General features: G+C 39.4%; 2 protein-coding genes, 1 long non-coding RNA gene and 1 other non-coding gene across 5 annotated transcripts; 2 read left to right on the forward strand and 2 right to left on the reverse strand.

Annotated features, from left to right (window-relative positions):
• Positions 1 to 12,568: 12,568 nt before the first annotated feature.
• Positions 12,569 to 48,633, reverse strand: Abhd17b (abhydrolase domain containing 17B, depalmitoylase). Of its 2 annotated transcripts, none has more exons than XM_070035743.1 (4): positions 48,120 to 48,633; positions 20,969 to 21,438; positions 16,883 to 17,062; positions 12,569 to 14,118 (listed from the first exon to the last, which is right to left on the reverse strand). In XM_070035743.1, exons 2-4 carry the CDS (start codon positions 21,433 to 21,435, stop codon positions 13,899 to 13,901), a joined length of 867 nt encoding a protein of 288 aa, XP_069891844.1. In that variant the 5' UTR covers positions 21,436 to 21,438; positions 48,120 to 48,633; the 3' UTR covers positions 12,569 to 13,898. The 2 variants fall into 2 exon arrangements, with proteins under 2 accessions (XP_069891844.1, XP_069891845.1); XM_070035744.1 differs by lacking the exon at positions 48,120 to 48,633 and adding an exon at positions 47,932 to 47,953.
• A 510-nt stretch (positions 48,634 to 49,143) lies between these two features.
• CUNH9orf85 (chromosome unknown C9orf85 homolog) lies at positions 49,144 to 89,077 on the forward strand. Its single transcript, XM_070035745.1, has 4 exons — positions 49,144 to 49,361; positions 81,781 to 81,887; positions 87,371 to 87,484; positions 87,904 to 89,077. Exons 1-4 carry the CDS (start codon positions 49,260 to 49,262, stop codon positions 88,037 to 88,039), a joined length of 459 nt encoding a protein of 152 aa, XP_069891846.1. The 5' UTR covers positions 49,144 to 49,259; the 3' UTR covers positions 88,040 to 89,077.
• A 33,921-nt stretch (positions 89,078 to 122,998) lies between these two features.
• Positions 122,999 to 123,102, forward strand: LOC138837041 (U6 spliceosomal RNA). The gene has a single exon (XR_011375143.1). It is a non-coding gene; the product is annotated as a U6 spliceosomal RNA (small nuclear RNA).
• Positions 123,103 to 135,293: 12,191 nt separating this feature from the next.
• On the reverse strand, positions 135,294 to 137,071 carry LOC138836845 (uncharacterized). Its single transcript, XR_011375087.1, has 3 exons — positions 136,857 to 137,071; positions 136,681 to 136,719; positions 135,294 to 135,351 (listed from the first exon to the last, which is right to left on the reverse strand). It is a non-coding gene; the product is annotated as an uncharacterized lncRNA (long non-coding RNA).
• Positions 137,072 to 144,179: the final 7,108 nt, after the last annotated feature.

Here is a 144,179-nt window from a genome sequence, read left to right on the forward strand (position 1 = left end):
TCATCCCAGCCGGGCGCCGGTGGCTCACGCCTGTAATCCTAGCTACTCAGGAGGCTGAGATCTGAGAATCGCGGTTCAAAGCCAGCCCGGGCAAGAAAGACGTGAGACTCCTATCTCCAATAAATCACTAGAAAACCGGAAGTGGCGCTGTAGCTCAAGTGGTAGAGCGCTCGCCTTGAGCTGAAGAGCTGAGGGACAGCGCCCAAGCCCCGAGTTCAAGCCCCATGACCGACAAAAAAAAAAAAAAAAAAAAAAACAATAAAAAGATCATCCCTTATGAGTTACTTGGCACAGGTGAATTTGTTGATTCTAGGCTTATGGAAAGGGACTCTTGCATAGCTAATATATACTTAAATGTATACTTAATGCATACTTAGTGTATACTTAAAATTACATTTTTTAGACTTGACATTGGCTCATACCTATAATCTCAGCTACTAGGGAGGTGCAGAAATTGGGAAGATTGTAGGCTAGTTCAGCCTAGGGAGAAGATTAGCAATATTCATCAACAAATAGGCTGAGTGTGGTGGCACATGCTTATAATCCAAACTATATGGAAGGTATAGGTAAGAGAAATGTGATGCGAAGACAGTCCAGGGAATCAGAAGGATTTATACTACAGATGATCTCAGCTCACATAGGGGCTTTTCATTTCACCCTGCCTTGTTGATTTTTGTCTTCAGCCTTTCTGGTTCAACCCACAAAACTAGCAACACTAAGGAAGCGTATTCAGGGACACATTTGTGTCACCAGCAGGATAGAGTGGAGAACAAGGTTTCTTGGGCAACCATCATTTGAAGACCAGAGGTGTTGGTTGCTTTTGATGCTGCCTGTGATATATGATAGCATTCTCTATGTATACATCAATCTTGCATCCATATTATGTTTGTTATATATATATATATAGACACTCCCATATATATATATATATATATATATATATATATATATATATATATATATATATGACCTAAGTAAGAAGAGGACTTGCTTGAGTCAGTTCTATGGATTGAGTATTCTCTGCAAATCCACTAAACTGTCATGTTATCAAGAATGAAAACTCCCTTAAAACCATCTGAAACTATCGTCTCACTTTCCCACCCCTTTTGGCCAGTCCTGTGTCGCTTGAACTGAGGGCCTGGGCACTACCACTGAGCTTCTTTTGCTCAAGATTAACATTCTACCACTTGAGAGCCACATATCCACTCTTTTCTGTTTATGTGGCACTGGGGAGTCAAACCCAGGGCTTCATGTACGCTAGGCAAGCACTCTACCACTAAGTCACATTCCCAGCCCCTGGTCCCACATTCTTTACACAGATCCACTTATATATACATATATATATATATATCAGTACCATATATATATATATATATATATATATATATATATATATATATATAAAAGAATTTTTTTGGGGGGGGGTTAAGAAGTGAGTTGAGATAGTCTCACTTATGTAACCCAAACTAACCTGGAACTTGGAATCCTCCTGCCCCAGCCTCCCAAGTACTAGAATTACAGGTTTGTGATACCATGCCAGATTCCTCTATGTTTTTATATTCTCTAGAGTACTTCAAGTGTTCTCTTGTATGGCTAATGTTGTTATTGCTAGTTTCTTCTCAAATATAATAAAGAAACAAAACATAGTCATACCTTTTACTTATGAGGATTTTGATTTGAAACTTAAAATGATGAACAAAAATGACTCTTTTTTTTTTAAAATGGAAAGACCTGGAAAAAAAAAAGTTAAGTAAGAGATAAAGAGATAAAGTATAAGAGATAAAAGGTTGCATGTTTCTCCTAATATGTGGAAGGTAGAAATCACTTCTAAACTTGTAAGTAAATACATTGGGTGGTATGCAAGTGTAGATGAATGTATTAACTGAAATATAATGGATTCAAGAGGAAAACTCAAATAGTATAATTCCTTAGAAAGGCAAAGTCCAAGTTCAACTAAATAAACACCAGGAAATGAATACTTGAAAGGGGGTGGGGTGGAGTCAAGGGAAGACAGGTAGAGAGAAGCGGGGAAATGCAGTCAAGAATTCAATGTAGGGGGCTGGGAAGGTGGCTCAGTGGTAGAGCACTTGCCTTGCATGCATGAGACCCTGGGTTCAACTCCTCAGCACCACATAAGCAAAAAGAAAAAAAGCCAGAAGTGGCGCTGTGGCTCAAGTGGTAGAGCACTAGCCTTGAGCTGAAGAGCTGAGGGACAGTGCCCCGGCCCAGAGTTCAGGCCCCATGACCAGCCCCGTCCCCCCCACCCCAAAAAAGAATTCAATGTATATCCTACAGCATTAAGCAAAGTGAGGGAAGGGCTGGGTGGGAGGGATGGGGGAGAAGGTAGGAGGGATGACACTGATGAAGACATACAGTATTCATAAACCGCTTTGTGAAATGTCAACACCGTTGTATAACTACTTAACTATAGTAATAGTTACAAATGTAAAAGGCATGTAACAATTAAAAAAAAAATAAAGTCTTAAGCCAGATACCAGTGGTTCGCACCTGAAATGCTAGCTGATCATGAAGCTGAGATCTGGAAGCTCATGCTTTTAAAGCCAGCTGAGGCAGAAAATGCTACTCGATCCATTTTTAAAATACCCTGCCTAAAAGCTGAGCTGGAGGCATGGCTCCAGTAGTAGAGCATCAGCTGAACAATCAAGCCAAGTGGGAAGCCAGGCTTTAAGCTTTCTTGAACATTTTCTTCCTTTATTGTTAGCCCAATAGCCTCTTCTCCTATAGCTTAGCGTGCTCTTCTCCTGGGCAACACTAGACCCATTTAATAAAGGCAATAAATAAAGGCTCTCCACTCCCCGTTCATCATATTGAGATGGCACTCCTTTGGGGGAAGTTACCACCATCTAAGACCACAAGATCCCCTTCAAGTGACCTTCAAGTCTACGTCACTGCAGACCACTTCAGCAGCAGACGTAACTCCTCGCTGGTCATGATGAAGCCTCTGGTCCACATGTCTGCACCAGGGTCTCCTCCTAACCTCGGAGGTCATATGGGTCACCTAATAGCTGGCACTTCTCCATTGTGAGAAGGGGGGACTCACTCGTCCCTTTCCTGGCAATAAACCTTTCCTCTGTTCTTTGTGTCTGGATGGCTGCATGGTTTTCTGGCAAAGTCTAACATTTATATTCGTTCCATCATCAGGGAGCTTTCAGTTACCAGGAGAAGGAAAGCCCTGCAGAAACTTCTAGCTTAGTAGATAAGAGGGTAGCACATCGCTTCTTCAAGAGCAGCTCCATAGGGGACTCGTCCGTGTTGTTTGGGGTGCTCTCTACACACACTGTAGCGACTGTGTTTACTACCCTTTCAGCTGGTGAGCTGGAAGGTCTTACATAGTCCGGCCTCTCCTTCCTCATTTAGGTCTTCCTGGAGTGAGGGAAATCAATAAGTAAAGGTGTCATGTATGTCAATAACATATATATTTCCTTCTTTTCGTAACTATACATTCATTGCATAAGGGAGCTTCACTGTGGTATTTTCACGCATGTATATAAACTACTTCCATCCAGTTCTCTATTATCTTCTTCCCGCTTCAACTCCTTTTATCTTCTCTTAATCTTTATGGTTGGCTCCTTTCTCTTAGAGAGAGCCTGCCTTTTCCAAAGCACGAAAATGAGTCAAATGTGACCAAAATAGGAATAGTGAAAAGATATGAAAAGCCCTTAGTCATCCACACATACTGCATCAAAACAGCTGGTTTCCATCACCACAATAAAAGTTACATACTCTTTATTCCTACTTAAAAGTTTTAAGTGTTTTCTTTGTTTGACACAGGGTCTTGCTATGTAGCACAGGTTTATCATCCTCCTGCCTCAATCTCCCAAGTGTTAGGAATACAAGCACGTGTCCACGTGACGTTGTTTTCAAGAAGAAGACAATGACAGTCACCTTGACCAGAGGGCTAGGAACCCTGGCAATCTAGTTTTGCTTTACAGAATAAATGCAATTAGGCTTAGATTCCCCCCAACTCTTTGGGGATTAACCATGAGGTCTTCTGCTTGCTAAACACACGTTCTACCATGAAGCTACACTACCAGCTCTAGAAATAATTTAATGAAGCCAATTTTCTGGGTAGGAATAAGAAACAGTAAGTTAAGAGCAGAAGCAACAAACACACAATAATAAATAGTAGCAGTCAACAGGGGAAACTCAAAAGCAAGTGCAGGATGTTGAAGACAAAGCATCCTGGATTCCAATAACACATGAGCAGATGTCATCCTCTACTGCTGGAGTGAAAGTACCACAAAGAAGTGAAGAATGAATTACTGAAGAAATAATGGAAGAAGCCAGGGTTGGTGGTTCATGCCTATAATCGATTTGGGAGGCTGTGGTAGAAGGGTGGTAAATAGGCCAGCCTGAGGCATATGGTGAGGCAAGAGAAGGAAGGAAGGAAGGAAGGAAGGAAGGAAGGGAGGGAGGGAGGGAGGGAGGGAGGGAGGAAGGAAGGGAGGGAGGGAGGGAGGGAGGGAGGGAGGGAGGAAGGGAGGAAGGAAAGAAAGAAGGAAGGAAGGGAGGGAGGGATGAAGGAAGTGAGGGAGGAAGTGAGGGAGGGAGGAAGGAAGGAAGGAAGGGAGGGAGGGAGGAAGGAAGTGAGGAAGGAAGTGAGGGAGGAAGTGAGGGAGGGAGGAAGGAAGGAAGGAAGGGAGGGAGGGAGGGAGGAAGGAAGTGAGGAAGGAAGTGAGGGAGGGAGGAAGGAAGGAAGGGAGGGATGGAGGGAGGGAGGAAGGAAGGGAGGGAGGGAGGGAGGGAGGGAGGGAGGGATGGAGGAAGGAAGGAAGGGAGGGAGGGAGGGAGGGAGGGAGGGAGGGAGGGAGGAAGGAAGGAAGGAAGGAAGGGAGGAAGGAAGGAAGTGAGGGAGGAAGTGAGGGAGGGAGGGAAGGAAAGAATGAAAGACAGATAGGCAGACAGGAAGGAAGGAAGGAAAGTAAAGGAAGGAAGGAAAGAAGGAAGGAAGGAAGAAAGGAAGAAGAGGAAAGAAGGAAGGAAAAAAGAAAGGGAAGAAAGGAAGGAAAGAAAAGGAAAAGAAGAACAAGAAAGGAAAAAAGAAGGTAGGTAGGTACAAAGTTTCCTCAATTTATTAAGAAACGGTGATCTACACATCAGAAATCTCAATGAGGAGCTGGGCGCTGGTGGCTCATGCCTGTAATCCTAGCTAGTCAAGAGGTTAAGACCTGAGGATCACGGTTCAAAGACAGAGAAGTCTGTGAGACTTATTTCCAATTAATCACCAGAAAACCAGTAGTACAGCTGTGGCTCAAGGTGGTAGAGTGCTAGCCTTGAGGGAAAAAGCTCAGGAACAACATTCAGGCCCTGAGTTCAAGCCCCATGACTGACAAAAAAAAAAAAAAATCTCGATGAAATGAATAAATGCAGATACTCAATCACACACAGTATAAATGTTGAGGATCAGAGACAAGGAGGAATTTTGTGAAAATCAAGTGAGGGTACTTACAAGGTTCACTTATAAGGGAACCTGAAGTACCACCTTAGTCCTCACCCAAAACAATGGAATCCAGAAAACACCAGAAAAAACATGTGATGTGCCCACATCATAAACCATGGAATATGGCACTCCATTCCCCATTGGTGACAAACTCTTTGACTTTGGGAAAGTCACTTCCCTCCTTTGGATTTGTTTCTACATCTATAAAACAAACAGATTAGGGCATTAAGCTTAAGATTTATGATTTTATCTGGCTTTCTGCAATATCTATTCATGGGAAGTCACTCCTACCTCTAGCTTTTGTAGCAGAATGTATAAATACACCAAGAATATCACTATTTACATGACAGCTGCTGTCAGCTTATGATTTTTTTCATATATTAAGCTCCCTTAAAGTGAATAACATTTATAGACTTATAGAAGCATTTATAACAACCACTGAAAAGTCAATTAACAACAAAGAGGCTCTGAATACAAGCCCTGGTCCTGTTCATATAAACTATCACATGTGAATAGGACTCCAAGATTTTTCAGGTTATATTCAGAAAGTACATCTCTGGTTAGGAAACAAATGTCCGGTGATGTGACTTACAGAAGGTCACAGGTCATACTCAAGGTCACAAGTCTTACTAGTGTCAGCTGTGTGAACAGAGCCCCAAAAGCTGAGCTGTGAGACCCAAAAGGATTGGAAGTTCAGAAGGCCTTCTCCCAACATAACCTTTCAGAAGGATGCAGAGTCTCTTGGAAGGGTCAATCAGTCCCAGTTTACCAGGAATTCAGATTTCTAGCCAGAATGTGTGCTAATTTGACCCTAAACTGCTGGGGAACCTGGGGGCAGACTAAGGTTTTTGCAAACTGTAAGCTGTTTTACTGTTTACCTCTAGTTCCCTAAAGAAGTCTTCTACCACTTGTATATAAACCATTCCTCGTGTAAATGACTGTAACCCCAGCCTTTGCTAAACTCTATAAAACCCCCATCGATGGGGCCCCAGCATCCAACAGCAGAAATAGCTTCAGGTTCCCTGGTACCCCCAAACTTCACTTCTTTGCTGGTCTCCCATTATTGTACTGCCTCGCCCCCAACGCTTTAACCATTTGCCACAACCTGGAAGGAAAACCCGGCTCTTATCACCAATTCAATTTTACATCTAGAAAATGCAAGGCAAGTTATAGTCTGAGGAATAAATAGGAGACATCTGAATGGAATATAAAAACTTCAAAGACTTGGTACATCTTGTTCCATGTTCCTATTTAAATCTGAAATTTCCCGTGATATAAATGACAGATGTCATCCAGCTTCTGCTTCTACTGCAAAGCTGACTGCTAATTCTAGAAGGCAGTATCTTCCTCTGCTGGATACATACCCATATGGTTATTTTTCTTACATTGTACTCTGCCATTTCCTAGTTCTGCTCTGAGAGCCTAAAAGAATAAATTTTACAGTTACTCTCAAATATTTGAAGATAGCATCTTCCTTCCTCTGAGCTAATCTTTGGGTTTCAGTTCATGGACTCTTGCCAATCTAGTAACTTGAGGATTTCCTGTGTCCTTCCATTGCACTGATATTAATATTGAATTCCTCACTTTGCAGACTGCCATTAATTCATCATAATGTGTTTTATAGCATCCCGATTAGTTTCCAAACAGTTGGTTTATGTTATTTTCAGTAAGCTAAAATTTCTACATGTTTTTCATCTATACTTTGGTACAAATAGGTCCTATTTCTACCAATAAAGGATAAAGACTAGGTTCTAGAGCCCATCTATGATTCCCTATTTGGCTTGTATCAGCCTCATGTATGTATGCATGTATGTATATTCTTACGCTTGTATGGTGGTAATACTGGGCATTGAACTCAGAGCCTCACAATCTTGTTTGGCTTTTTGGCTTAAGGTCGGAGCTCTACCACTTACCTCACACCTCCACTTTTGGCTTTTTGGGGGTTAATTGCAGTTTTGTGGATTTGTCTGCCTAGGCTGGCTTCAAACCATCATTCTGTTAGCTCTCAGCCTTTTGAATAGCTAGGATCATAGGTGTGAGCCACTGAATCCTTTCCCTATGACTTCTAGCTACCTTCTTACATTTCAAATGTACTTTTTCCTTCAAGGTTTTCATACACTTTCTTCTCAGTCAGTATTTCCAGATAGTCACTTCTGAGATACACTTTAAAGCTCAATTCAAGTACCACTTTTTTCTTTTTCTCTCTCTCTCTCTTTGCCAGTCTGGAGCTTGAATTCAGGGCCTGGGCACTATCCTTGAGCATCAATGTGCTCAAGGCTAGCACTCCACCACTGGAGCCATAGTGCTACTTCCAACTTTTTCTGTGGTACTGAGGACTTGAATCCGGTTGCTAGGCAACCACTCTATCACGAAGCCACATTCCCAGCCCATCTAATACCACTTTTTCATGGAATTCCTCCTTACTCTGCCCTTCCTCATATCTTTACTCCCAAGAAACTTTTACATGTTATATGCTAAGTGCTGGTGGCTCATGCCTGTATCCCTAGCTACTCTGCAGACAGAGCTGAAGATTGATATGTGAAGCCAGACTGGACAGAAAAATCCATGAGTCTCTGATCTCCATTTATGGAGCAAAATCCCAGAAGGGGAAGTATAGCTTCAGTGGTAGAGCTTTGAGCCAAGTGAGGGCATGAGGCCCCTGAGTTCAGACAGAGACAGACACACATGCAATTTCTCCAAAATAAATGAGGATAAAATAAAAAAAAGAAAAACACTGTAGGGAAAGCAGCTATACTCAATAAGCCTGAGAGAGAGCAACAATAGGTTACTGAAAAAAAAATTTTGAACTATTTTAAATTTAAAATATTTAATACTTGAAACCAAATTAGTAGTAGGAAAGAAAGAAAATCAGTATGGAGATAAATGAAACAGATACTAAAAATTTCACAACCCACACAAGGTCTTTGATATGTAGTCCATGCTGGTCTCAACTTCTGATTCTCCTGTCTCAGCTGTCCACATGCTGAGATTACAGGTACTGGACACTTAGCTAGAGGTTTGTTGTTGTCATTGTTGTTTTGTGACAAGATAAATTTGACAAACCTTCAGCTTCATTAAAGAAAACAGAGGACCCAAATGAATAAAAATCAGATTTTACAACCAGTATCACAGAAACACAGGGATTATCATGAAAAAAATACATGCTAACAAACTGAAAACCTAGGAAAAAAATGGACAAACTTCCAGACACATATGACCTACCAAAACTGAATCAAGAGAACCAAATACTCTAGGATAATATGTCATGAGATTGAACATTATTAAAATTCTTCCAAAGAAGAAAATACCAGGACCAGATGGCGTCACTGATAAATTTTCTCAAAATTATGACAATTCTGAATTTTAGCAAATGAATTGTTCTCAAACTACCGCACAGAACTGAAAGGGAGGGAAGCCTTTTCGAACGCATCAGGCCAACATTACCCTTGTATCCAACTAGACAAAAATACAACACAAAAAGAAACCTATGCTGATGAATACATGTGCAAAAATTCTCCAAGTGACTAGTCAATCAACCACGGATTGTGCACACACAAACACAAGGTCTTATGAGAAGGCAGAAAGTTGTATCTACCAGCCAGATAGGACCCAGAAGCCAAACCTGGGATCTTGAGCTTCCAGCCTCTCGAACTCCAAGAAAATAAATTTCTGTTGTTTAACAGAAATGATAATTAAGAAAACTTAGCAATGAGACAAACAAAAACCTAGCAAATCAAATCCTACAGTACCTCAAATAAAAGTCACGAGTTCATCAAAAATCATTTATAATTAAAAATGAGCAAATTAGTAACTTAAATATATTACACAATGACCAATGGTCATATTAGTAGAGTCAGCAAAAAGCTTAGATAAAATGCAGCATCATTTCATGATAATCACCATGAACAAATCAGGTGTAGAATGCCTGTACTTCATTGTAACAAAGGCTCTATTTAACAACCCCACAGCCAACATTACATTGAATGGGGGAAAGCTGAAAGAACTTCATCTAATATCAGTAACAAGAAAAAGATGCCTATTTTTATAGCTCTCATTCAAGGGCCATAACAATTTTAGCCAAAGTAGGCAAGAGCAAGAAATAAGGGCATACAAACAGGAAAAGACGAAACCAATTATTCTTATACAAATAAGGTAAGTTGCTGATGATTCTATAGGAAAACCTAATTATCACCAAAAGATTAGAATTGAGGGCTAGGAATATGGCTTAGTGGTAGAGTGCTTGTCTAGCACTCTAGATTTGCTTCCTCAGCATCATATAAACAGAAAAAGTATCATATAAACAGAAGTAGTGCTGTGTCTCAAATGGTAGAGTGCTATCCTTGAGCAAAACAAGCTCAGGGACAGTGCCCAGACTGAGTTCAAGTCCCAGGACTGACAAAAAGAAAAAAGAAAAAAAAAAGGTTAGCATTGATAAATCTAGTAAAGTAGCAGGATACAAGAATTAGTCAGTAACTTCTATAAACCAATAATTCCAGGGCAAGAAATTATAAAAGCAATCCCATTCACAATAGATTAAAAAAACCTTAATATTAAAAAAAGATAAAGGAAATAAACTTCACTAAGAAGTAAAAGACCTCAATAATTACAACTATTAAAAAAACTAATGAAAAACATAAAGACTGGTCAAAAACACAAAAATGGAAATATCTACCATAATCATGGACTAGAAGAATCAATGTTAAAATGTCTATACTACTCAAAGTGATCTATATATTTAATGCAATCCCCATTAAACATGCCAATGATATTCTTCACAAAAAAAAATAACAATCACAAAGTTTTTATGAAAGCACCAAAGATCCCAAATACCCAAAGCAATCTTGAGGAAAATAATAATTCTTGAGGTAATCAAAGATCTGATTTTGCCAGGCACTGGTGGCTCATGCCTGTAATCCTAGCTACTCAGGAGGCTGAGATCTGAGGATCAGGATCGTGGTTCAAAGCAGGAAAGTTGGTGAAATTGTTATTTCCAATTAACCACCAGAGAACCTGAAGTGGCGTGCTGTGGCTCAAGTGGTAGAGCGCTAGCCTTTAGATGAAGAGCTGAGGGACAGCTCCCAGGCCCAGAGTTCAAGCACCATGACTGACAAGAAAAAAAAATCTGATTTCAAGAGATTACAGAGCCTTAGGTTGAACATCATGGTATTGGCATGAGGAAAGAGCAGAAAGGTCCAATAAATTAACTCACCCATCTATAGCAAAATGACTCTCAAACAAGGTGCCAAAAGCACACACTGGAGAAGGAATACACTAAGTGATGGGGGAACTAGATGTTAACATGTATCAGACATGACTCCACCTTGTGAAGGAAGGAAGGAAGAAAAGAAAGGAGGAAGGGAAGGAGGGAGGAAGGGAGGGAGGAGGGAGGGCTGGTTAGCCAGTCCACTTACCTGCTCAACCCTGTGCCGGTGGCTTACGCCTGTAACCCTAGCTATTCAGGAGGCTGAGATCTGAGACACTTGGTTGAAAGCCAGACAGGGCAGGAAAGTCCATGGAACTCTTGTGTCCGATTAACCAGCAAAAAGCCAGAAGTGGAGCTGTGGCTCAAGTGGTAAAATCCTGGCCCTGAGCAAAAAACTCAGGGGCAGCGTCTAATCCCTCAGCTCACGTCCCAGGACCAGCAACAAGAAAATAACAGCAACAACAAAGACTGAAACTACTAGAAGAAAACATAGAAAGAAAAACACAAGAAACACTTCCAAATATTAGTAGAGAGTGATTTTTCTGGATAGGACCCCGCAAAGCATAGGAAACAAAAGCCAGAGTTGAGAAATAAAAGACATCAATATAAAGTCTCAGTACATCAAAGATCACCAAGTAAAGAGACAACCTACAGAATAGAGAAAATGTTTGCCACATATTCATCTGACAGTTTAGTATCCAGAAAGAATGTGAAATGAAGAACTACAACGACAACAAACAAGTGATCCCATTAGGACTGGACAAATGACTTGAACAGACGCTTCTCAAAAAGAAACACAAATAGCCAACAAGTAGGAAAAGATGCTCAGTATCACTTATCCCCCAGAGACATTCAAATCAAAACCACAGTGAACTCTTAAGTACAAGCTGAAGGATCTCAAATTTGAGTCTCATACCGTGAGACTATTGCAAAAATAAACCAACCCCATTATCCTTCTTCTGGTTCTTGGGATTAAACTCAAGCAGTCTACCACTTGACCCACGCCTCCAGTTCTTTCTAGTTTGACGACTAGGGTCTCACTGCTAACTTTGGCTGGTGGTATGTAAGCCTGTCCAGTACCTAGGAACACAGCCATGCACCACATGTCCTGCTTTGTTTTGGGGAAGTTGCTTATAAAGGTTCCAACAGGGGAGTGCAGCTATGCCTACACATATGCCCTGGACATACCAATGGTCCTTCTCGATCAAGGAAGTCATTCTCTTACTAAGCGCTCAGCTTTGGGGAGACTTGGAAGGGCAGAGCAGAAAGACCACCCCCACCTAGCCAGTCTGATCAGCTGAATCAACCCTTCCAATGGATGGGGTGACAGATGTTATTTCCTGTTGTCCTTGCATTTCCATCTTGTTGTACAGACAGGGTCTTGCTAACTTTGGCCTGGGCTGACTTGAACCTTGATTCTCCTTCTCTGCTTCCAAGTAACTGGGATTGACAGGTGTACAGATACCACACCCAGTCCCAAGAAATCCCTATGTGTTGATGGTGAATGAAATCCCGCCACTTCCAGTAAAATGGATGGAACTGGAGGACGTTGTGCTAAGTGAAATGAGCGAGGCACATAAAGACAAGCATGGCATGTTCCCTGCCTGTCCTTCGTGAAGCTAGAAAAGTTGACTTGAAAGTGGAAAAGGAAATGAGAAACTGGGATGGGTATATATGGGGGGGTGGGGTGGGGTAAGGAGGGTAGATACTGGACTCGATCAGAACATGCTATGTGCACGTATGGAAAACCACACTAAACACCATTAATATTAATACAAATGTCTAATTATTTTTAAATGCAGAAAACTTGAGAAATACGTCCTGTAACGGGTATGATCATTTTCTTTTCGTCCTTTTAGTGTGGAGGTGAGGATCATGGAAGAAGGCAAACAAGCACAACTGAGTGGTACATTAGTTGTTTTACTGTTAATTTGACACATCTGAACCAAAGCATTCACAATACTTGATATACTTTGAAGAGAATCATATAGTCTTAGACATAACCACAGAACAAGCAGAACAATTAAAACTACATAAGGCCTTAAAATATATCCACAGTGTGTATTATGTCAATATTCATTCATTACAAATTAAGACTACATACCGTTTATTTTTTATTTTCTTTCATTGTTTTATTCAGGCAGGATTCATTCAAGGAAAGGCAACTTAGTTTGTTTTTGTGTGTGAGCTTTATTTTACTTTATTTTTACTATACTGGTTTATATAAAAACTTATATGTATTAAATGTTTTCTTATCTCCAATATTCAGGAGTAAATCCATGAAATTCTCATAGTACTCCAAATGAATAAGTCCTATTTTCAAAAATTGCCAAAGTGAAAAGGGACCAAATAGCCAGTCTATTTGTGGTCTTGAAGAACAACTAATGGATTTTCACATTTTCATATAATGAAGAGCACTACAATTCTATGAGATCAGTCAAAATTGAAGACAATTTTGCATACAAAATCATTGCTGAAGCCCTAGATGCCTTTTAAATAACTAGCCCAACTTTTAAGTGGTTGCCTCACAGTACCAAACTGGTTAAAATTCAGTGCCGTCATGACTTCTCATTTACAAGACAACTCATTTGTAAGTTAACAGATGGCATAAAAATTAAGACTTACTTCATTTTTTCCTTGAAGAATAAATGTATAGTAACCAGAAAATACAGAAAAGTCAATGTATTTTACAATAAAATAAACCACGTAAGCCTCTAACCCTGTACAACAGGGTTTGGGTCAACTCTAGTTACCTTTCGTGTTGTCATTGTTTTTTCTTTGTTTTTATACAGTTTATTCTGAGTACTTGAACTGCTTTAGATATATAGTTGTTTGAAAGAATATTACATTTGTATACCAGGATAAAGTTTAGTACATTGAGATGTTTTAAAAATACTTATAAACTTGTTTCTGATATGCAAAAGCATTTGGCAATACTTTTACAGCATTTGATTTTATAGAATTAAAATTTCATACAGTACTCATCTTGATGTTTAAAAAAAATGACAGAAAATATATAAATTACAACAGCCTGACTGCATGATACTGTTAGTTCCCGTTTCTAGTTCTGGTAATTAAAACCTTCATTAAGTCTGTTAACAAATCATTACCTGTACATGGATGAAGGCAACTGACATGATTTGCAAACAAAACCTTCAGGTTTTTTTTTGTTATTTACCAAGAAGTGCAGTTCAGCAAGACAAGAAAACCCAGGAGGTCAATTTACAGAGCATCCTACAAATTTACCAGTTCCTGTGACACAAACTGTTTCAACCTTTCAAGGTACTGTCCGTAAAGCTCCACGTCATTGTGTCCTGCTCCTTCAACCCACAGAGGCTCCACAGGTCTTTGGCAACGCTCAAACAATGCGAGGCCGTGTGAAAAGTCAATGACTTCATCTTCAGTCCCATGAATTATTAATACTGGAGAGGTTATCTTAGAAATCTTGTCAATACTGTATGGAAAAAGAAAGGGGAGTGGAAAAAGAAGCAATTAACTATGCACAAAGAAACTTTCTTTGTGCACGTGTGCTGTAACAGAAATACCAGAACTGTATGAATCAGGTCAGAAGGGAGGTATAACTCAGATTTGAGTAACATTCAAAAGTTGCCTTTACATGTTGTTTTAGGACGACCTGAGGACTTTATCTACAAACACTTCTGACTTAATAGTCACTCAGGGATACTATCACTGTCTTGTTTTTGTTTTAAAAAGGTCAGAGAAGCTTAGTTTTCAACAGGAAGCAGAAACGTATTTCAAGGATGCATTTACCACTTTCTGCACTTATTATATTTTCCTGTGTAATCTCTTACTAAAATTACAGAAAAATGTCTTGGTTTTGTTCTGGTTTGAAGGCATACTCTACCAAAAGGGAGAATGTTCTGAAGCTAGAAAGAGATAACTGGCTCAGAAGATAAATATGAAAAATATAATCTAACACAGAGAAAAGGTGAAGTGAAGGAGGAACCCAATTTATAACACAGAATACTCCAGAAGGCTAGGGTACTTTCACAGGGAATAAAGACAGGTGGCTAAAATACACTTTTGTTCAAAAATCTGTTTAAAATAGTTAGACCCTTTTCCCAGTCTCTTCTACCTCCTGAAGCTCCTGGGTCACTCTGACTTGCTTTTTCTCCAAGGCAGGTTGGGCCTGCGGACTCAGGACTGCCAGTGTTTATAGCATCATAGAATACGTATACATACATACATACATACATACGTGTGTGTGTCTGTGTGTGTGTGTGTGTGTGTGTAGAGAGAGAGAGAGAGGCCGCTGTCAGCCCTACTTGCCTCCTAAGAATGCTAGTAGGTAGGCCTTCATCAACCAGAGGTTTAGCAAGCCTTTCTTTAGATACAACATCAAATCAACTCTTTAGTTCTCCACTCTTACACATGAGCAGATAGCCAGGAATTATTAGACATCAGAAGAAAGCTCTTGAAATATACAGATAAAAACCAATAGAATTTTTAAAAGGCAACTTGAAGGAGAAAGAAGTTCTGTAGAGAAGAAACATTGTATCACTTATAAAATTTCTGAGAGAATAAGAATTCTCATAAAATGAGAATGGAATCTTACAAAGGAAGAAAATAACCAGTGAAAAAACTCAGGCTGTATCTGTAAGGAGAGTATACTATTTGAACTATTTGCTGTGCACAAGCTGTTTAAGAGTGGAGGAATTTAAACTTAAAACAAAACAAAAAACAAATCCACAATCACCAGTGGTTCATGCCTATAATCTTAGTTACTCATGAGTACGAGACCTTCGAGAATGCAATTTGAAGTCAGCCTGAGCAGAGAATCTGCAAGACACCATCTCCAATTGATCAGCAAAAATGTCAAAATGGCAACGTGGCTCAAGTGGTAGAGTGAATACCAGATATAAGCAACAAAGCTTACCCTGAGTCAAGTCAAGCCCAGGCACCAGAACACAACAGCGACAGAAATGAACAAAATTCCCCCCACAAAAATCCTGTATGATCTTTTCCAGTTTATGCTGGCCTTTCTATTGGTATACCAGACATAAAACAGCATTATCTCCCGTAACATCCTATATGAATTCTTACCATTCAGCTAAAGAGAAATGGTACAACTCAAAATAAAAATCCCCAGTGGTAGAATGCTTGCTACACATGTACAAAGCTCAGTTTGATCCCTGATAGAGAACAAAGCATTTTCTAACCCTTTAATTAAAAATCCCCATAGCCAACCGTACTGATCAAAATCACTGCTCTCCTAAGTCTCCCTGCTAATGTGACCCCTTTTAGCTAATCGTGACAAAATTTGTTTTTAAAATAACTTTTGCTAGTCTAAAAACACCAAAGGATAACTTGGCTTTTGGCTTGCTATTCACACAAAAATCTTCTGTATTGCTGCCAACTGAAGAAAAAGAAGACTGGAATTTGCCAGCTTCTTCTTGTTTTTCTCTGAGAGAAAAAATAGGCCATCAGTTTTTCTTTTTTTTTCCTTGTTGGTCATGGGGCTTGAACTCAGGGTCTGGGTGCTGTCCCTGAGTTCTCACTCAAGACTAACATACTACCACTTTGAGGCACAGTGCCATTTCCGGTTTTCTGGTGGTTAATTGGAGATACCTTTCCTGCATGGGCTGGCTTTGAACTGCGATGCTCAGAGTTCAGCCTCCTGAGTAGAATTATAGGTGCGAGTCACCAGTGCTCAGCTTAGGCAACAGTAAAGAGCTTCTTGAGAAAAAACATGAAGTAGTTGTCCTTCTTTCAAATCTGCCTAATAATGTTTATTTCAGATTTTGTGATAATACTTTAGCTCATTTAAGATTCATCTTTTTGCAATTTACTTTTTTCTTTGGGAGGGGGGTAAATCAGGTATCATTATAGCTAGGTATCTTCTACTCATTTCCTCCTCTCATTGCTCCTTTCCTCTAGTGTTACTTACCTTATTGAATATCGTCTTCTTTTAGCTGCTCAAGACACAAACATGGGATTCTTATTTAAATTGCTCTCTTTACATTTCCTAATACTAGTCTTCAATGCCAGGGACTGTGCCTGGAGTTCATGTCGATCACTATAGCTCAAACACTTCAGGCTCCTTACTGTGGTCACTTGCCAAAACCCTCTTTAAATTCGTTTTTTCACAATAAGATATCTAACACAGATCATGGCCACATGGTGTCTGAATGCCTGGAGAAAATTCCCTAAAAGTTTCTTGTGAGGAATTTCGAACTATTTTGAGTACCGTTACTTACTTTGGGAATGCATCAAAACAGTAAGTCTTCTTGGTATCCGGAAAAGCAACTCGCATTCCCGAGGTTAAAGGAGAATGAAGAATAACAGCAGCACTCTCATACCGAGCAGCAAGATCCACAGAGGGCACTGTCCCTATGCTCTGGCCGTATATAATCACATTTTCAGGACGGATGCCATATCTACAAGATTCAGAAATTTAAAAAACAAGTTGAACTGTAAAGATGGTCCATCATTCATTTAAAATTTAAATTTGTAGTGCTGCAAAAAGCTCTGGATTTTCAGCTAATTTCACCTTTGTTGGCACTGGAGCCCAAACTCAAGGTCATGCTCTTTTCGTATTTTTCTCTGATGGCTGGTGCTCTACTACTAAAGCCATGCTACCAATTTTTTTCCTAGTTACCTGGAGGGTAAGAGTCTTAAGGCTTTGAGTTAGCTACAAATCCAGATATTTGGATCTCAGCTTCCAGTGGTGTGAGCCCTTGGTGCCTGACTTCCATTTCGTTTCCTAAAATGCTGCATATAGTTATGGTATGGCACGGAAGAATGATGTGTTATTTTAGTCACAATCAGGATCATAAATTGCATTTATCTTGAAATTTGCCATACTTGTAAAATAATGAGCCAATGTTTGAAAAGATGAACAGATAAGCTAGACTTCTAAACATTACACACAGTTAAACTATGAATGCTACAAAATCTTGAGTTTTGCTTTTTCCCTTTAACAATACTACACATATTTAAATAAGTGAACTCACAGATGTTAAGTATTTATTGGTTACCTACTATGTTCTAGGAACTGTTAGTTGTCTACAGTGTAACTATGCCAAATGCAAATAACTTCAAGTATAGGTGAGGTGCTATAACATCTAAATGTTGGTGTAAGAATTATAATGACTTTAAAAATGCCTCTCCATTTAAAAAGGAAACAGTAGTCACTTCTGGTAGCTAGGATAATTACACAGGAGCTTCTAATCTTTCAGAAATATATGAGAGCTTCCTGAGAATTTTAATATTCATCAGGTTGGAGAGGGCAAACTCTTCATGTGTTTAAGACTAATGACCCAGGTAGTTTAATCAAGATTTCCAAATATTTATGGCACAAACAAGAGGCAGAGTTCCATCTACTATTAATTATAACACTACTAAACTCAGGAAAGTTTTTATCTTCATTGTACATCTATCTGTACATACTTCCAGAAATGAAGGAGCTAGGCCAGGCATGGTGGCAAATGCCTGTAATCCCAGCTACTCAGGGGGTAGAGTAAGGATGATTGTGGTTTGAGGCCAGATCCTGCAAAAAGCTAGTGATAGCCTATCTCAAAAACAAGGTGGGGGGGTGGGGGGATGGTCGGGGAGAGAGCTGGGAATGTGGCTTAGTGGTAGAGTGTTTGCTTAGCATGCATGATGCCCTGGGTTTGATTCCTTAGTACCACATAAACAGAAAATGCCAGAAATGGCACTGTGGCTCAAGTGGTAGAGTGCTAGCTTTGAGCAAATGAAGCTCAGGAACAGTGCCCAGGCCCCAAGTTCAAGCCCCAGAACTGGCAAAAAAACAAAACAAAACAAACCAAGTTAGGAATAGTGGCTCACACCTATAATCCCTAGTTTGAGGCAGCCTGGGCAAAAGCCAGATGTTAGCTAAAAGATAAACTAAGAGCAAAAAGGACTGGAGGATTGGATCAAGTGGTAAAAAGCTTGCCGAGGTAACACGAGGCCCTGAATTCAATCTCAGAACTGTAAAAATAAAACAAAAAAAGCTCAAAGCAGCAGCAGCTGGGGAGAACACACATCTGCAGCATCTGTATACCTCTTAGGACTACACTGCTGCTCCCAGCTGGATTAATGATGGCGATTATGGGTTATGGGCTAAAGGGCTAGGCTCTGGAGTAGAAGGGGCAGCTGCTAACCATTCACCAGTGAACTCTATGCAGTAACAATTTCTGAATAGTAGGAGATAAAAAGAACTTTAGAGATCATCAAATCTAGTCAAGCTGCTTAATGAGCACATGCTGAAACTCATAAGTTAATGGTACAACTATAATTAGAACTTAGATACAATGACTCCAAGTCTAGTGCTCTTTTTATGACAGCACACAGCTAATGGATGTGGGGGAAGGTTTCACAGGGTGTTACTTTCTGTGGGTTCACCAAGAGATTAAAAAACAAACAAAACAAAAAAAAAAAACTGGGGTAATTAAAGAAACGGAGTATCATTCAAATAATGATTCTTTCTTGACTAGTGCCCTACCACTTGAGCCACAGTTCCACTTTTGACTTTTGGGCAGTTCATTGAAGATAATCGTTTCACACTTTCCTGCCTGGGCTAGCTTCAAACCGGCATCCTCAGATCCCAGCCTCCTAAGTAGTAAGAACTGCAGGTGTGAGCCACTGGTGCATGGCTCAAATAATTCTTTAAGTTCATCTTTTATTTCCCTCTTCTGGTAGTTAAGCCTTGTTATTTGCATCTGGTAAAAGAAATATAAGGCATATATTCTAATTATACACAACTCACCGGAGGATAAAATTCTAGAGCTGGAAGAGATCTTGGAGATCATTTAACCTTTTCATTAAACAAATAAGGAAAACATGCTCAGGAAAGTTAACTAAACCTTCAAAGCCTGCTTAGATACTAAGTCTCTCAACTGTCTTTAAGGGTAAAAAACAGAGAAAATATGAAAGCACTAAAATAGTAAATGGGATTATTTAAGAATGTATTCTGTCATTCTTCCTCATTTGGTGGCCCTACCAACTGTGTTAAAAAATACCTCGAACACTGAATATTCATTTTGTTTCAATAGAAATGCTTTTATGTGCTTTCTCTTAGCACCTTGAAGTCTACATTTTTCACTGAAGTTATACTAAAGTTATGTCAATATTTTAAAATATTACAAATAGTTTCTGACAGCTATACTATATATATACAGTTGGGTGAGTTTGAAAAGTGGCTATTCATACTTTTCAAAATCTTCACCGTTTCTGTTAACTCTCTATTACTCACTACCTTTTTCTTTTTAAATTTGTTCATATTTCAATTGATTTAAGAATCTCCTTTATATAGAATTTTGCTGAAAGCATAACTTTGTTGTATTTCTTGGAGAGGAAGGAAATACATATTATTTTCTTTCTCTCTGTGTTTTTTCTCTTTCTCTCTCTTTTCCTCTCTCCCACTTAGTTGAGACAGAGTCTTACTATAGAGACTAAGTAAGCCTGGACCTCAATTCTTTTTTTTTTTTGCTTTTTAAAATTTTTTATTGTGAAAATACTGTACAGAGGGGTGGAACTCAATTCTTTTAAGAACTTTTTTTTAGAAACATGTTATCCTTGAAGAGGTTCTTCTGGACATTCTTAATATTAGCAACAGTGAATTTTCTTTATGGCCTCAAGCTTTAGTCTAAAAGATGCTGGAAGTCAAGTATCCATGTATAATATGAAAAGTAACTTATACTAAGGTATTGCTGTATTATTGTACACTAACCTGATTGATGAGAAAATGCACTGGAGTCTATAAAATTGAGGCATTTTCCAAAAAAATTTGTAAGTATCCTAGTGACTGGAAAGGATTAATGTGATGGCTAGTTCCTAAGTGTATTTTCTGATTTACAGAAAATAAAATTTGAGATCATGGCTCCCAATTTTAGGAGTCCAGAATGTAAAGCAAAAAAATTTTACAGTGCACGTTTTGGTTAAGATTTAAACCAAACAAACAAACCCCCACATACTCTAACACAACTAATGACAGATCAAGTAAATAAGCCTAGTCAGTTTGCTCTTATTCCCTTGAAATACTACAATTTTGAATGAACATTTTATGTCATACTCTAGTAATTAAGTTTATAACCAAACACTGTCAGTGAATTTAAAACTTAAAAAAAAAATAATTGAATTTAAAACGTAAAAAAAAACAAGCAGTTAAATTTTTTTTGTTCAATATGCAAAATTTAAAATTGTAATACAAAAGTTTAACTATTATAAGCATATTGGCAAATATAATCTTTATAGTCAAGACATGGAAAAGTTTATTCTTCAATAGTATAGTTATAGTAAACTATCCTAAATGTAAAAACTAATTCCGAATCAACATTTACCTTGTCCTAAGAGCAAGCCAAGCAGCTTCAATATCTGCATACAGGTTCTTCTCTGTTGGCTTCCCAGAACTTGCACCATATCCAGAGTAATCATATGAGAATATATTACAATTAATCCGTGATCCCAGTCCTATGTAAAAGCTGCTCATCTGACCGAGATCTACAGCATTTCCATGTGAGAAAAGTAAAGTGTATTTGGCATTGGGTGAGCAACGCACAAACATACAGGCAATTCTGTTGCCTTTACTGGTTCTAGTCATGAAACACTCAATAGCATCCTTTTCTCTAGAGGAGTACTGCCAGTCCGCGCGTTCTGATAGGTGTAAAGTCCAGCGGCTTCCACTTTCGTCACACATCAGTGTGTAGGTTGGATCAGGTGGCAAAAATGCTAATTTTGAAGCAATTTTCCCTGGGCAAGGTGGACAGCAGAAGAGGCAACATAGCTCACTAAATGAAAGATTATTCATCTTCTGAAAGAGAAAAGGAGACAGGAAACATTTTAATAACTGAAAGTGGATTTGCATTCTCGGACAGCAGGTTAAAACAACAGGAGTAAACACTGGTGGTCAAATCTATGACATAATGCCAAGTATCCTCCCTCCACCAAAGATAATGTGGCATCTTTCTCAAAGGCACTTCAAATCCTGGAGTGAGACTACTATTCCAGGCCAGTAGGCAAATAAATACCAAAGATTTATTCGTGATTAGTTTCTCACTTAACAAAAATGTGTAAGGTTTAGAGCCAATATGAGTTATCTTTAGATCACTATGTAAGTCAAGAAAAACTTTCAGAATCCCACAGAGAAGCTAGGGAGTTAAGTGGTATGATAAAATCAATATATATATCGATATATATATATATATATATTTCACTGCATCTTCCAAATAACTTGTAGTTGGATTTAAGAGAACACTTGTAGAAGATGAGTCAATGGTACACTGGAAGTTTTATTCTTTCAAGGTTTCCACACAGGACTAAACTCAGATGGTGATTGCACCTATGGCTTCCTGCATCGCGGGGATGTCAGGTATGGACCACCATACCCAGCTTACTACCAAGATGGGAGGTGTCCTTAACTTATTGCCTGGGCTGGCCTCAAACTGTGATCTTCCCAATCTCCACTGCTTGGGCAGTTAGGCAGAACTAGTCTTTGCTACATTCACACCAATAGGGCTTTTGAAACCCTTAGCCAGTGCAGCCCAGTGATGTAACCCTATCTGTATCAAAAGCCTATCATTTAGACACAGTGCAGGTGGCTAAAATAAAGTACAAATGTCTGCTTATAGATATGTACACCATCACTGAACAAAGCAAAAGGCTATCATATAGGCAAATATGGAAAAAATGCAGAAGTCCGTTAAAAGCAAATATTGCTAATGCTGAATGAAGAAGGGCCAAAGATTCAAAGTCAAGAGAGCTGGTAGAATCCCAATTTACCACTTACTGCTGTGTGTCCTTAAGTAAGTCATTTAATCTTAATTTTCTTCCTAAACAAATGAAGCACTCTACGTTCAGTAGAGTGCTTGTGAAGGTCAAATACAATGATGTGGTAATCGCCTATTAACATAGTAATGGCCCATATAGTTGGCATACTCATGAATGATTAGCTTTCTTCTATGTCTTTTCCATTAATATCATAAAAGTATCCATCTCATGCTAACTTAGGGACAATACTTGTCATCAGCATTTCTTTCCATCTTGTCCTTTCTGAAACTATCTTATTTTTCTTTTAAAGCAAAAGTAGACAATCATTTACTTGTAGAAAGGCTTTCAAAACTAATACTTTCCAAATGTTTGTTTTGGAAATATTTTCAATTTGGAGATATTCTCTCCCAAATATGTGAATACAAGGATAGGAAAAAGATTTACACAATACTAAAACATGAAATCACCTCAGGGGCTTTGAGTGTGTGTGGAAAGAAAGGAATGCTCTTTTACTATGACTGAATCAAAAAAATACTTTATAGGACAATACAAATGTGTTCATTTCCCAGTCTAAGTACAATAGGTAGGAAGGGGAAACAGAAGTAGTAACATGGAAAAAGACAAGAGTAGCTATGCATACAAGGCTCTAAAAGTTGAGTAAGGGCAAAGCCTGTTGGATACTGGAAACAGTTTTATTTGATAGTCTATGCTTATTCCTTTTCTGCCTTCAAAGCAAATATAGACTCACTAAGTTAATGTGTTGGCCTGGATGGCACAAGAATTACAACAGAAATGACAGCTAGGTGTCACCTCTAGTGGTAAGCCTCACTGGCTTCCTGAAACACTGCAATGAGAATGCCAAGTGTGTTTTGTAAAGCTTGGTGGGCAAAGAATGCACGATGAATAAGTGGAGTCTACTTACGAATCTAGCTACTGATTTACTATCCTGTGCAGAGTATAAAAATATCTGGCAGGGAAGGGAGTTTAAGAGATGTATACCAGTGGAGGTGATAGGGAGAAAAACAAGGAGGCAAAAGTTACAATATACCAAAGGGATCGCTCCATAATCTCCTTGTATCATGTCTTCAATTGCCTTCCATGCCACAAACTTCTGATCCACTAAAGCCAAATAAAAGCTTGAGTATTAAGTAAATAATATATTCCAAGATTGTGCTCCGACTTCATAACCAGGAACTTTTATATATGACAATAAACTGATTATGGAATCAATCTGACTGAGTGACCATATTCAGTGTATGCTTCTGGGAATGAACACCAAGATGAAGAAGCAGACAGGAGAAACACCAGGGTCTAAGGAAAACACGAACTGACCTTAATGGTGGCAGAAGAAATTATTCACACTTCTACTGCCCCAAATCTGTTATCTACAGAAACCATTTCCTGACAACTCACAACTGATCACTTTCTAAATAACAGGCCTGCCACACTGTCCTGCTTTTAAAAAGTAGTTGTCTCCAAGTTTTAAGATTTTTTTCCACAATAAAAAGAACAAATGAAACAAAAGTTTTAGTATGATTTGAGCCGTTACTCAGGAAAAAAACATCTTATTCTTGAATTTAATTACTGAAATAGCTTGGCAAATTTAGAAAACTTTATCTTCAACTTTAAAACTCATTTGAATAAAAATATCATTTACTAGCTACTACTGACAAGAAAATGCTGAAAAGTTAAGGCTACATATAACTGTTCTGATAAAATGGCAGGGACATAAGACAGCATACAAAAGTCATGAGAGAGAGACAGAAAGTTGAACACTTTGCAGCAGAAAAAGTAGAAATTTTGAGCCATAAAATAGGATTTTAAATATAGTTATAAGTCCATTTTTAAAAGGGAAAAATACTTAAAACGTGAAACAGGAAACTGTCATGAATGAAAATCCAGTAGTATACAGAATCACACACAGAAATAAAGAAGCTGATGGAATGGGAAAGAGAATTATTAAACAGTCAAAGAATACCTTAGTGAGTTGTAACATCAGTTTGGGGAATTCCAAAATATGGAATTTTGCAAGAGGTGGAGAGATAGAAAGTAGAAAAGACAAAGTAGTAGGTAAGGATGTTTAAAGGAGAAATGCCAATATCTATACTATGTCTCAGGGAAATGCCTCAGGGAAACAAATAGGAAAATAAAAAATTCTCAGAATAAAAGAAAGATAGTAATTCAGATCAAAATATTTCACAATGTGCCAAACAGGATCTTTATGAAAAGTTTCACAATTAGGAACACTAATAAAAATGAAAAACACTAGAAACAAAAATCTAAACATTTCTAAAAAGGGAAAACAGATTAGGAAAAGGAGTGCAAGAAATCAGATGAACATTTGACTTTTCAATAGCAACAGTGAGACTAAAAGACAGGGGTGGATATTTTTAAAGCAAGGAAGAAATGAAACTTGGAACCTATAATTTTACATAGAGTTAAATTAAACTTTTGGTTTGGTGAGATTATAAAAAAAAGTTATCTATAGGCATATGAAACTTCAGAATGTTTATGAAGCCAAGATTCTCTGACAAACTCCATCAAGAAAGCAGAAAGTGAAGTCAGATCTGAGATATGACAAAGGAGAATAATTAATATAGTGGAGCAGACAAATGTATTGAAGTATGGAAATAAGCAGCAGGGCATTTTCTTTAAAGGTAGCAAAGTGTACCTCTAACAATTCTAAAAAGAAAAAATTGGGGAAAACCAACATGGAAAAAAGTGAAAGACAAGTTTGGGGTATCAAGATGAAAATGTACTGGGGTAACTGTCAGATATAATCATTGAAGTTATAACCACAAAAAATAGTTCATACATATAAGGTAGCTGTGTCTACTTTCAAAAAAATTAAAGAATATTTTTCAGAGTACCCAATTAAAAAAATAAGCACACAGAAACAAAAATTTAACAGCAAAGATGAACAAAATTGAGAATAAAAAGCTGACTTTTAGAAAAGGCTTTCATTACTGCTAATGGCAAGTTTCAGTGCCAGAGAGTTTTCTTTTTCATACAGCAACTCATTCTGTCCTTTCAATAAACTCTCTGACATAGGGACTAACATTATACCCATCTTTTCAATTGAAGACACAGAAGTTCACAGTAGTTGTATCATTTGTCTAAGGTCACAAACCAGTAAAAGCTGAAATGATAAGCTGGGGCTTGAAAGAACCATTGTTTTGTGGAAAGAATACTGAGACAACACTGCTCAGAAGGCAAATAAACACTAGTTTGAATCGCGGATGGTTCCCAACGGCCTATGACCAGGGTGGCACTAATCAGGAGGTGGTAAGATGTTCGGGAGCAAGGTCTTTCAAATGGAACAGTGGGACCTCAATCCCTTCCTTTCTACTTTAGCTCTATGGCCATGAGGTGAGCAACGGAACTATCATATGCTCCTGTCATTTTGTGCTGCCGTGCCTTGCCACAGGCTGAAAGCAACGGGGTCAAGTGATCGTGGACTGGAACATCCAATGAGAGGAGTCAAATGAATAGTCCTGTTCTCATTTTCAGTTGATTATCTCAGGTAGTTATATAGCAGTAGAATACAAATACTACATGAAAAAGAAAATGACACAGATCTTGACGAAAGACAAAACATCAGATTTAGTTTCGTTCAAATAAAGGGTATCTAGAAAGGCATAATGGCAGGGACCTAGTCCTAGTATTTGGGAGACTGAGGCAGAAGGACTGCTTGAGTCTGTGAGTTCAAAACCAGCCTGGGCAGCCTGGGAGTGCAGCTCAGTTGTATAGCAGCGGCTCAGCATGAAGGACTGCCGTTTTAAATTCCAGCACCAAATCACTACAATATTGTGTCAGAACATTAAGAAACAGATTTCATCAAATGCATGGAAATGAATAGCTGCTACAATGACTTTGACAGAGCTTAAAAGTACAGTACAAGGAGGCAAAGGGGAAAAAGTTGAGATCTAACAATACTATTAACATCAACATCATGTCTTGAGGACAAATATATAGATAAGAATAAAAGAGGATGGAGAGTAAAGGGAAAAGTTATAAGTATAGAACCTACATTCACAGCCTGATGATAATGTGACATGAATTTGTCTCAAGGTTCCAGAGTACAGCAATCCTATCTGCTTGCTTATAACTGGAATTCTAGCACTTAAGCAACGAACATGACAACAGTAAAGTATCTAAAAAAATTTGAATGAATGAGTTAGTACATTAGTAAGACTAACAACACTCACCTAAGAAGCTCTTACGAAAGTAAAAACAACTAAATGTACATGTGAGAAAGAAAGCCGACACTTCATGATTAAGATTTCTTTCCTAAGCCAGGCACCAGTGGCTCACGCCTGTTAATGCTAGCTACTCAGGAGGCTAAGATCTGAGGATCAAAGTTCGAAGCAAGGCTGGACAGGAAAGTCCATGAGACTCTTATCTCCAATTATCCACCAAAGAGCTGGAAGTAGAGCTGTAGCTCAAGTGGTAGAAGGCTAGCCTTGAGCACAAAAACTCAGGGACAGTGTGCAGGCCCTAAATTCAAGCCCCAGGGACTGGCGTGCATGTGTGTGTGTGCGCGCGTGCGCGCGCCCACAGACACAGACACAGACAGACAGACAGACAGACAGACACACACACACAGATTTTTCTCCTTTGCATGGGAGCAAAGCAGAAGCAGTCCAAGTTTTATGAATCTAGGTGTGGGGAGGGGCACAGCACTGCTAGGGAAAAGCATTGCTAGTTGTTAAAACAGAGTAGATGATAAACAGGGCCGTTTTCAAAGAGAGAGAGTTTCATTCCTCTTAAAAGCAATACACAAAATGAAAGGTCACCTCGATGTTAGAGAGACAGCCATTGGGAAAATAAAGGCTTTTGTTTCCACGTATGTTTTGGAGGGAGGGGTGTTAGGAATCGAGCCCAGGCCTGCACAAGCTAGGCAAGTACTCTACTATAATCTCACCCCCCACAGAGGGGGCTTACTTTACCAACAGCAGAGAGAGAAACTTCCTACAACTCTATGAAATCGTTTAAGAATGTGTGTCTCCTGATAACTTTTTCCTACTCAATGACAAAGGAAAAGAATGCACATCTGCATTCTTTCCCAGCAAAACAGGAAGACTAATGTTTAAAATATACTTGCATAGAATGACTTACTTTACTTGCTTCCTCTTGTAACATAGGAAATTACTAAAATGACTGCTATCCATTTTTGTTGTAATAATCTAATGATAAAAACCTCCTTTTAATAGTTTCTTGGTAATTAGATCAATTTACCACCATTTATATTGAACAATGGATTTTCCTAAGATTCAAAATTTTGATGTACTGGAAAGAACTAGTACTCTGAAGTCTCTGAAATTAGGCTTAGGCAAACAATAAAAAGAATGCCTACATCTTTTTATTTTCTGTGGTATTTTGACAGCTATGCTATCAATGGTATCTCTGCTGATTGAACGTCGTGTGTGTGTGTGTGTGTGTATATATATATATATATATATATATAACATATATATAGTATAAGTAGGATATACTAAAACCACTTAAATATTAATATACTAGGTGCCATGTGAGAAAATACATCATAAAGTCTAATATGTATCATATGGGAGGTCAAAAAGGTCGTGCCATCTACAAAACCCCCAACTATCTCAAGACAATTACAACAAACTCTTTCATGACTATTCTATTTAACTCATAGTCACTCTTAAAAATCAGGCTTCTTGCCAGGCACTGGTAGCCTATAATCCTAGATATTCAGAGGAGGCTGAGATCTGAAGACTGGTTTGAAGCTAGCCAAGGCAGGAAAATTCATGAGACTTTTATCTTCAATTAACCACCAAATGCCAGAAATGGAGCTATGGCTCAAAATGGTAGAACACTAGCCTTGAGCACAAAAACTCAGGGACAGTGACCTGGCTCTGAGTTCAAGCCCCCAGAACCGGAAATAAATAAACAACAAAGCAAACCTCTTCAAGTTCCAGTGACCATTAATAGAAATACTTCAGAGATATCTTTTTAGAGTTACATACAAATCTGAGTATTCCAAGACAAAGTAATTGAAAACAGGAAGACTATACAATATATAAAGACTAGTCTGTCTGCTCTCATTAAAATAAACAACTACCATTAACCTTTTTTTTGTTTGTTTGAGCTAGTGCCTTATTACCTAGGCTAGGATGGCCTTGAACTCTCAATCCTCGGCCTCTAAGTCCTAGGATTATAGGTATACACCACCATGCCTGGCTCCTATCACCATTCATTCACTCACTCACTCCATTATTCATTCAGTGAACACAGATTGAACCCTGGTCCTTATGCATACTAAGTGTTCCCACTAATATTTATTTCGATTACAAAAATTAAAGCCTTATGTAGATGAATTGAGACTCAGTTCCTGAACTTTTAACTCTCTCCCTCAGTTTTTAAATAGTATTAGTATGCATTATCCTAATATGGAACCATTAATTACAAGTGGCTATCTAAAATCAAATGTTTAGTTTTTACCACTCCTGTCAAGTGGCTAGTGGGTACCAAATAGAATAGCATAGAATGAACATTTCCAAGTTATATAGGGCAATGCTGAACTGAAACCTTAGAAAGCTAGACAATTCAGAACAAGAATTATCTGTTATATTCATATTAGCATCAAAAGCTGGAGTTCATTCCATTCTGGATTGTGGCTTTCTCAAAGTATACAATAGGCAGTTTTGATAAAGTTTATATAAGTAAATGAGTTCACCTACATGAAACTATTTTAGAAGACTGTCTCTTGATGAAAATACAACATACTTAATTCTATCCTAATTCTAAGGTAAAAGCCATTTAAAACTATGCAATGTAAACCAATCAGGCTGTTTGTTTCAATATATGGTTTTGGTTAGTTATCAAAAGGATTCATGTTCTTGACAGATTCCTTACAAGCTGAAGCTGCAAGTCCTAAAAAACTATAAAATGCACCAATGTCCTACACCTACAATCCTACATATATATATATAATGTCCTACATCTATAATCCTAGCTACTCAGGAGGCTGAGAACTGGAGATTACAAGTTTGAAGACAACCCCAGTAGAAAAGTCCTGGGGACTCTATCTTCAAAATAACCAGCACACAGTCAAACTGAAGAAATGGCTCAAGTGGTAGAGCAGCAGCTGAGGAAGCAGGCTAAGAAATCACAAGGCCCTGAGTTCAAACTCCAGAACTGGTCAAACAAACAATTGTAAATCATCTTGTGACTATTAGTCAACTAATTTCTTGATGCATTCCAAACAGCTAACACTTATGATCCCGATGCCCTAAACAAGGGAATGAAGACTCCTTGATCAAGCAGAAGGACAGGTATGGATTTCTGCATAGGTTCATACCAAATTTTCATAAAACTTTTGGGGACTATAAAGTACTATTATCTTAGAGCTTCTAAATGTTGCTTAGTATATGCTAAAACAGGAATAGACAAATGTCTTCCCTTAACCATCAGGTTTTTGTTACCTCTAATGTCCAACTTCCATCGTGTGTATCTTCAAAGTTCACACAAAAGCCGTTATATCACACTGCCTCTAGAAGCATTCCACAAATACACATTCGTTCCCTCTTCATTTATAAGAAGTAAAAAATGTTTCTGAGAAACTGTACAGGAGAATATTGAACATATCCTATAGAAAATAGTATCTATGTATAGTAAAATATAATCAACGTAGTCAACATTTTAGAAAACTTAATTATTATTGAATGTAAATGATGAATACAATCTTTTTAAAAAAGAAAGCTCAGTTGGTATGAAGGAGCCAACTCTGTTATCCAGGGTAGGTAGGAGGAAGCGGTAGGAGGATCATGGTTCTAGGCTGTCCCACGGCAAAAGTAGAAAGAGACTATATATGAAAAATAAACTAAGTCAAAAGTGTTCAACTCTAGTATTGCCAAAAAGAAAAAAATCTTTTATTATTGTTACAACAGTTCATTCTTGCTGTATATATGCAATCCTTTCAACTTTAGAACACTAAATACTTTGTTTTGATCATCTGTGTTTTTCAAGTGTTTGTTCTTTGGGCTTTCATTGTTTTCTGATTGTTCATGTTTATGAGCAAACTAAATTGAGGTTTTCTTTTCTTTTTTAAATGTCTGTTTTAGGGCTTAAACTCAGGGCCTAGGCACTGTCCTTGAGCTTTTTTTGTGTAACTCTAGTGGTCTACCACTTGAGCCACAGCTCCACTTCTGGGTTTTTGGTGGTTAACTGGAGATGAGAATCTTATGAACTTTTCTGCTTGGGCTAGCTTTGAACCTTGAGTTGTATATCTCAGCCTCTTGACTAGCTAGACTTACAGGCATGAACCACCAGCACTTGACACATTGTATTTATTTTTCTGAGGATTTGCTGATCCAGAACCTTCTGATTCCTACTTTTGTGTGCTTTTGGTATACCCATGAACATGCACACACATTTTCTATGTATCCTCCTTCAAACATATTCACAGTGTTGCCCATAACTACTATGAGGAAAACATGTCTTCTATTAATTATTTTCCAGGTAACAGAAGATTCTTCCTAAATATTTTAGACCACAGTACAGCTTTAAATATTTGGTTCAGCAATGTAATTAAGGGTCCTCATAACTGTACTATTAAATTCTTATTTGCTCATTATTTTCTTCTTCCTTCCATACTTGTTAGGAAAGTGGTAATAGTGGTTTTGTTTTTGAGACAGTGTCTCAATATGTAGTCTAGTCTTGCCTTGAACTAATGATCTTACTGATGAGTTTAGGATTACAGGCCACTATGCCTAAGGACAGGAATGCTTTTAAAGATTTTTCCTACAGAACTTTTATGGACATTGCTTTAGAAATTGAAATAGCTCCCTTCTTTTCCAAGTTTTCAGCGTTTTAAAGAAATAAATGACACAAAACCAATCTTCTGTTCCTGCAATAACTTAAGTAGTAATATGTATCTTGCACACATATTGAATGTATTCTAAAATCTATTTTTAAATGTATTTAACATGTATTTTTTTTAGCACATAGTTAGATGTGGTTTGCTAGTACTTTGCCTTAGGTCTTACAGCCATAATTGAGAATGATCTTTAACTGTCTTCTTTCATGCTTTTTTTTTTTTTTTAAATAAGGCTTTTGCATTAAAATTATATTAACCTCATAAAAGCAGAGGAACATTTTTTTCTATGCTAAATTAACTATGCTCCTCATAGCTAATAACTAGATTTACCCTTATACTTTTCCCCACATACTTCTGTGCTTTCTTTTGTGTCTGTTTCTTATATTTAAATTAGTTACAACTACAGTAGAAGCCAAGTGTAGTGGTACATATATGTAACCCCAGCCTTGAGAGAGGAAGATTGTAAATACAATCTAACCTGGGCTATGTTGTGAGGTACTACCTCAACAGCAACAACACAAAATTCTGTTGTAACTCTTGTAATGAGGATTAAAAAATGGACACTTCAGAAAACAAACTTGCCTACTGCATAGAAACTACTGCACTTTGATTGAACAAAGCTTTATATATACTTTATATATACTTCTGGAATCCATGGACTTAAGGCTCAGTTTCAACTGCTGTAGGAGAACTGCAGACATATGTGCCTGAAAGAAGGCATATAGTGGAATCTACATCATACCAAGTCTGTCCTTCAAAGTAATGAAATAAGCAGTCTCTAATACAAATCTGAAATTCTAACAGGTTGTTCGGGAAGCAGTAAAGACTGAAGTTCTACATCAGTTGTGAGTAATAGAGTTTTATCTTGAAAGTTTGGAATCTCTACTTAAATGACACTTCTATGAAAGATGGGTAGGCTCCCTGGGGTATGTGTTATCAGACATGAGAGTGGGCCGTGATAGTGGCAATATACAAACTGACTGGCTCACTGCCGGCCCTTGATTAGCTCCTTCCCAGCTGGAGATGAAGAGATATGTGGCTCTCTGGTCTGCTGCCTTCCACCTAGATTTTTCCCTTCACTTTTACGGACTTGGATAAATGGTTTAATTGATTTCAAGTCAACCTCAGCTCCATGTATAAAAGTACACAAAATCATCTACCTCATCCTACATTAAAGCCAGGCTTCTATCTGGACAGGAAGGGAGAGAGAGAAGGCAAGGCACAGGAAGTACTGACCAGAGCCAGGCAGACCTGTTATCTGGTATACAACTTGCTTAAAGGAGAAACTAGTCACAAGTCTGAGAATTACTAGCTCCAACAGGGGCCCTGTGTAAATTATAACCAGAGTACATCCAAAGTCAATGAACATGAGTACTAGTAAAAATGATCATGATTCTGTTTTTAATTCAGTACAACAGAGCATTTAAACAAGAATAGGCCCCTTGAGATTCCTCAACTGTAACCAGAAAATAACCCAAGGTTACTAAGCTCATTCCTAAAAAAAAAAAAAAAAAAAAGTTAGATTTTCCATCTTAAAAAACAGCTTCTATTAGAAGCCATAGACATAGTGGAGTCCTAAACACTAGCAAGTTTTGTTCCACTTGTACTAAAGGTATACTCACAGTATGATTAAAACTTATCACTGTCCAACAAGCTACCATATAATGAATAGTATGAGTGGATATGCACATAAATATGTTACATAGGAAACCTACCCTAAAGGTGTAGGAGAGGCTTTGAGGAGCAGTGTGTATTTACACTGCTCCTTCACTATCTTTTAGTGAGTGTTGAGTCTGGCTGAATAGACACCATCAATCCCATGATTACAAACTGCTTGGAAGTTTTAGTCTTTATCTCCCCATAATGTCAACAGTGTATTTATGGGTTTCAGAGGGTGCTATCAGGGAGGTATCCTTAGATCTAGAAGCTAAGAAATTATAACCCCTTGAAGACTGACTACACGAGTACTTACATGCCCAAGGCCTGTAAATGAAAAAAACATACTGCACTGTCTCTCAGGTTGAGTTATCTGTCTCGGAACCTCAGACTCAAGACTCGTCAGCCTTAGGAGAATCCTGAGTTTGAGAACAGCCATAGGAAGACCCTGTCTCAAAGCAAAGATTCTTATTCATTCTGCCCTCTTGTATTAGCTTTGAGCTTCTGGGTACTAATGAAAGTGAACCTGTTAGTGAAGATGGCTATATAACCCACTATAGATTCCTGAAATGAAGTGCTACCTTTCCTTGTAAGTCTGGGAAGTTTGAAGGACAGATCAGATCTCTTAGCCTTTCCATATAGGTAGCTTGTTAATGTTTTAATGCTTTATAAACTGTTTTTAGTCAGTACCCTAATTGTGAAAGCAGTACCAGGATTAATACTGATTATGCCCTGAAACCTGCCTTTGGCCAAACCTTTATATCTGTTTGGTTCTGAAATAAGTACTATTTAACCCAACTGAAATCAGTTACTATGATGACAGTTTTGGGTGAAACCTAAAAATCACTTGCAACACTGTTAAAGATGTCTCTGATTCATGGAGCATACCTGAAACTATATGCAAAAGTTTGTACAAAAAAATCCAAAATATTTAATAGTATCCTGAAAACCCCTTTCTCTCAAAACTCTGGAAATTCTTTTTTTTTTTTTTTTTTTCTGTTGGTTGTGGGGATTGAACTCTGGGTCTGGGTGTTGTCCCTCAGCTGCTCTTCAGCTCAAGGCGAGCGCTCTGCCACTTGAGCCACAGCGCCACTTCTGGTTTATGGTAGTTCATTGGAGATAAGAGTCTTTTGGTCTTTCCTGCCTGGGCTGGCTTTGAACCACGATCCTCAGGTCTCAACCTCCTCAGTAGCTAGGATTTCAGGCGTGAGCTTTTCAAGCCTTACCATTTACACAGTCTATAACAAGTATGGAATCTTAATTTCTACAGAGATATTTTGGAAAGCTAGAAGAATCTTTCCTTCCCTTTTGTACCTATCTGATCTGTAGTTAAGATTTACATTAAAACTTTTCTGTTACAAACTGAAGTAGAGTGGATCATTATCTACTTGCATCTTGATTCGTGAATGTTCATTCAGTTTCAAGCTACTTCTACATGAATAACATTCTCAGCTCTAGTTAAGGATTTGTACCTTACATTCCTAATCTTAATTTTTTCCCTTTGGGCCTTATGTATACATAGTCAGATTATAATTCTGCTAGCCCACTTCTTATTCTTGGCCTGGGGTTGTATTTTCCTATGAACTCTTACTGGAAGAAGACCTTGGGAAACACTGGGGAAGGGAAAGTTGGCATTGCAGCCCATGGATAAAAGACATACCTTTTAGACTTTATGCCTTTTATGACTTTTAGGATAAGGCTGCCAGTTTTTCCTGGTGTATCTGTTAGAAAGGTATTAAGATTGTCATTATAATGTCAGCCAAAGAAAGAGGAGATGAGAACCCTCCCCCCACCCCCTCTCTCCAGCAAAACATATATGTAAGTCCTTGTTCAGGACACAGAACTATCCCTCTCCTTACTTTTTAAAAGGTAAATTAAATGATTCAGAAGAAAAACAGAAAGAAAATTGATCAAAATCCTTTAATTTTCATATTGGTGCAAAAAAAAGGTTACTTTTCGGAGATGAAGAAACAAAATTAAGTTAAAAAATGTTATTTACCTCTTCTAGTAGCCTTAGGACTCATTATATAGAAAACGTCTCAAAATAAGGCTTAAAATTTAACATCCAATTTTGGAACATCCAAAAAGAAGTAGGATGAGAATAAGAAATAAGAAACTCTGTTGATCTATCACCTTTTAACTAAGAATGATCTAAAAAACTTTCTTCTAAGTAGCAGCTTCAAGAAAAAGCAATAAAATTAGTACAGTTGACTCAGAAGTCTTGGACCACCTCTACATTATTAAACCTCTTGTAACATTGTTCTACATGAGCTAAGAAGTCAGCCTGAAAAGGAGAAAAAAATTCCCTAATATTCCTCTTCTTTGCCAATTCCTTTTCCATATATAAAATGCCTTTTTTGTAGTTTCAATGCATTAAGTCTGTCTACACAGATGGAGTAAGTAATATGCCAGTCCTTACCTCTACTGTGTCTACCTACATATAATTTGACTATATAAACTGCTCTCCTATCACCTGTTCCTCCACTGGCTGTCAGATCTACCCTCAGTCATGCTCTTCTACAGAAATATCTCAAGAGGCTTCACTGCTCTTAGAAGACATGTGACAAGCACTTGTTACTGGTTCTTATTACCTTCCTGTCATCAGCAGTCAACACTTTGCATTTTGCACATTTTCCAAGAAGAACAAACTAAATGCCTAAAGAAAGTTAGAACGACACATTTAAAAATTGTGAGCCAACATCTTAGGCAAATCATTACAGCTCTGGGGTCTGTAGCCTCATTTGAAAACTAAAGGCAACTGGGCTGACAATTATTAAAGTCAAATTTTCTCTTCTTCCCACCCTCCATCTGTCTCTCTGTTGTTTTTGTTTGTTTGTTTTGTTTTTTTCTCTCTCTCCTTAGATTGTCTATGCTGGTCTTCAAATTACAGTCCTCCTGCTTCAACCTCCAGGAGTGGCTGAGATTACAAATGTGTGCTACCATGCTTGGTTTAAAAAAAAAAACTCTTATAAAATTGTAAATTCACATGCCCCTTAGTAAATTGATATAAATATATATTATTATATACCTATGAAATATGGAGTAGCTTCAGAAACCAACAAGAAATTAGACAATGATAAGAATCATTGAGGACTAGAAAGGATTTCCAATATCAGAAGGAAAACCCTTCAGGCTAGACTATTTACACATGCAAAATATGACAGTGGGTAAAAAAAAAAGCTGAAGGAACACACTGAAAAGAAACAGATGGCAAAGGGTACAATTGGCAACAGTTCAATGCTGTATAGGAAGCCATAGTAGCTCTTCTCTGTACGGACAGTGAAGCATACTCATTTAAGTCACTGCATCAGAGCCAAATTCATTGCAGAATTTGACAGGACTGGTGACTTCAGCAAAGTAACTTGGTAACTCATGCACTCTCAGAAAAATTTTATGTATCTCATTTCAAGATCTTAAATTTAAGATTTTGAAGAAGAAAAACATCTCAATCTGATTCATGAAGGTAACTCAAACACATTACTAAAATACAAAATTAACAAATGCCTGCTTTATAATGTATATTGTACTGCTCAACCACATCTTGCAATTAAATAGAAGTATTTGTCTACATTTGACTGGGCTTCTTTTCACATTTTTAAATCCTTCAAACTAGTAACAATATAACTTTCTACTACGTAAAATGAAGATAATCATGATTTGCTGGTATTTCAGTGATTAAAAAAAAATCTTTGGAAAGATTAGTAAGAACACAATGAGAAAACCTTTCCCCTCTTTTATAGTTAACTTCTAAGTTAAGTCTGAAAATTATTTTAGCCAAAGTTGACAGAGTTCAACAATGTTGCTCAAGTCATAGACTAAGTAATGCAAATGGGGAATTTGGAGTAAGGGGAAGGGGAACAGAGGTTTGTAAAAGTATTTGACGCAACTTCTGTGCGAATACACTAGACTTGTAGACCTGTTGAATACCAAGAACTAAAGACTCAGTTTGACAGCTTCAATCTTTAGTTTTCAATATTCAACAAGTCTAACATATATGTGGCATACTTGTTTAGGAAGAAGAAAAGCAAGCATTCAAGATGGGTAATCTATGTACCCTTACAAAGGTACTAAAGAGTACTCTACCACTGAGCTACACCCACAGCCCATTATCTAGATTTCTGAGGACCATTATATATTCTATGTCAACCAAAAATCTGATTCCACAGTCTACAAAGTAATATTTGGGGGAGCATGTTGAAAATAAGCCAAAATGCTATCACACAGGCAGGAAATTATCATTGACCAACAGTTTAAAAACCAATAAAAGCAACTGGGAAGTTATCTAATTACTGACATCCAGAGTTGGAGAAGGGGAACACATTGATTAAGGTAATGTAGAGCAAGTAAACAGAAAAACAACCCAAAATATGAGTAAACAAATGGAAAAAAATTGAGAGTAAATGAATTTCTTCCATTTTCATGTACTCCTCTGTAATTCTTTTACAGTCTAAATGTGATTACTCAGCTGAAGAATTATTTGGTAACTTCCTTTTGCACCTTAATAAAACCAACCTTCTCCAAGGCCTTTAAGGCCTTGCGTAAGTTGGCCATAGTTTGTACTTCAATACTATCCTGATATGTTCCCCTTTCATTACTATAGTTGAGGTCTCATTTATCATCTTTTAATGCTTGGAGATCATGAAGCTGTTTTTACATTAGGGTAGGCATCCATTCTTTACTTCCTCTCTATTCCAGTCTCAAATGATATTTTTCAAAAAGATGTCTCATATCTAAATTAGGTTATTTGCTCATAGCTACAAGTTCCTCAGAACTTGTAGCTATGAGCAAATAACCTAATTTAGATATGTATATTCACTGTGGGCTTACTTGATTAATGCCTATTGTCTTTAGTTGGGGTGAATATATGTATCTGCAGAATTTATATAGTTGCACTTAATCTACTGATTGTTAACTAAATGAAAGAGAAAATAAGAAGCTGTAGCTATAAAGACCCCACCAAATATAAACTGAGATTATACATTACACATAATAGAGGGGTTTTTCTTTTGTTATTTTATTGTTCTGATCTAGAATTCAAAATACAAATGTCATTATTGGCTTGAGTCTTTCTGAAAACTGAATTGGTTAACAAATTAAGTTTATATTGACATTGTACCCTGTGAGTTAAAAAAATTCACTTTCTGAGTACTTAAAATCTAAAAGGCAGGCAAATAAACATACGATTGAGGTAGGACCATTTACATGTCCAAGTTACTATTTTGCCAAATAAAGATTTGTTTTATTTGGTTAATGTCCATTAGCTGCAACATAAAAAAATTCCTTGACCATTCCCCTATGTTTATTTGGGAGTTTCCTTTAAGACAATGTAATACACTTCTTGAAATGTATGCTAATGAGAAGGATTTATATTCCTGAAGCATTCATTTATTTATAAATGGGACATTCTAAAAATGAACAAGTTGTTCCTGCAGCCTTAGGAACAGTGTAAGTTCTTAAGTGATGCTGTGCTAATCAATTCCTTAGGCATGTTAGCAAAAGCAGAAAGTTTGCCTTTCCTTTCCTTTCCGTGTATCCAGGGCTATCAACTACAGGTGCTCGTGAAGCTTATTCTAGTTCAAGAGATGTAGGGAACCCAAGTTCTTCTCTTCTTTAGCACCTAACATAAATGGATACTAGTTCATGCGCTGCTAATCATGCCCACGTTTAGGAAATTTAGGACTTAAGAGGAGAAGACAGTGGCTGCAAGCCTGTGAGCAGAGCACTGACTTTCCTTTCTTCTAATGCTTTTCAAGGCCAGTACTGGCTGAAGCAGATTCAGCCATCAACTATGCCGCTCCTTCACTTCTGGGAGAAAACCTAAAGATGCACAGACATGTACCCCCCCCCACCCCTGGCCCCCAAACTGACAAACCCCAAACCCTTATATATGCAGATTAAATGAGAAATATATTAGTAGAGTTGGCAGTTTATTTATAACTATTATTTTCTAGGCAGTTGGACAACAAGCAGAATCCTTAAAAATTTACAACATGAAGGAAATATAACCATTTTTTAAAAGAGTGTATTTGGGGGCAGAAAAAAATTCATACAAAATGGTAGTAGACATTAGGTTTTATTTCTTTGAAAGGATTCTATGGGACAAAATTTATTTTGGGTAGCCTTCTCATGCTGGAAATTCACTGGTGTAAAGACAAAGGATCTTGAAATTACTACTGCTTAGAACCAGACATAAATGAATTCAAACCGTATATAGAACCTTTTGGTTATGTAGCTGTAGACAAACTATTCTCTGGACCTCAATTTTCTGACCTATAAACGTTGCAGAGTCGCTAAGATTAAATGAAATAATGTTTAAATTCTTCTGCCTATACTAGATGCAGGGGAAGAAAATGTCTTCATTCTGGAGCCCCTAAATCAATCAAATCATCATTGCCTTTTTCCTCAGAGAAATAGTTTCATTCCCTAAGGACCAATTCCTGGCTACATTCTGGAGGATTCTATTACTAACATAGCCTTTATTAGAGACCCCCAAAGAATTAGTTATTCTATCTGTAGCTCTGCTATCTCCAGCTTCTCTTCATTTATAAACACAATCAAGATGCTCTTTTTTAAAGTATGTGAATATATGTGTGTGTATATATATAGAGAGAGGGGGTCTATTTTGCCCATCAGAGGTCTGCTAGAATCCAATTTCTTTACCTCATTTCATAGTAACACCTTCCAAAGAATTGTGATCTAAATATCAACTTGTTTATTTATTTAATATCACTGATAATTTCTCACACTGTGAAAAGTACAATAAGCATTTTTCATTTTCAATTTTAATGTAGTTATTACTATGTGGCATGTAACGATATCAGTCCTTTGCTTACAGGTGTGTGTGTGTGTGTGTGTGTGTGTGTGTGTGTGTGTGTGTGTGTGTGTGTGTGTGTGTGTGTGTGTGTGTGTGTGTGTGTGTGTGTGTGTGTGTGTGTGTGTGTGTGTGTGTGTGTGTGTGTGTGTGTGTGTGTGTGTGTGTGTACACGGAGGTTTGAATGCAGGATCCTGAACTTGCTAGGCAGGTACTCTATCACTCAGGATAGGCCCCCAGTTTAAAATTAATCTCCAACTTTAGTTTCTCTGGTCTTTTTATCTTTCTCTTATCTTTTTTATCTCAAACGCAGTGCCTAATCTAATTATCTTAATTTGTAAGATTTCAGATCTCTTTAAATCTAGACCCTGAATATTTCATTCTGTATTTTCTTCTTTTTCTTGCCTCTTGCCATTCTCTAGGAAATCAAGGCCTCTTAGACTAGAAGTGTGGCTAAAGTGCTAGAGTACCAGCAGAGCCAGCAAGCCAAGCAAGTGCTAGGCTCTCAGTGCAAACACCAGTATCTTAAAACAGGCAAACAAAAGACAAAAAAACCAACCTAATCAAAAGAAAAAAACCAAAGCCTCTTTTCTCTGTATCTCTCTCTCCCTGGTCTTCTTAGCCACATCTTAGCTCACCCACTTTTCACTGAGCGCTATAAAATCACTGACTAATATCTATGTCATAGTCCAATCCATACTCTACATTGCCACCAGGTGAGGTCACTTTCCTGTTTACAGTCTATCAATGGGTCTTGGAAGAGTTCCTGAATAAACCTCATTCTTTAGTATGCCATGCATGAGTCCCCTCTACCTGTGGACTTCCTGACATTTCCCTATTCATTTAGTCTACTGAATTTGCTGTTCCTGGATTAAGAAATATTTCCTTTTGTACTTCTGTGCCTTTGCATATACTTTTTATATTCTGAAGGTAAAATCCTTTCCAACTTACTACTTCCCCAACCTTCTTTAAGCCTCTGTTTAAGCTCTACTTCTTTCTCTAGGGAAAAATAAAAGTCTCCTCTAAATCATGCCCATGTTGACCAAGTTAGATAATATGTTTAAATTTTTATTAATTTTTTTGGCAGTACTAGGGATTGAACCATGGTGTCACTTGCTGCCTCCAAAGTAGCTATGATTGTAGGCATGAGCAGTGGTGGTTGATTTAGATAACAATTTGGTCAAAGTTTTTTTTAAAAAAATTATTTGTGCATACTTATGTATTAAAGTATGAAGTAAAATGTAATTCTTAGAGATTCAAACAGATAAAAATATTGGAAGTCAGTGGATACTGGTTGCTCTCATCTGCAATCCTAGCTACTAAGGAGGCTGAGATCTGAGGATTACTATTCAAAGCCAGCCTATGCAGGGAAGTCCGCAAGACTCATATCTCCAATTAACCACCAGAAAACTGGAAGTGGAGCTGTGGCAAGTGGTAGAACATTAGCCTTAAGCAAACGAGCTCAGGTGTAACACTCAGGCTTGGAGTTAAAACCCTATAACTGACCAAAAACAGATAAATAAATAGGTTAATTAAATACAGACACACAAGTTGGAAGTTGTCATTCTACAAAATTGTATTTAGTATGTCTTTTATGTATAAAAAAAAGTACTTCTCACTATGATTACTTTTTGCCCTAAATCTTCATTTAATCAATAACAGCAAGATTAAGGCTAAAAGCAGCTCCGAACAAAATTTAAGCTGCAACCTGGGTACCTGCCTAGGGCCTCAGGTATTTCCAAGGTTTGACAGGAGAATGCTTGCACACAGTTCAAGGCCAGCTTTGAACTTGTTCTATAAGCCCTAGCTTAAAAGAACAAATACTTGTAGTGCTTTAGATACAGGCTTGCCAGCTACCAGAATTACTAAACTATATTATTTTCTTTGCTAATAATGGATGTGCTTAAAATGATTTTACTTTGCGGGTGGGATGGTAGAGTGAAAAAATATTAGTATAGTAATGCAAGACACTGATCACAAACAAAACATCTAGGTCACAATGTGAGGATAGCATTTGTTTGGATAAGTTTGTCATCTGATGAGGTCAATTTACTTTAATGTTCAAAGTATACTTAAGAATAATCTAAATTCAAAAGTCATGCAAGTTTCTTCTAATGATGAGATGATAACATCTATTTTTGTTCCTGCAGGCACCTTCTTTTGCTTTGTTTTGCTAGCATTGGAAGAGGTTTGACCATACCAACCTGATTTACACTAAGCATATTCTGTAAAAAAATATTACTGTTTTGCAAGTATGCTAGTGATTGAGCACAAGGTCTTCTATATCCTTAGCAAGGACTTTCCCACAGAGCTTTACCTGAAGCCCTATATTATTTTCTTAATCTAAACATTTCATTTAACTATATCCTAAAAAAAATCTTAACTACTTTTAAATCAGACGCAAAGAATTTCTTTAGTTGTATATAGTATTTTTTAATGGTAAAGGCCTGTTACTTTGCTAATTCCTTTTCTCCCCCCCCCCCCCCCTTTCCTTTTGTCAGTACCAAGGCATGAAGTCAGGGCCTCAAACTCACTTGGCTTATTGGTGTTCTACCACTTGACCCATGCCTGCAAGCCTGGCCTTTTCTGGTTAAATTGGACAAGGAGTCTCACAGACCTTTCTGTCTAGCCTGGCTTTGAATTTTGATTATTTCCAGACTTCACCTCTTGAGTAGCTAGAAGCACAGGGTGAGCAATCAGCTACTGGCTCTACTGATATTTCTATAATATCACTTTCTCAGATGTTATAAGCAACTTCATGAGGGAAAACTAAAAATGAAGTTATAATTAAAACATTAATTGCATGTTTGCTATGCTTTTTGAAAGGCTACAATCTAACAATATAGGTTTTTGCTTTTATACTTCAAAGAAAGTCAATTCTAACTACAAAACAGGGGAAAAAAGCAACATTGGGAAAAATGCAAGTAGATCTGATCTAAATTTACTTTGATTTGTATCACTATGTAATTCACCAGCTTCAGTTCCTTCAAGTATAAGATGATAAACACTTAATGCTTTCATCAGAGAGATAATGTGTAGGGATTAATAAGCCAATCAATACCTAAAGTACAGTCCAAAGCTCTAGCATAAAGACACAATAGTATAAGCACTTTCTAAAGAAACGTGAATGAAACAAAGTTTAAACATTTTTAATATAGAAAAATGGTTTAGATGTTGTCTATGAATGGTTGAATATTATGAAATATATTACTGCATTGACTGGTTCTTCCTGTCAATATTCCAGAATAGATGAGATAAACGTTAATCAAAGGGTGATAAGGATCATTATAAGCTGTAATATGTATGATGAAAATAAAGTATAGTGCACTGTATGAGAACAAAGTGGGAGGCGAGCCCTTTCACTAGTTATCTCTTTTAATCTTAATAATACTTTCCTCAGGTTATCATCCTTTTAGACTTGTAGAAATTAAGACTGGAGGTTGTTAGGTTAATTAACTTATCCAAGTTCACACAACTTGTAACTGGAAGAGCCAGGAATACAGGTCTGAGATTAAGACTGTATGTTGTCCACTTTTCCTGGATTTTGCTAATCTCCATATAGCTAATTACCTCACTGACTGTACATCTTTACTCATTCTCCCCCATTCAATGAGCACTGACATAATCATCATATTTAATAGGTCAAACTGCTCCCTTGGACCCTCTTCTAATCACTTTCTAATAACATGTTAGATATGTTACTTGTTGTATGCCTATGGTTTTCAGTTAGACAGTAATTTCTAGGAAATTAGAGAGCTTTGCTTCTTTTGTTCGTACAAGCATTTCCACAGAAAACAAAACAAATTCTAGAAGAGGGACTACTACATACACAGTAGATACTAGTCCATGTTTTCTTTCTTTTCATCTATAGCTTTATGTAAGAACTTATTCAAAATTTCATTTCTTAATTCCCGAGGAAAGAAAATAGGCCCTACGTATGAGTCAAATTTCCATTGGAGTATTTAAATTTATTCTGAAATTCTAGTCTGTTAAAAAAGACATGCCAGCTGAGTGCTGGTAGCTCACGCCTGTAATCCTAGCTACTTGGGAGGCTGAGATCTGAGGATCATGGTTCAAAGGCAGTCTGGGCGGGAAAGTCCATGAGACTCTTATCTCCAATAAACCACTCAGAAAACAGAAGTGATGCTATGGCTCAAGTAGTAGGGTGCTTGCCTTGAGCTGAAGAGCAGTGCCCAGGCCCAGAGTTCAAGCCCCACAACCAACCAAAAACAAACAAAACAAAACAAAAAAGACATGTTAAAGACTGGAAGATATTTTAAAGCCAACCAGGTATTATTATGTATGATATATAAAGATGACTCCAAATGAAGACCCAAAAATAAATTTGTCATCGACGATATGTAACTACAAATGAACAAAAGGTAAAGCTGAGCAGGCAATTCATAAAAAAGTATGAAAGGTCAAAAAAATCAGTGAAACTATTATCAACCATATTTCATAATCTTTGGAATGACCAAAACAAACAACAACAACAACAACAAAACCAGCCTAAATTATGTAAGGCACAACTACTTTAGAGATATCTAAGTGCAAGAAGCTCAAATCCCATGGTCAAGCAATCAACTACCAGATTCCAGGGTACAAGGTTTCTCAATGACAGCTTCTGGATTGTTATAATGAATGGTGCACTACTAAATCAGAAGCCAGGGGTACCAGGCACTCTTCCTGCATAAAGTTAATGTTGACCCACATTCGCTAACATTTTTAGCTACTTTGCTGGACAATTATAGAGGGGAACAGGGAGAAACACACACACACACACACACACACACACACAGCAAAAACAACCCAAACAGAAAATCATGGGCCACACAGCAAGACTCTGTCTCAAAACAAACAAAAAAACCCCTCAAAAACTAAAAACAACCAAAAAAAAAAAAAAAAACCCAAGGAGAAATGGAAGATTTTCACCTACTTAAACTTTACTGAATGTTTATTTTAGAAAATAATTTTTCACCACTAATGTCATTTTTTATACCTAAATGGTGAATTCAATGTACAGCAAACATTGCAATCAGCATTAGAGTACTGCTGTAGTTTTCACCTGGGAATCTTATTAACTTACAGCATTTGAGTCAGTGGAGTAGGTCCTGAGCTTCTACCTACCTACCAAGCTCCCTACTGATTCTGCTGCTATTGCTCTACCTTTACATTTGGTGAAGGGACTATAGTTGAGCTCAAGCCTTCACCTAGTGCAACACTTACCTCTGATATTTTAATTAGGAAAATGCTTTTTTAAAAACTGTGAACATTCATGATTATCATCTTAATGTCATCACTTCCCTTATTCTGCCCCCCACCCCAAATAGGGAGACATTTTAAAAAATGTGCTGTTTGGCGATTATGTTGTGAGAACATTAGAGTTCACATCCACAAACTCAGATACCTAGTGAGTGCAGTGCATCACTAGAAGATACAATCTTAGGAAGCTACTATTGCATATAGCATAAAGTCATATGGCAAATGACTATACATGGAGATTACTGATAGCACTGTTTAATAACAAAGAATTGACAAAAAGCTATTAAGATTTTCTACAAAAACCTGGTATAGTCACATAATGGGGCACATAAATATATCACAATGAACATAAACTAGAGCGACCTGAATAGTTAAGTCTTGTCACTGTTGAGTAACAAAAGCAAACTACTGAAAGATACAAACATTTAAAGTATTTTAAGACAACCACAATGTAACTACATAATGTATAGGGAGAAAATAGGATTTAAGAGACTCTATATGGTATAAAGGCTTGATTTGCAGTTTTAATTCTTCAGCTGAGTGGAAGGTACACGAATAGTCATTATATTGAAAGCTGCAGGTACTTTTACAGTGCTACACACCTACACTGACACAATCTCTCGAGCACAGATATATGGGGCACAGATATAAGAGTTTGGAAGATACCGCCCCAAAGCAAACAATTCAAGATTATAAATCAGAAGAATCTTGCTTTAGTCTCACTACTTTTTTTGTTGTTGTTGTTGGTTGTGGAGCCTGAACTTGGGGCCTAGGCGCTGTCCCCTGAGCCTCTTTGTGCTCATAGCTAGAGTTCTACCATTTGAGCCACAGTGCCACTTCTGGTTTTCTGGTGGTTTGGCTTTGAACCGTGATCCTCAGATCCCAGCCTCTTGAGGAACTAGATTACAGTCGTGAGCCACCAGCGCCCAATCAACTGATAATCCTTTGGTAATTCAAGTAATTAATTTTTCCAGGCTTTATTTATTTCAGCTGTAATAATCATAAAATCTTTTCTCCTCACTATTCAAAGGGCTGGATTTGAGAGACAAATACTGTAATGTATGAAAAAAGTCCCATTATTTGTAGAAAAATCAGGAGTAAGTTTGAAAAGAGAACAATTTGGTTAGATTACAAATAAAATCTGCCCATAAACTAACAAAAATCAGCAAACTCTCTTCTTGGTATCAGTAGTTCTGAGGATATTAGCACCAGTGCAAGTATGGCAGAAAGTGTTAGTGATCAATTACCACTCTAAAATAAATGTCACTTAACCAGAGTAACTTGCTGGTACACTTTCTACTATCTTTTCTATATAGTGAGCCATTTTATTGGTCTTATATTACAAATGAAGAAACTGACTTAGATGTAGGGATAGCATGTCTGGATTTGAAAACTGATTAATGATAGAATTTGGAATCGATATACCACTTGTCCAGTTCAGCTGCATTCATTGGGAATCTGAAAACATTCATTTGCTATGTTGTCTTATGGTGATCATGTCTGTCCCAGAAAATAAATTCTTTTGTCAGTTATTTCATACACATGTCAAAATGGGCGAAGATACTCAAGGAAATAAGCCACACATCAACTAAAGTATTGCACACCAAGGGACAAAATTAAAACTGCCTAGGCTGCTGAAAATCTAATCCTGTCCTTGCCAATTAACCTTATTAATACTAGAGTAGGAGAAAAGAGAGGTCAAAATATGGCTGAGTGCTGTTCATTTCCTCCTGGATCTGAAGTAATATTGCAATAAAGGTACAACGGACTTTCTATCTTTTGTAAGTTATAACACAATTACCTTCACTGTTCTTTGAGTAATGTCACTACCCTTCTCCCCAAAACAGATTTAACAACAACCATGCAATGTGGGAGTCCCAGATTAGAACACTGGCAATCAAGCTAATTTTTAAGATGTACCTGGTCATGATTATACTACCTAATGGGATTCAATGTGATAAGACACAAATTCTTTACCGAGAAAAGTTCATTTATTATTGTAAATTTCCCTGTTAAACGTAAACAAACGAATGTGATCACAGCTTGTACCTGATTTTATAGTCATACTGATGAAGTAATTCCAAATGCTGACCCAAGATGTCCAAAATTCCTTTTATTTACTGGAGGCTTAATAAAACTCAATGAATTATTTTATGGATAAAGCAATAAATAGTACGAACAAATCATTAAGCAGGAACATCTTCCATAAAAACGCAGCCAAAATTTAAAGGTCATCCTCTCTGCATTCCGTTATTCATCCTTTGCTTTCCAAATAAATGTATCCCACACCGACTTAAAAATCAATGAATGGGGTTTTAAAAAATTTTTTAAAAAAAACCATTGTTTGTTTTGCCTTTGGCCAAAAAAAAAATCCCATCATGGATTAAAGCTCTGAACATTGGTTAAAAAAAAAAAAAAGCAGCAGCAGCTGGGGTTTAATTGTACGAACGACACCCCCCCCCCACACACACACAATATCATCTAATCGGATCCAACTTTCTTGGGCTCGGGGTTCAATAACAAAAAGCTCCCAATTTCCAATTTAAAAAAACCACACGCTCTGGCTGAGCGGACCCCCGACTTCTTCACCCCCGAGGCGACCCACGCTCAACCGTGTAAGCGAGGGAGGAAGCCGGGGACGGGCGTGAGCAGAATACAGCCACCGGCCAAACTCGGAACACGTTCAGGCGGGCGGCGATCGAGGCCGGCGGGGGACGAGGACGTTCGGCGGGGGGGCTCGGCGGACACCCGCGCCATCGCCCCGGGGGCCGGGAGACATCGCGGAGGGGCCAGGGGACCCCCTTCTCTCCCCCGCGGGACCCCGAGACCTTCCGGAGCGCGTCTGGGTCTCCTCGGCGCCCCTCACCGGGCACAGGTGGACGCCCGCCCCCCCCCCACGCCCCCCTACATCCGACCGGATCCTACCCAGCACGGACCTAAGTGGAGAACCCCCGAATACCGACCCGATCGCCAGTGGATTCCCAGCGCGGAGAGGGATCCCCCGGGGTCGCCAACAACAAAGACGCCTCCCGTTCCCCTCCCCTCCCCCCCGGCCCTCCCGCGCTGCGGCTCCGGCGCCCCCGGCCCGCCCTCCCCTCCGCTCCCCACCGGCGCGGCGCGCCCGGCCCCGCGCACCCCCCCCCCCACGCACCTGCTCCGGAGCGGCCACGGCCGAGACGCCGGGCGGGGGAGATCGGGAGACGGGGGCCACCGACTCGGGGTCCTCCACGAGGCGCCGCGGCTCGCGCTGCGGCCGCCGGGCTCTCCCCAGAGCCTGCCGACCGGCCCGGCCCGAGGGAGGGGACGGGGGCTGCGGCAATCACCGGCGCCGGGACCTAGAACGGCGCGGCCCGAGGCGGCCCGGCTCGCGTTCCCGAGGCTGGGGTCTGCCCGGCCCGGCTCTTCCACACGAGCGGGCGTTCTGCTGACTAACGGCCCCGGGGCGAGTCGCTGGAGCGGCGGCCGCCGCCGCCGGCTGCGCTGGGGCCTCACGTCCCGCGCGGCCGTGGTCGTGGTCGCTGTCGCCGCCGCCGCCGCCTCCTTTCCCGGCTCCGCAGACAACACCCAGTCCCCGGCCGGGTCTTTTCTTCTCTTTGAGTCCGCCTTTCTTCGCTCCTCCTAAACCCGCCGAGGGCTGAGCATGCTCCCGGAGCGGGAGAGGGGTGGGGGGGGGGTGGGAGACCCGAGGAGAACCGAGGGGGCGACCGCGGCGCTGGACGAGCCCGGAGCTGCTCGCTGACTGGAGGAAGGTGCCAAAACTGACCCGGGCTCCAGCCTGCCAGCGGGAGGGGGCGGGACCAGCTCAGCTTCGCCCAACTTCCGCCAATCCCAAGCCGCTCAGCAGTGTCAGTCACGCCAGGGGCTCCGGGAGAGGGTGAACGGAAACGGCAGAAGGCGGGGATTGCGGTAAAGGAGAGCCAATGGGAATAGAAGTCTCCTCCCCCGCCCCCTTCGCCGTGATTGACTGCCCGGTTCCGACCAATGGGAGGCGGGATTCTCATTTCGAAGGAAGAGGGCAATTTGTTCACCTGGTTTGACAAAAGGGGCTTGAGCGGAGGGTGGGAGGTGAGCGGCGGTGCGCGTGGAGTCACGCTGCCGGGGAGCCGGGGTCCCCTGGCCTCCGGGAGGAGTCTCAAGGGCTGGCTGGGGTAGGGGGTCGGGGGTGGGGGGGGGCGGGAGCCGACAGGCTGGTTGAGTTTCCTTCCGGGTCACCCGCAGCGTCAGGAACAGGTCTGGGGAAAGGTGCTCGCTGGGCTGGGAAACCGCCGCCGCGGCTCCCGCGACCGCGGTGATGAGCTCCCAGAAAGGCAACGTGGCTCGTTCCCGGCCCCAGAGGCACCAGAATACCTTCGGCTTCAAGAACGACAGGTTTGATAAGAGCGTTCTGACCAAGGTAGGGACCGGCCCGGGTTCGCGGCCGCCCTCCGCACGGGCCTTTCCCGCGCCCGCCCTGGGCCTGGGCCCCCGTCCCCGCCCGCGCGGACTGTGCGCGGGGCCTGGCGCCGTCTCGCGTGCACCTGCCGGGAGCGAGCCCTGGCGCTCCGCCGGCCGGGTCACGGAGGCGCGATCCCGCTCGCGGGTCCCTCTCCAGCGGGGCGTCCGGCCTGGCCTCGGGACCCCCGGGTGCGGAGGGCGCCGGGGCCGCCTTGGGTGTGTCGGGGGAAGGCAGCTGATTTTAGCCTCACCTGCCAAAATGAGTCCCTTTCGTCTGGGGGTTTTTGTAAGACTTTGTGTGGAAGTGGTTGGTTTGCTCTTCCTGAAGTCACTTTATTTTAGGAGGGGGAGCTTGTATATAACCATTGATTTGCTGTGGTAATTCAGGACAAAAGACATACTAGGCCAGCACTGCGTTAGGTGAATCTGGTATTCACATAAAGTGAAGTTAAAATAGATTTGTGGCTCGAATTGTGTGTGTGTGTGTGTGTGTGTGTGTGTGTGTGTGTGTGGTTTGGTGGTATTGGGCTTTGAACTCAGGCAGTACTAGTACCACTTGAGCCACGCCCCCCAGCCCTCTTTGGTTTTAGTTATGTTTGGGATGTGATCTTATGGTTTTTTTTTTTTTTTTTTTTTTTTTTTTCTGCATTACTTGGATCCTCCTGTTACCTGCCAACCCCTTCCCCCTGTAGCTGGGATTATAGGCATTAACCATCACATCTGACTTGTTGGCTGAAATAGAGTCTAATTATAACTTGACTCTGGCTGACCTCAAACCATGATTTTCTTGATCTTTATCCCTCAAACGGAGTAGCTAGGATTATTAGCATGGCTTATTTAGTTTCCGTGAGGTTTAGTCAAATGAGAAATATGATAGGATTATTGTGATGCTAAGTAAATGATATATAAATATGGCTTGGGACAATAGATTTTTTCAGCAAGTAGTTTCTCAACATTAACATTAAGTAGGATAGCAAAGAAATCTTTGTATTGTCAATTGTTATCTTGTTAGTACTTCTCTTACTTCACAAGTATTTAATGAGCATTTTCCATATTCAAGACCCTACATTTGTGGCTATCCAGTGTCCATAAACATGGATTCTGTCATGAAGGAGTGATACGGACAGTAATTAACCAGATAGTTATTTAATTACAAGTGTAATAAATGTTAGTGGGAAGATAAACAGTTCAGTAAAGAGGAGAGAGGAATGTTTCTTCTTTGTGTATGTGTTTTTTTTTTTTTCAAGTGAGATCCTGAGAAGACTTTTCCTTTCTCCTACTTAAATGGAGAGAATTTTCAGAAACTAAACTTTGAGCAATATTCTGGAAGGCTTTACCAAGCTTGTGACTATTATCCGTGGGTAATACCATAATAAAAAGTCACCCTGTTCTAAATACATGTCTACATCTTTCATGAAGATATTCCATAAGTTTGATTCTAATTACTTATCAGATGATTGGAAAGCAGCTTTAGTAAGCATTGAACTAAATATATTTTGTACCTAATCTTTGTGTATGTGTATTTTTTCATTTTTCATATTATTGGTTTTTTTTAACCATGTTAGTGTGGTCTTAAGTGTGTTCATGAGTCCCAGATTTCAGACAGCAAGCTTCATGTTATTCATCTGTATTTCTTTTCCCACTTGTATTTTGTGAAGATGTCTAATTTTTTAATTGGTGAGACCATTAACCCCATTGTTTCTGGAAGTTTCAACAAAAACATTTTGCTGAGGAACAACTGTTTAATGGAGAATAATAAACAGCAGATTTTGGATCCAGCAGTACTGAACTGTCTAAACCTAAGTCTTTGTCAGAAGCACCTGGCCCAAGCAGTAAGAAATGTATTCTCTGTAACTCCCCCTAAAGGACTCTAGTAACAGTTGACTAATTGTACCTCATTATTTGCTAAAGGTTCCGCATGATCATTCTTTTTCCTCCTCCGCCAAGTAATTTGTTATGACTTCATTGAAATTAAAAGTTGAGCAATGACAGATGTTTTATTGGGACGTTTATCTAGATAAAGCATCGGAATTATATTCTAAGAAACGGAGAGAAGCTTCTTTTGTGGCATTCCACATGACTAAACTTAGATCAAAGGGTCAAAGTAAGAAAGGTAGGCTTTAGCTTAATATAAATGAAGTCTCTTAGAAGTTAAGCAGCATGCTAGGGGGTTTGTAGCCTCCTTCCCTGCCCTCACCCCTATGGACAACAGTACCCTCAAACCACCTGCAGAGTTGGGAAAGGGGGATGGAATAGGTTTAAGTCTTTTCTAGGTTTTTTTTTTATATTAAAATACTGATTCTGATCAAGTTGCCTTGCTTCCCATTACATATCCCGTAAAAAACAATGAAGAGACATTGAAGCCCCAATTTTGTCATTTATTGTGCTTCATGATATAAAGCAACTTTCCTGAACCTTTCATTTTACAATTCTGGGTTAATACCACCTCCTAATGAACTCTGAGGGTTGTTGTAGTGTTCATTACAAAAGTATTTTTAAGAAATAAAGACATGGGAGCAGGCAAGTTGTCCTGCAAATCCAGCTACCTAAGGCTAGTGTGGGCGTAAGGTTAATGAGCCTCCCATCTCAACCACCAAGTCAGGCTAGGTGGGCTTCATCCTCAATCCCAGCTATACCGGAGACTTGAGTAAGAAGATCATGGTACTGAGATTGGCCCTTGACAAAAACAACACCCTATCTGGAAAAAGAAAGAAAGAAAGAAAAAAGGGCTGGATGATGGGTCAAGTGAGTGCCCACCTAGTGCATGCAAGGCCTTGAAACTCAGCACTACAAAAATAAAAGGATGCAAATAAAAAGTAATCATAAAGCATAAGATAATTTATGTGGACCTGTAGTTGTTCACATTAAACAAAAACACTAATAAAGAAACATTTGGTAAATACTGAAACAGTAGGGAAATGTATAGAGTCTAAAGACCTCTGTTCTTAGTCCTATTTCTCTTCAAGTGTGATCACTGTTAACTGTTTGATGTGTGTGTGTGCTTCTAGACATCTATGTACAATACAGTGTGTGTATAATAAAGTACAGAATTTCTTCTCACTTAGTAAAGTGGGTGTTCCAAATACAGATTAAGTTTAGCATTCTTAATGCTGTCATTATGTGATATAAATGTAGCAAACTCATCTTACCACCATATTACTCATAAACATCTAAGTCCTTTGGAGTTTTTGGTTATGTCAAAGAAGCTGAAGCAATTGTGACTGCACATGCCTGTAATTCCAGCACTTAGGAAACTGAGGCAGGAAGGTCTCTGGAGTTTGAAGCCAGCCTGCACTACATTGTGAGAACCTATCTCAAAAAAAAAAAAAAAAAGCTGCAATGAAATTCTTGTGCTAATGCATTTTTTCCACATCTAGGTCTGGTACCAAAAACTGTACTAGATACTGGTAAACCTATAGTTCCTGTTGGCCTTCACTGAAGCATATACTTTACTGGGAAAAATGACTAACAGATAATCTTATACGTATGTTAATGCCAGTGCAGTAAAAGATATGAAAGAAAAGTCTGGGAGGCCTGATAATTTCTAAGGAGAAGTCTGGATTAAGTTTGGTGGGTTAAGGAAGGCACTGAAGAGATCTGATGGATGGGTAACATTAAGTGAAATGGGAAGAGATGTATAATCCTGAAGGGACTGAAATTTGTTTTACATGTGCAGTCAGCATATAATTTTATTACTTAGAGTCTCAGGTTCACATGATCTTCCTTGATTAGTTTAGTAGTCAATTTTATAGACAAGTTCCTTTGGAGATACTGTATAGTAGGCCTGACTTTGGGGGAAGAAAAGAGTATACATTAGCATAAAGCAATAAGATGTTAAAATGTTTAGCCAAAACTCACTTAACAATGGAACTCTGGTTTGGAGAATGCCGATTGCACTAATTTCCTAGAATGCCTTTATTTTGGTAAGTTGCTCTGCACCTTGAAATGGAGATAGCAAATGAAAGTCTGTGGCTACACTGTCTGAATACTTTTGTAAATGCACCCATATTAATAATACCTAATTCCCATGCACTTAGGTGAGCTATGCACTAGGCCTACATGACACACAAGATCTAATCTGCAAAATAACCTTATGATGGATGCTGTAATTATCTCCTTGTGCATACTGGGAAATTAGGGCTTAGGGGAGTAAATGATGTGCCCAACGTGGCATAATTAGTATGTTGGATTAGGTGAGATGTATGAGGAGACCTCATAGGACAAGTAAATGAAAACCATGCTTGCTTATGTGGATTTTTTAATACTGTAATTTTACATAGAGGTAGTAGGATACCAGATTTGGGTCCAAAGAAAAATGAGCTTTATTGCCTCTGCTATGATGTGGCTGTGGTCTCTTCCCCAGAGGTTCACGTGTTAGAAGTTTGTTCCTCAAGGTGGTGATTTTGAGAGATGGTGGAACTTTCAGAGACTGAGCTTAATGAAAGTGATTAGTTTATTAAGGAGGTGCTGCTCTCAGAGGGATTAACATTGATTTAGAGAGTGAGTTCTCACAAGACTGGACTGTAATAGGTGTACTCAACCCGTCTGCACATGACTTACTGTTCCCTTTCCATTCTTCTGATCTATTGTGATTCAGAAAAATGAGCCCTTACTGAAGGCCAAACACATAAAGTCAACAGATCCTGGGCTTTTTGCCTCTAAGAGTATGAGCTGAGTAAACCTCTCCTTTATAAAGTTCCTAGCTTCAAGGATTTTGTTATAAAGTCAGAAGATAGACTAAACAGTCTCTAAACACTGTGCGTTTGAAATGCTCTAGAGAAGAGTCTTAAATCATGAATGTTGCCCCCCTGGGGTCATTGATATGGGCAGTTTGGGGTGGTTGCCAGCTAATCCACAACTCAGGTACCTTTCACTCTTTTAATGTATAAGCAGATGCTACTTTAGTCTGGTCCTTCACTTTCTGTATTTTTATAGACAGAAAGATATGATAAGGTGATCTGATTAGATTTATAACACAGGATAGGATTCTGAACTTGTAAGATCCTTTATTCACAGTAGTCACAAATGGGGAAAACGTTCAAATACCCATTATGAAAGGGCATATAAGCAGATTAAAGTAGATGAAGAGAGTATGTGTACTTCTTTGTGATCTTTAAAAAATGAACTTTTGCTAACATGCATGAAGATGAATTGCAAAACATTCTTTGGAATGTAAAGGACCTATTTAGTGAAAACTATAAAAGCCTAAAGAAAGAAATCAAAGAGGACACCAGGAAATGGAAAGACCTTCCATTTTCTTGGATAGGCAGAATCAATAGTGTGAAAATGGCCATACTGCCAAAAATGATAAATTCAGTACAATTCCCATCAAAATCACAATGACGTTCTTTACTGAAATAGAGAAAAACAGTCCAAAAATTTCTATGGAGCAACAAAAGACCTACAATAGCCAAAGCAATTCTAGACAAAAGAAATAACTCAGGAGGGATCACAATACCAGATTTCAAGCTGTACTATAGAGCTATAATAACAAAGCTTGGTATTGATACAGAAACAGATCTGAAGACCAATAAAACAGATTAGACGATCCAGAAATAAAATCACATACCTACAGTCAGCTGATATTTGACAAAGGAGCCAAAGACAATGGAAGAAACATAGCCTCTTCATCTATTGGTGCTGGGAAAACTGGGCAGCCACATGCAGAAATCTAAAAGTGGACCCCAGCCTATCACCATGCACCAACACAACTCAAAATGGATTAAAGACCTCAATATCAGACCAAAACTCTGAAACTACTGCAGGACAGGGTAGGAGAGACACTTGAACAGCACAGACAGGAACTTTCTGAACAGAGTTCCAGGGTTACAACAAATTGAGAGACTCAACAAATGGGATTACCTTAAAATAAAAAAGTTTCTTCACAGCTAAAGACGTAGCAACCAAACTAGAAAGGCCGCCAACTAATTGATAAAAAAAATATTTACTAGCAATATATCAGAAAAAGGCCTAATATCCAATATAAACTCAAGAAACTAATCCCTCCCAAATCTAACAACCCAATCATTAAATGAGCAAGGAACTAAAGAGAGACTTCTCAGAAGAAGAGATAAAAATGGCAAAGAAACACATGAGGAAATGTTCACCATCCCTGGCCATAAAGGAAATGCAAATAAAAACAACCCTGAGATACCACTTTACCCCAGTCAGAATGGCCCACATCCTAAATAAAGTCAGCCAACGACAAATGCTGGAGGGGATGTGGAAAAAGAGGAACCCTATTACACTGCTGGTGGGAATGTACACTAATACAACCACTTTGGAAAGCAGTCTGGAGGTACCTCAGAAAGCTAAATACAGACCTCCCCTATGACCCAGCCATACCACTCCTAGGCATCTACTCTGAGCAACAGAAACCAGGATACAGGAACACATACACCTCCATGTTTATTGCTGCACTGTTCATAATAGCCAGGATATGAAGACAACCCAGATGCCCCACTACTGATGAGTGGATCCAAAAATTGTGGTACCTATGTACAATAGAATATTATGCAGACATTAGAAAGGACAACATAATGGCACTCACAGGGAAATGGATGGAATTAGAACAAAGCATTTTGAGGGAGAGAGGCAAACAGCACATGGTCTCTGATATGTGGAAGTTAAATTCAAAATGCAAGGAGAAATGATGAAGTGAAAAGGACTCAAGAAACAAAGGACCTCTACTTAATTTGTTGTATCATTTCTAAATGACTCCATGTTCTTGACTACATATATGGCCTATCTATCTATCTATCTATCTATCTATCTATCTATCTATCTATCTATCTATCTAGGCACATCTGAGGGAAGCTAGGAGGAGGACACAGAATCAGAGGGAAATGGGAAATACACAAAAGAAGCCCATCAGCTGCACTGGACATTGACGAAAACAAACTAAGCAACTGAAGGGCAGCAGTGGGAGGAAGGGAATGAGAGGGAAAAGGGAACAGCTGACACTAAGCAAAAGGAAAGAAATGTACATATCACCCGATGTGGGAGAAATAGCTGTATTGTCAAAGCTCCTAGAACTCATAAACCTTATAGACCAAGATAATGACAATTTGCCTCGTGAAGGTTAAAATGTGTTTGTGACCTTAACTATTACTATCCCAGAATACTGTGAAATTTGTGTAATCACTTACTCTCAATAAAGAAAATTATAAAAAGTAAATAAATACACTCACAGGATTAAAAAAAAACATTCTTTGGAGGGCAAGATAGAAAAGTTCATACTGTGTGAGCTCCATTTGGAGTGGTGAGGAATTGAAGGGAGCAAAGAAAATTCCCAGGATGATGCCAGTGGAGATCATAAAAGTAAGTACACGTATGACATGTCCTTGTAAGGCCTCAAACACAGGCCTGTGCTGTACACCGGTGGACATTTTACCTCCAGTGAAATTAGATACTACAGCAAAAGAACTGATTACCATCTCAGGGGTGATGAAAGTCTGATTGCTTTTGGTTTTTGCCAAGTTGTGGAAACACTACTCCTATCAGTCCTTTTTAGTTTCACCCTAAGGTAGAGTTTTAGTCCTAATTCAGTAGGCCATGATGCGTGAAGCTATGAAACGAAGCTTTTGACCATAATGAAGATGAAAATTTGGCCACAGAAAGCCCTTACTATACTGTTGGTGATGCTTGCTTTGTACAGGCACTTTGGAATGAGGTATTCGAACCTTTGTCCTGTCTCCCTGAACCCATAATGTTGAGCTGTAAGGTGCAGTGCAAGATTGGTCTAAGGAATCCCTGGTGTAATTCCAGTGTGAGAGATAAATGCTAGCCATGGGCATAAATGTTATTTGCTAGCCGATGGGTGACAGCAATTTATACACCACTGGGTTCCCATTGAACAAAATAGTTGAGCAGAATTCACCTTAGTTTTCAGGATCCTACCCTAGGCAACCTAGAAATAACATAAGTGATAGAAAATACTCCCTGTTTCCTTTTTTTCCAAATAGGGCAGTCTTTGATCTGCTGCTCAGTGCTGCTTTAAATGAGCTTTTGTTAAATGTATCCCCTCTCATTAACTTGTCATTTCCTTCAATATACTTTTGCCCCTTCTGTTTTTGTTTGTTTTTGAAAGTGCCAGGGCACTCTACCACTTGAATGTTAGTTCTTTTGGAACAGGGCTTCACATTTTTTTTTTTTGCCTGAGTCCACCCAGCCTTGATCCTCCTATTTATGTCCCCAACATAGCAGGATTCACAGGGGTCCACCACTATGCCCAACTTACAGGTTAAAAAGGAGTCTTGCAACCTTTGTTATTTTTTTCTTGTCTGAGCTTGCCTTGATCTCCTGATCCCTGTATCCCAAGTTTCTGAGTTTTCAGGTGTCTCACCTATAAACATACTTCTTTATTTTTATTTTTATTTTTTTGGTCAGTTTTGGGGCCTGAACTCTGAGCCTGGGCACCGTCCCTCAGCTCTTGAGCTGTAGACTAGTGCTCTACCACTTGAGCCTCAGCCCTACTTCCGGCTTTTTCTGCTTATGTGGTGCTGAGGAATTGAACTGAAGGCCTCATGCATGCAAGGCAAGCATTCTACCACTGAGCCACCTTCCCAGCCCCTTAAACATACTTCAACTGACAATGTGACTTAATTTTTGGCATGCTAGGAATTATGACATACATGATATTATAATCAAGAAGTATTACATTTAGCAAAAGTTGTGGTTCTAGAAGAGCTACATAAGGTTTTGTACTTGTGCCATTTTCATTATTTTGAAGTACTGCATTCTATTATAATTCTTTCTTTCTTTCTCTCTCTCTCTCTCTCTCTTTTTTTTTGTCTGTCATGTGGCTGGAACTCTGGGCCTGGGCACTGTCCCTGAGCTCTTCAGCTTAAAGCAGGTGCTCTACCACTTGAGCCACAACGCCACTCCTGTTTTTGGGGGGTTTTTTTGGTAATTAATTGGAGATAAAAGTCTCACGGACTTTCCTGCCCAGGCTGGCTTTGAACCATGATCCTCAGATCTCAGCCTTCCTGAGTAGCTACAATTACAGGCATGAGCCACTGGCACCCTGCTCCTATTCTGATTCTTATTATTTTCTTTCCTCTGATGCAAAATAATTTGCATCCTTTTGTGAAGATATTTACATTTCCAAATTGCTTCCACTTGAAGCTATTAAATTCACTGGCATGTTTCTTAATGTTGGAGCCTGATACAATTTTTTTCTGCATTAATCATGTCTGTAACGTTTCCTATTGCATGCTATGAATGGCAAGTGAAGTAAGTTAAGTTCCCTTGATTTGATTTATTGAGATAGAGGCTAGTGCTGTTGTATTTAATTATGAAGTTTATATTTATACCATCAATACATATTTCTACATAAATTGATTAATACATTGTTAATAATTCTTAGACTTCTTTATCCAGGTACATTAGTTTACCTGAGAGGAAATTATGATTTATCTGGATGCTTCCCTAAGAGACCTGTTTTCCTTTTAGCAAGCCCAGTAGTAGGGAGTGGTAGTTAGGCAAAGAACTGGGCTGCAAGTTACAGGTTGTGGCATGTGTCATTTTAAGCCGCGGGACTCCTTCCACACCTGCAGACGCGTACGGTGAGGTCACAGGCAGGTGTGCTGGGGACCTCCCTTGTCCTCAGAACATCTCTGCTGCAGGCTTGCCATGTTCTTCTTCCTGGTCACTTCCCTTTCTCACTGCTGACTCGTGATGAGACAGACTGACAGGAGGAGGAGATGGAATAGCTAAATGCTTAACCTCGCTTTCTTAAGTGTATTTTTACCATTGCAGGCCAAATAGCACTTAAACATACTAAATGAGTTAAACATGAAGGTATTTATTGTTAAGATCAACTTAAACAGAAAGGGATTTATTGGCAAACTATTGGGCTGGTCTCATGAAACTTATGTGGAGCTCTTGCTTATTTGTTTTGTTGGCTTTTATAGTGTCTAGAATTCCCAGATCATCTGTAATTATTGGGAAATCTTAACCTAGCTTTGAACCGAACCAAACATGAGTAGGTCTTTCAGCCTTACAATGTGCTCTCCCTCAACCCTTCCACTTCACCTTCTGGCTTTTACAGCTTATTTTCATTAAGCAGACATATGGTGCTAATTTTTTTTTCTCACTCTCTCACCTGTTGCCTGATCTGAATATTCCCAAGAACATCATTTCCCCCATAATCCTCTTAAGCCTTGGTTGATGAGGTTTTTGCCCCCTGTCCTCACCTCTCCCCAGGTAGAACCCTTTCTAGCTCTACTGGGTTAACCCATTTTTCCTCAGTTAAAAACTTTGAGCTCTTCTAAAATATACACTGGTGGACCAGGATCCTCTCCTGTCATTATAGGCAGTAACTGCTTCAGAGACATGGGTAATCCAGCCAGTGTCTGCTCACTGAGCCCTTAGGACTGGCCTCTGCCTATCAGAAGCTTGTTCTCATGGTCAACTCCATCTTGGCTGGTATCTGTTGTACTTACAAACTTAAAATACCCTCATCCATGTTAGTTTATTTTGCATAGTGGTGATCTAAATACCTGAGCAAACAATTTCAAGGAGGAAAGATTTCTTTGGGCTCCTGGTTTCAGAGGGGGCCGTCTGTGGTACCCCAGCCCTGTGGGCATAGAGGTTGGAGCCACTATTGGAGGGTCATACAGGAAGCAATGAACAAGAAAGGACCCCATGGCCAGGTATACTTCAGAGGCTTGCCACCAGAGACCCACTTCCTGCAGGTAGGCCTAGAAATTCTACTACCTCCCCAGATAACATCCCCAGCTGAGACCCAGCATTCAACACAATGTCCTGGTGTGATTTCATACCCAGCCGTAATGTCACCTGATTATCTGGTTCTACTATCCCCTTTTTACTTCTGTAGGTACTCCTGCTTATTTACCCTTCTACTTATTCATGTTCTTATTTCTGTTCTTTAATGGACTCCAGGCCTCATTGATCTGTTCTTTTGAATACACCTCTTCTTCCTCATTCTTTCTCGATGTCATACCCTCTTGACAGAATCCTAACCCTCTTAGATACAGCTTTCTATTATTACCCTAACATCTTCCAAATGATCTGTATCTAAACTTCCATCTCTACTCTATTATCTCCATTATAACAGATGAAATGCCTGGTATTCCCTAAGGCCAGCCCTTCCTCTTGTACCTGGAGTTTACCTACTCATGCCTGAGACATGAACGACTCCTTAGTTCTCCATGCACTCTTGTATCATCAGTCTCTGCATTATTGATCATAATTTCTTTTTAAAAAATTCTCCTTAGAAGTCAAGCATGGCAGTCTATGCCTGTAATCCCAATCACTTGGGAGGCCAAGGTGGGAAGATTGCAAGTTCAAGGCCAACATTGGCAACTTATCAAGCTCAGTGGTGTAGGACACTTGCCCATATGTATGAAGTCTTCACATCAGGAAGAAAAACGTTATAAAGTATTGCATGATAAAGCAAAAAAAAAATTACCCTATAACCTTTTCTTCCTGTATAGAAAATCTCCTGGTCTTCTCTTCTTTACTTCCTATTGCTTCTACCTCTCCACATTGTTCTTAGAATTTTTCACTGAAATTACTCTTTTCCTTGCTCATGCATGCATATGTGTATATGAATTTATATGTATGTATAGTGTATATGTGTGTGTGAGTGTGGGAGAGAGACAGAGCGAGCCTGTGATCTTCCTGCCTCAGCCTCCTGAGTGCTGGGATTACAGGCATGAACTGTCACGCCTAGTTCAAACCACTGTTGTGAAGTTCATTGATTTCTGTTGTGAAATTCTTTTGGGTGGCCAATGTGTGTCAGTATGATACATAGGTTCATCAGTTGTAACAAATGTACTGCTCTGGTAAGGGGTGTTCACATCAGTCAGCAATGCCTGTTGGGTACAGAGGGTACTATACCTGCTTCTCAATTTTTCTGTAAAACTAAAATATTCTAAATGCCAAGAGTGATACAATGGTAATGCTCTGTCAGCAGCATTTGCCTCCCATTGTTTTGAAGTAATTTTTTGTTCACTTTAGTCTGTGGTTTAAAATACCATCTTTGTGCTTGTGACTGACTCTCAGATCCGGCAGTCCAGGTCAAACGACCTCCTGAGCTACAGAATTATTTTGTATTTAATGACCTCCTTGACTTCTGTTCTTGAATTTCTTAAACGTATCTGAAGCATAATATGGCAACAAACAAACAAACAAAACACCAAAACAGCAGAATGCTGGTTTCTTGTTAAGCATCCCTTCCAGTGTTCCCTAACTGCAGAATGACCCCACCCTTATCCAGCTCTGAAAACCAAAAGTATAAAGCATTCCTGACTTTTTATCTTTTCTCATACTCCATGTTTTAGTTTGTCAGCAAACAGACGGTTTGCATTATTTTAACTTTTGTAGTCTTATTAGTTTCTTATATTGTTTTTTCTAGTTTCCCTTAAAATATAATAGTCTTAAAGGCAAGGATTTTCTTTTTATTCTCAATACTTAGACAAGGATTAGTGCGTAGACGCTAATTAGTACATCGTAAATAAATATAGCTGTTACAGGCTTTGATAGGAATAGTACTATTTCAGGTGCTTTTTTGTTTTTTGGGTTTTTTTGATTGTCTGTTTGTCTGTTTTGGGGTTGATAGATAGTGCTGGGGCTTGAACTCAGGGCCAAGGAACTATCCCTGAGCTTTTTTGCTTGAGGCTAGTGCTCTACCACTTGAGCCACAACTCTACTTTTAGCTTTTTGGTAGTTAATTAGAAGTAAGAGTCTTGGGACTTTGCTAGCTTCAAACTGTGATCCTCAGGTTTTAACTAGGATTACAGATATGAATTCCCAGCATGCACTTAGTGTTGTTATAATTGAGAAATAAAAGGGGAGAAAGGGAATAAATAATAATAATAATAAAAAAGTATTATCCTTAAAAAGAGTAGACTGTGGGGATGAGAAGTCAAGAAGTTGAGTGACAACAACTAGAAGAGTAGGTATATATTGTTTGTAGGTTGTACATGAGGATTTTAACAAATTTAATCTGAAAATAAAGCGGAAATATTCAGGTAAAATTACTGTACTGAAAATGGGTCTTCTTTCTTATCATCTTGAGGGAAGAGCTCCTGGTACAATGATAGCTCAGAAATGCTTGAGTGAATACTAAATTTCTCTTTAAAATAAAGGAAGAAGAGACTAAGAGTCTGAAGTATCTTTTCCTAGTGATTATAATAAAACCAAATTACAAATAGATATGCATGGTGATTGCCAAAATGAAAATGCTGTATTATGTGTTGACAAAAGCACAAACAACTAAAGTATCTCATGTTATTGTTCACTAGAGCCAGTTGATCGGATTAATCCTGAATTGTGAATTAAAATTCTCATATTGTCACCTTCAGTCACCATTCATATAAATAAACATATAGTTAGATTTTTTTCTTTTTGGCTTTTGTCAAATGTGAAGACTGAACTGGATGTATTTGCTAGAAAAGAAGTCCTATTTTGGTCATGGTTCTGATGTAGATTTTTGAATTTTTGACAGAAATTATCAAGACCAACACAGTGTGGTTGGAAAACATTGATCCAGGAGTAAACAGATTTAGATCAAAATACCTGATGTTTACTGGCTGTTTGATCTTAAATAAATTACCTAAGTTCTCACAGTATTAGCTGTACTGTGTTAAGTAAGCTTTGTGGAAATTCTCATCTGCCACCTGACATAGAGTGTTAAACACCTTGTAATTGTCAGTCCATCCCTTCATCTTCTTCCGATGATCATTATGCTCACGTGCTGGCTGCTCCCTGCTTGGACCAGGCTGGAATGTCTCTCTCCTTCCCTAACCTGTGACATTTATTAACCTCTCCATACATATGATGAATGTCACATTAGTTATTAGTGTACATGTCTTGGCTTCTTTCTCTTTCTCGCACACACACATATTATTTATGTTCTAAATACAGGGACAGCATATTTTAGCTACTACTCACGGTATACAGTATACTCATGGTATACATCTTGTCGCAGCAACCCTTTGAGGTAGCATGAAAGAATGGAATTGAGCAGTCCTTATTGACGTACTATAATTGATTACTAATCTCTTCATTCATCTGTTTTTATTGAGACACTTGTATACCAAGCATTGATAATGATCAGTATAATAATGAATTTTTTGTTAAAGAATCTGTCTAGTTACTAATGTAGAAAAATGGATAAATATGGAGCATTTTCATGTAATAAACTTTAATTGAAGTCTAACTTAGAAGCATACAAAAGTATATTGATAATAAATGAACACAGTTCTGGAACCATCAAGAGACTGTCACTGATTTCTCCTAATCAATGTAGTTTTCTCTCTTTTTCAGGTGTATTGATTTTTCCCCTTCCCTCCTCTCTCCCTCCCTCCCTCCTTATCCCCCTCTCTCCCTCCCTCCCTCCCTCTTTCCCTCCCTCCCTCCCTCCCTCCCTCTCTCCCTCTCTCTCTCTCTCTCTCTCTCTCTCTCTCTCTCTCTTTCTCTCTCTCTCTCTCTCTCTCTCTCTCTCTCTCTCATGTTAATACTTAGAACTCAGGGCCTTAGCTTTTTTGGCTCAAGGATGGTACTCTATCACTTGAATCACAGTTTTACTTCTACCTTATTAGTAGCTAATTGGAGATGAGTCTCCTGGACTTTGCTACCTGGGCTTTGAATTTTGATCCTCAGATCTTAGCCTCTTGCGTAGCTAGGATTACAGGCCTAAACAACTGGTACTCAGCGTTTGAAGTATGTTAAAAAGATATGAATCCTAGCTTTTAGGGCCAGGGAGAAGGTGCAGATATTCAGCTGGCCAGCCTGTGTTGAGAAGTAGTGCCAGTGGATTTGGAAACATCTGGGTAGATCATCCTTCAGTTTTGTTTTGTTTTTTAATGTAAGTACAGCAAACTTTTGGTAATATTATTTTGGCTTAAAAGAAATCAGCCAGCGTAATTTGTTCATTAATTTGGATTCTGTACAAATTTTGTCTTCTAGAAATATCAAGAATGAACTTGGACTATCCTCATAGATTTAGAGCTGATTATCTCAACTACAGTGCTAATTCTTATTAAGTCACTGGTTATCCATGATACTGGACCTTATAGTGGGCATTTTCTCAATACTTTATTAAGTTTACTACTAGTTAGAAGACTTGAGTTTATCTTCTAAAGGTACCATAACTATCCAAATTGTCCTTTTGGAACTAAATTGTATTCTGTCTTGTTTGTTTTTCTTTTGGCAGTCACATGACATTAACAAGAAAATATTTCTTATAAGTGATATAAGTGATGGAGCTATGTATGTGGGTATTTTCAAATATGCTCCATTGGAAGAGTAATTTTATCGTACCTTGCCAGCACTCAAACCCAGTTTTGAAGGACATTTGCTATTGTAGGTCATTTATATCATCATGGATAGGAAATACCACGCTAAGCTAGGGATTACTTTAAATACTTTGTTGTTCTGTCAAGATTTACGTATTATTAAATGCTCAGCCCTTTCCTACTGGGTGGCTGACTTGTTTGTTTTGAAATTACTCATATCATTGAAGTCCTCAATTTAGCATCATGGTATATACTTTTGTATGTGAATGTTCACTGTCCCAGGATTAGCCTTTATCATAAGACACTACAGTAATATGTTATCACATTTCTTATGAACTGAAGTGACATAATAGTGCTACATTTGGTGTTTAATAAAGTTGCAATAGTCATGTGGGGGAAGCTGTCATTTGTTATCTCTATGAAAGAGCATACGGCTACTTTTGCATATGTAATGATGACTGAATTTATATTCATTATTGGTGAACTATAGACATTTCTTGGGACCTCCTTTGGTGATCTCCATGTCAGCGGTCCCCTAATGTATTTAAATAGTAAATTCCTAACTCACCATGGTGGTTAAGTCTATTTTCTATAGAGAGATGTTTGCCTTCTTTTTTTATACCCAGAAAAAAATCAGTCAGGTTTTACTAAAGTTTCTAATTTAAAATGGCTGACTGGAAACACACACTTAGGTTTTCTTTTCCCTTCAAATTTCAGTGAAAAGGCAGAAGAAAAAAATAAAATATGGTGTGAGAAAACTGATAAAGGTGCTGTCAGCAGTAAGCAGTAAACAGAAAGCAACACAGGAGTAGTGCTTTTTCTGAACCCACAAGGAGACTGTGGACTAAATCCTTTGTCTGTGGCATATAGAAAAATAGGAACAGGAAGTAGAATTCTGGAAGACTGACCATCTCACCCAAATAAGACTGTTTTATCTGAATTGGTGCTTCTGACAAAGATTAATCATTTTTAACAAATGAGTATGTAACTCTTTATCTGAAAGTAGAGACCCTTATAATGCAGAGGAACAATGTAAAAAATTGAAGTCCTATCTTTATAATAAAAAAGAAAAATAAGGTATGAAGTAGATAAGTTTAGAGTAATACAACTAAACAAGATATAACTTTGTAAATATAAAGTTTTTGGAAGTCAAGGTTTTTCTGGTCAAATTTTACTTATTGGTTTTTGTTTATTTGTTTGTCTATTTTTTTGTGGTGCTAGAAATTAAACCCAAGGCTTTATCCATGCTAGGCAAATGCTTTTTCTCTGGAGCTACACCTTCAGGCCGTTTGATTTTTGTTTTTTGAGATAAGTTTTCACTAACTTTGCCTGGGTTAGACTCAAACCTTTGATCCTCCTGCCTCCACCTTTTCTAGTAGCTGGGATGATAGGCATGTACCACACCTGGCTTGCTGTCAGACTTCAGAGTAAGATTAAGACAACAGCAGAAGAACACTGTTCACAAACCGAGAGATGACATGAAAGAGAAAGGCACAGCAGTGTTCCTGAACACTCTTGGTCCTAGAGCTTGACCCAGCAGCCCTAGACTTGGAAGCAGCTTGCTTTCTCTGCATGCTAACGCAAAAGCCATACGTTTTACCCCCGTAAATCAAAGACAAGAATTGTAATTTATTTCTGAATCCACTTCCAAGGGCGCAGTGATTCTTAATTTTCATTAGTAATACATTGTTCTATGGTTACCGTATATGGGGCTATCCAGTAAGTAGTCCTCATCAGTGCTATCTATTGGGGTAACCACTAATCATGTATCTCCTGAACACTTGAAATGTGATAAACATACTTGAGGAATTGAATCTTAATTTATTTAAAATAGCCAGTGTGCTTAGTGGTAGAGTGTTTGCCTACAATGCATGAAGCCCTGAGTACCCCATAAACAGAAAAAGCCAGAGGTGGCGCTGTAGCTCAAATAGTGCTAGCCTTGAGCAAAAGAAGCTCAGGGACAGTGTCCTGGCCCTGAGTTCAAGCTGAAGGACTGGCAAAAAAAAAAAAAGCTATTATGGGTAGTGCTACCATTTTGAATTGTACGGATCAAGGATCTCATTTATAAATATGAGCACTAAGTAGCACTAAGTTTCTTAGGAAAAATGACTTTACAGATATGTGTAGGTTCAAATGTACAGGAAGAAAACTAAGAAAATGAGATTGCTATTTCAATGATTCCAAAAGTTCTCACAATAATATAAATGAGGATGCAGTGTTGTCCAAAAAAAGTCCTGTGATGTTTCCTTTGGGGCGGGAGGGATAGGAGCTCACTGTGTGCCCATGCTAGCCTGGAACTCTCCATATGTTTTCTAAAAATTATAATGCTGGTTGCAGAAATGTAAAATACGCATCTTCATAGGATAACTGTGTAATAGTGATGGGCAAAGCTGAAGACTCTATTGGTTATTTGGGAGATTACGCTGATTCCTTTGTGTAAACTGAGCCTAAAATCTAAAGTGATACAAAGTACGAAATGGACTGTGAAACATGGAGGTCCCAGCTAAGAAAGCCGGTCTGTCTAAAGGAAATGCAGGAGGCCCAGAAGGTTAGAAAATGACCTTCTGATAAAGAGGAGAAGGAATGGGGGTGGGGGTCATTCTTAAAAATTCAAGAAAATTTTAGACCTTCCAATGGTACGTTTTTTGGGGGAATATTGTGGGGAAAGTATAATCCCCACACGTGTCTTTGTGTTGTTGGTGGATTCTAATGATAGAAATCCCTGTGAGCTTTCAGGAAGGAAGAGAAAAGAGGTCACCATCAAGCAGCCATCATCTTGTCCTATGTCTGATTTGGTGCTTGGAAAAAAATAGGGCAGTGTCCACAAAGTACCATGGAGGATTTTGAATTTTGAAAACTTTATAGTGCTAAGTTACAGTTTGGATATCAGATGGAATGATGCCAGTCCCAGGCCAGTTCGGGTTGCATAGGGGGAAGTTTGCCTCAAAACAAAACAAAGTCAAATGAAATGCTATCATTGTCTTGAATAAAAAAAAAACAACAGAAATAAACCCTCTGGGAGTAAAGTAAGATCCATAGTATGCCAGATTTTAGCCAAATCTAGAAATTAAAATTAAATGCAAGGCAAAAGCATTAAAGGAAAATTTATGTAAACATTTACAATCTGGTTACCTACTATTGCTTGGTATCAGTAGCAGACAAAGTGGAGATGAAAGGGACTCAGGTTCCAGCGTTTTACAAGTTGATAATCCAGCAGGGGTGATAAGACCTACTGAAAGCTTCTTATAATAAGATTTTAAAATTACAAACAACTAGAGTACAGATCAGAAATGAACATCCAGTTCCTAAAGTAAAAAGTTGAGCTGCAGTATTGTTCGTAAATCCTACCTTGAAAGCATGGGATTTCTCGTATAAAAGCTGCTCTCCAAATCACCTTATTTGTCCCCAAGGCAGTCACAGGCATTTCAGGAAAGGCCAACGCATAGTGGCAAAAGCATTTCAACCTGTGGCTGAACCCCATTTCTAATTTTAACATCCAACTCCGGAGGTACAGGGGAGGTAGGAAGGTACATTGCTGTAAATGGGGTCAGTAGTCTAATCCACACATTTGCATCTGAAGACTTGAGGATTTAAGATCAGAAGTAGAATTACCTTACAGGTTTGTCATAAGAAGTAGAGATTTTTTTTACTCCTAGATGATTGGACTGATGGGCTTTTTAGATTTTCATTTTGGCTTTAGTGTTTTGGTATTTTTGAGACCTGTCTCAGTAGGAAGCCTAGGCTGACCCCCAGCTCAATCCTTCTGTTTCAGCCTCATTGTGAGTTGGGATCAAAGATGTATGTCACCACACCTGGCTGAAATGATAATGATTCAGCTGCAAAGCTGTGAATTAGCCTGGGTTGTGGTGACTCCTTTCAGTCCAAATTCTATTCAAGTCTCATTTGAAAAAGAAAAAAGAGCAGTTTATTGTAAATGCAATTTCAGTTCTAAAAATAATATTCCCTACTCTTCAGATTTCTTTTGTGCCCATTGCTATAATCTTTCCAACTATATATAAAAAAGGGACTGTACATACAAAATACCTGGATCTTTTTTGTTGTCAGTCATGGGGCTTGAGCTCAGGGCCTGGGTGTTGTTCCTGAGCTCTTTTGCTCTAGGCTAGTTCTCTGCTACTGAGAGCCCCTGGGCCACTTTGGTTTTCTGGTGGTTAATTGGAGATTAGAGTCTCATGATCTTTCCTGGCCAAGCTGGTTTCAAAACCTAATCCTCAAATCTTAACCTCCTGAGTAGCTAGGATTACAGGCTTGAGCCACTAGTGTCCAATGTTATCTGGATGCATTTTAGCTTATAGTCTTCTGAATTGTTCCTGTAGAGATGCTAGTAGTACACGTGTGTGACACGAGCTACCATGCCCCATCTCAAAATTTAATTTTATCCCTGCGTTTTTATATTCTTGTTCTCAAACATGTCTTTGTGTGTTTTTCTTTTATCATGAAAAAATCCTCTCAACTGAAGGTTAGGTAAGTCATATGCAAACTGAGCATTAAATAAAATGAATCATGGTGATGAAAATTTTTTTCCCTTGGGGGTTATTTTTATGAAATATTAATATGACCAGAACAAGAGAACTGTTTTCAGGAAGTTAACTACCTCTTATATTGTAATTTTTCTCTAATATTCCAAGAGTATGATTTTAAGATGCAGACTTATTTTAAAAGAATCATTTGGTTTGTGATACCAGTTATTCTTAAAAGAGTTACAGTAAAAACTTCTACAATTAATCATTTGAAGAACAGGAATATCATTCTTCTTTTGTTTGCTTAGTGCCTGTCAAATGATGGTCAATCAATAGTTTGTCTCATTTAAGATCACTAACTTGGGGCATGCCATACCAGTTGGATATGATCTCAAATTGTGACTAATTTCTGATGAGTGATTATAAAAACAGGTGCATTGCCTTATGACACTACACAGCTGTGGCTTGAGTTGGGCTTTTTGCATTCCAGTTGAATTGTACACAGGACGGCACATATTAACTAACCGCTTGTTCCTTCATAGTTTAGGTCTCAGGGTACTAAAAAATCTGTGAGCAACATGATAGAAAAGTAAAGCCTCCTTGCTTAGAACATTCCCCAACAATGATAGTATTTTTTCTCTAAATGAAATTTTTTAACTTATTTTGCTTGTGTTCTTTTGACAACTATGTTCTGTAATGCCACAAAGGTTATCTTAGAGATAAGCAGCATATTTGCAAAGCCAGCATATTTGGCCATATTTGCAAAGCAGTTAACTAACGTGTTGGAATAAGCTACAAGCACTATGCAGATTGAAATGTGTATACTGCAAAACTTACCGTGTTTCCTTTATTGTCATTTTTAATATTTAGAAAGTTATAGAATACTTTCCACTCAGTATTGTTGCCTGAACTAAAAGGCATCTTTTTATTGGTTTAACCTCTATTGTTCCTGATTAATTTTGAAACCCCAAACCAATCTCTTCATTCTCTTAGCCTCAGGTTTCTGTCTGCAAAATGAGTGTAATTATGTCTAGCCCTAGCCACAGGAATGCTATAAAAATAGCAGGGAAACTTTTTTATGTAGGGTGGGAAGTTTGGTTTATAACTTCATGGTAACTCTTTTGTTTACAAATTATTTACTTTGGTATTTGATGGAAACAACCAAAATGTGTAAACAAGTAATTTTTCCCTAAGACACTTGACCAGCACATAGCCACACATCCTGCATGTGAAACCACTCAGAGACAGTGTACATTCAGATTTTAAAGTTGGGCAAAAGCCAGGTGCCAGCGGCTCCTGTCTATAATTCTACTTAGAAGGCTGAATGAGATTTTAGGATTGCAGTTCAATGCCAGCCTGGGCAGGAAAGTCCATGAGATTTAACCACCAAAAATCCAGAAGTGGAGCTGTGGCTCAAAAAAAAATAGAGAGAAAATTAAATTTTGAGGGATTATTATTAAATTTTGAGGGTGAATGTGAGTGTGTGTAACTGGTGCTTAAACTCAGGGCCTGTGTTTCACTGGACTTTCTGCTCACAGATGGTATTTTACTACTTGAGCCACAACTCATTTTCCTGGTTAATTAGAGATGGAATCACTCAGACTTTTTTGTCTTGGCTGGCTCTCAACTCTCAGCCTTATGAGTTTGCTAGGTATTACCAGGTGGTAGATACAAAGTTTTTGAAAAGTTAAAAAAAATAACAGCTCTTCTGTGTTCCTGACTTATACTCCCAACATAAACTTTTCCTGTCAGTTCTGAGGTTATTTCAAGATCATTTCAGGTATTTGCTACATTATTATCACATACAATTGAGTCTATAAGCACTGTGTTTCATCGATTTCTTTTAGGTTACTTGTTTGGAATTCAGAAATATTTTTTCAAAGAAATAATGCCATCAATGAAGAAAATAAAAATCAGTTTGAGATTTAGTCTGTAAAAGAAAGACTGCAAACCAGGTATGGTGGAGTATGCCTATAATCAAAACATTTGAAAGCTTGAGGCAGGGGAACTATGAATTGAAGGGCCTCCTGGGCTACACAGGGGCCTGATCGTAAGCCCTGGTTCTCATACTTGGTATATATGTAGTCTTAATCATATTATTTAATATGTCTACATTTGTTTCTTTTTCTATAAAATAGGAATAACAGATTTATCCATCAACATACTTGTAAGAAAATAATTAACCATGGAAATTAAGTGCAATCATTGACAGTTAGCTTGATGGTAGCTACAGTTGTACAATAGAGTGCAGAATACTTGTCAGCTATTTACTATTTTTTACCTGTACCTGGGCCTTTTCAACTATAGTATGTTAAATTGCTAAGGAAAAGTAATATTACTAGTGTTTCTAATAGCAGAAGTGAGGTAGGAAATACATTCTAGATATTTCAACTGTTTCATTCAACTGGGGCAGAGATTGTTTTTTTTTTTTTTCAGTCAGGGGGCTTGAACTCAGGGCCTGGACACTGTCCCTAAGCTCTTCAGCTCAAGGCTAGTGCTCTACCACTTGAGCCACAGCGCCACTTCCAGTTTTCTGATGGTTAATTGGAGATAAGAGTCTCATGGACTTGCCTTAGGCTGGCTTTGAACCATGATCCTCAGATCTCAGCCTTCTAAGTAGCTAGGATTACAGGCGTGAGCCACCAGCTCCAGGCTGAAACAGAGATTCTTAAGTTTGGTGCATTTAAGAATCATATGGAAAGATTGTTTAATGTACAGAATCAGAGCTGCCAGGAATTATGAATCAGTTTAGCTTGGGACTGAATCCAGCAATCATCATTCTTAACAGGCCTCAAAGATGATTCTGATACACACAGTCTTGAAACTGTATATGAAAGTATGAAATTAAATACCTTCCCCAGTTAGATCTGATACTTTAGTTACTTGGACTAACTCCCCAAGGTGCAGATTTGGTTAATTTGTGCTTGTAGGTTTACCCAGTAAACCTTTACCCTGTAAAGCTGAGTCTGAGGGAGGGAGAATGGGTTTTTTTGGTAGACACCCTGTCAAAGCTCACTCAAGGCATTAATTATACTTTGCTCTATCACATTCCCCATCCCTGACCCACAGTGTGATGTGTGCAATAGAAACTCCTGAATTACAGAATCACAAGCTTGACAGCGGGCCGTGCAAATCTGATTTGTAATATGTTCTATAGTTAGGTCTTATGTAAAGTAGAGTTTGAGAACTGGCTTAAAAACAATCATTCTTCTCAGTCTTGTTGGCTTTGCTTCAATTGTAGAGAAAAGCCATCTTCTCTAACCATTTACTGAATATAGATCTGTTTTTTCATTTTTATGATTTTCCATATTTGTGTGCATTTTTCTATCCCTCAGCTTTAGCCAAATTAACTATTTTCGTGTGTCACACTTCAGTAACTTCCATAGCAGATTCCATATCCCCTATTAGTTTTGTCTTTATTCGCTACTTAGCATCTTTTCCTGCCAGATCCTTCCCAATTTGAGAGTCTGAAGTCTTTAGTTTGTCTGCTTTATCTCATTATTCCTAATTTCCTGTTGTCTAGCCAGCCCTTTCTTACTGTATACAGTTTACTAAATGGTCTGTGTACTTCCTCATGCTCCCATCAGGACTTCCAGGCACTGGTACTATATTTTATTAGGTAGAGAATGATCCCTAGATCCCTAAACATCCTTTATCTGTGTCATAGTGGAATTCAAGGAAGGTTGGACCTATCAAAATTTATGAATGTTATATATGCCATATGAACAGAATGAAGGGAAAAGATGCATGATCATTTCAACTAATACAGAAAAATCAGCAAAAACCAACATTCTTTCATTAAAGGAAAAAAAAAACCCTCATAATCCTAGATATTAAAGGAAACTACCTCAACATAATAAAAGTCACGTATAAAAACCTGCAGTGAACCCAGGAACCAAAAACTGAATGCTAACCATAGACAGTTTGAGAACTTAGTCTAATTTTGAAATAGAAAAGGCTTATTTCCCATAGAACTGACAATATTCAGAGTAATTTTTCTTCAGTTATTTACTAAAAATTTCCTATGGTCAATAATGACGGTATCTCAATGATAATTGAGAACATAATCTTAAACCAAATATTTTAACCATGGCAAAGCAAAATTTACCCTGTGGTCAAAAGATAATTCCTTTTGTGTTCTTCTTAGGATTTTCTTTCATGCTTTGCTATGGGTTCTTTCTTTAAAATACTTTATATAGCTTATTTAGGTAGAGTGCTCATCCAGCCTGTTCCTGCCCTTAGATTCCACCCCCAGCACTGCAAAAAGAAACTTTTTTGGGGGGGGGGTCCGGTCGTGGGGCCTGACCTCTTGGCCTGGGCACTGTCCCTCAGCTCTTCAGCTCAAGGCTAGTGCTCTGCCACTTGAGCCACAGCACCACTTCTGGCTTTTTTTTTTTTTTTTCTGCTTATGTGGTAATGAGGAATGGATTCCAGGGCCTCACGCATCCAAGGCAAGTGCTCTACCACTGAGCCACCTTCCCAGCCCAAAAAGAAACTTTTCTAATGTTCATTACATGCGCTTCTAAATTTTACCAGAACAGAGAGAATTAAACAACTTCATACTAGAATTCTTCACTCAAACTGTTTACTTTTATTTGTTAAAATACACACATATCAGCTTACTTTAATCTTTCCTTCCAACTGAGTGAATAGAGCCGGGAATGTTGCTTAATAGTAGTGCTTGTTTAGAGTGAGCTAGTCTCCAGCACTACCAAAAAAAAAAAAAAGCCGAACAAGTGAATATAATTTAGATAATGAAATTGTTTTAATACACTTTTCTCCTGCCAAGAAAAGATATTGGATACTGCCACCAAGTATTTCTGCGTCTAGGCAGGTATGGCTCCATTTAAGTATGTGTCTGCATTAAACTTGTGAGTGAAAAAATCTTGCTGCTACTTTGCTTACTTGCTAAAATAAACCAGCAGATACTTTGTAATTTGTACACAGACCTTCTGCAAACAGTAGATAGTTTGTGCATAGACCCTCTCTTTATAATTGCAACTGACAATATCTTTACCAGCAATTAAGAGAATAGTCCTTTGTTTGGTGTGGCCATTTCTCATTATTTATTCAGTCTTTGGATGAAAATGTGATTGTTTACTATTGTAGAAGAGGTTGGCTAAAGATTCCAGCTGCAACAAAGTGGGAGGAGGGAATCAAATATTATTTCTTGACTTCTAGGAAAAACTTACACTGTAAGCACATTGCTCATGAAAAACATTTTGAATATTTCTAGTATGTATTTTTACTTTCCTATAACTGGTGTTTAAAAGACTGGCAATAAAATTGCCAGGATTGGTGGCTCCTGCCTGTAATCCTAGAGACTGGGATCTAAGAATCATGACTAAAGTCTGTGACTCTTAACTCCAGCTAACCACCAAAAGGTTAAAAATGCCAGTATTGATTTAAAAAAAAAAAAATCAAAGTGAGTTGGCACTTTGAGTTTAAGCCCCTGTATCAGCCTGTTACACAGAGAATGCACAATGACAACTTATTACAAGAAAAGATGTTCAACATCAGTAGTTCTTAGAGAAATACAAATTTAAAACATAATGAGGACATTATGCTTTTCAAGTAAAAGAAAATACCATTAGGCATTTTGGGTTCACACCTGTAGTCCTAGCTACTCACTCAGAGGAAGAGAATCATAGTTCAAAGTCATCTGGTGTGGAAAAGTCCATGAGACTCTTATCTCCAGTTAAACCACCAAAAAACCAGAAGTTGAACTATGTAGTTCAAGTGGTAGAGTGCCAGCTTTGAGAGGAAAAGCTGAAGGATAGTGCCCAGTCCCTGAGTTCAAGCCCCCACTGGGCACGTGCATGCACACACACACACACACACACACACACACACACACAAATTTACAGTTTCTAGTGCTGGAAAGAGTTTGGAAAAACTGAATCTTTATAGTTACAAAATTATAAGGCCAACAATATACTGGTTCAATATCTTAATTCAAAAATAAACACATACCCCATAAAACTCTTGCAGGTATCATCTATGACCACCCAAACAACACAAAACTCAGGCTATCCTTTAGTTAATGAATAAGCATTGTCATACACCCAGACAATAGAATAACAGTCATGAAGCTCAGTAAGCTCCTCAAATGAGTGTATTGCTATCATTCTACTTACAAGTCATTCTACAGAAGCAAAAGTTGAAGAATTGTTGTTGTCTGCAGAGGATGGGTCCTGCAGGACATTGGCAAATGAATGAAATTGAGGAAACTTATGGATAAGAATGTTGTAGATCTTGGTTATCAGATTCACAGAAGCTAAACTGACTGACTAATTTACACTCACAGTTTTACTTTGTGTTGGCGAGAGATTAGAAATCACACTTTTGTGTCTGTGAGAGTCTTCCTAGAGATGATTAGTTCATAGGGCTCTGACATAGTGAATTGATGGTTAGTCCTTTGATGGATTCATAACTTGACGCCATCCTTGGGGGGTGATGAAATGCAGGAGCTGGGCTTATGTGGAGGAAATAAGTTTTCTCTCTGGAGTCCTCTGTCAACTTGCCCTGCCCTCTTTATAATCCTCCTTTCTCTGCTTCCCGTCTGTCTGCAAAGAGAAGCTTCTTCCACATACTTCTGTCCCCATGGTTTTCTGTTTAAATATGTGGGGCCGGGAATCATGAAACCACAAGCCCTGAGGCAGAGTAAAACTTTTTAAAATTGTTTCTGTCAAAAATTTTTGTCATAGCAACAAAAGATATATCTAATGCACTTTTGTTCTTTTGTCTTGCTACTGGTCTTAGGGCCTGAACTCAGAGCCTGCACACTGTCCCCAAGTTTTTATGCTCAATGATAGTGCTCTACCACTTGAGCCACAGCTCCATTTCTGGCCTTTTGGTGGTTAATTGGAGATGAGTCTCACAGATTCTCCCCGGGCTGGCTTTGAACCTTGATCCTCAGATCTCAGCCTGGTGAATAGGTAGGATTACGGGAGTGAGTTACCAGCACCTAGCTTTGTTGTCAGATATTTTTGACAGCCTTGCTTATACTATCACAGGATGTCTAAGATGTCTTTTTGGAAAAAAGATGAAACTAGATTTTGGTAACAAGAGTAGTTTTTCTCCTAAATGCGTTATGCTTTTCTCTACTCACTCTTATTTTTGCCTCGTTCTGATACCTTCATTATGTCCAGCAATATTTTGTCTATGTGAAAATAGCTGTTAAACAATGTTCTTCACGTTAAAATAATACAGGACTAAAGGTGTAGCTCAGTGGTAGGTCTCATGCTTCACATGAACAAGGACCTAGGTTCCATCTCTAGCACACAAAAAGGTAAACAAGCACAAAAAGGTAAAGAAATAAATAATAGTTTATTATAAGAAAGTCACAACCAATGACAAAAGTTTTACATTATTGTTATTACCCAAGTTCTTGCTCCCAAAAGCGGGAAATCATTTTATAAGCTATAAAAGTTCCCATTATCTTTATTGGGGTAAATTTTCTTATTTAAGTGGAAGAATAATGCCAGTAGTAGTAGAGGAATAAAGACTAGACTAGCCCATGGACATGGGTTTTTATTGTAGCTGGAATTGGTATTTTCCCTGAGAGTTCTGTTTTTTATCTCTTTTGAGATAAGGGAAGTAAAATATACCATTTATAGTGTTTTACAAGGTACAAGAAGTCCTAAAGAAAAAAATTTTTACTTGGCTTTTGAATAGTCTATGAATCCCTTGTCTCTTACATTGTATCTTCCCTGTCTTAAATGATACTATTAATCTTGTGAAATGTTTTTGAGTATCAGCATGCTGATATATGTGTTACATTTACAATTTGCTCTTGCTGCCTTCCCAGGAGTTGAAATCCTCACTCACCTTCTGTTTGGGATTGCTGTATCACCAGCGATGTGCTTTGTGACAATAGAATAGCAGCAGCAAGGAAATAGCACTTACTGCAAATGTGTATGTTGAACAGTTAATGATGGTAGAGACATTCTGGAGACGTTAGTGTCTTTTGATGTGCTTCAGTTTATTCTTAACTTAAAAAAAAGTATTCATTTAATTTTTTAAAAAGTTTTAAAGCCAGACATAATAAGTAGTACATGGCCTGTAATCTAAGCACTCTGAGACTGAGGCAAAGATAATTGCAAGTTTGAGGCTGGACTGGCCTACATAGAGTTCTATGTATGTCTTTTAAGATATTTCCCTATGTGTGTGGAAGACCTAATTAATTAATTAATTTTAAAATATGGATTTTTTTTAGATGATTCATAAGTTTAGTCAACTAATTTTTTTTCTTTAAAAACCTAGAAAGTAGGAGCTGGGAAGGTGGCTCAGTGGTAGAGCACTTGCCTTGCATGCATGAGGCCCTGGGTTCAATTCCTCAGCACCACATAAGCAAAAAGAAAAAAGCCGGAAGTGGCGCTGTGGCTCAAGTGGTAGAACACTAGCCTTAAGCTGAAGAGCTGAGGGACAGCACCCAGACCCAGAGTTCAGGCCTCATGACCGGACGCCCTCTCCCCCCCAAAAAAAAACCAAAAACCTAGAAAGTAGCTTGTTTGAACTACATAATTTATAGGCCTTGATTTATAATACTTAAATTTGCTTTTACATTTGGGCATACTTAAATCTTATCCTTAATAAGCTATGACTTTCTGACATGAGATATGTATGAAAATTAATTGCCAAAAGGAGATGAGCTCTTCAGCTCAAGGCTAGTGCTCTACCACTTGAGCCACAGCACCACTTCTGGTTTTCTGGTGGTTTATTGGAGACCAGAGTATCACAGTTTTTCCTGCCCGGGCTGGCTTTGAACTATGATCCTCAATCTCAGCCTCCTGAGTAGCTAGGATTACAGGCGTGAGCCACCAGAGCCCGGCTCCTCGCTAATTTCTTAACACATAAAAATTGAGTTTAATTTTGTCGTGGTGCCAGCCGGTCACGTGAACTCCGTACAACATCTCATTTATACTGCCTCACACATCACTCACAAGACAAGTTCCCACAAAGGCCTGTTTTGTTCTACTGTGATCCACCCTAAAGAAACCAGTTTCTAAACTATGCAAGGCTTTGTAAATCAAGATGAACTGGTCAGAAGTGGGATACAGAAACAAACAAGAAACCAAATAATGCTTCCTAGTTAACCAGGTAGTTAATGAGCAGAGTGTGTTATATGTCATAAAATTTCAGGGAATTAAATGATCTGCATTCTAAGAATATTCCCTCTAAGAACTTTATATCACATTCATCTTGGAATTATAGTTCAAACTTATTGACCTAGTATTGTTGAGAAAGTGTAAGTGGTGCTTTCAGTAAAGTTTCTAGACAACACAAGGGACCAAGATCAATGATGGACAGCATACTGCACTTGTGTTTCTTAGCCCATACTTTTTTTTTTTTATTGTGAAAATATGGTACAGAGGGGTTACAATTACATGGGCAAGATAATGAGTACATTTCTTATCAAGTGTTGTTGCTTCCTCCTTTGTTTCCCCTTCCCTTGCCTTCCCTTCCACCCCCCCCCAAATTTGTAAAGTTTGTTTTTCAACATAACGACTTGTACATCTCATTGTTGCAATGGGTCCACCTGTATCCCTATTTAAACGATTTGTTTTTCCCTTCCCCTCCACAAATTATACCAACATCAAATACAAATGAAAGCAGGGCTTATACCGTGGGGGAGGGACATACAAAGCAACAAAGAAATCATCTTATAAATATGTTAGAAACAATCGCAAGAAAGAAAAAACATTTGAATCCTTATCTTGGGGTTCATTTCACCTAATATCAAATTATCTGACCTTTTCTGTTTGTCTCAGACATATACTAGTTATTGCAAATTAGGGAAACCATGGGACCTATGCTTCTTTGGGCCTGGCTTACTTCACTTAATAGAATTTTTTCCAAGTCTTTCCATTTCCTAACAAATGTGGCAATGTCATTCTTTCTGATGGAGGCATAGAATTCCATTGTGTATATATACCACATTTTCTTGATCCATTCATCTACTGAGGGGCATCTGGGTTGGTTCCATATCTTAGCTATGGTAAATAATGCTGCAATACATATAGTTGTGATGGTAGCTTTAGTATGGTCTTATTTGTGATCATTTGGGTAAATGCCCAAAAGTGGGACTCTATGTGGAGTCTTTTGAGGAACCTCCATACTACTTTCCAAAGTGGTTGGAGCTTAAAAAAAAAAAAAAATGGAAGAAAGACAGCCTCTCCTGTAAATGGTGCTAGCAAAATTGGTTAATCACTTGTGGAAAACTAAAGCTAGATCCTTATCTATCACCCTGCACCAGAATCAACTTCAAATGGATCAAAGACCTCGAAGTCAAAGCAGACACTCTGAAAACATTACAGGATGGAATAGGAGAAACCCTAGGTCTTCTTGGCACAGGCTGAAATCTTCTTAATAGAGAACCAGAAACACAACAAATCAAAGAAAGGTTGGACAAATGGGATTGCATGAAATTGCAGAGCTTCTGCATGGCAAAGGACATATCTAGCAAGATGAATAGAAAGCCCACGGATTGAAGGGCTGGGATGTAGCTCAGTGGCAAAGCACTTGCCTAGCAAGTGCAACGTCCTGGGTTCGATCCCCAGTACCAAAAAAGAAAAAAGACAAAAAAAAAAAAAAAAAAAAGAAAACCCACGGATTGGGAGAAGATCTTCACTAGCCATACAATGGACAAGGGTCTCCTATCTGAAATATACCTGGAACTCAAAAAATTAAATCCCCCAACAACAAATCCTCAAAGAAACAACTGCCCAATAAATAAGTGGGCTAAAGACTTCTCTGAGGAGGAAAGAAGGATGGCCAATAGACATATAAAGAAATGCTCAACCTGTCTAGCCATAAAAGAAATGCAAATCTAAACAACATTGGGATAACACCTCACCCCAGTTAGAATGGCTATAATCAAGAACTCTAATAACAATAGATGCTGGAGGGGATGTGACAGAAGGGAACCTTACTGCATTGTTGGTGGGAGTGTAAACTTGTTCAACCACTTTAACCAGCACTTTTTGATGGCTGAGAATCAAGGTTGAAAGGAAGACAAGTTTGTGTATTCACATAGATTTCCCTTTTTGTCTGGCAGGGGTATAGTTAACTACAGTGAAGTAAGCAGATCTGCTGAGTGCAAAACTTACTTTCCCAGGAACTCTTCAGGTCAGAAACAAAGATACCCATACATAATTCATAGGTAATAGAGGATATTTTACATTTGAGCTACACTCTAATGTGTTCACAGCTTAAATTATGTTTTTTGAAAATGCCCTTGAATTGTTTTTTTTTTTGTAAGTATTTTATTAGATTCATTCACTTTCTGATTGAGAGCTTTCAAGAATACCAAGCACTTCTCAAATGATGTAGTCTAAAATTAGGCTTTTAACTCACTATCAAATAGCCTTCCGGTGAATCTGCATCCTTGTGATATGTTTTTCTCATCTAGAGAAATTTACAATAGAAACAAAGAGAGAGAAAAAAAGATAAGAAAAATATTTAAATGTCTTAAAAATATTAAAATGCTTTCTATTTATTGTTTCCAACACCGGGAAAAAGATGACCCATCCTTAGCTAAAAAAAAAAAAAATCATAGAATTTTTCATTGTGTGTCTGTATTTAATCCTGAATCCAATCAATATGCTACGCAATATAATACTATTACAGAGACTGTGTGGTAATTTAAACTTTTGCTATTGCTTTTTAAAAATCCAGCACATTTTGAAAATAAAATTCCAATTAAATATATTTTCTTCCCTCGTTAAGCCCTTTCTTCACCAAACTAGTGGCTTGCACATGTCTATTTTAAGTAGTTTGTGGGAGGAGCTTTTGTACAACAGTTTCCCTTTTATGAGAAGGCTGGAAGATTAAACTGAATAATAAAAAGACTTCTAACTCACTTCTCCCCTACCCTACACTTTTAAAATTCCTTAGTTTGTGGTCTCCTAGCAGATAATTTAGAACTTAGGGTTTCTCTGATTCACTGAAGAGGTTAGAATTGTTGAACTAATAGTGTTGAAACTATGCCAGTGGCTCATACTTAGCTACTCCGGAGGCTGAGATCTAAGGATTATAGCTCAAAGTCAGCCCAGGCAGGAAAATTCTGGAGATTCACAGAAGTAGAGCTGTGGCTCAATTAGTAGAACATTATCTTTGAGCATAAAAGCTCAGGGATAGCGGATAGCAGCTAGGCACTGGGTTCAAGCTCTAGGACTACCCTCCTCCCCCCACACACACACCAAAAAAAAAAAATTCTTAAAACTAGGTTTAAAATTATCCTTAAAACTAGGTTTTATTATTATTACATTTTTAGTGAGGCATAATTTCCATACAATAAAATTACAAGCATCTTAACAGTATACTGAGTTTTGACCCATTTGGATATAATATACATCAGGATCAATGAAGACTTTTTCAAATGTGCTAGGAGGTTAAAAAAGCTTTCTAGTTAGTTCTGAGCTAAAGTGGTTAAGATCTATTGTCTTTGTAAAGAACCAAATTGAATAATATTCATAAAATATATAATGTCTCATAAAACCTTATTCAGATTAAAGCCAGGGTTTTTGTTTGTTTGTTTGCTTAAATCTTAAAATTATCGTATACCTTGGAATAAGGTTTGCTCTTCTGGCTCCTGGGTTCAATTCTCAATTTGATGTTGTATTTGTTTTAGAAAATTAACGCAAAACTTCATGACGGAGTGTGTCAGCACTGTAAAGAAGTTCTTGAATGGCGTGTAAAGTACAGCAAATACAAACCATTATCAAAGCCTAAAAAATGGTGAGTTCAGTTTCTTAGTTATTTTACCAGTGGGATAGATAGCATATTTTGTTGTTTCACAGGGGCTTGTGTATCATGCTGTATTGTTTCAATGGAATTTCATTGCATGCTGTTTCAGGACAGAGGTTTTTTTTGTCTTGATTGTGAGCAGTGTTGACTTTCTTTAGACAACTGGATAGGTTTCTTATGTCCATCTTACAGTGTTCTCTTTTGTGCTTTGCCATATATTCCCTCACAAAAACCCTTTTGGTGACTAGAGGCATAGCTTATATGGTAGAGTGTGTGACTACTGGGCCTGAGCCTAGAGTGAGTCCCTAGAACTGTACCAAAGAAGCAAAGACTTGCAAACAGTGCTATGCTCAGTAGCCCAAATTAGGAATTGGAAATGTAGCAATAGAGGAAGTGTTTGCCTTGTCCAATTTTAGATTTCCATGAATGAATTAACTGGGTCCTCTAGATAGTAATTAAATGCCGATTGTGCAATAAATTGTGTACTTTTAGTTAATAGGCCTAATCCAATGTTTTCAGCTTCCTGAATGTCTTCAACAATGTTTTCTTTATACAAAGATATTTTTAAGGCTCATTACCAAATCTTCATTTTGTCTTGGGAATATTGAATTTTTTCTTAAAAATTTCAAAGTATAGCTAATATACATTTATATAGCTATATCTTTTTTTTCTTTTTTTTCTTTTTTCTTTTTGTTGGTTGTGGGGCTTGAACTCTGGGCCTGGGCGCTGTCCCTCAGCTCTTCAGCTCAAAGCTAGTGCTCTATCACTTGAGCCACAGTACCATTTTTGGCTTTTTCTGTTTATGTGGTGCTGAGGAATCGAACCCAGGGCCTCATACATGCAAGGCAAGCACTCTACCACTGAGCCACCTTCCCAGCCCAGCTATATCATTTTAACAAAAATGAAATGAAATCACTTGAAAACATTCTTGTCTCGTACGTTATTTGTATGCTAATTTCTTTTCTTAGTGCTGTATTCTATTGTGAAAGTAGGTGAAAGATCTTACCAATTAAAAATTTGACAGATGTTAAGTTTTGCGGTAGATTTTCTGGACTCATTTAGACAGCTCTAAGATTTTCCTTCTTTTGTGTTAGCTATAATGTTTATTTCTCAATTTTTAAAACTTTTCATGCTGGTTCTGGGGCTTGAACTCATCACCTGGGCACTATCTCTGGACTTCTGTGTTCAAAGCTAGTGCTCTACCATTTGAGCCACAGTGTGACTTTCAGCTCTCTGATCGTTAATTGGAGATAAGAGTCTTACAGGCTTTCCTGCAATCCTCAGATCTCAGAGAGAATGACTTAGAGCAGAGACACACATAAAATAGAGGCAGAAATGCCAACCTTTCCCCTGCTTTGAGTTCGTTTGTAGGCCCAGCAAAAGCAACCTTCAAGCCTCTCTTCCCGTACCAGTTTGTGGCTGTAAGCTATGTAGGTTGGCCTCTTTAGCTGTGCTTGTTTAGTTTTACCATTTCTTATAATAGGCCGAGTCTCTGAAGGTTAATCAGTGATGAGAGAGTTATGTCACTGCATTCCAGGAGTATTAAAATGTCCTGCAGTAGAGTTTTAGTCATAGGTAGCTCTTTATGTCACATTGTATTGTATGGGTGACTTAAAAGTTCCGGCTCTGTTCTGGACCTCTGCTCCTCATGGGTTTTGTTTTGTTTTTTTTGGTCAGTCATGAGACCGGAACTCTGGGCCTGGGTGCTGTCCCTCAGCTCTTCAGCTCAAGGCTAGTGCTCTACCACTTGAGCCACAGCTTATGTGGTACTGAGGAATAGAACCCAGGGCCTCATGCAAGCACTCTACCACTGAGCCACCCTCTTAGCCCCTGCTCCTCATGTTTTTTAAAAGGTAAACAGGGCTAGACGCTTCTGGCTCACACTGTAATCCTAGCTGCTGGCTCACACTGTAATCCTAGCTATTGTGGTGGCTGAGATCTGAGGATCACATTTCAAAGCCAGCTGGGCAGGAAAATCTGTAGACTCTTATCTCCAATTAATCACCCACAAAAGCTGGTAGTAGAGCTATAGCTCAAGTAACAGAGTTCTAGCCTTCAGTGCAAAATCTCATAGGCAGTTGTAAGCTCAGGCCCTGAGTTTAAACCTCAGGACCAGCACACAAAAATAATAATATTAATAAAGTTAAAATGGAGTGTTGATTACTTTGATGCATCAGTCACAGTACATAGAGACTACCGTTTTTTTTACATTGGTGCAGCAACCTTTGATTTAAAATTCCCTAGCCTAAACAGTTTCCATTCTATTTTTCTAAACTGTTCTTGGTCAGAGGTGAATAACTTGTACTCCTTTTTAAAGCAAATATTCTAGGAATTGATCAAAGTACATTTTATACATACATGAAAATGTCCTGAAATCTATTCTTTTGGACAATTAGGGTACATTAATAAAAAAATAAAAAAAGGAAAATAATTAGTCTAATCCAACCTACTACTACAATAAGAGAGAGGTAGTATTTCTACTGACTTTCACATACTCCATCTAAAGATACAAAGAAACTACTTGTACTCCTGGGTATTTGGAATGGAGGATATTGTTTCCTTAAAAAGCATTTTATTTGAGTAGCATGTGTGGTTTTGGAAGCTTCCTGTTTTGAGCATAGATTTACTTAGAGCCACTGCAGGAAATGTGACTGATGCTTTATCCGTGTTGAGTTTCTATGATTTGTACATCAAGAGGGTGGAGCACAAGTCACTGTTTACCAAAACACCTAGTCATGGTACACACGAGACTGCCATACATGGAGATTAATTATGCTAAAGGTTAAGGTGCTATAACCAGGAAAGAAAGTAGTTTCAGGGAGAATGTAGTACTAACCCGTTTTATATCAGTCCCAGTGGGAAATTCTTAAAGAGAATACTGGGGAAAGTTTACCTCCTCTACATAAATCTTCCAATATGCTCAATTATATAGTAAATTATGTTGCTAATACAGGTGTCATCAAAAAGTCTTTGTTTTTGAACTGTTGAGTTTGTAGAGATGACGAGTATAATATAATTCAGACCATTGTCCTTCATCACCCTGTCTGTCCTTGTGCATGGGTCTCAGTGCTCTGAGTGACATTCATAAACATTTCAACTCAAATCTGTACAACAGAGACATATCACACCCAAGGTAGAATCATGGTCTCCAGTTTTCCAGACATTTACTGTTCCTTCCCCATTATGTTGTTTCAAAAAATACTGCTATCCAGGGGCTAACCCTCATCTAGTAAAAACTTCATGTCCCCCATTTTCATCTTTAAGTATACAGTAAACATTTATTAGCCTTATGCAATTACTCTTTCTTTTTGTTTTGCATTGTAAAAACAATCCAGCACTATCTTAAAGATATGTATTGTCTCCTTCGTCAATAAGCACGGCTTGTGTTTTTAGCTAACCACAAGGCCAAGATTCTTTTTTTTTTTTTTTTTTTTTGTCGGTCATGGGGCTTGAACTCTGGGCCTGGGCGCTGTCCCTCAGCTCTTCAGCTCAAGGCGAGCACTCTACCACTTGAGCTACAGCGCCACTTCCGGTTTTCTGGTGATTTATTGGAGATAGGAGTCTCACGGTCTCTCCTGCCCGGGCTGGCTTTGAACCGCGATCCTCAGATCTCAGCCTCCTGAGTAGCTAGGATTACAGGGGTGAGCCATCAGCGTCCGGCTAAGGCCAAGATTCTTTGAACCACTGTTCTGGAAACTATTCCATAGAGCAATGAAAAGAAGTTTAGACTATTAACAGCTCTGATGATTTCGTAGCACAATGTACAGGAGAAGAATTTAAGTGAATTTGATATTATTTCTTAATTATGTAAACTTTATAAGAAAAAGTGTGCTAAGAGCTATTTAAGATATATAGATGTCTTAAAGTTATTTTAAAATACTTTATAGGCTTTAGTACAACTTGAAATGTGTATTCATTGGATTCAATGATAACCACTGTTCTCATACTTAAGATCAAGATTCTTTGGGATGATGAATATTGTGCTGAGTTAAAAAATATATACCAACCGTTTATTGATTTCAAACCTCTGAAAGCCTGAATTAATTGAGTTTTTTTTTAAAGGTACACTCAGCAAGATCCCACTTTCATAATAGAGAAAGTGGAAGTTTGTAAATACCTAAAAATTATACATATTTTCACAAACATGTCACCCTTATAAAAGGAAAAAAAATCATTTTGAAGGCATGTATATCTTCGTTGTACTGTCAGATAGGTCTTTTTATTCAGAGCTACTACCTTAGGGAAATCTGGTTTTCAGAAGTAATTTAAATTTGAAAGTGCATAATTGCTCTTAGCAGTAGAATTCATTCTGTTCTCAGAGTTTGTCCTTTTAGTGACAGCCAGGCATGGGAACACAAAATTTCCTCTAAAGTAGTAAGACAGTATTATTTTGATATAGGTCGAGAATTTGCAAAAGGTTATGATCATAGAATTTTCTTGTAGAGTTTAATATATTCTTGGGATACATTCCTAAGGTTTTGGTTATGTAACTAATCCATACTGGGATCTGATTTCAACAGGCTATACAGGTGTTTGAGTCTTAAGAAATGTACTACCTTTAGACTCTAGACAACAAAACAAAGTATCCATTTTAAACTTACTATATATGTAAATTTTAACAGTAACAGTTCTGCCCAAACTTGCAATTTAAATATTTAAAGATTTGTTTACGCCAATAATCCCAAGCATGAGAGCCTCAAAATATGAGATTATATTCTAATTTCCTTGAGTTCTCAGATGAACCTAATTTATCTAATCATTTGATTGGAACTTTACTATATGTGTATTCTTTTTTTTTTCTTTTGGGTCTGGTCGTGGGGCTTGAACTCTGGGCCTGGGTGCTGTCCCTCAGCTCTTCAGCTCAAGGCTAGCGCTCTACCACTTGAGCCACAGCGCCACTTCCGGCTTTTTTCTTTTTGCTTATGTGGTGCTGAGGAATCGAGCCCAGGGCCTCAGGCATGCAAGACAAGCACTCTACCACTGAGCCACCTTCCCAGCCCTATATGTGTATTCTTATGGTATGCAAAATTTAACATACCCTTTTATTACAGAGTAATTTAGTAAAAATTGTATTCATTAAGTTTAACATCAAAGAGGGATTTTGTTTTACTTTTTATTTTTAATTGTAATTTATTTGTCCTAGTTGGAGATCTTAGAGTAGAATTTATATGCAGAATGTTTCTTTATGTCATGTTACAGTTAATAATAGTTGTAGCTTCTTTCCTATTTTTGGTTTTTGAAACAGAATATTCTAGGTAGCCCAGACTGGCTTCAAACTCTCAATCTTCTTGCTTCAGTACCTCAAGGGTCTAGATTACAGGTGTGCACCACTATACCCACCCTAAATCTGAGATTGAAATCCAGGAGTTTTGATTTTTGGGCCTTTCAAATGGATTTAAGCTCTACCACCTTATTTCATCAAGTCTTAAGCAATTAGTAAAAATCAATATTTGATTTTCCCTTCCCATTTTTAGTGTTAAATGTTTACAGAAGACTGTGAAGGATTCTTACCACATAATTTGTAGACCTTGTGCTTGTAAGCTGGAAGTTTGCGCCAAGTGTGGAAAGAAAGAAGACATTGTTATTCCGTGAGTATTTGCTTTTGCATCTGGGTTTTACACTTTCTAAGGTGCGTGGCCTTCCTTTTAATGACCCATTCAGTAACTCTGAAGGTAAAGTATTTACACTTATGGAGACATTTTTCTACATAACAAGGAAAAAATCATAATTTTTCAACTCTACTGTGGTAAAAGTGACACTTGTTATCTTTAAGAACATCAACTATTTAGCTATGAGCTTTACATTCATAATAATTACTCACTATGTAACAATTTCCCCTTCATGAATACCTTTGTATCAATTTCAAACCTACTTTAAGGACTGTGTATTTCTTGATTAGTTCTTCAGTAGTCTTTAAGGATCTTTCGTTGGGAAAGGCCTTCTTTACTTTGGTGGTTCAATCATAAAGGTCTGTGAAGTAATCAGAAACTTTCTCTTCTATCTTTAGGTTTAATAAAGAACCAGGAAGGACAGAAAATGGTGAAAATGATCAAAGTTCTCATAGAAGGTGCAAAAGAAATGAAGAAAGTGATGATGATTCAGATTTTGCTGGAGACTTAGGTGATCTGAATGCCGTAGGCTAATGTAACCACCACTCACTTCAAGTCGGGGGTACCAGCACGCTAGTAATTTCAAGGGTTTCAACAAAAATACCTCTAAGTCCTAATGAGGAAAGAGGACTAGAACTATAGAAATAGGCAAAATTTATATATCAATGATAATTAGGAAACTGTCATCCAGAGTTTTCTTGCAGTAAATACTAAAATGTTGGCCAAAATGAATGTTGAATGCATATAAGTGCATATTACTTAGAATTATGTACTATCTAATATCAAGCCAAATGATTCAGAATTGTTTATAGCAGAACTGTTTTATAAAATAAGATGACATTTGATAGCTAGTTTTAAAATTAATCATGGTAAGTGCCTTTTGATAGGTCAATCTCATATTAGTGTGTTTTTTTATAGAGAAACCTCTCCCTTATGTAAACTTACTTATTACAAAGCAAAAAATAATTTTAATAATGTTTGGCAAATGTCTAACAACTGATCTTTGAAAGTATCTCTACAGTTTTACCTTTTGCCTCTTGTGAAATATCTACTCACAAAAATCAAGAACCCAGAAAGTGAATATATTTATATTCATTTGTGTCACACTCTTGCGTACACGTGCGCGCGCACGCACGCACACGCACACGCACACGCACACGCACACACACACACACACACACACACACACACACACACACACACACACACACACGTCAGAAGCTTCCGGTATCAGAAATTTCCCTCCAAGTCTCTTCCTTCCCACAAGCTCACCCTTCTTCTCAGAGGCGACATCATCCTGAATTTTGATGATTATTTTCTGTATCATCTTACTACCCTTATTTGTACTTCTCAACAATATCAGATAGTTTTCTCTGATGATTCTTTCTTGTCTTTGTTTTGGAAAACCTGAGAACTACAGAAAAGTTTCAAAGTTGTATAGTGAACCTTTGGGTTCTCTTCGCTTGGATCCCAGTTGTTGGCATTTTGATTTGTTTTCTTTCTATCAACCATTTGAAAAGAAGTCAAGCTAGGGTTCTAAATTTTAAATTCTAAATAAACATTTAAACTGTACATGTTATTTTGTATCTTTTCTTTTTTTTCATTGTTATAAAATTTGAAAGTGATCCATGCCAGAAAAGCTGAAATTCATTCAATTTTACATTATTGTATATTGTTCTCTGTATTTTCATAGATACTTTGATAATACAGTCCAATGCTGCTACATTTGAATTTTGATTTTTTTTCCCGTTACAAACAATATTGGTAAGAACAATTTTATGTGAGTTTTTTGGTACATATATGCATTTCTGTAGGAATGTAAACTACCAGGAGTAGAGGGAATCAGGTATATATTCATCTTCACTCTTACTATGTAATATATAATTTTTTTCCCAAAGGAACTGTTAATACTTTATATAGCAACATAAAGAGTTACAGTGTTCTGTATCCTTTCTAATACTTAGAATTTTAAAATTACATTAATTTAATAGGTAAACAGCAGTATTTCCTTGCCTTATGAATTTATATTTCTATAACTATTAATTAACTTTGTCTTCTTTCTATTTTACTATTTGGCTTTGGTAATACATAATACTAAGACATAACTTTTGCTGTTTTTAATAGTGTTATTTTTAGAAACACATACTGAAAATATTTAAGAGCTTAGTGTCAGTTTTCATTAAAATATTTGAGCATGTAAAAGTAAACAACATTTCAGAGCCATCAAAAAATGCTAACTAGTATTAAATTTTTAAAAAGTATTCAAGAATTGTGCCATTATAAAACATATGAAATTTTGTGACACTAAGAAAATTGGAGACAAAAATAGAGAGGAATCATGTTCTTAATGCAGAGATCTCAGTATTTAAGCCTCTAGTCTTCATTTCTCTCCCATTAACTTACGCGATTTCTGTATTAGTATACAAACTTACTTTTACATATCCATTGTCTGTACTTTGTATGCTAAGTTTCACTTTTATGATTAAAGAGCCAGAATTATTATTAGATCTAGCATATATTCTTTCCCTTGTGAATGTAGTGTAATTCCTCCGATTACCCTGAGTGCACTGTAACAGAGCATGGCCTACTGATGTGTATCAATAGCATTTCATTCTTTCTTTATTATTTCTTTCCTTTATTAATCTGGAAAAGATTTAGTAGTCATGTTCCAAGTGAGTACAGGTCCATGTGCAGAGCAAAGCAGCTGGAACATGACTCAGAAACCAGACACAGCGAAACACTTGCACATGCACACGATCAAGAGGCATTTCTTTGCCACGGAACAAGGTAGGAGGGGTTTAAGTAGAAACAGGAATCACTGCTGTCCTCAGAGATCCAAGGCCTTTCCAATATTGGTGTAAGGAATGGCTTGTCTTCTGATGCCCACATGTGCAATATTTCAACTGAAGGGTTTTTGCTCAGTACTCTCTCGCACACACATACACATACGTATATTCCTTTCTTTTGTAAAAGTAAACGAAACAAAAATGTAGTTCAGGATTGATTCCAACCACCTGGGGCCAGCGCTGCTGCAGTCAGGAGGAAATCGCTGTTCTGAATTCCCCATGCAGGACACTCACCTTCCATTGGAAAGACTCAAGCCTCCTCAACAGGGACCTGATGATCAGAGCTGAGGACTGGGTCCTGGCTCACAGTGAACTCTGGCTTCTCATTGGTCATGCCATAGCTTAGCTCCTCCCTAACCAGTACTCAGGCCCGTCCTTAGCAAACAAAACCACTAGGAAAAACCAGAGTCACTACCAATCAACCCTCCTGAATATAGGAGGAGCCTTGCCTGGGCTCAGTCTGCAAACCTGCACCCCAAGCGTGCCATTCTGACTGGATTCTGTGAAGGGAGTGGGTGCAGGAGACAACTCTTAAGAATGCAGATGGGTGCCACTGGTCCCCATCTGCAGCTACCTGCGGCTTCAGATGTACAGACGGCTTCAGATGTACAGACGTGGTCTGTATTTGAGATGTACAGTTGTCGAATTCATAGCCAGCATCTTTGCCTTCAGACCTTCATCTTTTATTGGCAGTGTATCTCAGACAGGTTTGCAAAATGTCTCAACCCACTGAGACTGAATTTCACTTAAGTTTTCCCTATTTTCTCCATTTCATTTTTTAGTCCTAAGAAAAATTGCTTTATTTTGTAAGCAGACGTTGTTTTATTTAGTTCCTGTATATTTCTTGAGGAATTATTCTTTCTAATCTGAGAGCTAATTGTTACTAGGGCTCAATATGGAGAAATGAAGGATTGTGTTATTTTAATGGGCTTAATTTAACGTAGGGAATTAGCTTGCTCTGCTTTGATAGCAGATGGTTGAGACTGCATCAGTTATTCTGAAATATGGCAGACCAGAATTTCTAAACTCTGATCCTATAATTCTTGTGATGTGCTTTTAAGAAAATTCTTACTTCTGGACTATTCTGATTCATTTTGCTCTGGAGTACAGCCCAGAATTTCTTCCTTCAAGACCTCTGTGATTCTAGTCATCAGATATAACAAAGTATCAGCTGAATGTTGCAAAAAAAAAAAAAAAGCTATTTTTACGCCTCCCCCCTCCCCCCACCTCTTTTTATCTATCAGAACACAGGACCTCTGTCACATTTTTGCCCTTCTCAGCCTTTTTTACAACTAGTGGTAGCCAGCCGTATGAGGAGATCACTGGGAGATTCTGGGAAAGAATTAACTCACCAACAAAAAAGGAAAGCTTCCCCCCCCCCCCCCCCCCCAGGCTCTTCCTGCCTGATACGGTTCTGAGAAAACATGCATGTCTAGGACTTAGTGGCAAAATGGAAAATTTAAATAGTCTTCAGAGACAGCAATCCAAAGCCTTAACTTGGTGAACCCTAGAAAGGTCCGGTTCTCATTATATAAATAAATATCTAGTTATATAAGCCACCGCTGCCCATCAGCAGTCCTGTTATTGCAGCCAGATTCATTTCAGCTGAAGATCTCAGCACATTGGTAATCTCTGTTCCTATAGGACTTTATAGGTGCTGTGGCCACAAGATAATAAATACATTCACAATGATTAATTGGCCTTGAAGAGTTACCCGTTTGGTTGTGTGCCTTCATCCTGCAGAAGAATTGAGAAAAGCGAAATCACTACACAGTAACAAAGATGCTATCAAATGTAATACTCTCAAGCATTTTGCATACATTAATGTAAGCACATTTAATCCTATATCAGTCTCATGAGAATCAAAGCATAGAAAGATTAATTAGACCAAGTCATACAGCTAGTAAGCGACAATTCTAGGTAACTACTGTACTATGTTGTTACACTATCACATGTCAAAGGTATTTCTAAAGGGAAACAGAAAAATATTTTTCTGTGCCCTGTAATACTTCTGTACTGAATTATTGCTCTTATACTTTTAAAACATTACACATATCTTCCTATAATCATGGTATAGAATGTCATTGCTCATTTTGTTGATCTTTAGCAACTGAACGTTGCAGGACCACTTTGTACCATGTTGGCTCACCTATGGCTTTAAAGAAATACAGACTATTTACTCAGCTCTGTGCTACAGTTCTGTCCTACAGTCTGTCAGCCATTACACATACGAGGAAAAATTGTGTCTTCTTGACTTCATACTTAAAGACTTTTACAGAACCAGACTTTCACAAAGGTGTTACCAATTTACAGAGAAGGTCGCATCTGGCCTTCTTACACACTATGGTTTGGATCTCGTTTGTCCTCACCACGTCTCACATTGAGATGTGTTTGCCAAGGGAGTCTTTTGGGGAGGTGGGCATTTAAGAAGGATTCATGTCTTTCTCATGATACCTGTTTCTCTGGGGATGCAGTGGCTATAACATGTCTGGTTCCCTCTGTAACCTCCTGACTTCTGCATGCATCGACCTGTGGGTCTTTCCTCCTTGATCTCCTGCCTCCAGCTGTTAGGTTTTCTGCCCTCACCAGAAATCCTGGTGCTAGTGTTATTCCTAGAAACATAAGCCTCATAAACTTACTGTTTCGAAAAACTACCTCCTCGCCCTTTTGTGTGGTGGTGTGAATGGAATGCAGGACCTGGTGCATATTACACAAGCAGTCTACATCCCAGCCCTCAGGTGTTAGAGCAACAGAACATGAACTATGTACTACATTATCTTAAAACTTGTTAGAAAAGTAATTATTCTATTTCACTACACAGGAAATAATTCGCACTACCATTTCATTGGTACTGATGAGCTCTTATTTTTCTGCCAGTACTGGAGCTTGAACTCAGGACCTCACACTAACTCTTACCTGTTTTGGTGCTCCACCATTGGAGCCACACCTCCACTTCAAGTGTTTTGCTCATTTATTAGACATAAGCCTTACCTTGGGTTTGTCTGTGCTGCTTTGAATCGGGATCTTCAGATCTCCACCTCCTGAGTATCTAGAATTGTAAATGTGAGCCACTGACACCTAGCTCCAGGAAAGTTTTAAATAAGTATCGATTATGAAAATACAAACAAAAACAACAGCTGGTGTAGCTCATATCTGTCTAAAGAGACTAAAGTGAGCCAGGCGCCGGTGGCTCACACCTGTAATCCTAGCTACTCAGGAGGCTGAGATCTGAGGATTGTGGTTCAAAGCCAGCCCGGGCAGGAAAGTCCGTGAGTCTCTTATCTCCAATAAACCACTAAAAACACTGGAAGTGGCGCTGTGGCTCAAGCAGTAGAGCGCTCGCCTTGAGCTGAAGAGCGCAAGGACAGCGCCCAAGCCCAGAGTTCAAGCCCCACGGCTGACAAAAAAAATAAAATAATTTTTTTTAAAAAGAGACTAAAGCGAGGGAATTGGTTGAGCCAGGAGTCCCATGTTGATTAGTCAACATATGGAGACTGTCTCGAAAAATTAAACAAGGGACTAGGAATTAAACAAGGGACTGGGAATGTGGCTTAGTGGTAGAGTGCTTACCTAACTTGTATGAAGCTCTAGGTTCGATTCTGTAGTACCACATAAACAGAAAAGCTGAAAGTGGTGCTGTGGCTCAGGTGATAGGGTGCTAGCCTTGAGCAATAGCTCAGGACAATGCCCAGGCCTTGAGTTCAAGCCCCAGGACTGACCAATAAATAAATAAATAAAATAAAATAAAATAAAATTAAAAAGAGTACCCTAGTTGTTTAGACAGTATTTTATTCAAGCCTAACTTACAAGATTGTGATCTGTAGCAACATTGTGTGCATAAATTAAAATTTTAATATAAAATGTGTAAACTAATATTTCAAAATCAAGTTACATTATGTTTTTAATTAAATGTCTACTCCACATTAAGGTGTAGTAAGCATTTTCAAACTTACATTTTCTTTTCATGGGTGACTTCACAGACACCACCACTAAAAGAATCCAGATATAAGAAGTTACATCCTTTATTAATCCATTATGTGAAACTTAAGATCAATGATAGTTCTAAGTAACATGGTGACAGATGTCAGAAGAGCGACTCCTTTTGGAGATTGGAAACAGACAAGAAAAGAATTAAGCATGGCTCCTGGAATTCTGGGAACATCTGCATCTTGGTTGAGATACCCATAGCAGTACAGAAATAGAAAATTCAACACTTTAGATCACCCTTTCTCCATCCTCCCTTCCCCCTGACATTCTTCCCAGCATCTGCTTACCTCGGCTTCCATGAGTTCAATTTGTGTGTATGTGTGTGAAAAGTTTACTGGAAACTTTTATTGTAATCAAAAAGTAACATAACACAGTTGTAATGAATTCAGCAATTCACTCCCCATTTTTAAAAACTAGGAAGTTATATTTCTACATAATAATACTTAATATTTGTTTAAGTCAAGTATTGCTTTTGAGTTAAGCATTTTATTACAAGCTATCTTAAGATTGTGTGGGTGTGAGAAGCAGGTCAGCTGTCAACTGTACTTCAATTAAAATATGATCATATCCTTTTGTCAAATCAGTTCCTAAATCTTGACTAAAGCAAGAGCAGGCGGCAGTGACTGAGGCAGAAACTGCAACAGAAAGACGTCTGTGCCCTACCACTGCCTCTTCCTGCCTGTGACTGGCTTGTGAATGTCCTTAGCCTTTGTGAAGTTACTTGCTCTGTGCCCTGTTTGTCAAATAAGGACTCTGGTAACTACTGTGGGAAGTTACTGTAGGAATAAATGCAAAGAAAACTCCTGGCATATAGTGAGGTGCTTTATTCAAGTTCTTTTTAAATGTATATGACTCCTTTCATTCTCTCTCTCTCTCTCTCCCTTCCTTCCTTTCTTTCTCTCTCTCTCCCTTCCTTCCTTCCTTCCTTCCTTCCTTCCTTCCTTCCTTCCTTCCTTCCTTCCTTCCTTCCTTCCTTTCTTTCTTTCTTTCTTTCTTTCTTTCTTTCTTTCTTTCTTTCTTTCTTTCTTTCTTTCTTTCTTTCTTTCTTTCTTTCTTAGATGGAGAGATCTGTCCATGTATTTCAGGGTAGAACTCCAGGTTAAATATATATTTTATTGTAAAGATACTGTACAGAGGGGTTACAGTTACATGAGTAAGGTAATGAGTACATTTCCTGTCAAGCAGTAATCCTCTCCGTTGTTTTTCCCCTACCATCCCTGTCCTCCCCACTTCCCTACCTTCGCTTGCTGTTTCTTGATAATGAAAACATTCAAACCCTTGTAGCTTTCTGCTCTAAGCAGTTGTTATGATTATCTGTTCCCCACCTTGTGATATCTGACTACAACTTAGTAGTCTCTGATTGACCTTTTCCCTCCCCCCTGCCCCACTACTTGTTGCCTAGTGTCTAGTGACCTCAGTACAAGTTCAGGTGTTATTGTTATTTATTTTATTCCACCATAGGAAATACTGCTTTGTAAATTTTGGTTTAGACATTTTATTTCAAGTGACAGCCACTGAGGTTTTGTGAGTGTGTGGGATGTAGGTCAACTGAGAACTCTTAAACTGGTGGACTTGGTACAGAATTCCTGCTACATGCAAAGAGGTAGGGAAGCCTTCCAGTGGGGATACTTAAGTAGGAAGTGTCAAGCCTGCTAAGGGCTATTTTTAATATTTGTGAGATGTGGACTCTCCGGTAATACCATGTACACATTGGAGAGTACCAGTAAGCTTCAGAAAATATTTCTGACAGCAACTTTATAAACTCTCCAGTTCTTTCTCAAACTAAACAAAAGGCCATAATATTAACTTGGAATATACCAGGCATGTACACACAGAACTTTAGTAAATCAAATGCTAAAAGAATACATATTTTAAATAACAGTAAATTTAAAAATGCAAAATGAATTAGAAAAGCGGTCTAGAATGTTTATTTAAATTATTAATTTTCCTATTTTAAATTATTTTTGCTAGTTGGTTATGATCTTATTTAGTTCCCTTCTCTGCTTAGTCACAAATTTATTTGTGAATCGTGTTTTCTTTCATCTTTTAAAGTCTACCCCTCTACCTTTTTAAAAATATTGATCATTACTAAGGAAAATCATGGTAATATGAGAAGGATAGCCTTAATGATCTAAGAAAGGAATTGTCCCTGGAGGAATTGACTGGACCACTTAAGGTTGGGAGAAATGGTTCCGTATGAGTCAGCTGTGATGTTCCCTTAGTAGGGGATATTCCTGCCAAGTTAGGAAACATAAAAAGAATTTTAGATGGCTATTTGTATAACAATAGTATACCAATATGTTTCCTGGTACAGTAGTAAGCAATAGGTACAAGTGTTACTTTGGGGAGAGGAAAAACAAAACAACCTATAATACAGTGCAGCGAGTCCCCAAAATCTGAAGCACAGAGAGACTACTGTATTCATTATCCTTTTCCCTCACATGCATACCAAACGTACTATATGGTGCTCTACCACTTGAGCCATGCCTCCAGCCCTCTAAGGTAGAACTTGGAAGTAGAACAGAACCATTACATGCTGTTTATAAATAAGTTGCTTCCATCAACACTTGTGGCTGCAGCAGCTGACAGGCTGGTGCGGGGTGGACAGCTGCTGGTGGACAGTAACATAATCTAGACTTGCTCAGGGTTTCTTATAAATAATGGAGAGGATTTCTGCATTTGTTTCTTGGCAATGGAAATGGTCCCTTGCAGATCCTCCTAAGGGATCGGGTGGATGTACGGGAAGTCCTCGGTTCAGAGTGCTGGAAACACTTAGTGATGCCATGCTACCATGTGGATTTCAGAGGACATCCAACGGGAAATGAAAATCCCAGAGGAGAGGGCAGCGTCTCCACAGGGTCAAGAACATTTCCATTACCGATGTGGGTCTATCCAGGTATCTGCAAGGGACTGCAGGGGCGAGACCCGAGACAGCACAGGAACCCGCAAAGCAGGAATCCACAATACGTTTGAACACGCATCTGACCAGTCAGCCGTCCCCTATTTTTCCAGTCATAATGGTTCCTGTTTCTCTGTGACCTTGTCAAGGAATCATTTGCCCAAACATGAGCTGCGCCTGCAGTCCCCAGACGAAATCATGTTTGCCCCAGTTGCAGGCTGACTGTACAGATGACTAAACAGATCGTGGAGGGGAAGGCGGAAAGATGGCTTTCCTTTGCTCAATTCTTCATTCACGGGGCAATAAAATCTTTCTCTGCGGCAAGTTTCAGCTCAAGGTCATTGTTCCCTGAGTGATCTCACTTCTGTCAAGTTGCAGGTGGCTCTATGCATGTACTTGGCATTGCTCAGAGTCTGTGTCTTACGTGTTTGGTATTTTTATACATGGTAATGGTGGCTAGTTAAATACAAATTCAAATAAAAATGATTTTACCAAGTTCACTGTGTTCCTGAAATGATGTATTTCCTCAATTTATACTTAAGGTTCAATGCAATGGCTCCAAGACTGTTTTTCCTGTTAAAAAGGGATTTGGGGCCTGGGAGCAGTTGGCAACCACTGATAGAGAATATAAGTCTTTGTTGTGCTGTGCAATCTGTAAATTGCTTTTATGAAAGCTTTTCCCATAATGTAGTGATAATTGTCTCTGTACTTTTGAAAGGGTTTATTGAGGCATAATTTACCTAACATAGAACCCACCCATGTAAGTGTGTCATGTAGGGACTGGTAGATTTACAGTGCTAGGCAATTATCACCACAGTCAAGTTTTACAACCTCCTCTCACAAAGTTCCATCATACCTGCCTGAATTCACTCCTCATTCCCAAATCTTTGCCCCAAGCAACAAATCTCCTTTCTGAGTCTATTTTAAAAAACCAAACAAACACAAAAACCTTTTCATCTAAATGAAATCCTAAAGCATGTTACCTCTGAGTCTGGCTGCTTTCATTTAACTTACATTTGAGGTACTTTGTTTTATAATGTGCCAATAGCTCATCGCTCCTTTTCCGTTTCCAAAGACTATATTACATTGCCATGCTTATTTTGTTGGCCTATTCAAATTTTGTTTTTTTTTCCCCTCTTTGAGCTATTCAGAAAGTAGCAGTATGAACATCAAGTCTTTTCCTGGACGTATCTTTTCATTTTTCTTGGTTGGTACTCCAAAAAGGGAAACTCAAGATATGATACATTTGTTTAACTTTTAAGAAACCATTAGACTAGTTTCCAAATTAGGGGTGCCATTTTACAGTCAGTTGTGTGCGAAGGTCCCAGGAGGTTCCGTGGTCTCAGCGGTGGTTGCTGCCGGTGTAGATTATTACCAGTGAAGACATGTGCAATGCCTCCCTGATGTTCTAAATCGTGTGTTTCTAATGACTCTGCTCATTTTCTTGGGTCTACCAGGTAGTCATGGATCTGAAATGTGTATTCAGATTATATTGCCCACTTAAGGAATTGGGTTGCTTGGGTTTCTTTCTCTTGTGTTACTATTACAGGATTTGTTTATGTACAATCTAGATATAAGTGCCTTATCAGATATGACTTGAAAGTATTTTCTGCCAATCTGAGGTTTGCTGTATATCAATTTTGAAAAATCCTTCACATGTTGCAATATTCCTATGAGTAGTACTGGTGGAAGAACGATGTACTAAAACCTAACAGTACCATCTACCTCTTCTTGCAATATGCTACATGAGAAATGTAAATGCACCATCATTTGTATAGTTTTGGGGGGTCTGTTGGTACCAGAGTTTGAACTCAGGGCTATCATCCGAACCACATTCCCACTTCTTTTACTTTGATTGTTTTTGTTTGTGTGTTTGTTTGTTTAGATTGTCTTTTTGCCCCAGATCAGGCCTTAGACCACGATTCTCCTACCTATTTCTCTTTTTAGCTTGGATTACAGGTGCCCACCAGTATTCCCAGTGTTTTTAGTTGTGATAAAGTTTCACTTTTTGCCCCAGGCTGGCCTCCAACTGTGACCTTCCTGATCTCTACCTTCTGAGTAATTGGGAGTGTAAGCATGAGCCATCAAGCTTGGCTTATTTGCCTTACAGCAGGAGTAAGTGACTCAAGGCTGGTCTTGAGCTTGTGATTCTCTCCTGCTTCAGCTTCCTAAATGCAGATGTGTATTACAGTACCTAGCTATGTGTACAGTTTTGATTTATTAAGGATATTTTCATGTTTCCAATAGAAACATTTTCAAAATGGAAGCACACATCATGTAATGTAGCATGTGCATTATAGCATTCCCTCAATAGATAAGAGAGCATGTAATTTGAAGAATTTTTCTTTTCTTTCCCAGTGGGTTTCACCAGCATGACTGTGAAGAAGAAGGTCAGCCATGTCCTTTGAGAATTAAAGAAGCAGCTTTAATTATCTTTAAGTCAAAGTGGAATGCAGGTGATTGTGTGTATGCGTGTGTATGTGTGTATGCTTGCTTGGGAGTAGTGATTCAACCAGAGGACATGAAGAAAAGGAAACAGAACAGTATCTGGACCTGCTTTCAATCAAGGAGCACTATACATGGCAAACTCTCAGGACAGGATCTGAATTCTGCTATTGACCTTTGATTCGTCCTAAGAGAAAAATACAACTATTGTTGTTCTGGAATTCATTTAGGTCCATTTTAGATCCCCTTTCAAAAGTTTACCCCAAGTTGCTAATTTCAGCACTAGACTGGCTGCATTTGCTTCTGTACTACAGAGTTCTTATGTCTATGCTTATGCCCTTTCAAAAATGAGCCTGCCTCCGTTTTCTGTAGAGCCAATGTTAACATATACATAATGCTCCGCCCCTGCAGTCTCTGCCTGGTGCACTTTCATTTGTATTCTTATCTTCCCATGTGATAGAATCTGCTCCTGCTCAATCTTGAGCTGAAAGTGTCTTCTACGATGCCCAAAGGTAAGTAGACATTGGGAAAGTTCACAGCTCTCTTCAGCTCAGCAACCAAAGGGATAATTATGACTCATTAAATGTCCAGTATAATCACCTGTGGTGTGAATTTACATTTCCCTGCCCCGTAGCAAGGCTTTTCCCCCTGTGATGCGTTGTTGATGGTATTTGGGGAGCCACCAAGGCAAGGCCTTATAAGAGGCTGTACAGCTCCAAGGGCTGGGCTGGCACCCAAGGCCAACATCCACACTGTCAGTGTATTGTGTCCTGTGCCACAGCTGGGAAAATGGACCCGTGCCCAGGCTGACAGCCGTTGCTCCACAATCCCTTAGGCACAAGGCTGTCACGGTGTGGGTTGTGGACAACAGCTGTCAGGTCAAGGCTACCTTATGTGGAAAAACCCTCCTGTCAGAGGTAAATGTGACACTTAGGTACCATAGGGAAAGACAGAGCAAATCAAATGATGCAAATTACTTCCTTTGTAATGACATGCAATTTTTAGGCTGTAAATTAAAAATAAGAGTCTACCCTACCAGGGTCTATTTTCTGTTGCTAAGGCAACATGCAAGGGCCAGGGATGTAGCTCAATGGTAAGGTGAGTGTTTGACAGGGGCCAGATCCCAGGTTCCATCCATTGCTCCACAAAAACAGACAAATCATCTGCAGATGGAATGATCGAAAGAAAATTAGTTTGTTCTGACTCATGGTTCTGAAGTCCCAGAAGCAGAGTGCTTTCTGCTTGCTTTCTCGTGAGGTCCAGCAAATATGGCAGCTGACTTCACAGGATGGGAGAATGAGGAATGTGGAACGGACAGGTGCTGGGTAGAGTGAACGAAAGAGGCCGGACACCTTGCAACACCCTTTCCCATTAGAATAACCCGTTTCCTCCCAGACAGAGAGCTAACCTGACTTTGATGCCATCCTGTCTACAGGCGCCAGGTTCCCCTCCCTCCCTGTGAGGTGCCTGAAGGAGCTAACGGGGTGCCACAGGAGAGAAACACCCCTTCCTTGGCATTAATTAGCATTCAGGATGCCAGAAGGAGGGCCAGGCCCCTGTACCCACACCTCTCATCTAAGTGTGCATGATCCGCTTCCTCAACCTCCAGTGGTTAAGGTGTTGGGAGTTAGGAAGTTTTGTGGGAGCAAACCTCACCCATCCCTTAAAACCATTGGGCCTGGTCGGGGGACATGGTCTCCACAAAGCTATGGATGGCAGGATGTTCAGCAATAGCCATTTTGAATCTATCTGATGAAAGTTTGGGGGGTCTCTAATGATCTTTGTGACTAATCTACCCTCTGACACTAGAAGATTACTTCAGCTGCCTAGCATCAGTTTTTCCTTATGTAAAAATAGCAGCCATTGGGCCAGATTAGTGCTTCTGCTGAGATGGCTCCCAGAATGGCGACATCAGCATCACTGGGAACTTGTTAAACACAGAAACTTGGGGGTTTGCTCAAGACCTTGCACTATGGAGGGGGGACCCAACATTGCTGGTGATTCTAGTGCTAGATAGAAGGTGAAAACTGGCTCTTCTAGACTCTTCGCCTGCTAGCATGTTAAAAATCACCTGGGCAGCTTCGATAACCTCCCAGTCCTGGGCCTACTGCCCAAATTCTGGCTGAAATGGCTGCAGGTGGAGTCCAGACATCATTGTGTGGTTCTAATGGACATGAAGAGGCTACGTGGAGTCTACCCCGACTGAAAGTCAGGGTTTGAATTTTCAGTGCACATACCCAGACCTGTAGCTGGCTTAAGCCACTAGGTGTTGCTATAATAGAGAAGAAAAGACACTTTTGGAACTCTGCCTTTGGAAATGCACGAGGAAGAAAATGTATTTGAAGAGGATATAATGTGCTTTTATATTTGCGTGCAATTTGCCAAATATTCATTCTCAATCTGTTCAGTTTTACTCAGAGAAAATTAAATAACAAAAAATGAATAATTGTGATATATGAATATAGTAGACCACTCATCACTAAAAAGAAATAAACTGATGTTGCAAAGTGACATGATGAATGTCAAAATATAATGATGAACCAACATAAAGTGCTTGCTCAGTGTGAGAAGGGCCTAGGTTTGATATATAATATACTATGGGGTATGGTTCTGTGTGTGTGTGTGTGTGTGTGTGTGTGTGTGTTCATATGTGTGATGTGTGTGTGTGTGTGTGTTCATATGTATGAATGCACACGGACATCTGTACTGGAAATTGAACTTAGGTTCCTGAACTCTCACCCAGTTTTCTCTACTCATGGCTGGTACTCTACCATTTGAACCATACCTCTGTTTGTAGCTTTTTGCTAGTAGATTAGATATAAGAATCTCAAGGACTTTTGTACCTAGGCTGGCTTTGACTCCTGAATAGTTAGGATTATAGATGTGAGCCACCAGTGCCTGGTGCTATGGTTCCTTTAAATGAAAATCCAAAGCACACAAAATTAGCCATTGATAACCAAGGTCAGAGTAGTGGCTACTGTTAGAACTAGTGATAATAACCCGAAGAAGGAATCTCCCTAAGTGCTAGATATAAGTTCTACTCTCTGGTAAATATTGTAGTTATGGATATATAGATACACAAAAAATACATTATATATTCATATATGTATGTGTGTGTGTATATATGTATGTGTATGTATATATATGTTATACTAAGCTGTACTCCCAAATTGTATATGTACTTTACTGTGTATATGTTACTTTTCACTGATAAATATTTACAGAAATTAAAATGTGATCCTCAAGGGAAATAATTGACATATAGCTCCCTACCACTAGGTAGACAATTACTTTGTGACATCTGACATCTGTGATCACTAAGAGATGAATATAGCACCTTAATTTCATATTAACATTAATTTAAAATGTTTCTATGGCCCAAGTTGAGAGGGTAATGGTGTGATATTTAATTAATTAGACTTTTGCAGTGCTGAGAATCAAATCCAGAATACTTGCTGGGCAAGTATTCTCCCACTAAGCCACATCCACAGCTCAAAAGCCTCTTAAAAACAATTATTGTGGGCTGGGAAGGTGGCTCAGTGGTAGAGCGCTTGCCTTGCATGCATGAGGCCCTAGGTTCGATTCCTCAGCACCACATAAGCAGAAAAAAAAAGCGGGAAGTGGCGCTGTGGCTCAAGTGGTAGAGTGCTAGCCTTGAGCTGAAGAGCTGAGGGACAGCGCTAAAGAGAGATTTTTCCAAAGAAGAAATATGAATGGCCAATAGACATATGAAGAAATATTCAATATCTCTGGCCATAAAAGAAATGCAAATCAAAACAACAGTGCCTTTCACCTTACCCCCGTTAGAATGGCCATTATCAAGACAACTAATAATAACAGATGATGGCAGGGATACCACTGTTGGTGGGAATGTAAACTTGTTCAACCTCTCTGGGAAGCAGTATGGAGGTTCATTAAAAGACTACACATAGAGCTTGTCTATGACTCAGTAACCCTACTCCTGGGCATTTACCCAAATGACCACAAATAAGGCCACACTAAAGCTACTAACACAGCCATATTCACTGCAGTATTATTTACCATGGCTAAGTTATGAAATAAACCCAGATACTCCTCAGTAGATGAGTGGATCAAGTAAATGAGATATGTGTACACAATGGAATTCTATGCTTTCCTCAGAAAGAATGACATGGTCCCATTCATAAGGAAATGGAAAGACGGGGGGAAAAAATTAAATTAAGTGAAGTAAGCCAGACCCAAAGAAACACAGGCTGCATGATTTCCCTCATTTGTAATAACTAGAATATATCTAGGATAGTCTCAGGAGAGGATCACAATGGCTCAAAGGCCTCTTTTTAAAGCCTCAGTCTGTTTTTGAATATTTGAAGGTGTCAGGGCCCACAGTACTTGAGGAGTTGCGCCTCCTGCAGATACCTTCTGCTATCACTTCCTTACTCCTTAAGTCTTGGAATAAATCTTTATTATCTGCCAGTGGAGACCTTGCCTCTCTCCTCAGAGACAGAGGTCAAATACTTCAAGTGAGATAAGAAGATTCTGCCTATAACAGAGATACCAATCCCTGCATATTGTACAAAGCCAGTCACCATCAAAACAAGGCATAGTTGAAGGGCACCTAGAGAAGAGAAATGTGTTAGGGAAATGAAAAGCAGAGACACTCAGCAGAATGCACAAAAATCTTGTTGGCAAATGAGTCCTCATAATAGATGGGAAATTGCCATCCATTATTCAGCAATCACTTTAAAGCTGCTAACTGGGTGATTTGATTTCAAGGAGCCACATCTTAAGTGCTGTTAAATCAAAAGCAGGGGCTAGGCTGGCTGAAATCATTCAAGGGGAGCCAGAATCTTCGTTGGCCGATGACTGTGTCAAACTGTCAGCTTCACTGGAGCCAATCCTTTTGAGGTGTTGTGCTGTGTGTCATTGTTTTCCAGTCACTGTGGTCCTTCTGTTGGAACTGGATAGAATACATAGGGTGATGGGGGGTTTATTCCAGCTGAATTCTACTTTATGAATGACTTTAAGGGAAAGCCACTAGGGTGAGATTCTGGGTTTGGATTGCCATGTGTTTGAAGATTGTAATGATATCTTCTTGCTCATAAGAAATGGGATGCATGTTGTCCTTGGCATATGACACCACCCTGATTATTTAAGGAAGCCACAAAATGTTTTAATTTTAATTTCTCTCAAAAAGGAAAACAAAAGAACAAGGTTAATAATATTTAAAATGAACTTGGCCTAGATTATAGCCAGCTATATACTTACATAGTTGCTAAATATCTCATTAGGGGGTATATTTTTCATGGTATTGGGGGTCAGCTAAATATCTCATTAGGGGGTATATTTTTCATGGTATTGGGGGTCAAATCCAGGCCTACCGGTAGACAAGGCACGTGCTCTATGGTGAAGCTACATCCCCAGCCCTGGAGATTATGAAATAGGTCTTTGTAGCTCAGGTTGACCTTGAACTCATTATTATTCTGCCTTATTGCCCAAGTGTTGGGATTACAAGTATGCACAATCAAGCCTCTGTGTGTGTGTGTGTGTGTGTGCGTGCGCGCGCGTGCACGTGTGACTTTAATAAAGGAAGGAAGGCATGAAGGCACAAGTGTTCAGGGCTTACAGCGAAACGTCCTGCTGAGCTCCTAGCTGGAGGTGATGCAGAAGTGCAGGTATGAAGTGACCAGGGTTTGAGTTTGATGACAGGGGTGACCTTGGGAAGGGGAGAGTCCCCTGGCAATGAATGTCTTGCTGGATGGGAAGATGGAGTAGACTATGGGAAACCCGGAAGCTGGGGAAACACCTCAGGAATTTCCCCCCTGCTGAAGTGACCCCATTCTTCCTCTTATGGCCTGGGTGTTGAGAAAGCGGTTGAGAGACAGCCCTCGTGGAAATGCTGTCCCCTTGGGTTGGCTTCTCGTGTCATGAGCCCTATCTTCTCTTGACTTCTTTATGACCCTCAGCCTTGGCAGGCCTGTGGTAATCCAGACCATCATGTACAGTCTTTAGCTTTAACTATTATGTGAAGAGCACAAAGTCATCATAGTATTAGCCGTCACAATTTGCATTTGTAGATAGATCACCTTTCAGAGGTTGAAGTCTGGCAAGGGATCCAATCCTCCTAAGAGACAGGAGAAGCAGATGCTTTGATCGGCTAGGCATAGATGAACCAACTGGTCAGAGGTCTCAGTATCGGCAGATCTGGAATTAATGATGATATTCCCTGGAGCCCAATTCTTTACCAGTAACAGTCAGCTGAGATGCAGGTTAAAGGGAGTCAAAGTCTCCCCTGCTTTGCAGGTTGATTCAATGTAAAGGTGCCAAAATCTGTATGGGCAAACTTGGTCTGACCTGCCCATTTTAGACCTATTTCCTAGGCTAAGACCAAGGCTTTCGCTCCTCTGGTGTTCATAGCCTTGACATGATTCTCTTTGGAGTTACTATATCCCTCTTCTTTCTCCTTATTCTGGCTACTCTTCCTATCTCTTCCCCTCCCTTCTTCCTTCTTCTGCTCCTTTCTTCCTTTTATGTGCGTAACTTGACACTATCTCCTTATCACTCTGTCGCCTGTGTCTACATTTAAACATCCACAGTCTTTGTAAATAACCTCATTACATTCCACTTAGGCTTCCAAAAGAAAATAAACTTACATTTCTCATAGAAATCATAACTTGATTTTTTTTTTTTTGCCAGTTCTAGGGTCCCTTGAACTCAGGACCCAGGCACTGCCCTTAGCTTTCTTGCTCAAGGCTAGTGCCCTACCATGTGATCCTCAGTTCCATTTCCTGCTTTGGGGTGGTTAATTGTACAATAAAGTCTCACAAACTTTCCTGAATGGGTTTGCCTTGAAAGGAGATACTCAGATCTCAGCCTCCTGAGTAGCTAGAATTGAGAGCATCAGTCACTAGTACCCTGCAATCATAAGTTTTTAAAAGGTGTATGATCCGCTGGGCATCCGTGGCTCACACCTAATTCTGACTACTCAGGAGGCTGAGAACTGAGGATCACAGTTTGAAGGGAGCCCAGGAAAGATAGTTTATGGGACTCTAGCCTTGGGCATAAAAGCTCAAAGCTATCACTCAGGCCCTGAATTCAAGCCCAGGATTGGAGTGTGCTTGCATGTGCATGAGTGCACTCATGCGCGCGCGCGCACACACACACACACATACACACACACACACACACACACACATACATGGTATATATCAGAAGGCATAAAAATATAAATAAAGAGATTTCAGTGAAGAGGATATATAGATGGCAAGTAAACATGAAAAGATATTCAGTGTCTTAGATGTTAGGAAAAGAAAATGGAAAACAGTGACAATATCACATACTGAGAAAGATGCAAAGAAACTGGATCTCTGATGTTCCATAGCAGGAATGAACATTCTATGACATGGTTGCTCTGGGAAGATTCCTAGAAAATTTCCCACAAATGAAATACACATTTAGCATGAGATCTAGAACATCCTTCCTAGCTCTGATCCCAGAAAACTCATCTCTAGCCAAAATTCTGTACATGATTATACATAGAATTTTAATTTATAATATCTCCAAAATGCAAAAACCCACATCCTCCCTGTCTAGGTGAGTGGTTAAACAAACTACTACCAGAAGTAATGGAATACTACTCAGAACTAAAATGGACTAGAAAGTTGATACATGCAACAACCTAGTTGCATGTCAAGGACATTGAGCTACAATTGGAAAAAAAATCAGTCTTGTCAGGCGCCGGTGGCTCACATCTGTAATCCTAGCTATTCTGGAGGCTGAGATATGAGGATTACACTTCAAAGCCAGCCCAGACAGAAAAGTCCACATAAGACTGTTATTTCCAATTAACCACTCAAAAACTGGAAGTGGTGCTGTGGCTCAAGTGGTAGAGCACCAGCCTGGAGCACAAAGAGGCTCAGGGACAGTGCCCAGGACCTGAGTTCAAGCCCCATAGCCAACAAAAAAAAAATTCAATATCAAAATGCCATCTTTTGTATAATTCCATTGAGTTAGCATCCTCAAAAATAACCAAAAGCAATCACAGGGATAGAAATGCATTAGCCAGAAGTTAGACTCAGTAAAAGAGAGAGGATAGCCATGACCATAAAGGAAAACAATGGAAATCCTAGAAGTGATGGAATGGCTTTGTACGCTGACTTCAATGTCATCTACAGTTACTAGAAAATGCACAGAACTGCACACACAACACACACTGTACAAGTATCAATTTCCTTACTTTAACATCATGCTACGTGTAGTAACATAAGATATGAGTATTGCAGAAGACTAGTAGGAGGCCACAGGGGATCTACCTGTCCTTTTTTTTTTTCAAAATAGAACGCATGATTGTTTTAAAATAAAAAAGGTTTTAAATGATGCCAGCTTCTGGTGGCTAATGCCTATAAAATGCCTAACTACACAGGAGGCTGAGATGGGAGAATTATGATTTGAAGCCAGTTAGAACTGAAAAATTCATGAGACTTTTATCTCTAATTAATTAGCAAAAAGCCAGGAGTGAAGGTGTAGTGCAAAGGTAGAGCATTTACCTTGAGCAAAAGAGCTAAGAGATCATGCGTAGGCCCAGAGGTCAAGCCCTACATACATAAGTGTGTATTATATATATATGTATTTATGATTCGTATATATGCATCTGTATATGTATCTATGTATATGTGTGTTAAAATTTGGGGATATGCTATAGACTCACATGACTCAGAAGAACTAAAAGTTAGAAAGCAGCATACAATGAAAAAAATCCATTTTATCTCTAAAACCCATCAGCTTGATATCCAGACTCAGCAGGAAATTGATGTTTGGTTCAAGTGGGGATGGTTTAATGGAGGGACTTTTTATAAAGTTTTGTGTTGATTAAGGAAAACTAACAAAAGGGGATCATGCTTAAAAGAGGACTGTGGGAGAAATAAATGTATGTAAGTGGATGAAGCAGTTGTTGAAATGCAAAGAGTTTTACATGGGCCAGTACTAGTGTGTCTGTAAATGGAGAGGCAGTTGTCATTTCTGGAGCTGTTAAAAATTTATATGTAAGCATCATCTATATCTATTTATCTCCTGTAATAGTCTGTATAGATGTCTAAGAGTGGTATGGCTGGATCTTAGGGTAATTCTATATTTAGTTTTTTGAGGAATCTCCAAGCTGCCCTCCGATTGCACTAATTTACATTCCCACCAAGAGTAACACTTGCACATCATGTTCATTGCTACACTATTCATGATAGCCAACTTATGGTAACAGCCCAGAAGCCCCACAATGGATGAGTGGATCAAGAAAATGTGGAACACACACACACACACACACATACACACACACACACACACACACACACACACACACACACACACACACAATAGAATTTTACTCATCTATCGGAAAGAATAAAACTGTATTATTGGCTAGCCCTAGAAAACTTTATGTTAAGTAAATCAAGCTCAGAGAGACAAATGGTGCATTTGCTAGATCTAAAGTGCAAACATACATGAGAACATATACAGGTTTTATGCACAAATGCACAAACAAACTGAGCAAACTGTTATATACTTAGATGAGGAGTCTAGTGGTTTAACTCTTAGGAACAAGTAAATACCAGGAAGAGGCAACATGTTGGGGGAAGAGGGAAAAAAGGGGAAACATATGAAAAGTGGGAGGAAGGATCAGCAAATGCAGTCATTATATTCAATGTACATTGTGTAAAAATTGAACTATGTAACTTGAAGGTAAGCCTGGGAGGGGAAAGTGGGGGAGAATGATTGAAAGGGTGACAGTGATCAAAATGCATTGTGCTCACAACCTCTTTGTAAAACTACTTAACAATAGATCATTTTAAAACCTATATAGGTGTATATGTTCATGCACATATGTATATACACACATACACGTACATATACACATAAACATGTATACACACATTTTCATGGAGTTTTGAGCAGGATGGTGAGTAGATACATGTTCTTATTCTATGACATTTGAAATTATAATAAAATGTGAAGAATGATATAATTAACAATGTATACAAAGTGACTTAATGTACAAAACGTTTCCAATACATTGATATTCCTGTGTAACTCCACCCACCAGAGGGTCTACTATTCTGAATTCACCTTTTATGATTTTCATGTGATTCTTTGTAGGTTTTACACCTATATATCTTTGTACATAAACATGAGTGCACATGCATACATATAAGTATAGAAATATCACATACACATGTACATATGTGTATATGTATCCTGCATGTCTACAAATGTCTTTATTTTACCTTTGCCTTTGATTTGTAATTTGACACAGAATTTAGCAGAACATTTTGAAGCAATTTTCCTAATGTTTTCTTGGTGCTTCTGTTGAGAACTACACATGCATTTTCTTTCTGAACCTTTGTAGCCTGTTTTCCTCTCTCTGAAGATATTTTAAAACTTGATTTATGGTGTAGATCGTCTTCTTTTGTCTCACTAGAAGTAATGAAATATAAGTAATGAAAGTTAAAACATATTTTTGTGTGTGTGTCCCTCATCAGACCTGTTTTCTTTGTGAAGTGCCTCTGCTATTTCTATCTGAAGAGTTCCACGCTGTCCACTATCTTTTTTATCTTTCTTTCCCTTTTCTTTTTGATTTACCCCACCCTGGTCTAGAACTCACAAAACGCCTGCCTCAGCCTCCTCAGTGCTAGAATGAAAAGTGTGTGTCACACACCTAGCATCAAATTCTTGAATGTCATCTTTTCAACTTTATATATTATTTAATCTTTGGGGGGAAATATCCCCTAGCATGATTAATTCTTTCACTTAGTATTACCTCCTTTTCTATGAGCGAATGTGAAGTTGGCATAATCTTTGATGGTATTAGTGGTATTTCTTTGTCTTTTAGGTTTGTGAGGGTAGCACATATCTATATATGTGTGTGTAAGACCATGAGTTCCCATCCCTAGGTTCTAAATAAAGACTCACTGAACTATTTTTAAAAATGTTTTCTGGTATGAACGCCAAGACATGGACACAAGTGTTTTTTTTGTTGTTGTTGTTGTGTTTAATGTACTATATGACTTCTTTTTTTCTTTTGTGTTTTTCTCCCTATTTAATCCCCTGCTGTCACTGTATTGATTTTGGTACCCTGGGTATTGTATATATATTTATCTGAATTAGGGAAGGGGAACAACCAAATGGACAACAAAAAGAACAAAGGGGGAACAATGTAAAAGCAATACTCACAAGACACTGTGTTGGCAATGATCTGTACAACTTGTGTGTGGGGTTGGTGGGGAGGGAAAATGGGAGAAAAATGAGGGAGGGGTAACAAGTTAGACAATAAATGTACTCACTACATGACTTATGGAACTGTAACCCCTGTGTACATCACCTTGAAAATGCAACTAATATTAAAGATGCTTTATTGTTTTTATAAAGGTGGATGTACAGAGGGGTCACAGTTCCATACGTCAGGTACTGAGTGCATTCCTTTTAGGACAGTGTCCCCCTTCCCTCGCTCTCTCCCTGTTTTTCCCTCCCATCCCCACCCACAAGTTGTAGAGTTCATTTTCAACATAGTGTCTAGCGAGTCCCACTGCTGCCATTTGTTCACCTTTTGTCCCTCATTTCTGCGCCTCCTCTTACCCAAGACAGATAAATGAACAAATAAGACAAAAGAAAAAAAACAGCAATGAAGAGAAAAAAACCCTCTTGTTTCCATTTCCTAGAGTTCATTTCAATAAATACTATTTAATATGACCAGAGCCCGAAGGCATTGTGCCTTTGTGTTCCTCTTCCGTTGGTCCTCCTGTGTGTGAATGCCTAGCATCCTGTATCATTGATCATGTCTCAGTGAACTATTTTTAAAATGATCTTTTTGTTATCCCTAAATAATTCATTTGAAAATTCTTAAGCCCTTCCTTCCGTAGCTGTTGAGTTAGGCTACTTACTGAGGACTGAAATGATTAGCTCTAGGAAGGGTTCACAAACAGCGAGCCTTTTTGTCTCTTCGTTTCCACTTCTCTGACCTGAGCTACAACTAGGAAAATAGTCTCAGCGCTTTGCTGTGTGAAGATCCTGAGCCTCCTCTGACGGCGTGAGTGGATGTCACCAGTCACACGTCCAGGACAATGACGCCGGTCTATTAGTCACCTGCGGAAGATGACATGGGCAGCGTTGCACGTATAGGAGAATACTCCACGAGTGACTGGAGCTAGAAGAATCTTCTCCGGAATCAGGCCACCAAGCTATTTAGGGAATGGATGATGATGCGGCCTGGAGAGCCCGGGGCTTCTCGGATCAGGCACTTGAGAGGTGTTGGTGAGAAGAGTATTGGGGACCCAGGGGCACCTTGATGAAACTTGGGCTGGATCCCAGTTGTCCCCCTTTCTTCAACCCATCCTCTCTTCTGCCCTGCTTTGTTTGGAATTGGAACTGATGGTCACAGAGAAGCTTTCTGGGGAGGGGAGAGGGAGTCTCCACATTGCGGCCAGCTCCCCGTCCATCCTCACTTCCTCCCGATGCTGCTCTGTCTGTATTCTGCAGCTCTTAACCTTGAGAAATGTGGAAGGTCATCTTTTGGTTCTTTGTCTGTGAGGGAAAAAAAAGGACACAAAAACTCCTTAAGAAGGGAAACAAAAGCAGGGAAGTTTGACTTAGCTGGTTGGTGCCAGAGGTTAACTGACTGCCTTCTTTTAAAGGAGAAATAGTAAGCGTGAGTGCGTGCATGTGCACACACACACACGCACACACACACACACACACACACACATTTTTCTTTCAAGAAAAATCTGTAGCCCTGACAGGCTCTGACAATGATATAAACACAAGAGTGGTCCTTCATCCCAGGGTTCAGAGTGGTATTTCTCAATCTTTGGCAAGATGACGACCCAAGGAAGATACAGTACCAGGATAAGGAAGTGGAAATCTGTATTTATTGAACCTGGGAGCTACCTGGGAAGCCGTAGCTATGTTAAAAATAATAAATGACTCAAAGTTCACTGGATAAATATAGCTAGATGAGTAATATTGGGAAAGCAGATTGTGCATGCAGAGATGTTCGTGCACTGACTCAGTCATTTCGGCCAGTTATTGAGCTCGTGCAAGGGACTGGTGGAAGCTACAACATAAATAAGACGTTAGGAAGGAAATGGCAACTGCCTTCTGTTTTATGTGTACACTGCTCACTCAGATCATGCAGTTCTTGGGTTGTAATCTGTGCTCTGTCTTGCTGGCTTTGCTCCTGTTAAGACCATGAGTTAAACCTCTTATTATTCTTATAGGAGTAGACAGCCACCCTGAAGAAAGACACTGAAGACACAAAGTAGAAATCACTTGCCTGCTTCGGTTGTTTGCTGCTCTGTTGTCTTTGTCTTGTTTTGGTGCTGATGACTGTACCCAAGATCTCTCACGCACTGAGTGTGTGCGCTTCACCCTCAATCGCGCTCTCAGACCCTAGTTTTGACATTGTGTGTATTATGTTCCCTTTAGAACCTTCTTTAGGAGGTCTCCTTTCAAAATGCTGGCTCAGTCTCACCCAGGTTTCTGGATAAAGTCTTCGCTCCTGTGGAAGTGCATTAGTAATGCACATTCTGTTCTGAGGTGTCTCCAGAACCTAGCGGACGAGATGGGGATGGGGACCTGGGATGTGTGAGGTGCTTGGCTGGGGGACCACAGCTCCACTGGGAGAAGGGAAGGCCACAGCGCCCTCTGGAGGCCGGGCCTCCAGAGAAGAAGCCAACACGGTTCCTTTTCCAGGAAGCACAAAGGACCAAGAAAGTCCAAATTCTAAGACTTCCATGATGGTCAGCTTTGGAGGTTCCAGATTGAATACATTAAAGGATATCATGGTTCTCTTTCCCAAGACCAGTATTTCAAGATGGGTGGAAATGAGTGTACTCTACAATGGGTATTGACCGGTCCGTGTTACCTCTTCCACTGCAATCCCTTCTTCCGTGTCTCCACAGGAGTGCTGGTTCTCCGTCTCCACCCTCCCTTAGGCCCGCCCAACACAAGAAGGTCCTACCTGCTTTCTTCTGTGTTCAGGCTGCTCATGAACAGAAATAGAAGACAGCCACGTGTCTATTCACAAGTATGCCCTTGGTCTAGACAGAAGTTTTCATTCCGTTCCTTCTGATTCCAGCCTCTAGTGCCTCTATAAAGACATTTTTGAGGGAAAAAAAAATGTTTTCAAAGGAACATATGATCGCCTAGAAATCATGGTCTTGCAGTTCCTGGAACTTCCTCTCTCCTTCTTCCTTCAGGAAGTTCCTTTCAAAATGAAATGCCCAGCTCCAGTTCTCCAAGTCCCACTGCGCTCTCAGACTCTGTCAGAGTGGGCTAGCTTCATCATAAAGTTGTGGGGACGTGTCGAGTATTGGATGTGCACTCGAGTGAGCAGTCATCGCCGGGAGCACTCAGTAAGTCACGCTGACCCTAGGACAGAGTGTACGAGTTAAAACAAAATTGGAGGTACAATCAGGCACGGCGATGTTAGCTTACAACCTTAATGACTGCATCAGTTGAGAACAGGCTCTGAACCAAGCCTTGCACTAAAGCTTTTAGATAAATTATCTTGATTTTTAAAGTTCATTAAAGGAGTAGTGGGAGGAAAATGAGGCTTAAATAACTTGCTCTAGGTTGTGTTGTAGAACACGTGTGAAAGTCAGTGTTAAACTGCTGGCTTACTCCAAAGTTACTGCTCTGAATTTGAAACAGAATTGATAATGCAGCTATTAGAGATCTTTTGCAACAAAGACTTGTGACTATAAGTAGCCCAACCAAAAAAAAATCTGAACTTGTTTTTGTCGTTTTTTTTTTTGGTTGAGTTTGCTATTTATGGAGACAAGGTCTCAAAAGAGAGCAGGCTGCTCTTGAGTTTTCTATATAGCCCAGGCTTCTCTCAAACTCTGTCCTCCTATCTTCATGTCCTGATTGCCACCACATCCAGTTAAGAATTTATATGGCATTTAATGAATATGTTGATATTTATTGAACACCCCTGGTGGGAAAGGCTTTTTCTAGGGGAGGGCAGGGGGGCATAGACCAAGAGCATGAGTAAGACCTGTAGGTTGTCACTCCCTAGGAATGTACTGTGATCTGATTGAGGAGATAACATTTGAGCCCAGCCCTGGGGAATGAGGAGACTCAGACATACTTGGGTTCAGTCTGACCTGCGGCCGAGGCCTGGAGGTTAGGAATACTGGTGGCAAGGAACAAGCAGAGACCATGGAAGGAGACTGACCCCAGATCAAACTGTTCCCAAGCAGGTTTTGTAAGTTAAGCATCTAAACCCAGGCTGCCTCTGGGTCATAAGAGGAGAGTCAACATGTCATGCTGACCGACAGAGCAGAAGCTTACTGTTTGGGATCCTTTGGTCCATGCTGCTGACACTACACCCAGTGTTGAAATGAAGTCAAGTATGATTGTGGATGACTTTGGGGGTGACATCAAACATCATCACACAATAACATCATCAATGCTAATAACAGCATCAATGCTTTTTTTAACTAGCCAAAGCTGGGCAGCATATACTTCCTGGAGACTTGTCCTAATGTTGCTTTTCCCCCCACCAGAGTAATTGAGTAAGAACTACATCACAGTGTTATTCATGCTGTGCCTCACTGGCAAAATGCCAGTTCCAGGATCTTGATGTATATGGCTCAGGTTGGAGGATGGAGATTTGAAGCCAGTCTGGGCAAAAAAAAAAAAAAAAGTCTGAGAGATTCTTAATCTTCAAGTAACCTCACACAAGCCAGAAGTGGAGCTGTGGCTCAAGTGATAGAGCACCAGCCTTGATTGAAAAAGGTCAGAAAACAGTGCCCAGATTGTGACTGAATTCAAGCCTCATTACCAGCAAGGAAAATAAAAAAGTTTAAGGCTCAGGAGAAGTCAATCTTTTAGTTATCAAAGGCCAGGGAATGTTTTGTTTTTAATGTAGTGATCTATGAAAATGTACTTCCTAATCTAGACGCAAGCATAAGGAGCTGTGTCATCTGTAAATAATTGAATAGCAATGATAAGGCTGACTACAAGTCAGTCTGCTTGTTATTGGCACCACATGCTAATGGTTGTAAACAGCCAGTGATAAAATATACTTTCTTGCAGGGGTGAGAGAGAACCCTAATCCCATAGCCAGTCCCCCCTCCCCCCTCCACCATGTGATCACCAGGAAAGCTTCAGTTTGTGACACATTCTTTGCTCCTCCTTCGACTCACTCCATGTGGTGTCCCTTGGGGGTTACCTCACTAGCAGTGGTTTCTGACTTTTATGGATGCTAGGTGCAACCCCTTAGATGCAAATGTTTAGTGAGTACTTCCCACAGTCCAGGCACGCCCTGACACCGGGAAGAGCCATGAGTAAACACCCAGGGTGTTTGACTTCAGAGCAAATCGTTCAGGGAAGTAAGGGAATAAAACCATTTTAGATGATGATAAATACAATGAGAAAAAAATAAAAGGAGGTCATGGGATAGAGAGCAAGTAGGGGCAACCGACTGTAAACAAAGTCCCTGGGATAGATACTTGACTGGAAGCCACAGGGACCCAGACCAACCAGCCAGCCAGAGAACAAACCAACTAACCAATGAAACAACCAACTAATCCACCAGCTAACAGACTCATTTTGAGAAGATCTGAAGGAAGAAGATGAAAACAGAAGGGTAGAATTCTTGAGCTATGAATGAACTCTGTGGCTTGATGGACAGAAAGAGGTCAGCATATTGTGGGGTGTGTGTGTGTGTGTGTGTGTGTGTGTGTGTGTGTGTGTGTGTGTGTGTGTGTGTGTGTGTGTGTGTGTGTGTGTGTGTTACTTTGTGAATTGTTATATGCAGCAAAAGTTCAGCTGGCCCTAGCGGCTGTCAGGATCTGTTTCCTGTTCCTAGGAATGCAATACTCCAGACTTGGTATCTTACAAAGGACAGAGGTATATTTGGCTCACCATTCAGGCCTGAGGTGGAGAGGTAGCATTTTGTGACAGGTTCCTGGATGACAGTCCTCTCTCTTCCCCAGCAGACCCAAGGTGAAGTACCCATTAGCTGGGTGCTAATTACAGTGCTAGCAACTGTAATCCTCATTATTAAGGAAGCCAAGATCATGCTTAGAAGCTAGCCCAGGAGGAAAAGTCTGCGTTCCTCCATCTCTTCCCAAAATAACCAGCATAAAACACAGCTGGAGACATGACTCAAGTGGTGAACAAACACGCTGAATGAGTGCTAGGTTCCTGAGTTCAAGTACTGGAACTGAAACAAACAAAACAAGGCCCATTAACTTACTTATTCATTCAGTAATTAACCCATTAATTCAAGGACCGGAACTGCAGCCATCCTTTCTAGTTAACACCTGTTCCCACCTCTTGTACCCCATAGTAGACTCTAAATTGAGCCAGGTTCAAACAATCTATTCAAGTGACCTCAGGGGCTCGGGAATAATAGTAATACAATGTAATATAGTAATTACAATCTTACCAAGCAGACACTGTTCTGTTTTACAAGCAGTCTTCTACATGTGGATATCCAGTTTTCACAACCCATTTGTTGAGGAGCCTTTGCTCTCTCAATCTAAGTTTTTGGTGCCTTTGTGAAAAAAAAATCAGATAGCTTATACCAGGCAGGCACTGCGGGTCATTCCTGTAATCCTAGCTACTCAGGAGTCTGAGATCTGAGGATCACAGTTCAAAGCCAGCCCTGGCAGGAAGTCTGTGGAACTCTTGTCTCCCATTAGCTACCAGAAAACTGGAAGTAGCACTGTGCTCAAAGTGGTAGAGCTCTAAGCTCAAGCAGAAGAGCCCAGGGACAGTGCCCAGGCTCTGAGTTCAAGCCCATGACCAACAAAAAAGAAAAAAAGAAAACTCGAATAGCTGCAGCTGTATGAGCTTTATTGTCTGGATCTACTATTCCTTTCGTCCATGTATCTCTTTCTGTGCCAATACCATGCTGATTTTGTTACTATGGCTCTGTAGTATAATTTCAATTCAGGTATTGTGCTAACTTCAGTTTTACTCCTTTTGCTCAGGATTACTCTGGCTACTTGGGATCTTTTATGTTTCCAAAGCAATTTTAAGATTTAGGTTTCCATTTCTGTGATGGATGACACTAAGATTTTGATGGCGATTATAATGAATTTGTATATTGCTCATTACAATACAGATCTTCACAATATCAAATTTACTTGAGGGCTCCTTCAATTTGCTAGTATGTCCCTTAATTTCTTTCTTTAATGCATTATATTTTTTTATTGAAGAGTTTTTCAACTTCTTCGTTTGGTTTATTTCTAAATATTTAACTCTTTGGTACGCTTGTGAATGAGATTCGTTTTCTGATTCCTTTCTCAGTTTGTTCATTGTTGGTATATAGAAAAACTGCTGATTTTTTTAGATGTTGATTTTTTATTCTTAGAAACAAATTCTACTACTTACTTGATAAATGGTGTTTATCAAGATCAAAGAGTTTTTTTTTTAGTGGGGTTCAAGGTCTTTTAAATGTAGATTCACATCATCTGTGAATAAGGATCATTTCTGCCTTTCTCTTGGGTATTTGGTCTGCCTCCTTGCTCTGTCCCCGGCTTCCCCACCCCCCTCATAGTGGGTAGAGGCCACAGCTCTTCTTCCTGAGGGAAAGAAGCTCCCCTCACCTAGAAACCAGGCCAGGACCAGAGCAGAAGCGGCAGTGTCAAAAAAGGATGCTTGTTCAGGAGCTTTGGCATGCTTCCCTGCCCTCCAGTGCCTTTGCTTCTCGCCATGACACTATATTGACTACGACTGGAGAAGGTGGATGCCCTGTCTCATTCTTCACTCAAGACGCAATGGTTTCCATTTTCCCCCATTGACCATGGTGTGTTTGAGCTCAGGGCCTCAGGCTGGCTAGGCAAGTGACCTACCCCTGAACCAAATCCCCAGCCTCTTCATGCATAGATAGCTACAAGAAGATATGATTCAACTTTCCATGGGAAGGGAGATTTGGCATGTGGTATAGTTTGCTGAACCGGGAAGGCATTATGTTAAGTGAAACAAGCCAGTCCCAAGAGGACTTTTGTTTCTTTTACTACAAAAAAGAGAACTTCTTTTAACCAGGTGCTGGTGGTTCCTGCCTATAATCCTACTCAGGAGGCTGAGGTCTCTGGATCACTGTTTGAAGCCAACCCAGGCAAGAAAGTCCTTGGGACTCACATCTCTAATTAGCCAGCAAAATGACAAAAGTGGAGCTGTGGCTCAAGTGGTAGAACACTAGCCTTGAGCAAAAATAAACTCAAGGACAGTATCCAGGTCTCGAGTTCAAGCCTCAGGACCAACACACACACACACACACACACACACACACACACACACACACACACACACACACACACACACACACACACACACACACACACAATCTCAAAATTATGCTGGACATAAATACCAAGTTACATTTCCATACCTGAGCCTCCCTAAAATTTCAACATCTCTCTTATCATAAACCAAAGATGTGATGAGCTTTTACTTAGTCTCAAGAAAAATAATTCTCATACTTTGAATCATTTATTCTATAGTAACAGCCACTACTAACAGAGGACTCAAACCCAGGGCCTCATGTATGCGAGGCAAGCACTCTACCACTGAGCCACCTTCCCAGCCCAGGACACTAGAATGTAAAGAGAAGTAGAGCATCCTGACTTGATGGGTCCAGGCCAGACAACCACGTTACATTATTGTGTGTAGTTCCCACCTATGACCACCAGATGGCAGAGACACTCAGTGTAGAAGAGCCAGAGGCCTGACTCCCTAGGCCTGGCTGCTGGTGGGTTTCTTCCTAGGCTTGAAGATTCAGTGGAAGGATTTTAAACAGGTGTTCTTGGGGTGGGGGAGGGGAGAGGGGGGAAAGGGTGGATGGAGGGGTGACCAGTGGTTCAGACAGATGTATCATGATTAAATAGTGGAGCTAAACTTATAACCTACCATCTTATAACACCAGATTTTCTCAACCTAGCCACAGGGTTGAAGCATAGCATCTTTGCCTACACTAAATCTCAATGTATATCACTTTTTTAATAGTCATACTTTCCTGGACTCTACACTGATTTCTTCTCATTTTCTGACCACTATATTTAATGCACTATATTTAATGTATATATTAGCTCCATAGCTGTAAACTGGAAAGATTACAATAAATTGTTCTGCACATGTACAACCGACTCTTTCTCTTTGTCATGATTCCTTAAACAGCACCACAACAAACTAGTTAGGATGAGCGAGCTAGAGGATGATTTTAAACGTGTGGAAGATTCGCAGAGGCTGTATGAAAATATCATGGTATATTATTCTGTACAGGACTTGAGCAGTCTTGGATTTAGGGACGTTCAAGCCTCCATAGCTATTAAGAGACAGTTTCATGTTTTTCTGAAAGCTCCCCCTTGGAGTTTTCTTTCTCTTTTCACATTGGCCTACTTTAAAAAAATATATATAAATATATACTAGGTATCTGCATCTGTCTGCTGCGAAGAGATCCTAGTAAATCTTCACACCTCAGTGCTCTGGAGGCGTTAAAGTCTAACGAGCTGGCTTCTGTTGCTTGGCCTTACTTTCAACCATCTTTTCCCCATAAATCGCCTCCGTTTAGTATCTTTGTCAGGCTCTCTCCAGTGGAGAGGCAGTGAGCCAAGCTTCTTCTATTTCATCTCTAAAACCTTCAGGCTCCTGTGACCAGATTTTGGTCCTCTTTTCTGGTCTTCTCATTCCTCAATTAGCTTTTATTCAGTTCGAAGGCACTTTGGAGCCTAGATTTGCTGATGAATCTCCAATTTCTGTCTCACCAGATCTCTCTCCTGAACTTCAATATTTGTATCTTGTATCTCACTTTGCCAATTGTCAATGGGCTGTCTAATCAACATCTCAAACTTGCTATGTCCAAAGAGAAGACTGAATGCTGAGTGCTGGTGACTCACACCTGTCATCCCAGCTACTCAGGAGGCTGAGATCTGAGGATCATGGTTCAAAGCCAGCCCAGGCAAAAAAGTCCACAAGACTCTTATCTCCAATAAACGACTCAGAAAAAGTCAGGAGTGGCACAATGGCTCAAGTGGTAGAGCACTGGCCTTGAGCAAAAGAAGCTCAGGGACAGCACCCAGCCCCTGAGTTCAAGCCCTAGGATCAGCACAGAGAGAGAGAGAGAGAGAGAGAGAGAGAGAGAGAGAGAGAGAGAGAGAGAGAGAGAGACAGAGACAGAGACAGAGACAGAGACAGAGACAGAGACAGAGACAGAGACAGAGACAGAGAGACAGAGAGACAGAGAGACAGAGACAGAGAGAGACAGAGACAGAGACAGACAGAGACAGAGACAGAGACAGACAGAGACAGACAGAGACAGACAGAGAGAGAGGAAAGAGGGACAGAGACAGAGCCAGAGAGACAGAGATGAAGAGAGAAGGAGGGTGGGAGGGAGGGAGGGAGGGGGGGAAGGGGAAGGACAGAGACAGAGAAGAAGCCTGCCTTGCACGTAGTGCATGACTTACTCTTCCTTTTCTCTTGGGTCTCTGCTCAGCTCATCCAATCTAAAACAGCACACACCATTTTCCACTCGATTGTCATACTATTTGCGTTCAAGAATTAGGTCTGTATTGTTTGTTGTTTCGTCCTTGTACTATATTAAGACCACCGCCAACTACCTGGTGCCTAGCAGGGCTTCTGTCCACACTAGGTGCAGGAGTATTTCATGTTCTCAGGTGCTAACTACTGTCACTTTCCTAATACAAGTCATTGCTTTCTTGTCTGGCTTGCTGGAAAGCTAAAATCCCCCCTGTGTCTCCAGTTCCACTGATTTCCTAAACCAAAGGCAACTGCCCAAAACATGTATCTGGGGGCTGGGAAGGTGGCTCAGTGGTATAGTGCTTGCCTCGCATGCATGAGGTCCTGGGTTTGATTCCTCGGAGCCACCTAAGCAGAAAAAGCCAGAAGTGGTGCTGTGGCTCAAGTGGTAGAGTGCTAGCCTTGAGCTGAAGAGAGACAGTGCCCAGGCCCAGAGTTCAAGCCCCATAACCAACAAAATAAAACAAAACAAAACAACAACAACAAAACTCCCCACATATCTGTATTTTTACAAACCTTCCAGGACATTCTGTATTGGCCTCGACCCTTGATCTCAAGAAACAGAAACCCAGTTTCTGCAGGCAGAAGGTGAATCTGAGAGTCAAAAAATCTAAGAATGGGTTGGACAAATAAAGATGAGCTGGGATGCAGGCGGACTTCAGGATCAAATGGAAGCAAGCGTTCAAAGGCTAAGGTTCTCTATCCGTGATGCTTTCCTGGGCTACCAACTGCATTCTCTCTCATCAGCCTGATGTCTTCGCTCAGGTGGGATCTACGTGGCAGATCACAGGATCTAGGGCTTCATCCTCGCGCGCGGAAGACTGTTGATTCTCCCATCTATTGGCTGAAGCTTTGTTGAAAACTTCCAGGAACAGCTCCAATTGGCCTGTCCTGGGTCATACACCCGAATCCAGAAACAAGCACCAATGCTTGGGGAGAAGAAGAGGAGACACATGTCTTCTATGCAAGTCCTTTGGCTACAGTGGGGTGGAGGCTTGTTCCCAGAGACGTGTGATGTTATCCCTCAGCAAAGAGTGAGGAGGTGCGAGACAGCAGGAAGTTACCCCAGCTCTCACGTGAAGCCAGATTTCCTGGCAGCTTAAGACCCTGCTTCCCCAGCCCCAGCGGCTCCATCATCTCAGCACGGGCCTTGGGCTTTGTCTACATATCCCATCTGGTGGGGCTTCTTGTGCCTTCCAGGTCCTGGAACAGATGAGCACTCTGCTTAGAGTCTATTTTCGCCTGGCTCTCAGAAACAGAACCAGCAACATGTGTACAGATGTCCTTCCATCGATGGATCATGGTCCCACTGAACCTGGAAAACATCCAAAGTCCGCAAGCACAAAAACCCATCAAACATCACAGCAAGCTCTCCTATCTTATCCGGACCTACTATAATCATATCAGCCTAAGGTGAGGCCAAATTGACGAACACAAAGCCTGTTTTGGGCAAGTGTGGAATATCTCCTGTATCTCATTGAATACTGTACTGAAAGTGAAAAAATAGAAGAGTTGTTGTATAGCTACACGTTGACACCTTTGCAAAGCTGAAAGTTTCTAAGTTGAGCGCTCGCAAGTCAGGGACCATCTGTGTATGCAGAGAGAGGGAGAGAGAGAGAGATTTTAGGAGGTTGGCTTGTAGTAGTTTCAGCATCAAGAGAAGAGTGGCAGTTTGGGTCTGAAGGCAAGAGATTGGATAAGGTGCTCTCATATTATGGTAGTAATCTGCTTTATTCAAAGTCTACTGATTTACATGTTAATTTTGTGAGGTGACACATTAGTAAGAGTTCTTAAACATTATAAATAGTGCTCGCTTCGGCAGCACATATACTAAAACTGGAACGTTACAGAGATTAGCTTAGCCCCTGTGCAAAGAAGCCATGCACATTTGTGAAGCATCCCATATTTTTCCACACCTTAGACCAAAAGAGCTGCAATGTCCTTTCTCACCAGACCTTCCAAACCACAGACCCCGTGGTCCTCAGTCCTCAGGATCATGTACAGGATATTTTGGAGTCCAAGGCCTGGATTGGAAGGCCCAGTCTGGGTGGGAAGTCTGTTGGTGGACATCATGACTGCGTTTTGGAAGAGGGACGAATTCGTGGTGGCTCCCACACTGAAGGAGGTAAATGAAATTCTGCAGCGTTGCCCATTGTGGATGAGGAGGATGGGCTGGTAGCCATCATTGCTCCCACACACCTGAAGAAGAATCTGGATGGCCCAGTTGCCTCCAACGATGCCAAGAAGCAGCTGCTATGAGGTGTGGTCCTTCCTTGTTCATTGGAGACAGGAGTTTCATGGACTTTCCTGCCAAGGTTGGCTTTGAAGTGGGATCCTCTGAGAAGCTAGGATTCCAGGAGCCAGCCACCAGCACCTCGCTTAAATATAAGCACTAATCTTGTCTAAGAAAATATCATCATAGAAAAACAAACAAATTTTGTTGGAGTAGGTATCTGGTCCAATATCTAGCCAAGTTGACATGTAAAATTAACCATGGCAGAATCCTTTCTATCCAAATTTCCACCACTTCAGGTGAATTGCTGTCTTCTGGATATTGACTTCTACCCCCATTTCCTTTGAACGACTCTCGTGATCTACACTGAGGTAGGTAGCTCCCTTCAAACCCTATATATCACCCCGCGTTGACTCATCACCCAAATGCCAGCACAAATGTCAGCCTCTGTCACCTGCCCACACCACAAGCTTTACCTCCACAGCACCTGACACGCAAGACTTACTCAATAAACATTGAATTAATGAATTCTGTGCGCTACCATCTTCTATCTTCATTGCCTACCATTCCTCTCTCTCCCTTCCTTCTCCACAAACAGAGCTATAAGTCAAGCTGACTAATACATTCTGTGAAATTTACTACGTACTGGGTTTTTAAATGATCATGCAACAATTCAATAGCATATTCTTTTTATTTTAATTTTTTTTGGTTGGTTGTAGGACTTGAACTCTGGGCTTGGGCGCTGTCTCTCAGCTCTTCAGTTCAAGGCGAGTGCTCTACCACTTGAGCCACAGCGCCACTTCCAGTTTGCTGGTGGTTTATTGGAGATAAGGGTCTCATGGGTGTTCCTGTCCAGGCTTGGCTTTGAACCTTGATCCTCAGATCTCAGCCTCCGGAGTAGCTAGGATGACAGGCATGAGCCACTGGCACCCAGCTCACTAGCATATTCTTATGGGTTACAATTTGATTTGTTCCCCCAAAGATGTGCTGGAGGTTGGGTCCAGGAAGCAATGAAAGAAAGTTGGTCAGAATGATGATGAGGTGGAGCTTCATGGGAAATAATTACAAACCGAGTAACATTCTAGTCTTCAGAGTTCTTCTTCAGTACTACCTAATGGAAGTATTTCTTCCTTTCAGATCCATCTATAAATCAGAAGATTGGCATACTTCTGAAACTTAGTGGCTTGACCTCAAATGGACTAAGACACATATGCATGTAATGGCACTAAGCGTAACACCTCATCAACATGAGTAATTAGTTAGAACAGGAAGCTACCAGGTAGAAAATGTTCTCAGTAATACCCACATGGGAGCTGAGACATGAATTACCAAGTGCAAGGTGTGTTTCTAGCTCCATTGTACCTGGTACTTACTCCCCCCACCCCACCGGCCCATCCTGGGGGTTGAACTCTGGGCCTGGGTGCTGACCCTGAGCTTTTTGTGCTCAAGGTTAGTCCTCTACTACTTGAGACACCACTCCACTTCTGGCCTTTAGTGGCTAATTAGAGATAAGAGTCTCATGGACTTTTCCGACCAGGTTGGCTTTGAACCATCATCCTCAGATCTCAGTCTCCTGAGTAGGTAGGAGTATAGGCATGAGCCACCGGCACCTGGCTGTACCTCATAATTTTGAATGGCAATATGTTTATTTCGTATGTGTGGGATGGGAAGTAGAACATATCCTCACAGCAGGAAGCTGTGGGTAGAATATGAACCTACCTTTCCGTCTTCGGAAAGGAGCCAGTCATCAAAAGCCTTTGCACGTCTTTGCATCTGATCATTCACCACTCTGCTTCCATCCATTTCTTTGCTCTTGCGTTTCCTTCAACCAGCCAAGTCTCATTTGCCAGAGGCTCGAAGCATGTACTAATGAGATAGGCTAGCAGCTCTCCAGACATTCAGCTGCTCTGCCACCCACAAGAATATCACAAAGGATGACTTTGTGAGGGCCACATGGCACGAACTCATTCAGATCTACTCTGCCATGCATCGAGTTGGTTCTGTGCAGGTACAATACAGCCTTGGTGATCTCAGCTATAAAAAGCACGTTGTTTGGAATTTCAGGAAATCCTTGATAATTAAGTGTCAGTAGGGAAAATTTAATATGTCTGTTTTGTTGCCTCTCTTCTGTTCCTGACACATTCTTCAAATTCTCCAGTGCATCTCCCTGACAAAGGCATGGGCTGCAGAGATTTCTATTTCCATTGCAGATAAAGTGTCACACCAAGTCAGCTCCCCTAGTAATCAGAGGATCAAAGTAGATCGTTGCTTCCTTCAAGTCTGATGTCACAAATGCATCGCGTAGGGGATAACCTGGTACCACTTTGTCTCTGGCTGGGAAGAACCTGAAAAGAATAAATATGTTTAGCTGAGAAATCCTGAATGGGCAGGTGGTTGAGAGGGAGGTGTCAATGGTAAAGATTCAGGGGCAGGTCTGTGGGTTTGGAGGGAAGATATGACTGGGACATCCTGAGAAAGACAGGAAAGACCATATGACACAGATGGCCTCTTTGGGAATCACATCCTTTGTGGAACTGTCCACCTAGCAGGAGGGAAATGCTACCTCTTCCACAGCATGGCCCCATGCGCTCATTTCTCATGGTCACTGTGACAAATGACCACTTCCAAATACACAGCCAATCTAGGCATAGGAAGTCTAAAATGTGTCAGCCGAACGACATTGAGATGCTCCTCGCTTTTCCCAGCTTCTCCACATGGTCCAGATTCCTTGGTTTGTGACCTGCCGCTTTGTCCCTCTTCAAAGCCATCAGTGGGTGAAGCATCTGCAAAGCTTGCTTCCATATCACACCACCCATTCCCCCTCCCTCTTAAGAGTGATCTTCCTGGTCCCATTAGGTACCAGGGTTATCTGCTGATCTCATCATCCTTAATCTAAACCCATCTGCATAGCCTCTTTTGCCAAAGAAGGAAATAAACTCACAGATCCCAGACATCAGAATAAGGACATATTTAGGGACTCCAGTTTACCATAACCGAAGCTAGTTTTGTTTGTTTTCCATGGTGACTTTAGGGTGGTTGTGGCATGCAAGTCAATGGCTTCCACAAGAGTTACTTGTTTGCATTTCTTCTCTATGTTTCTTGGACTGTTCAGAGCTCTGGGCACATGACTAGTCAAATCATAAGCCTAACTCTTGCTCATCACCAAGTCTTGCTTTTAATGTAAGAAAACAACAGCAAGGAGGAAAAAAAAAGTTCGACTTCCATGAAGTTTAGTGATCTGAGTAGCTGTTTACCAGTGTGAATGATTCAAAAGTGACAGAATAGGAGCACCTTGATTTAAATATAAGGATGAAGAGTTATTTTGGGTGTAGGCTCTGAAAGATGATCTGAGAAATATAGTGGAAATGAGTGTGGAGGCAAAAGGCTAGTTGTCTTGTTTTTTCTTCTTCAAAGTTTATAAGGAAACATGTTGAAGACTCAGTGTACGAGATATCTCCAGGAAAAAGATAATGTAAGCTGGTTTTATTGACATTATTTACCATTTGGCTCCTTTAAACTCTCCCAAATATAGAGAAATCACAACTTCATTTGAAAATTCAATAACCTTCAACTTTACACCATAAAGAACTGAATGGCCATAATAGAATCTGGCATCTCAAAAATATGAGATGTAGCTTAAACTATATCCATATTGCTTTTTAATTCTTTAGTGATTCTTTTAACTTTATTGTGTGTGTGTATTCTTTGAGTAGTTGTACAAAAGAGTTGCCATTTAACAAAGTAATTTATGAATACAATACAACCTTTCAACTTTCACACTCTTTATGGTTGGGAATCTATTTCTCCTGTTTCACTAGGTGTACTGAATCCACCAACATTACAAAAAGTGCTTGGGCATGGTTAAGATGTAGAAATCCAGAATGTGTAGAATGCCCAATACAAATGGAAAAAACAAGTGCCAGGCCTCTCTCCTGTCTCAACTTTTTGTCATGTTCATAGTTCTTTCAGGCCTTGTTAGCTGATGCATGATGAATCCTTCCATCCCCCTCCCCCTCCACATATATTAAGTTAGTTTCTCTCACACTGTGTATCAACCCCAGGGAAAGGGACGCAAGGCAGTTTGATTTGGAAATCAAATGAATACTCTCAGGTCACGGGATATCTTGTGATAGAATTCACTTATAATTGTATTTTAGAATACAGAAATACTGAGGGAAGTCAACTGCATAGAGATGGCGCACACCATTTAATGTGTAGAACCGATGATGGACATTTTCATTTCTTGAAATCATCGGCAGCAGAAGGGAAAGGAGGCAGGAGGAGGAGAGGGCGAGATGGCACTGAACGGGAGGTTTCTGTATTAAGTTGTAAGTAGTGGGAGAGGAGGTAAATGTTTTGAATTCCAAAGTCCGTTTCTGACCTCAAACCAGAGGCCGTGCAAAGGTCGAAGGTTGCCAAAAGGTCCAAAGGTTGCGACAAGTTCTAACGGACAGGAGCTGCCATTTTGTGAAGACGGTGGCAGTTTGTTTAGTCTGATGATGAGTCCAGCCAGGTAGAAATGAGTCTCTTCTTCAGAAATTACATAAAGGAAAATGGCAGCAGTGGGTGGAGAAAAGTGCCTGCCTCTTTAATTGTAACTTGAAGCATTCTGATATACTCTCTGTACAGCCTTTAGTTGTATACCATTGAATGCCACCTGAAGGGGAAAAAATAAAAGAGATAGAGCAAATTAAAAAAATTTCTAGGAAGTATAATGTTGTTACCTGGTCTTACACGTGTCATATCTCTAACAGGTTAAAAAAACAAAACAAAAGAATGCTAAAATCAATAAAAGAAAGCAAAGACTTCAGGTTTACCAAGATACAGATGTAGCATTTCTACCACTGATGGCTCAGAGAGCTCCCGTTTAAGCTATTTCAGTTGAGTACTTTGCAATACACAGACTTTGACAGTGTCAAACCAAATCGCTTTCCAGCTCTGATGATAAGAACCACATGATGGCCAGTGACTATACAGAAATTTCGGATGTGTTAACTCTTTAGAAGCTTGCTGATAATCACCCTCAAGGTGTAACCCACCATCACGAGTGATTCAAAGGACCGAGTCCCTGGAGAGATCTTGTACATATGTATGTGTGTCTCCAAAGATGGCCGCTCACCCAGAATTCCACTTATTTTTACTCCTGTTTACGGACACAGTGCATAGTCACTGTAGAAAATGTGAGTAAAACCCAGAACCACAAAGTGACAATAACTTCCCTAAGACCCTACCACTCTGAGCTTCAGTTATTTGAGTGGCCACATCGGTGATTGTCGCCAATGACAAACCAGTGGTTTCTGAGGCTGGTTGTGGTGGTAGACACCTGTGACCCTAGTACTCAGGAGGCAGAGGCAGGAGGATGGAGAGTTCAAATCCAGCCTGAGCTATAGAGAAGCCCTCTCTCTACTAACAAGCAAGTAAAAAACCAGGCGGATAAACAAAACATGTGATTTCAGAGTGGTAGATGATTGTATAACCAGCACAGCCAATTTTTTTAAAGCTGATCAGTATAATTTAATTACATTAATCATGAGGAAAGCTATAGCAGAGCCATTTTTGTTACCATAACTAAATAGGGCAGTCGATGAAGCAGAAGGTGCTCTTTGCACTTAGAAGGCAGAGGTCACAGAGGCGCCGATACATCTTACAAATGTAGCAAACTTAATGTTTGTCATCTTTCTTGTTACTGTGACAGAATCCCTGAGAAAATCCATTTGTTTTGGCTCACAGTCTCAAGAGGTTTTAGCTCCTGGTTCTTGTTTTGTGGGGTTACAGAACAATCATGGGGGCATAATGTGGCAGAAAAAGCTACTCGCCTTGAGATGTGAACTATGATGCACTTCCTCTCCCCCAGCTGACTTCAATGGCCTCTAATTTTTGTTTTTTTTCCATTGAATGGAGAAGAGTTTTGGTTTGTTGAGTTGTGTTCATTGTATATAGTATGGATTGTTTTACAATTGGACTTTTCCCTTCTCTACCATGTTTTAGATTTTTTTTTTCAGGTTAACAAATAGATTTAGTTTGTTCTAAGTATCACACAACCCTCCATAGCTTGACTATAACATAGTTTGTTCACTGTAGGTGATCCGTAAGACTATTTGCATGGCTTTTTACTGCTAAATATGGGGCTACCACAATAACCTTGATACATGCCCTTTCTCGGCAGCAGACACCAAGAAAAAGAATAATTTTAAAGATTGATGTACTAACTTGTACTTTTAATGGAAGTTTACCAATTGCCTAAAAAAATGTTCAAACCAATATAAATTATCATTGGGAAAGCATAAGAATTTCCACTCCCCACATGATCATTAATCTCATATAACAAGACTTTCATATTTTTGTAAACAAGTCACATTGATTAGAAATTTTATATTATTAAATGGGTACCTGAGACTCCAAACTGTAATCCTAGCTATGCGGGAGGCTTAGATCTGAGACTCATGGTTAGAAGCCAGCTCAGGCAGGAAAGTCTGTGAGATTGTTAAGTACACATGTGGGGTTTGTGTGTGTGTGAGCACACACACACACAGAACCAGAAGTGGAGCAGTGGTTCAAGTGGTAGAGTGGGAGCCTTGAGCAAAAGGACTCAGGAACAGCTCCCAGGCCCCGAGTTCAAGCCCCAGGACTGCTATACACAGAAAAGTCCTATTTATGATTGTAATTTGTACCGCCTTGATTTTTACTAACATCGAACAGCTTTGTGTTTAGATTTATTTATATAAGGAATTGCCTTCACCGGTAGGACACTAGTCTTGAGCATTAAAGCTCAGGGACAGCAGCCAGCAGCTCAAGTACCAGGACTGGCATTAAATTTTTTTCAAAGAAAAACCTCTTGTTTCCATATCTTGGAGTTCATTTCTCTTAGCATCATCTTTTTAAACATTTCTATTTATTTTTTGTGTTTATGTGATGCCAAGAAATCCAACCCAGAACTTATGCAGGACAAGCACTCTACCACTAAGCTACAGTCTTTGTACCGCTTAGCATCATCTTATATGGTCATATGTACATAGCTATTGAGCTATTGTGATCCTCTTCAAGGACTGTCCTACACGTATACTAATTATTTAAATTATTATGAGGGAAACCATATAGTCTGTTTACAGTCTGGCTTACTTGAGGGTTTTTTTTTTGTTGTTTTTAATGTATTATGTGAATTTATTTTTTTCTTGCATTTTTTTCTTTTATAACTCCTATAGTTTACCCCTTGTTGTCACTGTATTTGATTTTGGTGTATTGTATGTATGTTTATTTCAATTAGGGAAGGGAAACAAAATGGTGAGACAAAGGGCAAAGGGCAAACAGCGACACAATATGTTAGAAATGGACTTTACAACTTAGGGGTCCAATGCGGGGAAGGATGATGGGAGGAAAATGAGGGCGGAGGTAATAATATGTGACAGGAAATGTACTTACTACCTTACATATGTACCTGTAACCCCTCTCTACACCTTGACAATAAAATTAAATTTTAAGAATAAAAAAGAATTGCCCTCAAATTTCCTTTGACAAGCTTTCCCAGATAGCTTGGGTTAAAATAATTGATTTATAGAAGTTTTTTATATTTTTTATATTTTTTTCCTGTTATCTTTGTTTCCATGATTTCTACCAAGTTTATTCTTTATTGTTTGCATTTCAGGTCATTATTTATTTTCAAAATTGGAAAACATTGATATGTGTTCATATTAATCATTTACTTGATGAATTTTACATTTGAGATGTTAAGAAGGCCTCTTTGTATTCCATACTTAAAATATACCTTTCAGTGTTTGTTTTTTTTTCTGTCAGTCCTGGGGCTTGAACTCTGGGCCTAGACACTGTCCCTGGGCTCTTCAGCTCAAAGTGAGCACTCTTGAGCCATGTGCCACTTCCAGTTTTCTGGTGGTTAACTGGAAGTAAGAGTCTCACAGATTTTTCTTCCTGGGCTGGCTTTGAACCGTGATCCTCAGAACTCATCTTCCTGCCTAGCTAGGATTATAGGCGTGAGCCACCAGCACCCAACCCTTTTAGTATTTTCTTCTAATGATTTTCCCATTTAGAGGATTTGTGCTTAACTCTCAGTCATGAGAGTGAGGGCAGCTTCTCGGCCCTGCAGGCTGCATGGCTTCACAGGTCGCCATGTTGGGAAGGGCTTGGTAGATTATGCAGTAAATTCTGGGTAGTCATGGGCTCGATACCCAGCATTGGAAAAAAAAAATCGGTGGGAAGGTGGAGACTGTCAGGATCTTTCCAGCTGCTCTCATGGTGTGATTGATGTCATGTAGACCCTGCGAAGCCCTTGTGATGACAAATGGCAAGTAGTCCATGTCCAGTGAGTGTGTTCTGGTACGAGGACTATGCCCGCACTCATGTTAAATGTATGTCTTTACATCCAGACTTACCTTTAGTGTGCGCTTCCACTTTACAGAACTGACCGGGCTTTGTCCTGCAGGTCCCAAAGTCTAAAAGACATCCGTGGAAGGGGATGGAGAGATTGCATAACCTACAAATCACACCTCCGACATCTCCAGGGGCAGAGGTGGAAAATGAGGGGAGACAGTGATGGAGGCCAGAGAGAAAGAAAAAGAGGCAGGGGCGAGGGGGTGAAGAAATAAATAGGTAAATAAATAAATGCACATAAAACAGTGATTGGAAACAAACAGGTAAATAAACAAATATAAATAAAGCACTGATTTCAGCTTTGAGAAGTAAATGTGGAAGTGGCGCTGTAGCTCAAGTGGTAGAGCGCTGGCCTTGAGCGGAAGAGCTGGGGGACAGCACCCAGGCCCAGAGTTCAAGCCCCACGACTGACAATAAGTAAATAAACAAGTAAGTAAATGCGATTTAAACAATTACATTTTTCAATTCACAAAAATTAAAATGATCTCTCCTTTTTTGACATTTACTGATGAAAACTTCCATACAACACATGCTGCATTAATATAGTGAAAGCACCTTCCATTGAGGGTAATCATAAATGAGGAGGATTTCTCAGTGCTTAATTAAATCAAATCAAAATTATTTCACCAAAGAATTTAATTTGAACCACATATCTGCTGTTTAGACTTCATTTCTATGCCTACTGTAGCATAGTCTACATATCATGAATGATTATTACTTGATTTTTTTTTTTGTATATTGGTTCTCTTCTATACCCAAATTCAGTGGTTCAAAAATTTATTCACTTGGGTTACATAGAGCTAATTTAGAACTTCTTGAACACAAACAACTAAAGATTGGAAAGACATTATTATCTAGAAGATTCGTTCCCAAATTAAAATGTGGATTATATTTATTTGAGTGGTTAAAATAAAATCAAGCAGATTCCCAGAGCCCCCACAGACTTGAGTTAGAATCTGTGGGAGATGTGGAGATAGAATCTGTGGGAGAGTGTGTTTTAGATGTGCAGAAATAGCTGAGTGGTTATTATTTGACAAAAGATGTCTGAATCAGTGTTGGAGAACCATTGTGTCTACTAATTCAGTTATCCTTGATAATGACTCCTGGAGAGAGAGCCGTGGCCACTGATGGAAAGCCCCTTGCTACTAAAAATAGTAGGGATTGTTAAAAATAGCACAGATTGTGAAATGATTCCTCGGTAACTGAAACAAAATTTGGCTTAGTTTTCACTGTTTCCATCTTTCAGTGTATAATGCTCATGGTCATGTCATTGCTACTCATTGATAACCCTAATTAAAAGTTGACTAGACATGAACTCCAGGGAAAGAAGACAAGAGATATGCTTCAATTGCTGTGGTTGCTGTCTTGTTTTCTTTCCCTTTTGTCTTGTTTATTTGTTTGTGTTTGGGACACTAGATGCTATGGAAAATGAACTGAATATCTTGTGGGTGAGGATGGGAGGAAAAGAATGGGGGAGAGCAAAGGAAGGGGAGACATGGTCCCAAAAGAATTGTGCTCAATACACATTACCTGATTCATGTAACTGTAACCCCTCTGTTTATAAACACTACAATAACAATTCAAAAACAGTTGGCTAAACACATTGTATAATGGATTTTATAAGTCTGCCTGCCAATGCAATGTTTGCATACCATTTTATATCTTTGTCTGTATTTTGGGGGGAGGCTCCTCCCTTTCCTTCACTCCCCACCTCCTTTTCCTTTGTAAATAACAACAACAAAACAAATAGGCAAGGTACCAGTGGCTCATACCTGTAACCTTAGCTGCTCAGGAGGTTGAGACTTGAGGATCACTGTGTGAAGCCAGCTTGGCTGGGCAGAAAAGTCCACGAGACTCTTGCCTCCAATTAATTACAGCAAAAGCTGAAAGTGGAGCTACGGCTCAAGTGGGAGAGCACTAACCTTGAGCAAAAAGAAGCTCAGGGACAGTGCCCAGGCCCAGAATTCAAGCTCCAGGATCAGCAAACAAAACCAAAACCCAAACCAAAAAAAAAACTGTAGAGTCTTCCTACGTAGCCCAGATTGGCCTCAAACTCACAATCTTCCTACCGTAGCTTCCCAAGGACTAAGAGTATAGGGAATGTATCACAGCCTCTTGTTAGGCTTATCTCATTTATACTCTCTGGCCAAGCATAATAGGTATTGAGCCCAGTATTTGGTACAAAAAGCCCACAAGGTACAACACCAGTATTTTGTTTATTCTAGGATACCTTATTGATTCTCCTGCTGAAGAGTATAGTCTGAAAACCAAGAGTATCAACCAGATTGTTAGAAATGTAAACTCTCAGACTTTGGCCTCTACCTACTGAATCTGACTCTTCATTTTAAGATCCTCCAGTGATTCCTATGTATGTTACATTTGTCACATACTGCTATGGAGGGTGCCTTCTCTTCCCTCTTTATGTAGAATGTCTGTAATAAACTCTATGCTGCTACCTTCTGGGGGTCCACAACGTGCTCTTACACCTTGTGAAGAGGGAGAAAGAATCCCACAAAGGTACTTGAACACATTTGGAGACATATTTTTCTGAACGTTTACTGAGTGTGAAACCTCTTAATAGTTCTATAAATTAAATTGAAAGTCCTTATTATCTCCATACTTTTTTTTTAATACATAAAGGAGTATTGGAGTTGATGGCGAAGAATACTCAGAACATGAAAAGTACTGGGGAGCTTGGTCCATACTTTTGCTCAAATTAACTTGCTTTGTCACACCTAGCCTAGTTTGCTACATGCATGCTAGCTTAGCGGTAATCATCACACAAAACACACTATCTACCCACTCACTTTCTCCTCTATAAAATGGGGAAACAATACCTAACCTATGGGGCTGTCACCGTGAAGAGTAAATGAGCGAATACAACTGAAATGTGTAGGGCAGAATTTGGAATATGCTAAGTGCTCAATAAATGCTAGCTCTGGTTACTGTTAGTTGAGAGCTTATTCTGGTTTTGTTCTAAGTCCACAGGGATTAATAGAGCAGTGTTTCTTTCCTTCTTTCTTTTTGCTTTGTTGGTTGTGGGGCTTGAACTTATGGCCTGGGCTCTGTCCCTGAGCTCTTTTGCTCAAAGCTACCATTCTACCATTTTGAGCCACAGCACTATTTTGAGTTTTCTGGTGGTTAATTGCAGATAAGAGTCTCACGGACTTTCCTGCCTGGGCTGGCTTTGAACTGTAATCCTCGGATCTCAGCCTCTTGGCTAGCTAAGATTACAGGTGTGAACCTGTAATCTGGCATCTGGCGTAGAGCAGTATTTCCTAAGAGTCAGAAGATGATTAACCCAAAAGTAGGTTTAGGAAAAAAGAAAGAGTAGGTAAAGCCTAAATAGTACCTTCCAAAATTTCTTATTTTCCACCTAGAGATATTGTAACTCTGCAATTTCTTAAATAAGTTGATTATGTTTTCTGATGACTTACCACCCAAGAGACAGGAAAAGATAAAAACACCAGCAAAGACAGTCTTTCTCATTGTCAGTTTTCAGCCAAAAGGAGGTTGAACCATATGTCTCGTCATTAAACTTTTCCTGGAGAAATAATATCATTACATAGCTATATCAGGGGTGTTCAAAAGACAAATCACTGAATTTTTATTTATTTCCGTAAGAAACATGAAATTATTTTGTTCATAGTGTCCATAGAAATTTCACCATAAAACTTCCAGCTGTAGAACTTTTTAAATTTAGATGTCTTTTTATAACCAAGTCTCATACCCTCCCTTCACGTTTTCCTGGAGAACAATAGTTTAATAGAAAAAAGAATAAAGTGATATAGATGATGCTTTAGGGGTTATATTGTGTTAGAAATCCTTGTAACTTGTAGTGGATTTGAAAATAATTTCAACCTCTTCATAAACTAACGTTTTCCCTGAAAAGGTTGTGTGTATAAGGAACAGCCTATGATAAATGACCACTAGTTAGTATTTAGGCAAAATTTGAGAAACTGAGCTGTCAAATTTCTGTTATTTGTGACTTACCTATCTGGAGGAATTCTTTTTTCGGTGTAAATGTTATGGGAAGGTGTGTAACATGTAAAATTTCTGATGGAATGAAGTCACCTATAACAGAAACCAACTGCCGAGTTCCAAGCTGGATGAACAGTTAAAAGATGCTTAAGTAGACGAGCAGGAAAGGTTTATACTTGAACTCTCTGGTATAGATGGACCTTAGTAACTCTTTCATGATTAAAAAACATAGGAAGTTAGTCAACAATTGGACTTCAGATCAATTTGGCTAAAGATTTCTATATACTACACTCTGCTGTAGATGAGTTATTTCGATGTATATATCCATAAGGGCACACTATTTATTATAATGTGGTGTGTGTGTGTGTGTGTGTGTGTGTGTGTGTGTGTGTGTGTGTGTGTGTGTGTGTGTGTGTCTGGGATTGAACTTTCTATATACCAGTGCTAGATATGCTCTACCACTGAGTTAAGCCTTTTGCAGCTCTGGTCTTCATTTTTTAAGGAATACCATAGTGCTGGGCACCAGAGGCTCATGCCCATGGTCTTACCTACTCAGGAAGCTGAGACCTGGAAGGTAGAGGAAGTTAGTCAAAGTACAAAGCTCTGGGAGACATCATTGCTAATTAACTAGCAAATGTCAGTCTGCAGATGTGGTTCAAGTGGTGGAGTCAGTGGTGAGTAAGCAAACTAAGCAAGTGGTAGTTCAAGACCCAGTACTGGCAACCCCCCTTAAAACACAAAATGCAAGAACAAACAAACGAACAAAAAGAAATACCATAGAATCCTTAGTATAGTAATTCAGTCAAGAAATAATAAAAGGTTGGAACCAGAGCACACAAAGAAAAAGGGTGATAAGGTGGTTTGGAGGAGGTATGGTTTGGTGAAGAAATACCTGCTAGACAAATCCAAAGTCCTGAGTCAAACTCCAGTACTACAAAAAAATAAACAGAGAGACATGGTTATGGAAGACTAATTCTTTAGTATCCTAACCCTAGAGGTCTGTGTAAATCAGGGCCAATCTCTACCCACGGCACTCATTATATGAATTACCTCTTTATTCTCTCTCACCTGCTTGTTATTTCCCTGACTGAAGACGCACCATCTTGCTTCAAACAGGATATCCGGTCATTATAGGCATATGACAGACAGATGAAATACCTTGGATAGGAAGTTTGGAGGAGAATCCTAGAGTGGCTTGAGGATGCGGGTCTGTGGAAGGAGTAGTGGTGTTGAGTAGCGAGGATGAGCCCTCAGGCTTGGAGGACTCTCCTTAGGGGTTTAGGCTGTGGTTCCAAAGGGTATGTAAGGCCCGAGAGGATGAACAGACTCTTAATTTGTCTGTGTGGTTCCTGAATTGGTTTGCTCTCTTGGCTCTCCTGTAGCAGTTGGCAGGAAGAATTAGTTGGTCTCTGGGATGCAATATCCTAGAACCCGAGTTAGTGAGGAGTTTGGAGCTAGATTTACTGGAACATGTAGGGAGGGTTTCTGTACAAGAAAATCAGGGTTCAGTGGTCTTCCTCCCTAAATGTTCACTACTGCAGCACTACAAAGACTTGGAATCTGTATGATAGTATTCTGTGTTTCTATCTACTCATAAACAAGGTAATTGTATTGCATTCCTCCAGTTGTAAGCAATCGGGATGCTTTGAATAAGAAATTATGCATGGGCAGGTAAGTTTGTAAAAGTCATATATGATATTCTTTAATGGAAACCTTAAAATGTTTGGAACATTGGAAGCTCTAAGCCTTGCTGAGATAAATAAACTGACGTTTCCTGAATTTAGTTGACCAGCTAGTTATTATTGCTTCTTCTGGTGCATCTTTCCATAATTAAAAACAAGTTCTGATCCAAATAGCCTCCCACCAACATCTGTAGTTCTTATATTTGAAGAATTAGAGCTTCACACTGCCAGAGCACACTGATTTCCTAGTTGCCTTTAACAAGTCTTCTCATATTAGGGATTAAAGAAGAGATTTTTATTCCCATTGAAGAAAATGTAGGTCAGATAGACTATAAGATTTTCACAATATGACATCATGAATCAGTGGTAGATGGGGATGAGAAACTACGGCCAAAAACATAAAACAAAATAAAACAAGGCACAGCATCCTAATTCCTCATAATGCTACTTTTTTAATATGTATGTAAAATATGTATATATATGAACATGAATATTGTGTAAAGTTGAACTTTAAATATATAATGTGTTTGGTGTCACATATATTACACATGTCACTGATGAGCACATGTGAAATTTAACATGTGGCCAGTGACGATGTTATAATTTCATATGAATATTATAATTTATGTATTATAGTAAGTAGAATCTAGGTAGGCTTAAGATTCTTAGGCAAGCTTCCAATTTTATTTACTTTATTATTATCCAGTTTATTTACTTATTCAAATTAAGATTTATTGATTTCCTATACGTCAGATACCATATAAGTGTATCATAAAACAAGATCAAGAATGGCTTGCTTTTCTGAAGCCTGTATTCGGTTGAGGGGAAAAAGTCAGAAAGAAAACACATAACCACAAACAAATCCAATAACGTCAAGTAATGAGATGCTATAAGAAAATAACACATGGAAGCCGGGCGCTGGTGGCTCACGCCTGTAATCCTAGCTACTCAGGAGGCTGAGATCTGAGGATCGCGGTTCAAAGCCAGCCCGGGCAGGAGAGACCATGAGACTCCTATCTCCAATAAACCACCAGAAAACCGGAAGTGGCGCTGTAGCTCAAGTGGTAGAGCGCTCGCCTTGAGCTGAAGAGCTGAGGGACAGCGCCCAGGCCCCAGGTCCAGAGTTCAAGCCCCATGACCGACAAAAAAAAAAAAAAAGAAAATAACACATGGAGATGGGATACAAGTCATGGTGGATAAGAAGCACCTGCCAGAGCCCTGTCAGGAGATATGGGATGTGGGTTGAACAGTATCCCCTGTCCTTTCCAGATAAATATCATATGCAGTCCTAAATCCTCACATACCTCGGAATATGACCTTAATTCAAAATAGGGTAATTTTATCATTGGCAAAATTAATCGGTATGAGATCATTAAAGTGGGCCCCAATTTAGCTGCTGCTCTTATAAAAAGGAGACATTTGGACATAGGCAGTCCTCAGGAAAAATGTCATGTAAAGAAGAAGGCCGAGGCTGGAATCGTTCCTATAGCCCAGGCATGTCAATGATCAGGCCTCCAGGTCCAGAAGCTAGGAGAGTGGACTGGCATATGGCAATCACCCCTCACATGGAACTTCTGGCATCCAGAACTGTCTAACCAACTGTTGTTGTTAATGGCGCTCGATTCATGATGCTTTTTTTTAAAAAAATAAATTTTTTATTGTGAAAATACTGTACAGAGGGGTTACAGTTACATGAGCAAGGTAATGAGTACATTTCCTATCCAGCATTATTGCCTCCTCCTTTGTTTTTCCCCTACTATCCCTTCCCTCCCTCCCCACCTCTACAACTACACCCCCTTTCCCCACCCCACCCCCCCAGCCTAAATTGTAAAGTTCATCTTTCAACATAGCATTGCAATGGGTCCACCTGTATCCCTATTTAAACAATTTGTTTTTTCCCTTACACACACTAAATTATACCAACATCAAATACAGTGAAAAAGGGTTATACCGTGGGGGGAGGGACACACAAAGCAACAAAGAAATCATCTTATAAATATGTTAGAAACAATAGCAAGAAAGAAAAACAATTTGAGTCTTTATTTTGGGGTTCATTTCACCTAACATCAACTTGTCTGAGCTTTTCTGTTTGTCTCAGACATATACTAGTTATTACAGATAAGGGAAACCATGGGACCTATGCTTCTTTGGGCATGGCTTACTTCACTTAATATGATTTTCTCCAAGTCTTTCCATTTCTAACAAATTCCTGATGCTTTTGTTATGGCAGTCCTAGCCAATGAACACAGCAGAGAATGGACAGCACATTGAAGATGGTGGGTGTTCAACACAGATCCTTGAAACACAGAGCCTTCAAGGTGACTTATACCTGGAACTGAAAAGGTGAAGGAAAATACGACTAGCAGAAGCTTACAGGACCTATTCTGAGGGGCAAAGGCCAAAGGTGGGGGAAGGAGGGACAGATATAGAGACACAGACAGACAGAGACAGAGAGAAAGCTAAAAAGAGACAGAGACAGAGAGATACAGAGAAAGAGACACAGACAGAGAAAGACAGAGAAAGTCCTGTTGATGTACCTCTGGTTGGTTTCTGGATTAATGTGAGACAGGGCAACTAGATTCAGTTTAGAGATGGTTAGAAAGTATCTTTTTGAGGGGTTGACATGTGAATCCAAGGCTGGATTGACATAAAGGAGGAGGGTCAGATGTCAAGGTCTTGAAGTGAGAAGGAATGTATCTGAGACATAGGAAGAGGGCTTGTAGTGCAGTGAGCAAGGAAAGTGGGCACAGGCATGATAACTCAAGGTGGACAGATTTGGGTCTCGTAGGTCAAAGGAAAGTTTAGAATTGATTCTAAATGTAATGGGAAGCAAACAGAGGAACTTCAAGTCAGGGAGATGTAATACAATTTTCAACTTAGATGGATTGCAAAATAAATGAAATGGGGCTTGTTTGTGCATTATATGTGGGGATAGCAGGGAAAAAGGGAGTAATCGAAGCTGACATCTAGATTTTTGGGTTGGGTCATTCAGAAGTTCATCACGTAAATAAGTGGAATACGAAAGTCAAATTTGACAGAAAAACTGTGCATTTTGATGGAGATAGTTTTGCTTTAAAAATTCCATAAACTTCCAAATGAAGATTTCAAGTAGCAGGTGGTTATGAGTCTCAATCTCAAAAGAGAGTCAGGACTGCAAATATAAATTTGATGTGTTACTTGAGGCATATATATGAGATTGGATGGAACTGCATACTTCAAGATTCTACATAGAGGAGAGATGTGTTTTTCTGACAATATGGAAAGTAGCAATTTTGAAACTCCTGTCTGCTAGAAGACATCTAAAAATATTCAATGGAAAAAAACCTTTTGAAATAATCAAAAAAAGTCTTTTAAGAAACTAATGGAAAATGTATGAGATTATGAATAAATGAGAAGAGAATCTAGATTCTCTAGGTTTCTTCAGATAAATTTCACGGAGTGTTTGCTCTTCCCCAAATTTATACGTGTGTGGGGGGGGGGGCTAACCTTAATTAGCCAATGTGGCTATATTTGGAGATGGACCTTTGAGAAAGATCAAATGAGGTCATAAGAATGGGACCTAGATCTTACAGCGTTCATTTCCTTATAAGGAGAGATACAGGAATGTTGGCTCTGAACCCATTCTTCCAACCATGCACTACGGGAAGACCATGGGAGGGCATCGGGAGGAAGGAGCCAAGAAAAGAACCTATACAGGAAACTGAATCAGCAGGCACATTGATCTTGGACTCCTGGACTCCAGAACTGTGAAAATAGAAAGACGTTGTGTTGATTAAGCCTGCTCAGTCTAGGGGAATTTGCTAGACCCACCTACACAGATTAAACAAAGCCTGAACTCTGCCTCTGTGGAAGCCACTGAATTGGAATGGCCTTTGAACTTTATGCATGAAAGCACTAAAGGCAAATTGCTGGGTAAATGCAGGACACATATTTAATAGAGATCACATTACAGAAATGCACAACATAGAAAGGCTATGTTCTTATGCAAAAGGAGAAAAAACAAAAACTTCCTAAGGAAACGTTAATGTTGGTTATTGTGATCAATACAGGTAAAAACAAAAAAAAAAATCTAAAAACCAAAACCTACCACCAGCACCACTATTCACAAACCAAAATAAAACTAAATACCATCTCTTAAAAATGCCACTCATGTGTTAGGCAGAATTTATATTTTATTCATGTTCCTAAGAAATGTGAACTAAATATTATTGTTTAAAATACACGGTAAGGTCCTCAGGTATGTGACAAAACCAACACAATTTTTTTTCTTCCGAGTACTGCTTCTTCATTTCAGGCCTCAAATAATCTTCCAAAGGAAACTTTATGTAAACTTCAAACACGTGCAGAAACAACATACTCTGACAGAGCTAACAGAAATAACAAGTAATAGAACTAGAATGGTAAAATTCAGATTCAGAATTACTGGACGCAGAGTATATAATGTTACTATTTAAAGCAAAAATCAGCAAATACAGTCTGAAAAAGAAATGAGACACCACACTGAGCAAATAGACTAGAAAAAAGGGCAAATAGAATTTCCAGGAATAAAAAGTAGGACAGTTTGCCAAAATACTTATTGAGCATCTACTATCTAGCAGGCATTCTCATAGTAATGGTATTTATCACTGAACAAAATTCACACAAAAATATTTGATCTCTTACAGCCTGCCTATACAAGGAAGTAAGTAAAACTTAAAACACAGTTGAAGAGCTAAAATGCAGATAATTCAAGCTGAAGGATTAATGAAGTGTAAAATCTGAAGTGGTGACAATATACATAGAAATATGATGTGATAGCTTTGAAAACTAATTTTCAGAGTTAATGATTGTAAGTTTTGAAAGTGATGATTACCTACTCATCTTGCCAAAGTATGATTTTATAAGTAGCCACGGAGAAAAGACATCAAAAGCAATGGTAATGACATTGACATTTGACCTCAAGGGTGGGACCCGGAAGATACAGAATAATGTGTTCAAAGTGCTGAGATTAAAAATCTAACAACCTAGAATGCACACCCATAAATCCATCTTTCAAGAATGATGATTAATTTTTTTTTTTTGGTCACGAGGGCTGAACTCGGCCTGGGCGCTGTCCCTCAGCAGTTCAGCTCAAGGCTAGCACCCTACCACTTGAGCCACAGCGCCACTTCTGGCTTTTTTTCTGCTTATGTGGTGCTGAGGAATCAAACCCAGGACCTCATGCATGAAAAGCAAGCACTCTACCACTGAACCACCTTCCCAGCCCTGATGATTAATACTTGAAAGCTACACATGAGATATTTTTCTGAGTATGGTGTTTGTTGTTGTTGTAGCTGTTTTGCTTAACATGATGATCTCCACTTCCATTCATTCCTTATGGCCAAATAATACTCCACTATCTACATACCACTTCTCTTTTTCAAGTTGATAGGCACCTATACTGATACTGTACCTTGGCTGTTGTAAATACTGCTACAATAAACTTGAAAATGCAAGTATCTCTATTGTGTGCTGACTGTGGTCATCAACCCAGGAGTGGTATAGCTAAGTAATATGATTATACCTGGATCTTATGGTATCGTATCTATTTTTCAGTTTTTGAGGAATCTCCATGTTGATTCCCATAGTGGCTGCACTAATTTACATTCCCACACACAGTGTAGACAAGGGTTCCACACTCCCCAACCCTCCTCAAAAATGGTTGTTGCTTGTTTTCTTGATGATGGTCATTCTGACTGGGATGAGATGGAAACTTACGGTAGTTTTGATTTGTATTGCTTTTATGGCCAGGGTTGTTGAGCATTTCTTCATATATTTATTGGCTATTTGTAGTTCTTCTGACCTGTCAAAATGAAGTGTTGAGTTTATTTGCCCACTTGTTGTTGGGTCATTTGCTTTCTTGTTCTTAACTTTTTGGTTTGTTAATACTCCCCTGTCAGATGGTTAACTGGAAAAGAGGTTGTTTGGCCATTCTACAGGCTATATCTTTAATGCTAATTGCTTTTTTTTTGCTGTGCAGAAGATTTTTAATGTAATGTCATTGCCAATTATTACTATTGTTTACTGAACTATTGGGGTTCTGTTGAGAAATGTGCGATTCCTATATCTTGAAGTCCTTGCTTGTCCCCAAGTAGTTTCAAAGTTCAGTTCTTACATTAAAGTTTTTGATAAATTGTAAGCTGCTTTTTTGTATCTGGTGAGAGCTAAAGATGTAGTTTCAGTCTTTTACATGTGGATATCCAGTTTTCCCTAGTGCCATTTTTTTTAAATTTTATTTTATTTTATTTGAGAACATACTGTACTGAGGGGTTACAATTACATGGGCAGGATAATGCATACATTTCTTACCAAGCATTGCAGCCTCCTCCTTTGTTTACCCTTCACCTCCCTTCCCAGCCTCCCCCCTCCCCCCCACCCAATCATACCCCCCCCCACCATTTATAAGATTATTTCTTTGTTGCTTTGTATGTCCCTCCCCCACAGTGTAACCCCCGCTTTCACTATATTTGATGTCAGTATAACATGTGGAGGAGATGGGGACAAACAAGTCGTTTAAGGATTCAGGTGGACCTGTTGCAACAATGAGAAGTACAAAATGTCATGTCAAAACCTAGTGCCATTTTTTAAAGAGACGCTCTCTTCTCCATTGTAAGATTTTAGGCCCTTTGTTGAGAAGCCATCACTGCAGCTGTGTGGGTTTAGTTCCGGATCCTCCGTTCTACTCCATTTG

The sequence above is a fragment of the Dipodomys merriami genome, unplaced genomic scaffold (assembly GCF_024711535.1).
Source record: "Dipodomys merriami isolate MVZ:Mamm:240054 unplaced genomic scaffold, mDipMer1.0.p SCAF_26, whole genome shotgun sequence".
Classification (NCBI taxonomy): Eukaryota; Metazoa; Chordata; class Mammalia; order Rodentia; family Heteromyidae; genus Dipodomys; species Dipodomys merriami.

Coding starts and splice junctions, on each gene's coding strand:
- Abhd17b (XM_070035743.1), bottom strand. CDS start 21,435: ATGAATAATCTTTCATTTAGTGAGCTATGTTGCCTCTTCTGCTGTCCA. Junction 17,063..20,968: donor TGGCTTGCTCTTAGGACAAG/GTAAATGTTGAT, acceptor TGAATCTTGTAG/ATATGGCATCCGTCCTGAAA. Junction 14,119..16,882: donor TGTTTTGATGCATTCCCAAA/GTAAGTAACGGT, acceptor TTTTCCATACAG/TATTGACAAGATTTCTAAGA.
- CUNH9orf85 (XM_070035745.1), top strand. CDS start 49,260: ATGAGCTCCCAGAAAGGCAACGTGGCTCGTTCCCGGCCCCAGAGGCAC. Junction 49,362..81,780: donor ATAAGAGCGTTCTGACCAAG/GTAGGGACCGGC, acceptor TATTTGTTTTAG/AAAATTAACGCAAAACTTCA. Junction 81,888..87,370: donor TTATCAAAGCCTAAAAAATG/GTGAGTTCAGTT, acceptor TCCCATTTTTAG/TGTTAAATGTTTACAGAAGA.